We start from the raw sequence: 144,179 nt of genomic DNA on the forward strand, positions 1-144,179 counted from the left end.
CTCAGTGAAACCAGTTGAATGTTGTGTCTCAGGTGTCATGTGCAATTGTGACATTTTAATTTTCACCACAGTGCTTTGGGGGCTGGTCCTGTTGGCATCTGCTGAGACAAGACAAAGGGTACTGCTACGGAGTATGGCGTGTCCTGCACACCAAGGAACTGTCAACCTCAAGTGACAATAGTGCTGGGGTTAAAAAACCTTACTTCCCAGCCTATCTTTGAAAGAGGAAAGAGTCACTACCCCAACTCTATCCCTGCGGCTTACACTGTAACCTTTAGCAAGCTACAGTTTCCTCTGGCAGAGAAGAATCAGGTTGCAGGGGGCTTACCTAGACAGATGAGCAGGTGCAGACAGATCTTAGTGAGACACAGGTGAAAGTGCTCAGGACCGGATAGTAGTCACCTCTGCACTTCAAAATTCCCCTTCCTTTTCCTTCCCTCCTCCTCCCCTCCCCTCCCTTCCCTTCCTTCTCCCTCCCTTCATTTCTTCCCTCATGACTTCTTTCCCCCTCTCTCCATGCCTTCATCCCTTCCTTTTTCCTTTCTTGACTTCTTCCCTCTTCTTCCTCCTTTCCTTCCTTCTCTCCATACCTCTATCTTTCCTTCCATTCTCCATTTATCTTTTCTCCCTTCTTCCCCTTCCTCCCCTGCTCTTTCCTCTCTCTTCCCTTCTTTTTCCATCATGACCTCTTCCTCTCCTTCTTTATATAACAGTTGGTGATACATTCTTTGCATTTTGAGGATCTAAAACATAAACATAGTTTATTGGCAAAGATAAATGCAAAACAAATCTACATTAAATCTCAAATTTGGTTCCTGGAAAGATAAGCTTTATTTTTCAGAAAAAGCACTCCATAGATAGAGCTGGAAAATTCATTTCAGGTACCTCTTTGTCCCCAGGATGAAGTAGAATGCATGCCCAGAAGCCTAACAGTTTACAAGTTGGGATACCCACTGCGTCTTCTTTTGCTGATGATTTTATGACTTCCTGCTCACAACATGATGGATTTGTGAGCACCTTGAGCTTTGAATCTTACATACATTTTATTTTATTTTACTTTGCAGCTGAGTGAAACCCTTCAGGCAGAGCTGTGAAGATATGGTTCTTAAATAAAATATTTTTCTACTGTGCTAATAATTCACACCTTCTCTACAACTCTCTTCTATACCCTGGGTCAGTGGGAAACATCCATTTTTCTTAATTCTATCTTGCCTGTTTTTCTCTGGCTTCCAACAGCTTTTTATGAAGGCACAGCATGGCTTCCTTCAGGTGCTGGGATTTGGAGGAGAGCTAAGGGTTGTGGAGGGGGTAGAAATATGTTCTTATTCTTACCCTATCAGGCTATTAACAATATCCTTTTAATGACTTGAAAACTGTCAGCAACCTAATGTGAAATATTGGATTATTTCACACACAGGAGATGTAATTCAAACAACCAACCTAAGCAATAAACCACCTTCACTTCTGTTTTGAGCTTTGATGGAATGGATTTTATTGAAGGCCAGTATACTTTCTCCCACTAGAGCAGGCATTTGTGGGCTGTCTCACTAAATCTCTATGGATATTTGTATCTTGGGGTTAGGTGGGCAGATCACAATGTCAGCATAAAAATGTCAGAAATTTCAAGTGTGAGCATGGGATCTACTCATGGCCACACACATCATGGCTTTTTATATTATCTTTTTAATATGCCAGGACAGTCAGTCAACAGAAGTATCTATTTCCACATATCCTCTCCTTTTTATGTGTGCCTGAGTGTGTGTGTGTGTGTGTGTGTGTGTGTGTGTGTGTGTGTATGTGTGTGAAGGTGAGGCATGTACATGTGTGCACATGCAAGTAGAGACGTGGGAAATGATAGACGTCTTCCTTGATCATTTGTCCACTGTATTCTTTGAGGCAGAGTCTCTCAGTCTAACAAGAGCTCCTTGACACATGCCAGTCTCCCTCTAGCTTGCTCCAGGGATCCCATCTCTACTTCCCAAGCCTGATATTATTGTTGGGTTACCATATCCACCCCAAATTTACATGGGTTCCAGGTATCTGAACCCTAGTTCTCTTGCCTATGGTAGGAACTTTAACTACCAAGTCATCTTCCTAGCCCCAAATCAATTATATTATATTAGGTTTTTGTTAATGTGATACAGGCCAGTTATCACTTTTAATGAAAGCACAAAACTGTGTTTGGAGAAGTAAGTAACTAAACAGTATCAAATTAACATATTTTTAGAGATTTATTTTGGCAAATACATGTGGACAAGATTCTCTGAACATGTAGGCTACTTTTCCTACTGTATGTATTGCATTGCTTCCTCAAAATTCCAAGACTGTATTTCTTCTTCCCATATTCCCATGGATTTCCGTCATCTCAGACGGAAGTACATCTACCTAATCCTTATACTGCTTTTGTTGAACTGGTGAGTGCCATGGTTTGATTTCCGTTACTATAACAAAGAATCGGAGACCAGGTTATTTGTAAATAGAAATTTATTTATCTCGTGCTCCTAAGGTTAGAAAGCCTAAGACCACAGTGCCAGCCTCTAGGGAGGCCCGTATGTCTCATATATAGGACATCATATGACAAGAGATAGTAAAAGTGCCCGCTGCACTTGAGGTTCTGCTCCTTATGAAGTCACTACTCGTATCATAGGGGCCCCTTAATCATGAGCTCCTCTGAGTCTATCTCCCAAAGGCCCATCTGCAAATGACATTTACTCATGAATTTGAGTTTGGTTTTGTTCATGTTCACTTCCATTTTTATTAATGTTTTTGAGAAAGTATACAGCAAAACTAATTTGGCGGCCTCATGGTGCAGGTGGCAGAAGCCAGGCAGGCCGCCTGCCTCATGGTGTGACTCAGTGGGCACCACTATGATGAACACATATGTGACAAAGAGATAGGAAAGAAAGAAAAACCAAGCGGTACATGCACTACGGGGAGAGGTAGAACTGGAGGCCTGATGGAGGCGAGGACCAGGTTGATGTGAGAGGCCTGCGCTGCCACCTGAGGCCATGGTGATGTCTGGATCCCTGCTACTGCGAAGGGTTTGTATTTATGTCCATGGCCTGGGCTGCTTCCCAGGGCCTTGTCTGGGTACATGTGCTACTGCATCCCGGGCCTTGTTCGTGGTCTGTGCTGTTGTCAGAGACCATGTGGAAGCTGTTGATCTGTGCTCCCACTGACTGTGAAGAGCAGGGAGGCTACTTTTGCACTGATGTTGATGATGGCAGACGTACAATTGAGAAAGAGGGACATGGAAGACATTTGTGACAACCTCACTCCCTAACCCCCAAAACTGAGTAGCAGCCTAGACAGGAAGCCATCCAGGGGAACTTTGAAAATGTGTGATAAGGATGCTGAGGTTAGCTCTTCACAACTGATGGCTTCAGGTAGGGTGCAGGAGTGGGAAGGGGGAGGGGAAACGATGATAATTCAGTTCTATTTAAGGGGCAGGCCACTGAGAGTTTGACCATGCTTCAATGAGCATATAGAAAACAAAAATTGGACTTGTCTTTTAATTTTTCTATTTTTTTTTTTTTTGGTTTTTCGAGACAGGGTTTCTCTGTGTAGCTTTGTGCCTTTCCTGGAACTCACTTGGTAGCCCAGGCTGGCCTTGAACTCACAGAGATCCACCTGGCTCTGCCTCCCGAGTGCTGGGATTAAAGGCATGCGCCACCACTGCCCGGCCAATTTTTCTATTTTTTTAAAAAATTTTATTCTTGGTTTTTATTCATTTTTATTTTTTTGGAGGGGGAAGTCACAAAGGTTTGGAGGGGGCATGGAAGGACTGGGAAATGAGGATGCATGATGTGAAATTCCCAAAGAATCAATAAAGATGTTATGTTAGAAAAAGAGAAAAGAAAAAAAAACTAATTTAGCAACAGATTTTGAAGAAAAATCAAATATTAATTTAATGTAGACTTAAACATCATTTATTCTGTTTTTATTGACATTGTAATTACATTATTTCCGCCTCTCTCTCCAAATATTCTCAAATACCCCCTTGTTCTCTTTCAAATTCATAGCCCCAGTTTTTGTTAACTGTTAGGTGTGTGTGTGTTATATGTATATACAGATATGTGTATCTATATATACACAATATCTGTCTATCTATCATCTATCTATCTATCTATCTATCTATCTATCTATCTATCTATCTATCTATCCATCTATCTATGGAGACTGAGATTCTGGGGAGGGGCAGTCCTTGTCTTCAGTTTTGCACTCACTAAGGAGCCCCACAGACTTCTTTGGATAATGTCACACCCATGGTCACACAGTCCTGGTTAAACACACTGCGTCACAAAACAGAAGAAATGTACATGAGTGTGGGAAAGAGATTTGTAAAGAAGAGGAAAAGTAGACAGGGTGGGAGGGAGATAAGAGAGGGCCAGAGGTGAGATTAATCAGAATGAATTTTATAAATATATGAAATTTTTAATGGAAAAAAATTTTTTTTTGTTTTTTTTTTTCGAGACAGGGTTTCTCTGTATAGCTTTGCGCCTTTCCTGGAGCTCACTTGGTAGCCCAGGCTGGCCTCGAACTCACAGAGATCCGCCTGGCTCTGCCTCCCGAGTGCTGGGATTAAAGGCGTAAAGCCTGAAAAAAAATCCTAGCACAATTTATCCCTTGCATAATAATTAAGTCTATCATATATGTAAGCATACACTTTCTGTTCCTTCTCCAGTAGTTATTAGAATTATTATGTAGACTTCTTAAAACAAGCAATCTATTATAGTGCCAGGATAAGATATTGATGACCATCAAGCCTTAAATCACTTTTAATCTATGATGACTTAAAAATATTTGACTTGATAAAAATACAATATTAAAAATAAAAAAACTTAAGTTAGGAAAGAAGTTGTCAAAATCAGAGTAGATATAAATAAAATGGGCACTGGAAAAAATACACAAAACCAGTGACACAAATGTTGTTGTTTGTTTTGCTCTTTTGGGGGGCCTGTCACCCAGCTCCCAAATACATTACTCATGGAGGCTTATTCTTACTTACAAATGCCTTGCCTTAGCGTGGCTTGTTGCTAGCCGCTTTCCCTAACTTAAATTGTCCAATCGATCTTTTGCCTCTGGACTTTTATCTTTCTCTATTCCTGTATACCCTTCTTTGTCTCTGTAGCTTGCTGTGTGGCTGTGTGGCTGGCCCCTGGGGTCCTCTTTCTTCTCTCGCTACTTCTTCTTTTCCTCCCAGATTTCTCCTTCTATTTATTCTCTTTGCCTGCCAGCCCTGCCACTACTGACACCAAACAAACACAAAGAATCATATAATGAATTATAAGTGTGCATCAGCATGATAATCTAGAAATGAGCAGATTCATATATATATATATATATACCCACTATGAAGAGTAAAAGGTAAAGAAAAAGAAAACCTGAACAGTTAAAAAAACAAGCGACATTATTGAATGAGTAATAACAAGTCTCTCATCAAAGAAGAGCCTGGGAACAGACAGCTACTCTGCTAAAGTCTCCTGAATACTAACTCTAAGTGTACTTATTATTTTCTAAGGAAAAGAAGGGGAAGGAGTTGCTCTAATGCGTCCTGCAAAGTTAGTATCGTTTTTAAATGTTAAAACCAGATAAGAACACAAAGTCAGCACAAAGGGGACTTGGGACAGCTCTGTGGGTGAGGTGCTTGCTGCACAGGCATGAGAACCTGGGTTTGGATCCTTAGCACAAATGTAAATGCCCAGGCAAGATGGACAGTGTTTGGGAGGCAGACAAAGGCAGATTCCTGGGGCTTACCGGCCAGCCAGTATAGCTGAATCAGCGAGATCAGATTCAGCGAGAGGCTATCTCTGCCTCTCTGTCCCTCTGTCTCTCTGTCTCTGTCTCTGTCTCTGTGTGTGTGTGTGTCTCACACACAGAAACAAGAGACTGAGAGACAGAGACAGAGAGACAAAGACACAGAGAATTCTAGGCTAATAGCATTGATAAACACAGATGCAAAAATCCTTAGTAAAATACTAGCAACTAAGTACAACAATACACTGAAAAGGTTGACTAAAAATAGTCTTAATTAAGGATAGTGAAATTCATGAGAGAGATGCAAATATGGTTTAACATATGTAAATCAATAAATGTGGTACACCATATCATCAGGATGAAAGACAAAACTGTATCAGCCCTGTGATAGAGAAAGGCACCTCTTGGAATATATCACTCCATCATGACACCAGCACTGGGTAAGGGAGGCACAGAAGGCAGGTACCTCAACACATTAAGACCATTTATAAGAAGCTAACAAGTGGCATTGCATGCAATGGAGATAAGCTGAAAGTTTTCTCTCTCACATCTGGAATGTGACATGCATATCCTTTTCATCACTTTCACTCAATATTTGTAACCAAAGTCTTAGCCGCTGCAGTTGGAAAGGGAAGAAAATTAAAAGGTATCCAAGCTAGAAAGAGACATCAGATAATCCAGGTTGCAAATAGTATGATCATCTATATATAGGAAACCCCAAAGGCTCCACCAAGAATTATTAGGACTTAAAAAAAAAAAAAAAAAAAAACAAGGCAGGAAACATGCAGAATTCAGCAGCCTTGCCAAATCCCAGCAGCAGATTATCTGAAACAGAAATCAAGAAAGTAATTCCATTTATACAACAAAACTCACAACAATCTCAGGATCAATTTAACCACATAGGTCAGATGTCACTACAATGAAAATCAGAAAACATCCATGAAAGAAGTTAAAGTGGAGAGATGAAAGGCAACTGTGTTCATGGATTTGAAGAATCAATATTACTAAAATGTTCATCTTATTCAAAGTGATTTATAGATCATTGCAATTCCTATCAAAATGCTAATGACATTTTTGTTGGTTACAAAACTGAAAACATCCTGAAATTCACATGAGTCCACAAAGTACTTGGACTAGCCAAAGGAATCTTATACAAAAAGAGCAACATGGGGAGCATTGCCCTTGCTGACTGCAAAATATATTATGACACTTTCATAATCAAAACACAACACTAATGCCATAAATACAAGCCACCTAAAACAAAAGAACAAAACAGAAAGTCTAGACTCAAGTGTACACATGTCCAGTTGGTTGATATTTGATGAAGTTGCAGACCATCCATCAGAGAAATCTCAGGGTTTTCAGTCAATGTTGCTGGAAATGTGGGACAGCCACAAGCAGAGGTGAAAAAAACAAAACAAAATGAAATAAAACGACTCCTCTATATTTCGTCAGTTGCAAAAATGAGGCGAAAGAGAAAGGTTAAGTGTGCAATTTTAAACTATGAAACTACGACACAAAACACAGAAGAAATGCTCTCAGATGTTGACAAAGACAAGGAATTTTGGGGATAAGACCTCAAAAGCACAGAAAGGAAACAAGATGAAGCAGATTACATTAAACTGGAAATCTTTTGCACAGCAAAAATCAACAGAATGTAGAGACACCATACACAGATGTTATATATCTGACAAGGTGTTAATTTCTAGAATATAAAAAAACCCAGTAGCAAAAGATAAATAAGCTTACTAAAAATGGACATTATATAAACATTCCTCAAAAGAAGACATGCAAATGTATATCAGGTGTCTACAAAAACGCTCAATCACTGGCCTTTAAGGAAACATAACCACAATGAGCTAGTGTGTCACTCTAGTAAGGGTAACTGTTATGAGAAAAATATGGAAGTTACTAGAGTTTGAAATGTAGGACTCCCATTTGATCCAGCAACCCCACTACTGGGTAAATATTCACAGGGGGAAAATATTAGAATGTCAGAAAGATATTGCACTCCTGTGGTCCTTGCTCCACAATTCACAAAAACCAAGAACTACATCAACAGGTAGAGTATCTGGTGATTGGATGAGGCAAATGCAGCCTACCCATGCTGTGGAATACTATTTGAATATTAGAATTCTATTCTGTAATTCATGAAAACACACTTTAGCTTTTTGTGTTAAGCAAAATAAATTCAATACAGAAAGACAAAAACTGCATGATCTCATGCATTTTTGGAATCTAAATGCTGATCTTATAGAAGTTGAGGCTAGAATGGTGGTGACAAGGGTCAGGGATTTTAGGTTGCCAGAGGGAGGAAGAAAAGTTGGCCAACGGGCACTCAGTTGTACTTGGAAGCAAAAGTTCTGATGTTCTACTTCACAGGAGGATGGAGAGAGATAACAGATATTCTACATTTCAGAAGAGTAGAACAAAAGATTTTACCAAAAGGGAGGAGCCAGAAAACTTTTACCACATAAAGTGATAGAGAGGTAAGCATTTTTTTGTAAGTTCAATGTCTGCCTGAACAACAGAGTGAGTTAACACCCAATGAGGGCAACTTAGAGCTTATCTCAAAATTTTTAAAAATTTTTTTTTCAAATTTATTTATTTTTTTAAAATTATAATCATGATATTCATTAATTACACTCATGATATTAATTACATTTGTGGTGTTAATTGATTATATTCACAGTATTCATTCAATAATTATATTTATGATATCATTAATTACATTAATTGTATTGATTTATTACATTCATGATATTATGTTTTGATACTACTGTCTGTTTGTGGGTTTTTTTTTCCATAATACAAAACAGAGATTCACTACTTAGGAAATCATTGCTCTATATTCCTTTCTTCTCTATCTTGAGATAATGTGTAATCTTTCTGTCTGTATGAATTTGTATATTCTATATATTTCATGTAATACAATTCTATAGTGTTTGTCCTTTTTTTAAAATGTAAAAACATTTTATATACAACTGCAGGAGAAATAATACACAGATAAAGTGAACATAAAAACAGGTTATAATTTAAAAGTCCAGGGTTATTTTAAACAGTAAAGTATTTTCTCTGTAGAAAATAGTATAAATGATAACATTTCCCAATAAGCCCTTTTAAGCCAAATAATAGCTGAATTATACATATAAATATTGATTAGTTTCTGGGATACAGAAGAAACCTACCTTCATCTGTTCAGAGAGCTATGGTTTACTTGAGTTGTGTAAGTGAGTTTCCTGTTCATCTTCCCCTTCATTGTTTGATTTACGGCAGACATTTGTCTATAGGCTAATCCATATTTTAAAAAGATTTTAGCCTCCCCTCCTGAAAGTACAGCCAGCATTTTCTTTCATCAGCTTGATTCAGTACAAATTCTTATCCTAATAGTGAAATGTTTCACTAAAGCTTGCCCAGTAATTGGGTAAACCAAAACTTATTATAAGCCAAAGTCATCCTAGGGTCTCCCCTGCTAGGTAGCCCCCCTGGTTCTGTGCTTTGCAGCCTCCCAGGTTCTGTGCATTGTCCTTTGCTTTATATCTAGTATCCACTTATGAGTAAGTACATACCATGTTTGTCCTTCTGAGTCTGGGTTGAGAGGTAGGCATTTTTACCCTGAATTAAACATCACACACCACATATACATATCTAGCCATCATGCATCACACAATAATACATATGATTTTTGCTTTTCTATAGAAGTAAAACAAAATTTAATTTAGATAAAAGCGAATTGAAATGAAAATATTCCCCAAAATGTAAAACTAAGAGACATATACATAAAACACCCTGGGGACATCAGAAAGAGGGCTAGTCACCCTGCGAGAAAGGGGAAGCATTTCAGAGACAGAATTTCCTGTGGGAAAATGGAAGCAGCTTAGAGATAGAGAGGATTTGTGGTGCATGAGGAATGAGGGGTCAGATTTTGCTCAGGAGATAGGGAATGAGGATGAAAGATAAAACGAAGGCATTCTGGGGAAGAGGAACACTGGCCATATGTTCATGAAGGAAGAACAAAGCGATTTATGAAAGGAAAATTCACAACATGAACCTGGAGTGGATGGGGCAGGGAGGGCAGGGAGGGTGTAAAGCAGGGAGACAGCAGACAGGAATCTCTCCCTTGACTTATAGTAGCTATGGAAGTGAGGCATTCACGGGAGTTCAGAGAAGGGATAAAGAGGCACAAACCCTATGGTTTTTTTTGGGCAACTTCCAGTCCGGGTGTCATCGCAGCAGCTTTTTGTTAAAGAGAAAAATTCAAGTACTTCATAACTTCATCATTACACATTTGTAGCCCACTTGAGTTAAAGATTAACTCAAGGTTGGAAGGTCATTTGTGCAGTTCTCTGAGGACATAGGTTCCCCCTGACCCTCTGTCACCTTCAGGATGGGCTGGGTTATGCTGCAGTAAGTAGCATGCCTGATCATAGTGGTCCAGAAAAACAAGGAACGATCTCTTGCTTATGCTAAGAGGTAAAAAGAGAAGGTCCAGTTGGTGGGGGTAGCTGGGGAGCCCAGCAGTAACAGCTAAATGTTTCTGTTTGGAATTAGCAAAAGTCATCTTCCTTGACATTTTGCTGGCCAAATTTGTTAATTTACAGAATTCCAGAGGGCAGAAAAATACAATCTTTTCATGTTTGCTATACTGCTTTCAGAAAATTATGTTAAGTCTACATCCTTATTTTAGTACTCTGATCCATATCCCTCTAAAATATCTTCAAAGATTATTTCATTTCTTGAGTGATTAATCAGTGCCAGGCCCTGGACTGACCTTTTTAGATACATATTTTCTCTTTGAATTGCTATAAAAATTCTTGGATGGTTTTAGCATCTTCCTGGCTGGCCAATCCTGGCATTTCTGTTCGTCCTCCCAGAATATGAAAGACTGCCTATGAATGGCTGGGCATTACATGCTGACTTTTCAGAGCAGAAAGATACTCAGTGGGTAAAGAAAGATTCAGCTGGATTTCAAATTCCAAATGGGTTCCAAACTCCACTGCCATCTCCATGGCTGACAGGCAGATGACTCAACCCCTCGAATTTACTGAATGGTCTCTATGTGCCCAGCACTGTGCCCTTGACCTGTCCCCTGTTTTACAAAGATGAACAATAAGATGATACTACTTGCCCAAGAAAGGAAGTCTAGTGAGGGAGATGCTGCTTCATCTGAGGCCAGCAGAGACCTGAATGAACAGCCTAACTGATGCACTTCTAAAAGAGGTGAAAAGGAAGGATTTGGAAAGCTGAGAATGTGGGTGGCAATTACAAGGTGAAATGAATGAACAGCTACACAAGTAAGTAGCTGAGCATTGGGATCCACGAAAACAAAGAATTTGAAAGATTTTATAAAAAACGGAATTAATAAGATTGTAGAAATGAATATAGCAGAGGAGAAAGGCCTGAAATAAAAACCATCCAAGTTCTTAAGTTGCAAGAATTGTTGTGACATTTATAACTGAGAAACAAAGCAAATGAGCTGTCTTGTAGATTCAGGCGGAGAAATAATTTAGTGTTGGATTTATTGCATTTTCTCTGTAAATAGGATATTTATGGAAAAATAGCTATCAGTTTATTCACTCATTCATTTATTACATAAAGAACACAGAGCCATGCTAGGCACTAAGACATAAGTTTAAGCCCATCTGTATGCATTCAGAAATTCATGGATCTAACAGATGTTGACCTGGGCTTCATTTATTTCTTCATTAAGACATGCACTATGATGTTTTCAAAGTCTGTGGTAATAAATAAGGAAGAATACAAAAATTTATGAAAAGAGATGGAATCATCAAGGGAAACAATAAAAATGGTGAAGAACTAGACCTAATGAGTGTTGATATGGTAGCAGTGGAAGAGAAACTTGAGTGGCTGTTGAGGGAAAGAGAGAGCCTGAGAACCTGATGTATGGATGATGTTTCAGGAGGAAGGGAAGGCTCAGCAGAGCCAGTGGCCATAGAGACATGAAGGGTGGCTAGTAGTATTTACAGAAGGATTTTGGAAGTTTCAGAGTAACAGTAGATACAGAGAGAGTTTATCTAAGACTGAAGACAAAGAGAACAAAATGTGGTCCTTTAGATCTAGGAAGGCTACAAGGAGACTTTAAAAGAGAGTACTTGAGTTTGGGTGGCTTGAGATAGATCAGTGGGTAAAAGATTTGCCTCAGTAGTCTGACATCTGAATTCAATCCATGGAACCCTCTGAGGAAGTAGAGGACAGACCCTTGAAAGCTGTCCTCTGAGACTTGCACTTTCTTACCTATGCGTGTATATGCGTGTCTAGGTGGATGCACATGTCATAGTGCATATGTGGTTAGAGGAGAACCTGAGCGAACTGGTTCTTTCTTTCAACCATGTGGATTCCAGGGATTGAACTTGGGTCTTAAGACTTGGCAGCAAATGTGCTTTACCTCTGAGCCATCTGCAGGACCAAGGGAGTTGGTTTAGATGTACAGAGTGGAACTGGAATTTTGAGAATTAGTTGATAGAGAAGGTGGGAGAAAAGGAGCAAAGGCAAGAGTAATATTGTGTGTGATGATTCCTAGATGCCTTCTCAAAGTCATGAAGGACTTCCTAGCCATTCATCTCCCAGATCTGCCCTAGCAATAGTCAGAGCCCGTGAGGTGGAAATGACACTCAACTGGGGTCTGGCGTCTGAGATTAAGATTTCAGGGGAAACATGCTCACAGTGGCAGTTCTTAGGAAGTGTCCTTCTTCACCTCTTTCTTGAGACTGATGGTTGCTGGCTACTGCTTGAGCTTTTTGGCTGTGGCTGCACAGCTGTTGGCCCTCCTGGGTACTCAGGGCCCACTTCCTTGGTGACTGTTGCATCTCTGGTCTCTCCTCACAAAAGCTTGGATCACTGGATTTCATCACTATCTTAATCCAATAAGACATTTTCTTAACATGATTAGAACCCATTTCTAAATGACATCACATCCTAGGGTTCTCTGTGGACCTGATGTGTCAGGGGATACTATCTTCCAAAATAAAGCTAGTAAAAGTATCTTTGAAATGGTCACTGCAGAGACTGAGCTGTAGATATAGAGGATGTCTTGTGACCTCTAAGGAAAGAAGTGTGCCAGCATAAGAGAGCTTAGCATTGTGCTTAATCTTGTACACACAACTCAGCTCCCTTTTCTTTCTAATAGATTTTGAAAAATCTTCAGAGCGTTAAAATGTGACTGGTACCACAGTGAATAAATTATGGAATCTTTCAGAATCAAGCATGAGAGTGAAAAAGAGCAAGATTTGATCTTGGAAAAAATTCTCTCTCTCTCCCTTTCTCTCTCTCTCTCTCTCTCTCTCTCTCTCTCTCTCTCTCTCTCTCTCTCTCTCTCTCTCTCTCTTTGTGTGTGTGTGTGTGTGTGTGTGTGTGTGTGTGTGTGTGTGTGTGTACCCAAGTGTGCAGGCTGTGGGGAGCAACCAAGGTCAATGTTGCCTCTATTCCTCTGTTATTCTCTATCTCTTTTGTTTGAGGAAGGGTCTCTCACTGGAGCTTACCATTTCAGTTTGACTCATTGGCCTGCAAGCTCCTGGGATCCACCTATCTCTAAGCCCCAGCACTGGGTTACAGGTGTGTGTCACCATGTCTGGAGTTTTTGTGGATGTCAGCCTCCTACTTCAGGTCTTTCAGCTTGTGTCCGGAGCACTTCACCCACTGAACTAGAGCTGCAGCCCTAAACTTTGTTTTTTTTTTCTTAATTTTAAGTCACTTATTTTTAATGGGGGGGGGACCGAATCAGAGCACTAAAACCACAGGAGGGATGTCACAGAACCTGTCCTTTATGCTAATTAACTCTGACCATCTGACCCTTCTCCGTACTCGTGAGGGCATGTCTCTTCTGTGAATCCTTGGGACAGGGGATTATAAATCACACCACCAACACTGAGCACTCATTTGCAGCTGCAGCACTGGTGTGTGACACAGCCCATACAATGACAGGCAGTCATGCGTGGCGTGATGGCTGTTTCAAGATCAAGTTCTGAAGGTGCATGTAGCAAGAGTATAGACAGTCAGGCAGCGGCAGGTCGGTTTTCACCTCTGCTCAATTCCAATGTGGCTCTGTGGATACCTTAGTTACTCAGCTTCTTTAAACAATGCTCTCGTGCCTCATATGTTAACCTCCAGCAATAAATTCTCTGTCTTAACTTCTTGACAATTGGCTCCATTTGCTTATATTTAAGAATAAGAACTGATGTATGGAGTTTCTAGGGACATAATTTTTTAATTTCATTGTTCATTCAATTTGATGGCAATTGGACACTTCCAACATGCTAGGTACTTTGATAAGCCCCTGGGTAGGATGATGGATAGGGCTACCTTCTACTCCCAGTCCTTGGCTCGTTTGTAATTATGAGCAGAACACAGCTGACCAAGTGAGCAGTAAGAATGAGGTGAGTTTCATCACATGATAGGACTGAAAACACAGGCAGTTGTTTTCTCACATTCATGCTAAGCAAGACTTAAGGAAAACTCAGATGCTTGGGGTTGGAGATATAACAATCCATATCCTGAAGGAACAAAATGGCAGTGCTGAGGTGATGTGGGAAGCCTTTCAGCATAAGAAAGAACTGAACAGGACTGGAGTCCCTGTGAGACAAACACCTCATGTGGGTCCCAGATGAATGGACACTGGGGGCAGAGGCCAATTCCAGTCCCCTTTCTTATGGGGAAACGGCTCAGTGCTATGGTAAGTGAAACTGAGCATGCTTGTGGCCTCATGTCACTCTATCATCCAAGTTTGTCAAATGCTACCAGACAGGTGTGGGGCTCACTATGGAGCATCAACTGTGCCAGATGGAAATAACTGCAACTTCACTTAATCTGCTGGGGTATGTTGAGATAGATTCTTTTTCATTTCCCTTGTGTGTGTGTGTGTGTGTGTGTGTGTGTGTGTGTGTGTGTGTGTGTTGTCTAAGCATGTATATGCACGTTTTTTGCCTTTGTGTGCATGCATGGAAGCCTATGGGTATAAGCACCACATGCTTGTGGAGTCCATTGTTGTCTGGAATCTTTCACTACTGCTCTGCTCGTCTACCTCAGTCCCAGAGGCAGGGCCTCTGAATTAAACCCAGAACTCCCTGGTATGGCTAGTCTTGATAGTCATCTTCGTTGTGAGGATCCCTCTGTCTCTGCCTTCATGCGATGGAATTACAGGAAGGCTACCATACTCACCAGGCATTTTACGTGGATTTCTGGGGATCTAGATTGTATTTGCCAAGCTTGCGTCACAAGCATTTTAATCCCTGAGCTATCGCTGCAGCTCATGACTGTTCTAGTCTATTGCGGTAGAAGATTCTAACGGTCCATCTTAATACCTTTCCATAGCCGTAGGAGGGAATAAAACAATTACATTTTCCGGTTTCAGCTGCAATTAGGTGTAGTCATATAGCTACACTCACTTTAACAAAATGGGCTCTAAAGTGACAGGTATGGTGTCAAAGATGGTGCTGTAAAACCCTAGGCAGGCTTCCTTTCAGCAAACCAGAACCCAAGAAAATTCAAACCCAGCTTACCTGGACCCCGAAGGAAAAAAATATCAAGGAATGGCACAGCAAAATGAGAATGTCTGAGCATTGAAAAGAGCCAGCCACCAGTGTGGAATTTTCCTTTCAGACTATTATTTGTGGGAGATAGAAACTTCTATGTCAGCTAAGCCTTGGGTGAATGTCAGCTCTCTTTCTTATAACAGCCTGGCCTTAGTCTAAATTAATATCCTGCCTGCATTCTGTAGATGACAGATGTCACTACCATTCTATTGCAGATAAGGAATCTTGGCTCAAAGAGAAATGGAGTCACTTGCCTCAGATCACACATCTGATCAACACACTCTGCTAGAGTCCAGCATGGAACTTTCAGATATTCTGCTTCCATTGTCTTTCTGACGGGCAGGCTCACAAAGGGCTGTGGGACGCACAGACAGGCTCAGTGCCATGGCATTTTTCTGTACAGGGAAGTGTCCAAGGAGACCAGACACCAACTTTTCCCATAATACTGTCTTACTTGGAGACAACAGAGGATGGGCTGTTAGGCTATGGTAACTTTCTAAATGGAATGAACTGTCTGAAATTGCTTCTGTGCAAGTGTGCAAGGTAGTTTCTTATCAAGCGCAAATGCCATTTGTTGTACAGAGCAAACAGATTTGGGGTGGTGAGATTTACTTTAGAGTCAAAAGGAAGTGCCTGCATTGGTGGGGTAGAGGTGCTGACTGCTAGCCACATATGGGAGAGCAAGATGCTCACACCAGCTGGGCATTAAAGAAACTGATCACAGCTATTAATTTTATATTCCAGTTTCAGTTATGGATCAATTAGACTGATAACAGGGAGCCTCACAGCTGGGACTATTGTTTTAAAAATTCAAGGACTGGTGTTAGCACACGTTTTTAATGCACACATGCCTCATGTGTGATATGTAGAGAGAGCACGCAAAGGACAAAAGTCAGTTCTATGCATCTGGGGGCCCTTATTACCTCAGTTTCAAGTTATGCCTGCTCATGGAGAACAGGTGCTTGACATAAAAGCAAGGGGAAAGCCACCAGGAACTCAGCCCGTCTAAAACCATTGAAGGAAATTCTAAAATTACTCTTCTTAGACAAATTGCTCCCACAAGCTGAGATAATTTTTTATCTTGAGGGTGTAAAGGGGATACTAAATCTTCTTGCCGACACAAGCTCATTTGGAGATGGGCTGGGGATTCCATTAATCATGTATGTGGGTCTCAGGATGCTTTATGCTACATTAAAGGTTAAACCCGGGAGTGTCAGGGAGACACTGCCTTTGTCTATGGTAAGGACTCCGTGGCGATAGATGCTGGGAGAGATTTTCCACCTAGCAATGTCCAACAAAAAAGCTCATTGGCTTTCATAGAGACTAGCTCAGAAGCAAAAGCACCGTGCTCTGTAGTGGTATTGTGTTCCCCAAAATATTGTGTACCCTAATAAATTTATCTGGGGTCAGAGAACAGACAGCCACTAGATACAAAGGCTAGAAAATGGTGGCACTCACACCTTTAATCCTAGCATTCCAGAGATAGAAATCCCTCTGGATCTCTGTGAGTTCAAGGCCACATTGGAAACACCTTTAACCTAGAAAGCCAGCCTTTAATCCCAGAGAGTGGTGGTAGAAAGCAGAAAGATATATAAGGCGTGAGGACCAGAAACTAGAAGCATTTGGCTGGTTAAGCATTTGGCTGGTTAAGCATTCAGGCTTTTAAGCAGCACAGTTCAGCTGAGAGCCATTGGGATGAGGACACGGAAGCTTCCAGTCTGAGGAAACAGGACCAGCTGAGGAATTGGCAAGGTGAGATAGCTATGACTTGTTCTGTCTCTTTGATCTACCAGCATGGACCCCAATAACTCGCCTCGGGTTTGATTTTATTAATAAGAACTTTTAAGATTCCTGCTACAGTGCTCCTTTGTGTAAACCATCTTTGAAGATGTAGAGGTTAAAGGATTTAGTGAGCTTCAGTGGAATGAGCCTGGATGTGCTTATGTGTATACAGAGACTTGAAAAGAAAAAAGTGAGATGTATGCACACAATTTAGAGCACTTAACATAGATGTGTGTGTGTGTACGTGTGTGTGTGTGTGTGTGTGTGTGTGTGAATGTCTTTGAATCTCAGATATGCTTTGGTAAATATAGTTCTTCATTTGAGCCAGTGAGACAGCTTGGCAGACAGTGTTTGTTGAGCGAAACCTGACAACCTGAGTTCAATCCTTCAAACCCATGGAAGGTAGAAGGAGAGAGAGGACCAACTCCACAAAGTGGTCCTCTGACCTCCACATGTACAGTCTAGCATGTGTACCTACACACACACACACACACACACACACACACACACACACACACCCCACATGTATGTATCTTTATGAGGATTTCAGTGTCTGGTACTTACTAAGGATGACAGCAAATTTACTCCACGGAATGGAGTTTTCTTGGTTGCCTAGGAAGTTCTCTCTAACGGCAAACCTTTCTTGGTTCTTCACATGTAAGCCGTCAGAGTTTTCTGTTATATCAGGCACAGACATGAAGGAAGAAATCCAGCTTCACTCATTAGCAACTTCCTAACTACTTTGTTTAACTAGCAAATGTAGAGGTGACATTTGTCACAACAGATTTGACGTGTGTTCTTTGCCTTCAATTAGAGCATGTGTCATTGGTACTCGCCTTCAGCTGATCAGATGTGAGATGGTAATCAACTGCTCAGACCCAACTTTAGTCAAATCTAAAATAAATCATGGGATACAGACATCCTCTTAGATTACCTTTCAAACACTGACAATCAAGGCAGAAAAGATTAGAACTTTATCTACCAAATTAGTTGCATTCATCTCTTGAACGGAGGCTGCCAAAGTGTCAGAAATCAAACTGATCACAGCCAAGAAATATTGAAAGAAGCAAAGCCAGAGGGGAAATGAAAATGTATTTAGCTAAAAGAGGCAAGGACAAATAACTGCCAACAGGCATCTTGTTGTTACTAGGAGCCTTTGCCTCCATTCCAGCGCATCTTGGCAGCTTCAAACATTCTGACTTTAGGATGACTAAGTCTCCAGTTCATTTGTTATTGACAGAATGGAATTATAGAGCAGTGTGAGGAGCGTCATGCTCATCTCTTCCACTCAAAAAAGGCATCAAGGAATGTTACACATTTTAGTATTTTACTGAAAAGTACCTAGGAAAGAAGTGATAGCTATTGTTGGGGACATGGCTTTGTTAGTTAAGTGCTTGCCTAACATGCCTAGAGATCCAGGTTCAATCACCAGTACTGGATAAAATGGTGGCACGTTCTTGTAATCCTAGCATTTGGGAGGTGGAGGTAAGAGGATCAGAAGTTCAAGGTTATCCTTAGCTACATAGCAAGTTTGAGGTCAGCCTATGCTGCATGAGTACAAGAGTCATTGTATCAAAAAAAATTAGACAAACAAGAGGCAAGCAGGTGAGTGACCTGCCTGCCAGCTGGACCACTGCCATCCACTGGATTCTGCTCCCCCAAGACCCACTAGACTACTCAGCTCCACCCACCCATCATCCTTACTGTGGCCAGCCCTTCCCCACAAATCCAGCACACTCCATAGGCACAGGTACAGCCCACACCAGTTGGAAGAACAGGTGAATGACTAGCCTCCCAGCTGAGCTGCCCCAGTCTCCAGACCCTAAGTTCCAGGGCACACCCCTTTTTCCTCCCCCTCCTATCTCAGCAACAGTAAGACTGCTGTTCCTTGCCCCCGATTCTGGTGGAATTCTCTTGCTTTGGTGAAGTCCACCAGCCCTTCTCCACAGCTCTAACAGACTTCAAAGGCCCAGGAACAACCCAAACCAGTTAGAAGAACAGCACATTCTCCACTGGTCTTCATATTCTGACCTACAACTTCTGAAGAAGAATTTGGCTTTCAGGTGGCCAGGCTGGATTTGGGCACCCAAGGCCCCACAAACATCAGCAGAGATACCCTACTGGATGTGAAGACTTGCCAGTCACCAGAACCCTTGGCTACTTAGGCCAGAAGACAAGAGAGGAAACAGAAAACAAAGGAAAAAAACACCCATCCAATAAAGATAAACAGAAGAATCGACACTCAGATCTATAATTATCCCAAATCCAGCTGCCTAAATGCCATTGTAAGAACACATTCAATATCAAATAGGGCAAAATGGCACCACCAGAACCTAGTGATCCTAGACCTGAACACTCAACACAGCTGAAGCATAAGAAAATGACCTTAAAATAACTTAATAAAGATGATAGAGGCCCTTAAAAAGGAAATGAAACACTCCCTTAAAGAAATTGAGGAAAGGACAAACAAAAAATTGAAGAAATAAAAAAATCCCTTAAAGAATGCAAAGAAGGCCAAGAAAAAAATTAAACAGGTGAAGGAAATGGTTCAAGACCTGAAAACTGAAATAGAAGCAATAAAGAAAACATAAACCCAGGGAATTCTGGAAATGGAAAACTCGGGTAAGAGAACAGGTACTATAGACCCAAGCAACATCAACAGAGTATAAGAGATGGGGATATGATAGAGGAAATAGATTCATCCATCAAAGAAATGTTAACTCTAAAAGATTCCTAACACAAAACATCCAGGAAATCTTAAACACCATGAAAAGATCAAACATAAGAATGATAGAAATAGAAGAAGGAGAAGAATCCCAGCTCAAAGACACAGAAAATATATGCAACAAATTCAACAAAATTATAGAAGAAAACTTTGCCAACCCAAAGAAGGACATGCCTATAAAGGTGTGGAAGTCCAAATTACTCACTCAGGGTTAGAGAATCTGGGTTTGCTTTACACAGCAGGGGTGCACAATGGGATAATTTGGTCATGGGTGTGTCTACCAGGTGTTTGGGAGGGTCTATACTTGGCTGTACAGTGTGTTTTGATCATGAAAGGGGGAGGTCTTATAAATAAACCTTTGAGGCTGCTGTTGGGTATTGACCCAGGCCCTCCTGAAGCTGCCCTGTGTTTCTTCTCATCAGTTTCTTCTCTCATCTCTCTTTCCACCTAATATTTCTTACCCTTCTCTCCTCCTCCTAAGAACCCTAGAAAAGGTGGGAAAGTTAAGAGCTGGACTCCCACAGTCTCCCACATAAAAGTTCAAGAAATTTACAGAACATCAAAAAAAGTCCTCCCACCACATAATAATCAAAACATCAAAACACTAAATATACAGAATAAAGAAAAAAATGTTAAGAGCTGCAAAGGAAAAAGTTCAAGTAACTTATAAAGGCAGACCTATCAGAATTATACCAGATTTATTAATGGAAACTCTAAAACCCAGAAGGGTCTGGAAAAATGTTTTGTAGACACTAGAGACCATTGATGCATCCCAGGCTACTATACCCAGCAAAACTTTCAATCACCATAGAGGGAGAAAACAAGATATTTCATGACAAAAACAAATTTAAATGGTACCTATCCACAAATACAGCCCTACAGAAGATACTAGAAGGAAAACTTCAACCCAAGGAAGTCAGCTACACCCAGAAAAACACAGGAAATAGATAATCTCACACAAGCAAAACACAAAGAAGGGAAACACATACACACTACCACCACCACCATAAGAAGATAACAAGAATTAACAATCACTAATCATTATATCTCTTATTATCAATGGACTCAATTTGCCAACAAAAAGGCATAGGATAACAGAATGAATATAAAAACAGATCCTTTGGCTGCATACAAGAAACACACCTCAACTTCAACGATAGACATTGCCTCAGAGTAAAGGGTTGAAAAAAGATTTTTTGGGGGCTGAAGAAATGGCTCAGTGGTTAAGATCACTGGCTGTTCTTTCAGAGAACCCAGGTTCAATTCCCAACACCCACATGTCAGCTCACAACTGTCTGTAACTCCAGGATCCAAAACCCTCACACAGACATACATGCAGGCAAAACACCAATGCATGTAATCCCAGAACTTGGTAGAAGAGCTAGGTAGATCTCTATGTGTTCAGGGATACAGCCAGCATTGGAGACACATGCCTTTAAGACCTGGAGGGCTGTACATACAGGCAGTGATGAAGCAGTTATGTGTTTGGGTTTACAACCAATGAGAAGGCAGAACAGAAAGACTATGTAAAGACGTACATACAGGAAGTAGCTCTCTTTCAGAGAGCTAGGAGCACCGCAGGAGGAAGGGTAAGATTTTAGCTCTGAGCTCTGACCTCTTAGCTTTCTCTTTTACATTGGTTCTGTGTTTCTTATTTAATAAGATGGTTGATTATGTCTACAGTATGTGAAGTTTTAGATAGAGTGATAAGACAATAAAAGGAGATCAAGGGGATACAAATTGTAAAGGAAGAAGTCAAAGCATTATTATTCACAGATGAAATCATAGTATACATAAGTGACCTCAAAAATTCTACCAGGGAACTCCTGTAACTGATAAGCACATTCAGTGAAGTGGCTGGATACAAAATTAACCCCCCAAAAATCAATAGCCCTCCTATATTCAAATGATAAATGGGCTGAGGAAGAAACCATGGAAAGAATACCCTTCAACAGCCACAAATAATGTAAAATATTTTGGGATAACTTTAACCAAGCAAGTGAAAGACTTATATGATAAAAACTCCAAGTCTCTGAAGGAAGAAATTGGAAAAGATATCAGAAGGTGAAAAGATCTCCCATGCTTATGATAGGTAGGGTTAACATAGTAAAAATGGCCATCTTACTAAAAGAAACCTAGAGATTGAATGAAATCCCTATCAAAATTCCAACAAAATTTTTTGCAGACTTGAAAGAACAATATTCAACTTCATTTGGAAAAGCAAAAAACCCAGGATAGCTAAAACATTCCTATACAATAAAGGAACTCCAGGTGGTATCATCATCCCTGATTTCAAGCTCTACTATAGAGCTATACTAATAAAAACAGCATGGTATTGGCATAAAAACCGACAGATGTATCAATGGAATTGAGTCGAAGACCCTGATGTAAATCTATATACCCATGGACACCTGAATTTTGACAAGAAGCAAAAATTATACATTGGAAAAAATAAAAAAATCCTCAACAAATGGTACTGGCATAACTGGATTTCTGCATGTAGAAGAAAAAAAAATAGATCCATATCTATTGCCCTGCACAAAGTCCAAGTGGATCAAAGGCCCCAACATGATTCTAACTATGCTGAACCTGATAGAAGAGAAAAATGGGAAAAAACCTTGAACATACTGGCATAGGGGAAAACTTCATGAAGAGAATACCAGTAGCACAGACACTGAGATCAACAACTAATAAATGGGACCTCATGAAACTGAAAAGCTTCTGTAAAGTAAAAGACACTGTCAATAAGACAAAATGTCAGCCTACCAAATGGGAAAAGATCTTCATCAGCCCCACATCTGAAAGAGGACTAATCTAAAAAATATATAAAGAACTCAAGAAACTAGACATAAAAAATAATCCAATTAAAATATGGGGCACAGATCTAAAGAGAATTCTCAGCAGAAGAATCTCAAATGCCTGAGAAGCACTAAAAGAATTGTTCAACATCCTTAGCCATCAGGGAAGTGCAAATAAAAATGACTCTGAGATTCTATCTTAGATCTTTCAGAATGGCTAAGATAAAAAACACTAATAACAACTTATGCTGGAGAGGATGTGGAGCAAGGGGAATACTCCTTCATTTCTGGTGGGAGTGAAAGCTAGTATAGCCACTTTGGAAATCAATATGGCAGTTTCTCAGAAAATTGAGAAACAATTTACCTTAAGACCCAGCTATACCACTCTTGGGCATATACCCAAAGGAAGCTTAATCATTCCACAAGGACACTTGCTGAACTATCTTCATAGCAGTGCTATTTGTAATAGCCAGAAACTGGAAACAATCTAGATGTCCCTCAACCGAAGAACAGATCAAGAAAATGTGGTACATTTATGGAATAGAGTATTACACAGCTGTTAAAAACAATGACATCAGGGAATTTGAAGAGAAATGGATAGAACTAGAAAAAAATCATCCTGAGTAAGGTAACCGAGACCCTGAAAGACAAACATGGCACTTTCCTCTCTCATAAGTGGATAATAACTCTAAAGTAAATGATAACTGTCTTAGTTTGAGTTTCTATTGCTGTGAAGAGACACCATGACCATGGCAACTCTTATAAAGGATACACATAATTGTGGTGGCTTGCTTACAGTTTCAGAGGTTCAGTCCATCATGGTGGGGAGCATGGCAGCTTGCAGGCAGTTGTGGTGCTGGAGCTGAGAGTGCCTACAACTTGGCTCAGAGGCAACAGGAAGTTGACTCATTGTCATACTGAGTGAAACTTGAGAAAAAGACCTCAAAGTCCACTCCCATAATGACACATTTTCAACAGAAGGTATGGCCCAGATTAAGGTATGTGGTGATATTTTATTTGTATGTTAATAAATAAAGCATTCCTGGAGATCAGAGGAAATGGCCAGCTATTTTTAAGTAAACATAGAAGTCAGGCAATAGTAGCATACACCCTTAATCTGATCATGTGGCATGCAGGGTCTCTGTGTGTTCAAAGGCACACTAGGGAACAGCTAAGCATGGTAACATGTGACTTTAATCCCAGTACCAACCATAGAGAACTGGAAGTCTGCACAGACAGGCAGTTACAAGGAAGTAGCTGGGCTAAGAGCTAATGACAGGGCAGAACAGCAAGGCAATAAAGATGTGGGTAAGACAGGAAGTAGCCCCTTTTTAGTAGATGCAGAGTAGGAGAGGTAAGGTTGGTGGCTCTCACTATCTCCCTGATCTCTAAGACTTTCACCCCTATATTTGGCTCTGTGTTTCTTATTTAATAAGACAGTTTAGAAATTCATCTACAAATGTGTGCTCTTCAGCCTCAGGGTCTGGATTAAAGGCGTGTGTCATCCAGCCTCCTCCAACAAGACCATGCTTCCTCCAACACTTCATAATAGCACCACTCCCTATGAGCTTACAGGGGCCACATACATTCAAACTACCACAATAACCATACTACACTCCACAGCCCAGCTAGGCTAGGCAACATGGAGGCCCAAGCGGGGAGGAAGATGCATGGATTTCCCTGGGAAGGGGAAATAAAAATATCTCCTGTGTAGAATGAAGGCCAGCAGGGATTGGAACATGAGGATCTGGGTTGGGAGGATAGATGGAGGAGGAGAGTAATGAAAGTGACTTCTTGATCGAGGATATTTGGGGCTTAGGTAGAAACCTGGTACAAGGGAAACTCCCATGAATCTACAAGGATGATCCCAGCTAAGACTTCTAGCAATAGTGAATATGTAGCCTGAACTGGCCATCTCCTGTAATCAGATTGATAACTATCCTGATTATCATCAGAGAGCCTTTATCCAGTGACTGATGGAAACAGATGCAAAGATCCATAGCCAAGCACTGGGCTGAGCTTGGGGGAATCCTTTTGAAGAGATAGAGGAAGGATAGTATGAGCCAGGGGGTTCAAGGTCATTACAAAGGAACTCACAGAAACAGCTAACCTGGGTTCATAGGCACTCACAGACTCTGGACTGACATGAAGGGAGTCAGCATGGGACTCACCTAGGCCCTTTACATATGTGTGACAGTTGTGTAGCTTGATTTCCTTGGGATACTCCTAGTGGTGGGAGCAGGGCCTGTCCTTAGGGCTTTGGCTGGCTTTCTGGAACCTATTGCTTATACTGGGTTGCCTTGCCTAGCCTTAATACAAGGGGAATAGCTTAGTCCTACCTCAGCTTGATATGCCATATTTTGTTGACTCCCATGGGATGCTTGCCCCTTTCTGAACAGAAACAGAGGAGAGGATGGGGGAGTGGGGAGGAGGTTGGGGTAGGGAGTGGGAGGAGAAGAGGGAGCAGAAACTGTGGTGGGGATATAAAATAAATGAATAAATTTAATTAATAAAAATAGACAAAACAATAAAAAAATAAAAAACCCAAATGTAAATGGACAAAAAAGAAATAAAGGCTAAAGAAAATGGTGAGAGACCATTTATCTTTTAGATCCAAGAGCTGTGTTAGCCAAATCTAGTAAGTTCTCAGCTCTTTTTAATGCCTAATTTTATTTTCACATTTATTATTATTATTATTATTAATTATTATATTATCAGTGTGTGTAGATCAAATGACAACTTGGAGGAGTCAGTTTTCAGCTTACACCAAGTGGGCCTCAGGTTGTAAGGCTTGCTACCAGGCACTTTAATCTACTTGGGCCATCTCACCAGCCCTAATTCTTAATTTTAACTATGTGTGATGGAGCTAATTTTTATACATTTTGCTTCTTTAAGTAATTAGCTATATCATGATAAACATGTGTTAAATTTTCACTCATTTCTACTTATAAACTCCACTGACTTGTATCCACTTCATCACCCTTCTTCCCTGAACTAGAACCAGTTTCTTGGTTAGAGATAAAAAAGCATATGGACACATCACTCAAGTGTCAGAGGTAACAAGTAGAGGGGTTGGAATGTGAACCTGGTCTTTAGGGCTCTGAGCCTATCATTTTTCCACCCTACGACAATGGGTCAAGCAGTGTACACTGAGCATAGACTCCGCATTAGGTGTTTGGGGATCAAAAAAAATTCTTTCTCTTCCTTCTGAGGATTGCTTAGTCTCACTGGCAACCATGGAAAGTGCCAGAAATGATGCATTTCTTCCACAAAACATGAAGTCCACATAAAGAAAGACCATTAGGGGCATGTTGTTTGATTCTCCTGTTTTTAACAAGACAAGGTCTCACACTGTCTATAGCTTAGGTTGATTTTGAAATTGATATGTAGCCCTTGGATCTTATAATTCTCCTGTCTTGGCTTCCCTGGTGGTATGATTTGTTTTATTTTTTTGGATAATTTTCAAATTATTAAGAAATAGTTAAAAAGTGTGGAAACTTCCTTGAACAAATAGAAATCCCAGCATTTGTTATCTTGCTGGCAAAGTCAAGAAGCAGCTGTTTAAGAGACCCATAAAACAGGAATAATCAGGGAAAAGTAAACATTTAATTCTGACAAAAAATAACCATGAGAAAATCTCTAATTTATTTGTAATATCTACAGAATAGATTGCATTTTAGGGTGCAGCATATTTTTAAATATATTACTTATCACTGATGCCTTTAGACACTCAAACAATCAAAAGTTTGTATGTATGTGTGTGTGTGTGGGGGGGGCTTCTCATCGTCCTTTTTGATATTTTCAAATGTTAGTTTCCTGCAGGCTGAACGACATTTGTTTGTATGAATAGATGTAATGAATTAGAAACAATGAATTTCGAATAATGGCTCATATGGAGTGACGGTTCTGTCCCTTTCTTTTGTGAAATAATCACTGTGTACAGTAGCAGACTGATTCCCCTGTATTATTAAATTTCTTGTCAAAATCTTACTTAAACCTCAGAGACAAAGATGGATTCTCCCTCTGTGACTCTGAGCAGTGAAATTTACTTCTCTGACACACTGCCAGTTGATTTAGAGCTAATGTGTCTCCTTTTTATTGGCTTCGTGTAAAACATGGTTTTCCTTGGCTTCTTTCACTCTGCATTGTCTTAGAGAAATATGCAATCTCAGTTGATACTGCAAGAAATTAGTCTCTCTGAGAAATATCTAGAAAGACTTATAATAAGACAAAACAGGCATTTTTCATAGGCTTTTGTTGACTGGGAATTCACCAAGCAGAGGGTACAGAGGGGTGATAATCAATACCTAGAAAGCAACATTAATGAAAAGTAAAAATGATAATCCACTCAGCAAGTTGACAAATCTTTGTAGCTATGATTAATCTGCACTGAAGTCTGGCCTTCTGTACTGTTCAACTTAGATCTATGATATAATATTTGATTCTTATATTTATTCAGTAAATAAATTGCCTAGTTCTGAACATTCAGTAATTAAAGAGAAGAAAAGCATTAGTAATTGTGAGAACCAGACGAGGTTTAGTAAAAGTCAATCTTGGAAATGAACTTCATTTTCTGATATTTGCAAAGATTGGATTAGGAGCCAATGGTACCCAACCTGGGGAAAGACCTGTGCTAAGGGCTTTCATTTTTAGGCATGAGGATTGGTCATAGGACAGATTGGTAAACTGTCCTCTCCTTGGGCAGCCACAAACTATTACTATTTAAATGTTTACCTAGGTAACTGTACTACTGAGTGCTGAGGGTTTGAGATGGATGCTATGAATAACATAATATCAAGACAGTGTTTACTTCATTGTGCTTGGAATTTAGAGGAACAACACAAGAGATCATTTCAACACATGGAACAGCACATAGTCTACTACATCCTGTGAGGTTTCATCTCCAAGGAGAAAGACATCATAAAAGCCTACTGATGGTAGATGGAGAAAATGCTATCTTAAATGAGTGTTGTAGGTAATTAAAACTGGACCAGAGAATGCAGAGGAGTAGGAAAGGGTGGCTCCCAAGAAGGGTTTTCAGGAAGCAGACATACATGTGTAAATGTCTCGATTCTTTCAGAGACTTGAGTAAAGATGAAAGAGACCAGGGTCATGGATTGTAAACTACCTAAGTGGTTTGGATATTAACTCTACTTCCAGGAATTAGACTGGATTAGGTCAGTTGCAGACATCTTATAACCCTTGCCTAGGATTAGTCAGAATCCAATATTAAGCCATGCAGTTTAAGGCACTTCCCTGAATCCCTACATTTGGGGGGAGGGAGTGGGAAAATTGCTTTTGGACACTCTGGACACTCTGTGTACTTTATAAAGCAATAGTCATAGGAGGGAGCTAACACATAGCTGTGAGAAAACAGAAAGGAAGCCCTTGGGTCCTTGATAACAATGTGGATGAAACACTCACAGTCTCCTCTCTCTCTCCTCTCTCTCCTCTCTCCTCTCTCCTCTCTCTTTCCTCTCTCCTCTCTCTCTCCTCTCTCCTCTCTCTCTCCTCTCTCTTGGAAGGTAATCCCTACTGGGTGACTCAGATGGCACAATTCCATGTTGACTTTCCCAGTCAAGCTGTGCCAATCTGAGGCATGAGCACCAACACCCTTAGATCCTTCTTGCCTGTGTCTTACCTCAGCAAGGAGAGCTGGGAGGGGCTCAGGTTGTACCAGAGTTGGGGGACTACGTGCCTGGCATTCTTAGAGCCCTGGGTTTGATTCTCAGCGCTTCATAAACCAGATGCAGTGGTACATGCCTGTTATTCCGGGGTTTGAGAGAGGGAAGCCACAGGGTCAACGTTCAACATCATTCTCAGCACATAGTGATTTTGAGGCCACCCTGGGAGGCATGAGATCCTGTCTGGGGGAAGAAAAGGTGGAAGGAAGCTGAGGAAATAGCTCAGTAGGTAAGAGAGCTTCCTATGCAAGCCCGGGGGCCTGAGTTCAAATCCTAGCACTCACAAAAAAGGCTGGGCTTGGCTCTATGTGGCTGTAATGACAGCATTAGGGAACAGAGACCAGAAGATCCTGGGAGTTCACAGGCTGGCCAGCATAGCTGTGACAGACAGAGACAGAGGCAAAAGTGACAGAGGAAGCCAGCCAACATTCTCCTCTGGCTTCCGATGCATGTGCAAGGGCACCTGCACCACACACACACACACACACACACACACACACACACACACACACACACACACCTATACAAACACCTAAGGAGATAAATCTTTAAAGCAATGAAAGCTGCAACTTGAGTAAGAATTTAATTCACTTCTGGTACTGAGGAAAGCCTTCCAAGAGATGGTTGTTATGACAACAATCATGTCACCATCCACCAGGGAGACATTTTGAAGTTAAACTGGGACCATAAGAGATTACCCATGTGAGACACATTTTGGTGCTCTCACACCCACCGGCAGGCATGGGCCCAGTGCGAGCAGGCTGCCCTGCCTCTCTGTGGAAGCCCAGAGCACCAACCACATCCAGGCAACAAAGCTGCCACTCAGACTCAGTGTTATGATGACGCAACATCACCTTTCTGTCATCTTCTGGAGTCACTTTCCCCATTAGCTCCTGCCTGGAGTCATCAGTGAGAAGATGCTGTTACCAAACGCAGGGTGCTGGGGCCAGATTCAACACAAGAGACAGCAGGGAGCCCCTGAGTCCTGTTCTATGAAGCGCATAGCAATTCCTTGAGGCAGGTGGGTCTAGTACTAGCATGTCCACTTGACAGATGAAGAAACTGAGACGAAGAAGGGCAGGTGGCTGCCTGGGGATCCATCAGTATTATATGTAAACAGATGTTTTCCTGTTCTGACTGCCTGCTCCCTGTCCTGGCAGCTACTTCCAAATCACCACACAGAGACTTAGTATTATTTATAAATGCTCGGACAATAGCTCACGCTTGTTATTAGCTAACTCTTACACTCAAATTAACCCATATTTCTATTTATGCTTTGCCACGTGGCTCATGGCCTGCTACCTCATTTTCCATATGTCCTGCTCGTTCGGCAGCTGGCTGACACCTCTTCTGACTCCATTCTCCTTCTTCTCACCATTCTCAGTTTGGCTTTCCCACCTAACTTCGTGCCCAGCTACCAGCATGTCAGCTTTTTATTAATCAATGAGAGTAACACATATTCATAGTGTCTAGAAGGATTGTTCCACAGCAATTGCATATTGCTAGCAACACTGAAACTCAAGCCTGTAGAGTCCTAGATCTGGATGCCTTCTTCCTCTGGCCAAGGATTCTTTCCTGAAAGACACCAGAATGTGGGGTTTGGGACCATGGGTGGGTGGGTGATACAACTTGCCTCAAATAACAGTACTGAGGGTGACAAGTCAAGACAGACACCCCCCCCACCCCATGAGACCCACTGCATAACCAGTATTGGGGGGCAGCAAACAATGAAAATGCAGGTCCCCCTGTTCAGGCATCAAGAACATGAAGATAAAGACTATGGGGGCTGAGGGATGGCTACTCAAACATGAGGACCTGAGCTCAGGTCTCCAGCACCCACATAAAAGCCAAGCCAGAGGCTTACACCTGCAGCCCCAGTGCCGGAGGGGGTGGGGGGACAGGTGGATTCTGGAGGCTCACTGGCCAGGCAGTATAACCTAAATGGTGAACTCCAGGTCTAGTGAGAGACTTTGTCTCAATATAGAAGGCAGAGGGTAATTAAGAAAGACATCTGACACCAACCTCTAGCTTTGAGCACACACATCACACATGTACCACACTCACAAAAGATAGTGACAGACAAGTACTAAGTGAGCTTAGGCCTTTCTAAGCATGGCTTCCTGGGTGGCTGCAGAGGGTCACACCCCTCTAAGGATAGCCCTGGCTCTCATCCCCGACCCACCGAGGTCTAGCACATGATGCATTGCAGAGAAACTCATCTCTAGCTCTGACAAGAAGTGGCTTCTCTTGGCTAGGCTCCAAGCCTGCCCTGATGCCAGCCTCCAGCAACTGCCCCATGCACACACACATCTCTTGGGCAAGCTGACCTAGCACTCTGCACCGTTTTCCGCTTTGCAGATCTGTCCTCTCCTGGCTCACACTGTAGCTGTCTTCTTTGCTGAAAAGCCCAGTCTTTCCGGCCCAGCTTCAACTGCCCTGAGACACATCTCCATTGAGTCATGACACCAGGATGGAAACATCTTGAGGTTAAGGTGTTCTTTGGCTGGGGTGTTGTTTGTCTGAGACCCCTATTTCCTATCCCAGCAGAGAGCTTAGGATAGGAAAGAAGGGTCTCTTCCAAAGATGACCTACACTAGTAACTAGGTGTACTCTCTTCCCACTCCTCTCTCTCTCTCTCTCTCTCTCTCTCTCTCTCTCTCTCTCTCTCTCTCTCTCTCTTTTCTGGATCTGGGGACTACAGAGAAAACAGAGGCTGCCAGATTTTTATACATAAGAAAGATAATTTGGTGTTAATGAGACATCAAACGTACTCAAAAGCAGCCCTCTGGTCTTCTAAAAACCCAGGTGACTGCCCATGGGTATCTGTGACTGACAGATGTTGTTTCATTTTTCACAAATTTTAAAGTTATCATGGCACCAGCCTGGGAGCTCACTGGGGCCACCCACAGTGCACCCTAGTGCTGCTTAGAAGCCTGAGTCCTAACCCAGTCAGAACTGGGACAATTCTACAGGGGGTTGTAGGTAGTGATACAAATAAGGAGTACCACAGCACACTAGCACACACTCTTTTCACTGTCCACTCCATCGTGAGAACTGCTGTCAATCATCCTTCCTGTTCCCTGTCTCCTGTGTTATTATGGCATAAACCCCAGTCATATTTTAATCCTAAATATTTCATTAAGCATTTCTATAAGATATCAATCATTTTTCAATACAGTAATGGCAATATTTGATGGGAAATGGAAAGAAAAATATGGACAGGAGGAGAGGGATGGAAAGGGTTTAGGGATGGATATGATCAAAGTATTTTATATACATGTATAAAGATGCCACAATGAAACCAACCACTCTTTATATGTCATATGCACTAATAAAAACATAATGCCAGTAAGTGGCCTAAAAATAACACTTCCCAGCCAGTGCCCAGATGTTTTAATGTCCACGGGTAAAGAATGGTTGGCCGAGGACCATAGGCCATCACCTTCAAAATTAAGGAAGAAAAAGTAGGGAAAATAAAGATAATTCAGAAAGAAAGAAAAGGCTTCAAGAGGAGAATAATAGCATGTCCACAGAAACAAAAAATTACAAACAAGAAACCAAAAGGACATGCTGTGGTGGAGCTCAGTAGTGGAGCAGTTACGTGCAGAAGACATTAAGTTTAATCCCCAGTGTGAAGAAAGAGAGACAAACAGGAGAATAAAAAAAACAGTATAAGGAAACTGGGAGAAAGCAGAATGAGGATGTCTTGATTGGGGATGTCTGTGTTATACAAGGTCTGAGCCCTTCAAGGAGGGGACTGAGGACTATCACAAAAATTGGGGCTGGGTTAAGGAAAGCCAATCATTAACAGAGAAGCCCTGCCCTCCATTCAGGAGCACAAGAAGCAGGAAGCCCTTCCCACTCTGGGCTGAAGAGAAGAGAGTGATAATAGAGCTTAGGGGGGCCTGAGGATGAAGTGGCCTTAAGAGCTCACCTTCTGCAGCCATAAGAGGGCAGATGAGCAGCAACATTTCTGCCTTCCACTATTTCCCCAATGGCTGAACTATTGAGGGCCAGTGTCTTAGGGTATAGGGCAAGATGGAGAAGGGAAGAGAGCAAGAGAGTTCTAGAAGAGGAAATAAAACACTGGGCACAAGAATCTGTTATAGTTAAGATGTGGCAGGCTCCCCTCAAAGGCTTTTGTGTTGAAGGCTAGATCCCCAGGGCAATAATGTTCAGAAGTAAACTTCAGAAAGTGTGGGGATCATGTGAGTACTGGCCTTCTCACTGAGTTAATCCATTGATGGGTTTGTACTTTGATGGGCTATTGGGAAGTAATGGAAGTTTAAGCAACAGGCCCTATGTGTCAGTTGCCATTGACACTGCTGTGATGAAAATATCTAACAGAAACAAGGCACGAAGTATCTATTTTGACTCACAGTTGGAAGGTACAGTTTCTCATGGTGGGGTATGTGGCACCAGAAACATGAAGCAGCTGGTCTCATGGAATTGATGGTCAGGAAACAGAGGGAGATGAATGCTGGTATTCAACCTGCTTCCTCCTTTTGGGGCAGTATGCGATCCAGCCCATAGTGGCACTACCCTCATTTAGGGTGGACCTTCTCACAGTTAACTTAATCTCTCACACACATGACCAAAGGCATGTCTCTTCTGTGGTCTAGAACCTGTCAAGTTGACAATATTAGCCATCACAACCTATTTGAAAGCCATTGGAGGCATGTCTCGGGGGACCATACTTTCCCTTGAGTCCTTGCTTTGTCTGTCTGTCTGTCTGTCTGTCTCAGCTTTCTAGAGGTGAACAGTTTTGTCCCACCATGCCTCTCCTCCACTATGAAGTTTTAGCCTTACCTCAGGCCCACAGCACTGGGCCCAGCAACCACAGGCTTAAGATTTTTTGAAGCTCTGGGCCAAAGCTACCTTTTCTCCTATAGGTTGACTTGTTCTGGTGTTTTGTCACGGCAATGAAAAGCTACCTAACACAGAGTTCAAATAAAACAGGTCCAAAAAGGAAATGTTCATCATCAATGTGATGTGAATTTTTGACTCAATGTAAAACAAGAATAAAAGGCTAGCACAGTGGAGTAAAAGAAGAGTTTTTAACAGTTGGCTGTGGGTTTGACAGCGAAGCACGGTCAGGCACACTAACAACTTGACTAACCAGTAAACAGTCAGATAATAGGCAAGGCTATGGTCTCAGGAAATATATAAAGCTGTACATGAAGAAGACGCTACTGACAGCCATAGAGAATGCTGACCTGAGCAGAGCACATTGACATCAATCTATCCAGAATGTGGTCTTACGTATACTGACCTGAGGTGGATTCCTTAATGATAGAAGCAGGGAACTGATTACCAAAAGTTGTCCAGTTGTCCTCTGACTTCCACATGGGTGCTCTGGTACAAGACCCTGCACACTTGCCCATGAACACACACACACACACACACACACACACACACACACACACACACACACACACACACAGAGAGAGAGAGACACACACACACACAGAGAGAGAGAGAGAGAGAGAGACAGAGACAGAGACAGAGACAGAGACAGAGAGACAGGGAGACAGAGAGAGAGTTTTCATGTTAAGTGGTTAAGAAATTCATTTTTACTTCCCGACCAGTGCACTGGTTGTCACTTTAGAGCTGGAGAGATGGCTTTAATAGTTAGAAGTACTTCATGTTCTTGCAGAGGACTCACATTCAGTTTCCAGCACCCATATACTTCTCAGCCCTTGGGAGGCAGAGGAAGGGGTTATCTAAAGTTCAAGGTAAATCTGGTATATGGAGTAAATTCTTGGCTAGCCAGAGCTACATAAAGAAACCTCATCTCAAAAAACATATATGAAAAAAAACAGAGTTACTTATCTTATCTAAGAAATTCAGATACTCATATTAAATTAGCTCTCATGTCTGTGAAAGGTCCTCTAATTGATTCTAATGTGTAGCCGTAGGGTCTGTACCCTTAATGGGCTACAGGGTTAAGTTTAGTTTCCTTGGTGTTTTTACAGTATTAATCAGAGATATTTAGCTTTGTGGCCACCATGCCCTCCAAACTGAAAACACATATATCATATATCACATACATTGTTACAGTTAGTTATTTTACCTTTTAATTCCTTTGCTTTTCCAGGCACCATGTTTAATATTAACCACTGGATTCATTTTAGAAGGAAGCAAAAGTATATACAGTTGATTGATAACTTTGAAGTCATTCATAGTCCCGTACATATTTACTATTCTCTATAGATCTCTACAGAACAGAAAACCAAAATGTTCAATTTTCTGGTGAGGTAGAGTTCTGAATTGGTCATGCTAATGAGGTCAAAGTTATTAGCAAAACATTTTGTCTTAAAACTAAAGAGGAAAAAGCCCTACTTGGATTATTGGCATGAGGTCTAGTAACAAAGCAGCTATCTCGTGATCATGAGCTAAACAACATACAGCAGGAAGGTATGACAATTGAAGAGTGTGCATGCTCGTTGACATCACTGAAATGTCAAATTACTCTTGTACAACCAGCAATTATCATAGTAACATATGTTTCTAAGCAATATACTATAATTTTCAGTGACTTATAGCAAAATGCCTATGCAAATAAATTACTAAGTTTACATTTCTTCAATTTCCATATTATGAAAACTTACTTATATAAAAACAGTAGAAGACTATCATGAATAATTCTGGTAGAAAAACTAAACAGAAGAAATAGTAAACTTAGAAACACATGGGCAGTTTGCTTAAAAAATTTTAGATTTATTTTATGTGTATGAGTATATTGCACGTATGTATGTGTACCATGTATGTTTAGGACATGCAGAGGCCAGAAGAGGGTATCAGTTTTGCTAGAACTGGAGTCCCAGATGGTTGTGAACTACCATATGGGTGTTAGGACCTGAACTCAAGTCTCCTACTAGAGCAACAGGTAAGCTATATCACTAAGCTGTTTCTCCACCCCCATACACTGGCTAGTTTATTAAGAAGAGAGTAGAAGTAATAATATTTATGAGCTGAGTGGAGGAGCTCCTGAGACCAAAGTCTGGAGATGACCAGAAAAATATTGTTTCTTTAAAAATTCATTACAAACGCATTTCTGTTTTTGCGTGTGTCTCTATTTTAAAATTGTGTCATAGCTCTACCAGTCTTTTCTTTTTTCATTCATTTAGGAGATCAATGTGACATCTCAGGTTGTAAAATGGCTGCTGGTGGTATCTAAATTTTTCATTCAAGATTAATAAGCCTTTTAAATGAACATGATCTTGGATATTCATGGGTTTCATGAATTCATGATGGGTAGCATGAGCCTTCTTGCAAAGGAGGAACACTGTGCTAGTCATTCAGGAATACTCTTTTGATAAATTAAATTAAAATGGACTCAGTTGTCAGGACCTATTGAATAATGTGGAATTCTGTATATTTAAAATAGAACCTTTTATCATGCATATCTACTTCAAAACCAAATAGCTGTGCTCTATAACCAAATGGATTTTGGAGCACAAGTATTCTTTTCATGTAATGAAAATGGGTCTATAAAGCATTTATGACAAAGATCAGGATCTAAGGTTAATACAAAAGGGTTTGAAAGCAATCATCAGCTAAGTTAAAATTTAGCATAGGAGATGAAAGACAAAGACAGGGAAATAAAATGAAGAGAGGCATGGGGCAGAAATGGAATCCAAAGGAACATTAATACTTCACGTGATGGAAAGGAGTAAAGGAAGAAGATGCCTGTGAAGCCAGCAATGGTGGGGAATAACTGATGGAGGCACTTCAGTCCACACTAGAGAAAACTGATAATAAATAAACATCAGTGGGTAGATCTGTGGGTGTTCTGGACTTAAAAGATCCATAAATCAAGTGCTTATAATGTAAGTTTCAGGATGAAGGAAGCGCACCTGGGGCCTGCATCTAATTTCCTCCCAGGCCTCAGGAAAGTGTGTGTCATGTCTGTTGCAAAACAAAAACAAGTCCAGGAAAGCTATTTACCATACACCAGTGAAAATCAAGATCAACAGAAACTGCCTTTTAAGAATACTGTTAGAGGAATTTGAGCGAGAAGACTCTCATTATTTGCATTTCTTTACAAATTGCCAACGTGCCTCTGTTTGTGGATGCTTGTTACCTTCAGCAAATCCTAATGAGAAAACAGCATGCATATGCATGATCTGGGCAGTGCTACACGTGATGCTTTATGCATAAATTTTCCTGTCAGCCTCATGGAATGGATGAGCTTGGGGAAGGTTCTGTAGGAGATTTCAGCCAATTACAGTCACTGGTAACTACTGAAGAAGTCAAGGTCATTTGTCATAATAACTATGACCAGGAAGTGATGAAACAGTTTTGGATTCTGAAAAACTTGCTCACATTTCTCTAGTCTCAAAAAGAAACACTGTCTTGGGTTGGGTCTTTACCATTATCTATAAGAGGTCTGCCTGCTCCTTCTCCATATAATAAATGGACATTCATCATCATCATCATCTTTATTATTATTATTAGTGTGTGTGTGTGTGTGTGTGTGCGCGCGCGCGCGCGCGCATATGGCATATGTGCATGTGTGTGTGTGTGTGTGTGTGTGTGTGTGTGTGTGTGTGTGTGTGTGTGTGTGTATTTGGCATTCCTATGGAGGTCAAAGACAACATTAGGGAGCTGACTCTGTTCTTCTATTTTTATTTGACACATAGTCTTTCTTGTTCCTGTTCCACTGCATATTCCAGGCTAACTGGGCTATGCACTTCTAGATGATTCCCCTGTTACCACCCTCTTTTCACGGCAGGAATGCTGGGGTCAGAGATGCCAACTATGGCTTCTGGTTTTTTATATGGGTTCCAGGAATTGAACTCAGGTTGTTAGTCTTGCATGGCAATCACTTCTGTTCACTGAGCCATAAACAGGTCCAATAAACAAACATTTTATAATTTCTGTTTCAAATGTGTGAATGTGACAAGAATTCATGAGAAAAAGAGAGAAAAGAAAGCATTCCACATACAACAAACAGTGTTGGCAAATAAATCTGGCCCTAGTTTTATGGACTATAATGCCAAGTGTAATTAAATTTCATTTCACAAAGCTAAGTAGTGCTGGTGAAATCTGACTTCAATTAGTTTGTCAGTGTGAACAACCTGGATTTAAATACTGACTGGGTACTTAGGATTGGGAAAATCAAGTAACCAAAGAACTTTCTCTTTTATTCAGTTGAAAGATTTAAATGAGCTGATGAATGTACATCTCCTTTTTTATTGTTTTTGGGGTGTACTGGACCACCTGATTTTTGATAATGAAATTGAGGTTAGGAAATTGGTGAGGGAAAGACTGTGTGAACCTGTTAAATACTGTATTTGTAAGATTTAGCCATATCAGTGTGTGTTAGATTGGAATCCGGTATTGTAGGCTTAGTTCCTTGTACTTATTCATGAGAATGGAATGTGTGAGTTCCTGAAGTGAAAAGGTGCGTAGAATTTTAATAGCTTTTACTAGGTTAAGACCTTGGGTAGTGTATGAAGTCTTGAGTGAATGTATGTTGTTGACATAAACATGGTTATCTCAAGGACACCATTGGATCAGAACCATTGGAACTGGCAAAGCCTCCCTGCCTTGTCTATTTCACTGCCAAGACAAGTGAAGTCTTCCTTTTCATGCTGTAATAATAAATGCACTGTTTCCAGGTTGTCTAGTAGGTTCCTTCCATCAGATTAAAGGCAGCCCGTTTAACTCCAGCTTTCCCGTATGTGTTTGCTGTTTCTTCAGAGTCTGTCATTTCTTTATTTCCATGTTGCCCTGGTCAGGTTTCCAGGACCAAATGGTGTAGAACAGGACACAGCACAAGACAATTTGATTGTTTAGGCAATTCTAGCTTTAATTTTTTTTTACTATTAAACATGATAAAAATAGTTGAGATGAGGTAAGACTTTACATGATTCACAAATGTCTAGCTGCAGTAGGAAAATGACTGATATTTAAGTTGGAATGTCCAGGCATGGAACACAATTGGCTTAGGATGTCTGTTGGCTGAAATATTAACAAGCCTATGAGAAACTTTAAACAAAGTTTTGGAAAAATTAAGCTAGAGACTTATAGGATCTCCTCTAGCTGTTTTGCCTCAATATGAAAAGCCTATTGACTTTTGGAAGCCTCAGTTAATTCTTTCTCTCCAATTGTATACAATACAAGTATAGGAATATCCTTATTAGCTATAATGTAATTGTTTAGAGAATTCTCTCAGACTTCTAAAACTAATTCTTCAGTCCTAAGTTTCACCTGGCAGGTCCATTTATATAGCAGATCTTTATCTACTTAATTTGAGAAAGTTGTGTTAGGAAGAAATAATAGTTTGCACATGAATAATCTTTAGTATTGTTAGAATTCCTACCATCTGAATGACTTCCTATGCCCTAAAAGATATGATTTGTTGTGCTGGGGAAGGGAGGGAGGGCAATGATGGTCCAGAGTGGCACTGTATCCATGAGAAGAGTGTGTTGTCATTTATTCAGATGGTACACAATTCCCCTCTGATTTTTTTTTTATTAAGGAATTTTTTTACTTATTTTACATACCAACCATAGATCCCCCTCTCTTCCCTTCTGCCACCCCTCCAGCCTTCTCCTCCCTAACTCACCCCCTATTCCCTCCTCCAATAAGGTAAGGCCTCCTGGGGAGTCAGCAGAGCCTGGTCCATTCAGTAGAGGCAGGTCTAAGCCCCTCCCCCTGCATAAAGGCTATGCAAAGTGTCTCACCATAGGTAATGGGTTTCAAAAGTCCAGTTAATGCCCCAGGGATGGATCCTGATCCTACTGCCAGGGGGCCCCTTAAGCAGATCAAGCTTCACAACTGTCTTGATTATGCAGAGGGCCTAGTCCAGGCCCATGGAGGCTCCATGGCTGTTGATCTAAAGTTCATAAGAAAGGATGGGAGGTGAGTTCTGATATTTTCCTCAGGCCAGGGTGATTGGACAGATTGGCCCAGATAGGCTCTTGTTTTTCTACCAGTAACTGAGATGCCTGCTCCAACATTTTTGTTTGCAGAAAGGCCATGTTTCCATATTCACAGGATCTTCATCCTCAGAGAACAGAGAACCTCAGCATTTGAGAGACAGAGGAAGGCAGTTCTCTATGAATTCAATGCCAGCCTGCTCTACAGAGCAAGTTCCATGACAGCTAGGGCTACACAGAAACTCTGTCTCAAAAAATAAATAAATAAAAAGAAAACAGAGAACCCTGGGCTTTTTTTTTTTTTTTTTTTTTTTTTTTTTTTTTTTTTGAGGGTCCAATTGTTTGGACTCCATAAAGCAATGTGTATTTTCATTTCCAATTTGTTTATTCTCTTGAGTGTTTTGGATATAACAGTCACATAGAGAGATCTTCTGAATGAATGGTTTCTCTCTTGTTATTTACAATTAGGTCTTATTTATTCAGATTCCAGTCCATTACAAAAGAGACAATGATACTGCTTCTATGATTATTGTTAATTTTCAAGCAATACTCTGGAATAAATTATCTAAGTCTACCTTTAACATGGCCTGTTAGCTCTATTTTTGTTTGTAATTTTGTTTTTCTCTTTAGAAAATTTTTAATAATATATAAAAATTGCACATATTTCTGGGATATAGAATGATAATCCAATACACATTTACTATGTATAGTGGTTAAAACCAGGCAATTGGTACTTTTATCTTTGCAAGAATTTTCAAGTTCTCTTAATGAAAAGAGAAAATGGATGCCCGTCTAAGGTAAGTAGGGGAATCTGCTACAATAGTCATTGACAGGTTCAGAGTTCCTTGGAGGCCCACTCACATCAATATTCTTCCATGCCCACAACTCCTTGTCTTTCAGTATCATGGTTTCATGAGGAATGAAGCAGTCTCTGTCATTAAATCTCTTTTCATCATAACAATGACCAAACTTTCCTGGAAGTCACAAGTTAAACCTGACTGTTTTGTGTCCTCAGTGACCCATTGTTTTTCTTGAGGTTATTTGTATAGAATGCTTATAGTAGGTCATAAAGAAAAAAAACTATTAGTCAAGACATCAAATGTTACCTAATCTGTATGACTGACCTAAATGTTAATTCTAAATATGATAAATTCTAAATTATAGTCCTGATGCTCTTAATTACCTTTGATAAAAGTCTGAGCCTCAATAGTTTCTCCATAAATATTCAACATTTATCTCATGTAGTACTAAGCCTATTTTATGAGGGAGGGAAAACCCAGAAGGCACCAAAAGAAAAGTTCTTTGCAAGGAATTTAATAGGGAATGCTATTTTCACCTTATGATTGAGAAACTTTCTGGCAAAGGATATAGGCAACACACAACTAATAAAATGTACACTTTTAAACATGAATATGATTAGAAATATTTAATTTATGTGCTATTGTACCCAGGAGAGAAAAATTAGAGGAGAAACCTGATTTTAGTTTAGCAGAGTAAATACACCTAAAAAAAAAAAAAAAAAAAAAAAAACAACCCAAACCCAAAACCAAACAAACAAACAAACAAAAAAACAAAAAGAACCCCAAACCCGGTCGTGGTGACTCACATCTAAAATCCCAGCACTTGTCAGAGTGAGGCAGGACAGACACCATGAGACTGTGAGACAGATGCCAGCCTGGGCTGTGGTGTGAGATCTTGACTCAAAAAAACAAAAACGAAACCAAAAACTATTCATATTTAATCAGGAGTCTGGTAGGGTTAAGTTTCAACTGTTTCTGGAGAATGATCAGAATTTTTATTTATTTTATTTCCCTTTTGAATTTACTGCAAATAGAATTTTAAATATGGACAATGAAGTGTTTTCATATATAATACTGTTTTTTTTTTTTTTTTTTTTTTTTTTTTTTTTTTTGGTTTTTTGAGACAGGGTTTCTCTGTGTAGCTTTGCGCCTTTTCCTGGAACTCACTTGGTAGCCCAGGCTGGCCTCGAACTCACAGAGATCCGCCTGGCTCTGCCTCCCGAGTGCTGGGATTAAAGGCGTGCGCCACCACCGCCCGGCTATAATACTGTTTTAAATAGTTACTTTTAAGATATGTCTTTAATTTATGTTCTTTGCTATAAATGGCAGCTAGTTTTCCTTATTAATAAAAAATGATGACGAGTTTAATTTCACCAGACAACAGGCTCTTGCCTGAAAGCTAATTTTTTTATTTGCTGACTGTGCCTTGAATTGAACGAGAGTATTAGTCCTATCTTTTTATTTAAGAACAACTGTCAAGGGACAACTCATAAAGTAAATCTTATTGGTATTAATCTTAATAATTTTCATAGGCTTAATTCTGTGTGGCTATTTTCCATGTTACACAGTGGCATTCTAGCTCTGATTTTCATAATGAATTTTCAATGAATCCTCTTTCAATTTGATTATTCTACATATGGAATGTGATTTAATTATTCAGAGTGATAATGACACCACTGGAAGAGACACTAGTGAACAAAATGTCCAGCCCTTTGGTTTGAGATAAGGGAACCAGAAATGATGTTATTAATTCAGGGTTACAATGCTGTGCCATGAGTATTTCAAATTAAATTATAATTGAAATCAGAAGCCATATAGTAATGAATATAAATCTTCAAAGCTTGCATTGAGAATCATATCATAATATGATGGAGTTGGATCCTCCTGAGGATTTTGTATTCTAAAAAAAAATTGATAAACTGAAAAACTATATGTGGTTGAATTATCATTGCTTGTCCTTGATTTTTGACTGTTGTGGTCATTAGAGTATGTGGGACCATGGTTTGATGAGCTGTGTTTGTATATGCTTTTTGTACTATAGATGCAAACACATCTATTCCAATTATTATTAATGACCATGTTAGAAACTAATGCTGAAGTTGTCTAGATCAACCCAACTACGTTCTCTCAAATGCTGAAAGAGAATTTGATGTCTTCAGTTGAGCACTGATTGAAGATCATGGTACTGATCCCTGTTACGAAGTCACGACATATAAACAATGCTCAGTACTAACATCATTATGTACCAAATTACGCTGGGGACAGAATGTTTTCACTTACACTTTCACACATTAGGGGATATGTTCGTTGACTGGAATTTTCTAATTTATGTTTTTGTTGTTGTTGTTTGGATTTACCTTTATCCAATAGGAAAATGGAATATAATAAGTTCATAAAATTAAAGGACATTGTACAACTCCACTGTGGATCTACATACTCAGATTATTTTTTTATTGATGCCCACTTAAGCTCAATACAAATTTGTTAGAGGCTCATTATTTGTTTGTAGGAATGAAATTTCATGTAAAATCTTAGAGTCAGTCAAGAAAGACCCACCAGGAAGTAATGCATATATAGCAGCCTACATCTCTCTTCCTCTAATTTACATACCTATATCTTCTATCCTTTAAATAAGTGAGTGATATTTTACTTGGAGGAGAGTAATGGGGACATCAAAGTAGAACTCCCTTTAGTGAAAGTAAAGAAAAGATCTAAAGAAATTTACAGGCTACCCCTCAGATCTTTTAGTTGATCATATTTAATCATGTGTATTTTTTTTCACAGTAGAAAGACAATGCTATATAGCTACTTTATTGTTTTTAAATTTTATTTTATTTTGTAGTGTGTGTATGTGTGTGTGTGTGTGTGTGTGTGTGTGTGTGTGTGTGTGTGTGTGTGTGTGTGTGTTCACATGGCCATGAAGGCCAGAGAGGGGATTGGATCCCTTGGAGACAGAATCACAGGCAGCTGTGAATCCCTCAAAGTGGTTGATGGGAACCAAACTCAAGGTCTCTTCAAGGACTGTATATGCTTTTAACCACTGAGCCATTTTTCTACAGCTTACGTTAGTATATATTTTTTATTACTCTAACAAACTATCAGATGTGGGCTAACTTTATAAAGGTTGGGCTAACTTTATAAAGGTAAGAGGTCTATTTGCTGCACAGTTCTGAAAGTAAGGTTGAGAGTCACATATATTTTGCAGTGTTCCAGTTTAGTACAGGAAAAAAAAGAACAGCAATTCCTGTCTGTGAGCATGTCTGTCTTCTGTTTTGTTTCTAAAGCTACCAAGATACAGTGATGGAGGCTCTACCATGATGATGTTATATAAGCTCAGTGATTTTCCAAAGGCTCTATCTCTACACAGCATGATCACATTAAGTTCCACCATCCCAGTATCATTAACCTATGACTCTGGAGGTTCTGCACATGATTTCAGGGACATAGGACACTTAACTACAGCAAGATCCTTATCTTAGTCACCTTGTAGCAGGATGTTTTAAGTCAATCAACACCAGGACGCAAGTCTGATATGAAAATAGATATGTGACCTCACTTTTTACAGGGAGTTTGGATATTGTTGCTAGAGTTCTATAAAATCCCTTTATCGTAATTAACTCACATTGAGAAACAGCACATAGGTATAGTAAAGTAACTACTCAAACAAACACTTGCCCAGTCCCAAACTCTAGACATCTCAATGAACTTTTATACTTTTAGAATGTCCACTTTGAAGCCACGAAACTATACTGAGGGTGTTATACTTTCACTATGAACCACATTTTTATCCATTTATCCTCCACAAAAGGAGGGAAAGTGCAATAGTGCTGAAATTACAAAAACTATTAGGTTTATATTCTTTTTTTTTTTTTTTTTTTTTTTTTTTTTGGTTTTTCGAGACAGGGTTTCTCTGTGTAGCTTTGCGCCTTTCCTGGAACTCACTTGGTAGCCCAGGCTGGCCTCGAACTCACAGAGATTCGCCTGCCTCTGCCTCCCGAGTGCTGGGATTAAAGGCGTGCGCCACCACCGCCCGGTTTAGGTTTATATTCTTTCATGGTTCATGGGCCCTTTTGCCCACATTCTGTTCTTCCTCATCACAAAATATTGCCACTTTTTGGTCTCCTTTCTAAATGGTATACTCAGGTGTTCACATATAGAGATGTATACTTTATATTCTAGGCCCTCCATAGGAGGGAGAGTATGCAGACTATTTTTATTTCTGAGATTGGGTGACCTCAATACTGTTTTCTTTATGGTTGGATATGGACTCTTCTGGGTGGAATAACTGGAGTGTATGGTAATTCTATTTTATGTTTTCTTTTTAATTTTAACCTCCATACTGGTTTCTATAATGACTATATAAATTTGCAAATAAAGTTTCTCTCCATCCTCTGTAACATTTATTGTCAGATTTCTTGATGGCAGCCATTCTGCCTCGACTGAAATGGGATTTCAAAGTAGTTTAAATTTGCATTTCCCTAATGATTAGAGATATTGAACACTTTTTAAAATTTTTTTGAGAAATTCATATGTGAGTACTGCATTTACATAATTTCCAACTGTCTATCCCTTCCTATTCCTCCTTCATTCCTTTTAAAATTCAAAACCTTTTCTTCTTATATGTGTGTGTGTATGTGTGTATGTGTATGTATATGCACAAATGTATATGTAAAACCTACCAAGTCCATTTGGTATTTTTTATATGTAAATGTGTTTAGGGCTGACCTCTTGGGATTAGGTAACTGTGGTGGTTTGAAAGAAAATGGCCCTCAAAGGGAGTGTCACTCTTAGGAGGTGTGGCCTTGTTGGAGGAAGTGTGTCACTGTGATTGTGGGCTTTGAGTTCTCCAATGTCCAAGCTACTCCCAGTGTCACAGACCATTTCCTTTTGCCTTCTGATCAAGATGTAGCCAGTATCATTTCTGCCTGCATGCTGCTATGTCCTGCTGTGATGATAATGGACTAAACCTCTGAAACTGTAAGCCACCACCTCAGTTAAATGTTTTTCCTTTATAAGAGTTGTCATGGTTATGGGGGCTCTTCACAGCCATAGAAACCCTAACTAAGACAATAACCTATCAGAGGGGGCTTGTTAGAGAGAAAACTTATTCTCCCTGTCTAAGCAGCCATTAGTTACCATAGCACTTTCTCAAGGGATGGGGCCTTGTGAAATTTCTCCCGTCCATATTAGCACATCAATTGGTCACGATGCAGGTCTTGTCTAGGCATCATACTGTTTAGATTTTGTAGGCTCATTCCCTTGTAAAATTTAATTACTATTTGTGTTTCTTGTTTTGAAAACGGTCTAGTCATTTAATTGACTGTTGTGTTGAATGGTAGTTATAGTTCCTCAGTGTTTAATTTTTGGAGTTCTTTGTAAATTCTGGATATTAGTCTCTGGTCAGAAGTGCATCAGCGAAAAATTCTCTACTATTTTTGCTGGTGTCTTTGTGTTCTGCTGACAGTTTGCTTTACTGTGCAGAAAATTTTAATTTCACCTACTCCCATCTGGATACTTGGGCTAGTTTTTGTGCTACTGAAGATTTGTTCAGAGTTCTTACCTACCTACCCTAAAGTCCTGAAGAACATTCCCTATGTTTTTGTTTAGTTGTCTCAGCATTTCCAGTTTTAAAGTCTCTGATCCATTTCAACTGATTTGTGCACAAAGTGAAAGATGGGAATACTTTTATTCATCTGCAGATACATTTCCAGTACCATTTATTGAATAGGTTATTTTTACAGATACTTTCACCTCTTTTGTGAAAAATTAGGTGGCTGTAGTGGTATTTGCTCTGCCTATGACCTTGGGCTATAGGACCAGAAGGAACATCCTGCCATTGTATGTGAACTCTTATAAGGAGCTGGAGAAGGGTCACATGCCCTTTACTCCCTGCTCGTTCTGGGTGAGATCAGAGGATAACTTCAGCTGTCTACTCCGTTCTGTATTTATGAGTATATTTCCTCAATTTATATCTTAATAAATTCGGTTACCCATTTAATAGACTCCGTGGATTGATCTTAATAGGTAGCTGTTACTTTGTCAGTTTACTTCCGGTTCCTCGTTTTGTTCCGTCAGTCTGTCTTCCTGTTTTTATGCCATACTATAGCAATCCTCCTGTTCCTGCTTTCCAAAGGTTGAGATTACAGGTGTATGACATATCTCCCAGCTTCTTAAGTGTCAAGGTATTAAAGTTGCTTTTATAAGTGATTAAGGTTCAGTCAAAGTTGAGAAATAGCTGGTTTATTAAAAAGAACTACAGGCTTTAGAGAAAAAAATACTAATGAACACTTCGACAATGAAAACTTCAAGACAATGAGAAAAGGAAATCAAAGAAGATACTAGACGATGGAAAGACATTCCACACTCATGGATTGGGAGAATTAGTATTGTGAAAATGGCTATGTTACCAAAAATGAATCTACAGAGAGAGTTAATGCAATACCTACCAAAATTCTAATGTCATATTTCATAGATCTAGGAAAATAGAGTCTAAAATGTATGTATTTCTAGTTTTGTGTGGTGATCATACAAAGTTATAGAGTAGCAGGGACACCTTCTCATGTGGAGTGATGACCAAGTCACTTGGGAGGGAGAGTTGATACGAAAACATTTTTTTTTCAGAGAGATAAGTGACAGAACGGTTGTTTTCCTGGTTCCTAAGAGATAGAAAGAAGTCTGGCCGGGCGTTGGTGGCGCACACCTTTAATCCCAGCACTCGGGAGGCAGAGGCAGGCGGATCTTTGTGAGTTCGAGGCCAGCCTGGGCTACCAAGTGAGTTCCAGGAAAGGCGCAAAGCTACACAGAGAAACCCTGTCTCGAAAAACCAAAAAAAAAAAAAAAAAAAAAAAAAAGAAGTCTGAAACACTGTATCAAGGTGAGATGCTGAGGACATCTTTCTTGTTGGGAGTTACATTCATTTTTTTCTCTGTCTTCTTTTTACTCTATAATGTCTTGAGGTCAGCAGGGATTTCTGTTCCATATTTTATCTTCTTTATAATTCCTAAAGTGACTTCCCAAATATTTCTGGTTTTACCCTTTTCCTTCTTGTGCCTTTGATGACCCTCAGAACACCTCCAATTTTGTAATCCCAGCAGCAGACCAGTGGCACAGGCTGCTTTCTCACACAGCCCCCATTGTTTGAGGGCTAGACTTGTAGAATATATTTTGCTTGGAAGAAGACAGTTATAAAAACTAAGATTCAAATGTACTGCTTTTCTCTCATTGAAACATTCTATTTCTTACAGTTCTAGAATATTTTTCAGCAACAACATAAAGTCTAAGAAAATAATTTTACAGCAGAAAGGGGCAGTTCATCTCTCTAGAGAGTAAAACCGTCATTGATCTTCCTGACAAATTGCATCTTAGGGTCTGAAAACATAGACCTTGTTTTCCTTATTTTTTTATTATGAGGATGACCTTGTTTCTATAATAAATCAAAAGTAACTGGGTCCTTGTGGCTTTTATAAAGTTACAAGGGTCCTCAACATATACTAGTTCATTATCAAGTACTTCATCTGGGAAGGCATTATGGGAATATTCTTCAGTTTCTATGTATGAGTTTGTTCTTCAGCCTTCTAGTTAAGGGAAAGGAACATACAAAACAAATTTCTCCATTTTGAGGAAAAAAAATCTCCCAGCAAAATTTCATGGCTGTGAAAATAAATTTATATAATGTCAACGAAGGCTCAATCAAATGTCAATTTTTGTTGTATTTCAATGTTAGGAAGGACGTAAAAATATCACAATTTTATTTTCCTTTTCTGATTTATACAATCATGTTAAGGTTACATTCTAACTGCTAAACTATGTTTATCCATTTTAAGGGTAGAAATTAAAGATGTGAGATGACAGAGCTACATTTGGTTCTCTCCAAGAGAGAACTTGTGGGGCACTGTGCTTTCAGGATGCTTACAAAACAAACCTTCAGCATTAAATTAAGTAAACCTAGAACATAGAATAAAGGGAGCTTAATTTTGAATGAAACTCTCAGAAAAATCTAACACAGGTCTTGGCATCCAAGGATCATAGGCTATTTGGACATTCACAGTGGGAGAAATAACATTAAGTGCAAGAAGATAGCAGTAACATTTTAAAACACATTAGTATATTAGTAATAAAACACAAGACATGTTCCCAGTTGATGGAATATGCATCTCTAAATTGCAGCCACATTGTAGAAGACCCAGCTGAGATGATAGTAAGTTATTGTATAAGGAGTATTAGATTCCACAGTAAAAGCCTTATTAGTTTTTCTGTAGACAATGACAAAGGAGAGAGAGGTAGATGAATCTGAAATGAGGCAAAATTGAATTCTAGACCCTGTGACTCTTAGCCATTTATTAGATCTCTCTGGAACTATTTGACAGTGCAAATATGAGGTTAATTCTTACCACATTTGAACCTTAAAGAAATAAACTACTTACTATGTGCCAAGTTTAGCATTGCACAGTACTGAATCTGAGTGGGAAAATGTTCACTGCTACTACAGACAATGAGGAAGCAATAACATTTTGGAAAGCAGAATCCACTGATGTCTGCATTGGGAAAGAAGGGAGTTGAAGGTAGCATGGAGTGTGGATTTAGTGAGTGTTAACGTTACAGACAGGAAGATCATTTTATAGACAATTGCCAGAGACTGTGAAAGCTCAGATCAATGGGGAGGCCATTAGTTAATGGAGACAATGTCTGGGAGGATGACGATTTGATGAGGGCTCAGAGGCACTTGAAAGCTCTCAGCTCTTTACAGCTAGGACATGCAAAAACACATCAAGCAAGAAGACACAAAATTGTGGCCAATGACCCAAATAATATTTACTCTTTTAAAGACCAATACATAAGGTTGAGAGTGATACTATTCTAGAGGAGAAAAAATTGATTATCATACTGCATATGCCATTAAAATAGAGTGTAGTTTCTGCTATGGCTTGAATGTATATATTGTCTTTAAAACTTATGTTTAGATTTCTCCCAGTATACAAGTACTAAGAGGTAGGACATAGTTTGGAGAGATGGCTCAGTGGTTAAAAGCACTGGTTGCTCTTGCAGAGGATGTGGGTTCAATTCCAAGCACCTATATCATGGCACACAACCATCTATAACTCTAATTCCAGGGGGTCTGACATTCTTTTCTGGTTTCAATTCATGACACTGCACATATGTGGTGCACATATAAACATAAAAACATTAAGACATATAAAACAGCAATTTAAATTTAAAAAAGAGGTGAGGCACTCAGGAGCTCATTAGGCCAAAGGACTCCACCTCATGCACAGTGTTAATATATTATAAAGACGATGGCAGGAGCTAGTTTAGGCTTTAGCTTTTTAATTTCTCTGGCATGGTGACCCAGTGTCCCATTGGAGCCATCTTAGAAACAAAGAACTTCAGTCACCAGACAGAAAATCTATTGATGTCTCTATCTTGGATTTTCCAGTATCTAGAAATGTAAAAACACATGTTTATGTTATTTATAAATTACCTAGTTCCTGGAATGTTGTTAGAAAGCACACAAGGCCAAGGGAGTTATATTAGAATTACTAGTTTCTCTGCTCAAGATAAGACTAACAAAATTTCAGTGAAGATTCCCAAATCTCTTAGTTTTCTAAGTTTTATCACAAGAGAACACTAAACTAAATGCATAGTCAGGATAAAGCTAACAGGAATCTTTAGCTCATTAATCCATGTGACTCTTCATTTAATAAACTTGATAAAGCAACGTTTTGAGACCACCTTATTACTCACCAATGTGCTTTCCTTAAGGTACAATTTTAAAATTAGTGGCCTGTGAAAGTCCATAACCAAAAAATTTACATGATCATTTCATTGGATCACTAAAATGCAACATAAATTCATGAAACAAGACTCCAAGAAGCTAGGAATTAAAGGACCATATTGTAATATTATAAAAACTGCATATGACAGACCAATTGCCAATGTTTTGAGTGGGAAAAACTGAAGACATTTCCTCTAAAATCAGGAGTGAGGCCAATTATTCACGTAAACATTTGTATTAAATATATTAATTGTAATATACAGAGCAATAAAGTGAAATAAATAAAGGGTCACAAATAGGGAAGGAACAAGCCAAACTGTCACCATTTGCAGAGGATACCATTTTATATTTTAAGAATATTAAAACCAGTTCATGCACCTGGGAGCCCATTCCCTATGCTGGGATACCTGGCTCAGGCTTGATGTGGGTGGGGAGGGCCTTGGTCCTGCCTCAACTTGGTATGCCAGACTTTGTTAACTCCCCAAGGGAGGCTTTACCCTCTCTGAAGAGTGGATGGGGAATGGGGTGGGAGGGGAGGTGGGGAGGGGAATCAGAAGAAGGGGAGGTGGGGAACTGTGGTGGGTCTATAAAATGAAAAATAAAATGTTTTAAATATAAAAAGAGAGTACTAAAGCCCCGTCTAGAAGACCCAGATTATAAACACTTCCTCTACAGTTTCAGGATAAACAACATACCAAATCCAGTAGCTCTTCTATGTAACTAATACCAAACTAATGGAAAAGTAATGGAGAAATAACAACAACAACAACAACAACAACAACAACAACAAAAAAAAAAACCAAAAACCAAACCAAAAAAAAAAACCTCCATCCACAATAACCTCAAAAATTCCCCAGGGGTGAACTTAACTGAAGAGGATAGATGACTTGTCTAAGGAAATATGTACAGTGAGGAAAGAAATGAAAATGACACTAGGAAATGGAAGACATTCTATGTTCACTAATTTACAGAATTAATGTAAAAACAGTGGGGTAAACTATCCACTTGCAAGAGTAGAAAATCAATCACTCTTATCATGCATGACCCAAATCCAACTTAAGGTAGGTGAAGAATTGAAGTGTAAGATTTGAAAGTACTACAAGAAGACAATGGGAAAGCACCCTGTAGGCATAGGCACAAGCAATGGACCCCACTCTAGTATTTCAGAAACCACAGTAAGAAATACACCCAAAGGATTACATCAAGTTAAAAAGCTTCTGCATAGCTTATAAACCAAAATGGTACAGAGACAAAACAGTAGGAATGAATGATTCCTGGTAGAGGATTAATAGCTAGAATACATAAAGAACTGAAAATATAAGACACCCAAATACTAAGTGATCAAATCACCAAATAGATGATATGCAAACTAAACAGATACTTCTCCCAAGTGGTTCAAATGACCATATAACCCCAGAATCAAAGCTGTATGCCTATACCAATAGCAGCACTATCACTGATAGCTAAGTTATAGGATAATAAGAGGGGGACCTCAGAAGACAGATGAGTAAAGAAAATGTGGTATGTATATACAGTGGAATTCTACTCAACTACAAAGGAAAATTAAACCCTATCATTTGAAAGAAAATGGATGGAATAGGTGATCCTGTTAAATGAGACAATATAGACCGAGAAAGACAAGCATCACACGCTTTTGCTCCTATGTGTAATCTAAGGGAAAATGGGTCATTAAAGTGGAAGTAGAACTGTTGGGGAACAGGAAGGAGGTCAAGGAGATGGGAGATAGTGGGTATTGGTGGTCTAAATTATCAAAGTATGGTATATGTTTGATTTACAAGTAGAGAGAGCATATGGGGAATCACAAGAGTCTTTTGAATCCTCAAAGCCCACCCCTATTGACACAACTTCTCTAATAAGGCCACACATCCTAATCCTTCTGAAACAATTCTACCAATGGGGACTGAGTATTTAAACTTATGACCCTATGGAGACCATTCTCATTCAAACCATCACGGAAGTCTACTGTTGTCAAAGAATGTTTTTTATGCACATTCTCTAAGTTATTATTCACAGTGTTACACATGTGAGAATTATTATTCTTAGGTTATAGAGATGGACATCAGTGGTAAGAAAGGAAGTAACATGGTCAAGTTCACACCAATAAATATCTATACAAAAACTGAACCAGTTGTCTTAGCTAGGAAATACTCTTGCTGTGATGAAATACCATTACCAAAGCAACTTGGGGAGCAAAGAACTTACTTGGCTTACACTTTCATATCATTGAAGGAAGTCAGGCAAGGAACTCAAGCAAGCCAGAAACCTGGAGGCAGGCACTAATGCAGAGGCCATGGAGGGGTGCTGCTTACTGGCTTGCTCCTCATGGCTTGCTCAGCCTGGTTTCTCATAGCATCCAGAACCAGCAGTTCATGGGTGACACTGTCTGAAATGGGCTGGACCCTCCTTCACTTATCATTAATTAAGAAAATACCCTACAGCCCTGCCTATAGTCCGATCTTATAGAGGCATTTTCTCAAAGTGTGGTTATGGCTTTATCAAAAGGCATCTTCTGAGGCCAGGACAATATGGCACCATCCCTGAAGTGGCCTTTGCAATCTGGAAAAGGCACAATGTCCTTTTCTTCAAAGGCAGCTGAACAGGCAGTGGGCTGATGGCTTCTGATATGCAATGGAACAGCAGCTGAAACAGTTATTCTTGAAGAGTAATTAAGCTCACGCCTTTCAATAGTAGACTGGCATTTAATAGAGGGATATGAAGAAGAATGTGATGCTGACATGAAGCCACATATACACAGCCAAGAAGAATGGACAGCTGAATTAAAAAAAATCAACAATTTCCAGAATTTAAAATCCTGAATCATGACTGGACACTAATGGAATTCAGGTGTTTCTGGTACATGGACTGCTATCACCCAATGTGAGATCAAACTATTGGCCTTGTGTACATGCTGCTTCACAAATGAGTCTGTCAGATACGCTAAGCCTATAGGCTGAAGATGATGCCCCAACACTGTGGAGAAACCTCAGGTGACTGTCCAGGCAGCTGGCTGTTTCTGTCAACTCATAAATTTTTGGAAGTTGCTTGCATGTACTTCCTATTTTTATTTTTTATTAGGTAATATTATTTTCCTTCTTGGATCTCTGAGGGAGTTGAAGATTAGTTAGTTATAGTTGAAGATTAATTAGGATAGAAAGTGAATTAGATACATTTAGGACTTACCAAAATAGGATAGATAATGGAATTATTTTCTCTGAATTTGTCAAATACAAATGGACTAGACATTGTTTAGGTATTTATTACTTGCATATATTGTATATAGTTATTGGACTTTTGTATATAATTTTCTTATGTTAGTTTCTCAAACATAGTTCTTTTTATTTCACATGAATCTAGCTTGTGTGAAGTTGACATAAAACTAGCCAGCAGGGCAGCTGATTTCTACGTCCTATGTTTCTTAACTGTTCTAGATTTCACCTTCAAATAGGTCTGCAAAATTTATTTAACTTTCAAAAATGAAGCTGGCTGGACCTTAGATTATTAAAGGTAAGTATTTAGGGTGTGAGGGGATGGTTCATTCAATAAAACACTTGATGTGCACTCATGAGGACCTGAGTTCAAATCCCTAAACTAGACTAAAAAATTCTATGTGTGATGGTGTGTAGCTGCAATTCCAGCACCAAGGAAAGGAGATAGGAGGATCTCTGGGGCTCAAAGGCAAGCAATCTTATCCCAAAATGCTGTGTCATTGGACCCAGTGACTGATCCTGTCTCAATAAGCAAGGTGGACAGCTCCTAAGGAGCTACACCCAAAACTGATGCCCATATGTATATGCAAACACAGGCATATGCATCTGCTCCTTACAAAAAAATTATATATTCTTATTTTGAAGAATTTTACCTATACAGCTGTGGTGATATGCTGTCATAGAAACCAGATCTGGCTGACACCCTTAGCTTTCTTTAAGCCACATAGTTTTTGAATTAATTTAGAAATAGAAAAGGGAAATTAAGGAGTTCTACAACTTAAATTGTGAATAATTCTGTAGTTTATAAATATTTCCCTATCCCCTTTCCTTTCTAGGGGGAAATAACAATTGATAGGTTGTTAAAAAGTTTAACCATTAAAAACTACTTGAGAATTAAGAACTCAGAAACATGGCTGTCCAGATGGACCCACAGGTAAAGTGGCCAGTTGCCACACTTAATAGCTCAACCCCACAACCTTCATGGTAGAGAGAAGAGACCTACTCCTAAAAGTTGTGCCCTGACTTCCACATACACAAAATAAAATTTAATTATTTTTAAATTAAAAATAAATTAACTTTAAAAAGTTGTTAAACAAAATCTTCAAAGCTACAAAATAATTGTAAAAATTAACTTATATAACTTATATGCCCAGACTGTACCCCATCCCCTGGGCTACACACATTATTGGAGGCCAGAGTGGTTCTAGAGATCCTAGGGAAGATACTGCCCATTTCTGGCTAAACCCCTTTAAGCCTGCCCAACAACCCCAGACTGCACACCTACCTCTGGGCCCCATATCCTTGTCTGCTACTTTGGATGAAGTCTTTGGCTTTACCAGAGACCAGATTGGATCTAGGGACCCTTAGCCATAAAAGCCCTAAAAGAGCATACCCTACTGGACCTGAAGACATGCTAGTCATCAGAACCCTTGGCAATTTAGGCTAGAAGACCAGAAAGGAAAGAGAAATAAAATAAAGACAAATGCAGGAATCAACACCTAGACCTCTAATCATCCTGAATCCAGATTCCTAAACACCAGCATAGGACACAATAGTAGAAAAGGCAATATGGCATCACTAGAGCCCAACTATTCTACATCAGCAAGACACGAACTGTCCAACACAGCTGAAACACAAGAAAAAGACCTTAAAATTACTTTTTGAAGATGATAGAGATCCTTAAAGAGGATATGAACAATTCCTTTAAAGAAATTGAGGAAACAATAAACAAAAAAATTGGAAGTCATAAATAAAATACTAAAAGAAAGACCCCCCCCCAAAAAAAAACCCACCTCCAAAACCAAAACCAACAAACAAAACAGACAATGGAAACTGTTCAAGACATGAAAATGGAATTAGAAGCAATGAATAAAACACAGATAGAGGAAATTCTGGCAATGGAAAATCTTATAAACAGACAGGAACTACAGGTGCAAGCATTACCAACAGAATACAAGAAATGGAAAAGAGAATCTCAGACTTGAAGACATGATAGAAAAAATAGATTCATCCATCAAAGAAAATTCATTCATCAAAGAAAATGTTAAATATAAAAATTCCTAACACAAAACATCCAGGAAATCTGGGACACTATGAAAAGACCAAACATATGTATAAGAGAAATAGAAGAGGAGAAGAAACCCAGCTCAAAAACCCAGAGAATATATTTAACAAAATCATAGAAGAAAATTTTTCCAACCTAAATAATGACATGCCTATAAAGGCACAAGAAGCTTACAGAATATCAAACAGATTGGATTAGAAAAGAAAATTCTATCACCATATAATAATCAACACAAAACAATGAAAGAATATCAAATGCAGCAAGGGGAAAAGGCCAAGTAACATATAAAGGCAGACTCATCAGAATCACACCCAACTTCTCAATGAAGACCCTAAAATAAAGAAGGGCTTGGACTGATGTCTTATTGACTCTAAGACCATGGATGCAAGCCAAGACTACTATACCCAGAAAAACTGCCAATCACCATACATGAAGAAAGCAAGATACTTTGTGAGAAAGTCAAATTTAACCAACATCTATCCACAAACCCAGCCCTACAGAAGGTACTAGAAAGAAAACTCCAACCTCAGAAAGTTAACTAAACCCCTCCCCATATAATCATAGGCAATAGAAAAATCTCACACCAGCAAAATCCAAAGAAGGGAAACACACACACACACACACACACACACACACACACACATGCATCACCACCACCACCACCACCACCACCACCACCACCACCACCACCATCACCACTACCACCACCACCACCACCAACAACAACAACAAAATAACAGGAATTATCAATCATTGGTCATTAATATCCCTCAATATCAATAGGCAGAATTTGCCAATAAAAACATAAGATAATGGATTGGAATGAAAACAGGATCTATTATTCTGCTGCCTAGAAGATACACATCTCAACATCAAAGACACACATTACCTCAGAGTAAAGGGTTGAAAAAAGATTTTACAACCAAATAGACCTAAGAAGAAAGATGGATTAGCTCTTCTAATATCTTACAAAATAGACTTCAAACTAAAATTAATCAAAAGAAATAGAGAAGGGCTTTTTATATTCATCAAAGGAAAAATCCATCAAGATGATGCCTCAATTCTGAACATCTATGCACCAAATGTATGGGTACCCACATTTGTAAAAGAAACATAATTAAAGCTTAAATCATATATGGAATCCTACACAATAGTAATGGGAGACTTTAACACCTCATCCTCACCAATGGACAGGTCATCCAGACAGAAACTAAACAGAGAAATAACCGAACAAACAGATGTAATGACTCTAATGGACTTAACAGATATCTATAGAATATTTCACCCAAACACAAAAGAATATGTCTTCTTCTCAGCACCTCATGGAAACTTCTCCAAAATTGACCATATACTTGGCCACAAAGCAAGTCTCAACACACACACACACATACACAAAATGAAATAACCCCCTGTATCTTATCATACCACTATAGATTAAAGATGGATTTCAACAACAACAGAAGCAAAAGAAAACCTACAAACTCACAGAAACTGAACAACTCTCTACTGAGTTATTTCTGGGTCAAGAAAGAAAGAAAAAATTAAAGACTTCCTAGAATTCAACAAAAATGAACGCACAAAATGCTCAAACTTATGGGACACAATAAAAGTGGTGCTAAGAGGAAAGTTCAAAGCACTGTCTTCATGAAAAATTTGAAGAGATCTCATACTAGAGACTTAACAGCACACCTGAAAACTCTAGAACAAGAAGAAGCAGACACACTTAAGAGGAATAGATGACACAAAATAATCAAACTGGGGGCTGAATCAATAAAATAGAAACAAAGAGAACAATATAAAGAATCAATGAAACAAATAGTTGGTTCTTTGAGAAAAATCAACAAGACAGACAAACCCTTATCCAAACTAACTTGAAGGCAGAGAGAGAATATGCAAAGTAACAATATCAGAAAAAAAGGAGGACATAACAACAGACATTGAGGAAATACACAGAATCATTAGGCCATGTTTCAAAAATCTATACTTCACAAAACTGGAAAATCTAAAGGAAATGGATAATTTTTTGATAGATACCACTTATCAAAGTTAAATCAAGATCAGATAAACAATTTAAGTAGACCTATAACCCCTAAGGAAATAGAGCAGTCATCAAAAGTCTTCCAACCAAAAAAAGCCCAGGGTCAGATGCTTTCAGTACAGAATTCTACCATACTTTCAAAGAAGAGCTAATACCAATACTATTCAAATTATTCTACCAAATAGAAATAGAAGGAACATTGCCAAATTCTTTCTATGAGGTCACAGTCACCATGATACCCAAACCACACAAAGCCTCAACAAAGAGAATCACAGACCAATTTCACTTATGAATATTGATGTAAAAATACTCAATAAAATACTGGCAAACCAAAGCAAAACACATAAAAAACATGATCCACCATGACCAAATAGGCTTTATCCTAGAGATGCAAGGATGGTTCAATATACAAAAATTTATGTATGCAATCCACCATATAAACAAACCGAAAGAAAACAAAACACATAATCACCTCATTAGATGATGAAAACGGCTTTGACAAAATCCAGCACCCTTTCATGATAAAAGTCTTAGAGAGACCAGGGATATAAGGGAGATAGCTAAACATGATAAAAGCAATATTCAGTAGGCCAGCTGTCAACATCAAATTAAATGGTGAGAAACTCTAAGTAATTCCCCTAAAATTAGCAATAAGACAAAATTGTCTACTCTCTCCATACCTATTCTATTGGTGAAATTATTAAGGCCACTCCATGTAGTTAAAAGGGAGGTTTATTTTGTGGGGTAACTTACAAGTGAAGGGATAGGTTGCAGGGTCTGGGAAAGCTGTAGTGCAGTCCGGCAGTATTCTCTGGAGAACTCTGCTCAGTCTACCTTCAGTATCACAGGTCCAGGAACTAAGAGAGCGGCCCATCCGGATCTCGGGTCTTCAGGGTTCTCTCTTGGCCCCACTTGTAGGTGTGACATTTACTGAAGCCTCAATGGGGGTTGGAACTTCCAGAACAAAGCTGGAATGGCTACCCACTACATGCCCCCTTTTGTCTAAATAAGAAGGTTCTAACCCAATACAAGACTATATACAAAGGAATGGTTATCAAATATTGTCCAGGAGTAATGAAGGATAATGACCTAGATAAGATGGAACTACAACCCATGCGAACAATATCAAGCAAGAAACACATACTAAAATCCAGAGAAGTTGTAACTATAACTGCTAGTTTTCAATCCCATCAAAGATCTGAGGAATATAATGGTACCTGAGAAATGGAAGATGGATGCTTGAAGTTCTAGCTAGAAAAATAAGACAACTACAAGAAATCAAAAGGATAAAACTTGGAAAGGAAGAAGTCAAAGTATCATTATTTCAACATAAGTGACCCCCAAAACTCTACCAGGGAACTCCTATAGCTTGCAAACGCCTTTAGTCAAGTGATTGGATACAAGATTATTAAAATCAGTAGTCCTTCTAGGAATAAACAGGCTGAGAAAAAAAAAATCAGAGAATCAACACCCTTTACAATAGCCTCAAATAATACAAAATATCTTGGTGTAACTCTAACAAAGCAAGTGAAGAACCTGTGTAAGAAGAACTTCAAGTCTTTGAAGAGAGAAATTGGAAAAGATATCAGAAAATGGAAAGATCTCCCATGCTCATGGATCGGTAGAATAAACATAGTAAAAATGGCCATCTTACCAAAAGCAATCTACAGATTCAATGCAGTCCTTATCAAAATTCCAACACAATTCTTTCCAGACTTTGAAAGAACGATACTCAACTTCATATGGAAAAATACAAAATCCAGGATAAGACTCCAGCTTATCTAGCAATAGCAGATATGTAGCTTGAACTGGTCATCTCCTGTGACCAGATTGGTGCCTAACCCAACTGTCATCAGAGAGGTGTCATCCAGCAACTGATGGAAAGAGATGCAGAACCACAGCCTAACATTAGACAGAGTTCAGGGAACCCTGTAGAGGAGGAGAAAGGACTTTAGGAGCCAGAGGCCTCAAGGACACCACAAAACAAAACCAAACAAACAAAAGACCAAAAAAAAAAAAACCCAAAAAAACAAAAAACAAAAACAAAAAACAAAAAAACCCAAACCAAACAAACAAAAAACTCACAGAATCAACTAACCTGGGCTCATGGTGCTCAGAGAGAATGAACTGACAACCAGGGAGCCTGCATGGGACTGACCTAGGCACTCTGTATACATGTTACAGTTGTGTAGTTTGGTCCTCTTGTGGGACTCCTAACAGTGTGAGCAGGGGCTGTTGCTGACTCTTTTATAGGCTTTTGGGACCCTACTCCTCATCCTGGGTCACCTTGCCCAGCCTTAATATATAGCTCAAATGTTAAAAAGTCTTTTTAATAAAAATCCCGGAGCCAGATATTGGGGTAAATGCTGAAAAATCAGAGAGACAAAGGAACAAGCCACTGCTACATCTTACCTCTAGGACTCCTCAGCCTGAAAAGGCCTCAGTTCCTGTCTCCTCACACCTTATATACCTCTCTCCGCCCAGCCATCACTTCCTTCTTAGTGCTGGGATTAAAGGTGTGTGTGCTTCCCAAGAAAAGGCATGAGATTTCAAATGCTGGGATTAAAGGCATGTGACTCCCAAGTACTGGGATTATAGGTGTGTGCCACCTCTGCCTGGCTCTGTTTCTCTCCTAGACTGACTCAATCTCATGTAGTTCAGGGTGACTTTGAACTCATAGAAATCCAGACAGATCCCTGCCTCCCCAGTGCTAGGATTAAAGGCATATGCCACCATTGCCTAGCCTCTATGTTTAACCTAGTGGCTTGTTTTGTCCTCTGATCTTCAGGTAAATTTTATTAGAATTCACAATACATCACCACATTAATACATGGGGAGGTGCTTAGTCCTACTGCAACTCGATATGCCATGTATTGTTGATACTCACAGGAGACCTGTCCTTTCCTAAACAGAAATGAAGGAGGAGTGGATTGGGTGTGGGAACAGAGCAGGGAGGGGAAACTGTGACTAGTAAGTAAAGTAAATAAATAAATTTAATTAATTTAAAAAAATTAAGTTATACTTCAAAAGATAACTTTATAAAGACAATTTCGGTTATTTGGCTGGATTCTTGCCTCAAAATGATCATCTCTGCTATTGACTTGATGCTCAACTTCAAATGATGGTCATTGGAATGCAGATGTGAAGAAGATATTTTTCAAGCCCCAGTTGAATTGTATGAAAGATTCAGTTCTTCATCGATTAACTACTATATATTATCATATAAGCTGCTAATAAAATAATATTTACCTTATAGGATTTCATAATGTAGTATGGATTTGTAGCATATGTTCATGCTTATTAAATAAAGGAGAAAGTGGTGGTGGTGGTAGTGGTGATTATGGTGATGGTGACAGAATGTGATTGTACTGATCATGGTACTGGTCAAGGTATTGGTGTGGTATTGATAGTGTTGGTAGACGGCCCTGGGTTCAAAATTTTAATGCTTTTTATAAATCTCCTAGACATTTTGCTAAAATCCACTTTATAATTCAGAAGGCTTGACTGCACTGCAAGCTTTATCACTGGTAACAAATATGGATGCTAGTGATTTGAAGAATGCACTTGGATCATCAAGAATTCAAATATGGGAAAATAATTTTAAGTGCCACTAAGAAGGCCTCTCAGTTGTGATAAACAAATTGTTGAGACTTTATGGTATTCATACACTTTGGAAGGGATTACTACTTTTTTGTAATCTTGTGCTTTAATTATGGACTATTATATTTAGCTTTTTGTCTTTGGTCAAGTATTCCATGACCATCCCAGTGGTGGACAGAGACACAGATTTGAGAAATATTCAATTTACTTAAAATGATAAGGTACAGATGAATAAAACATGCACATTGCAATACAAGGATACATCAAGAGAAGAAATATTCAAAATAAAAAATGGTGCTTTTTCAGTATCAAAAGTGGAGACAGATGTTGTTGAGTTAGTTGTCCATGTAATTGCTGCATAGGATATTTTCTGTTGTTGCTATTGCTGTTAGCATGTCATTCTAATAACAATGATCCTGTCAAATGCCAAAACACACAAACTCCTCTTTTTTAAAAAAGATTAATAAATTAGTCTTTTTAATTTTTTTTTGTGCTGAGGATTGAACATAGAACCCCATAAATGGTAAATAAATGCTACATCACTGTACTAAACAGCAACCTTAATTATTAATTCAGACTAATTAAATATGAGATTTTACACAGTGAGTGAACTAATTAAATTCACATTTCGGTCTAATTTTAGTTTAATCTTGGACTTAGTTCTTCATCTTTGCTTTGGTCTCCTCAGCTTCTCTATGTGGCAGTGTCTCCAGACAACAGTGTTCTCAATGTCAGGACAGAGGCTTATTTTAGTGTGAAAGGAAAAACCTGAGAGAAGGAGCCTGGAAGTTTAGTCCAGGCCCAAGGACAGGCATGAGTGAAAACAGGATGAGCTGGTGGGCTTCCTCTTCACACTAACTGCTCAGCTGGAGTGAGGCATGAGAACCAGGGGCTCCTGTTTCCTGCTTCCCCAGCCACTGGGTAGTTATGGTAATTGCAAGAAGGAGGTGCACACACCTTTAATCCCAGCACTCGGGAGGGAGAGCCAGGCAGATCTCTGTGAGTTCAAGGCCAGCCTGGGCTACCAAGTGAGTTCCAGGAACAGCACAAAGCTACAGAGGGAAACTCTATCTCGAAAAACCAACCAACCAGCCAACCAACCAACCAACCAACCAACCAACCAAACAAACAAACAAACAAACAAACAAATAAACAAACAAAAAACAAGAAATAACTTGTCACATGCCTTGCAGCATATACCAGTGCCCAATGGGCTCATTCTTCAAAATCTACTATGGTATTTATGGAGAATTATTTGTTGTGATTTAGGTAGACTTAACACAACAGATCAGATATAGGTATTTATATTGGCTTTCTGAAATTGTGATTAAAAGTTTAAAAGCCACACACAACTCCTCTTAAACAGTGGTAGGATTTAGGTGTGCCAGAAGATGTGTTTATTTGAAATTCTATGGGAAAATTTACCAGAGAGTCCTGTTGAAATTGAAAAGAATTGAGAGATAGAAGGAATCACTGCTCTGAGGCAGTTTAGGCACCAAACTCATCATCTGTAGACTGGGAAAGGATTGTTAGTGATGGTCAAAGCACAAGCCAAATTCTATGGTATTATAAAGTCCTGAGTCAAAAGCCTACAAGTTGGTAAGCTGGTCTTAATACACTACGGAGAAGTGGTACAAGACATTGAGTATATACAAAGTAGTAGAAGTCATTAAAACATTTTATAAATCTTTATCCATCAAATGCTCAGATCATCAAGTAAAGTCACAATGAAGGGGGCACTAAAGATATATTTCAAATTTTGCAAGGAAAAGATATGATGAAAATATTTCTACCATGTACAGTTTTTTTTCTTGTTTCTTGTCTCAAGACTGTTCTTGGGCAAAGCCAGTTGGGTAGCAACAGTTCCAGTTGTTTATGTGTCTTTTACAAGAGCAGAAACTCTTTCACACACTTTTACAAAGGCCCAAAGGCAAACACTGCTTTATCATTTCACAGAAATTAATTAAAGGAAGTGAGGAATGGAAGCAATTAGAGCAAAGTGCTATGCATTGTAAAATACCTCCCAATCATTGCACCTAATTAAAAAGAAGAAATCATGACTTCTAAAGGTCTTTAATTATTGTAAAAGAAAAAAATTAATTAGTAGACATTCTCAGCTGGACATTTAAGACTATCTTTGTACTAAGTATCATTCAAGTAAAGAGCCCCGTGAAGCCAAAAATACGATGGATGGAATTTCTGAGAATAGAGACTGCTGAGAGCTCCAGATGAGCGTCTACTGCTCTTGTTGGATCTTCAAAGAAACTATGCTAGCTTCTGTAAATTATGGTGGGCTATGGGGACTTTTGGTAAATCAGCCAGACTTGTTTCCATCCTGCATAGAAAGAGATTTTTTTTTTAAGAATTAGGTTTGTGAATATATTAAGAATTAGGTTTGTGAATATATATATGTATATATATATATATATACATATATATTCTTTGACTTTAAAATATTATAATATTCTCTATTTATATAAGCAAGGCATGAACATAAAATTGATTACAAAAGGTATATTACATGTTTAAAATGACAAAGGGAATCACCTCCTTTTCTTAGTCATACATCTATGGCAGAACACACAGTACAGCTAGCTGACACTGGGTGTGTACAGAAAGACACGCTCCAGGACCATCCATGGTTGTTCAAGTTCCTAGATAAATTGCTATAGGATTTGCATCTCATGTCTACTCATCTTCCTGCATATCTTGCTGCATATGTTAAATCACCTCTAGAGTACTCATCATACTTATTATAATGCAAATGCTTTGTGGGTCATTTTCTGTTTTGCATTATTTTGAGGAAAAAATGGCTCAACATGTTTAGCACATACTCAGTAGGTTTTCATGCCCTCTCTCCCAATTTCAAACCTAAAGTTAGGTGCATCTGTGGTGATATAGCCTTGATTCAAACTGCCTAAAATGTGAGGCTTGGGAATATTATGCTTTTTTCTTTCTTAATGTGACACAATCAACTTTGGTGCCATTTAAAAACATTTCAGTTAAATATTCTTAATAGATGCATTTTTGGTATTTTTTTTTACACTGAAGTAGAGAAACAGTGTGTGATGAGTTTGTTGAGCAACCACAATGCATAGAACACAAACAGAAAGGAAGCTGCATTCTACCATGCTTCTACACGGTCACTCTTGTGGACTTGTCTGCCCACATATCATTATTATCTTATGAATTCTTATCTTGCTCTATTTTTCCTCTTCCTCAGCTCAGGTCCACCTGGGACACATAAACCTGACATGGATGTAAAGTTAGGAAATGGGAAAGCCACTTTTCTAGGATTTTATGATGGTTTGAATAAAAATAGCCTCCATAGGTTCATAGGGAGTGACACTATTAGGAGATGTGATGTGGCCTTGTTGGAGGAAGTGTGTCACTGGGGGTGGGCTTTGAGGTCTCAGAAGCTCAAGACAGGCCTCAGTGTCATTCTCTCTTCCTGCCACCTGCTGATCCAGATATAGAACTCTGGGATCCTTCTCCAACACCATGTCTGCCTGTGCACTGCAGTGCTGCACTGCTTCCCTCCGTGGTGATAATGGCCCAAACATCTGAAATTGTAAGCCAGCCCAAATTCAATATTTTTCTTATCAAGAGTTGCTATGGTCATGGTGTCTCTTCACAGCAATAGAAACCATAAGACAAAAAGTGTTCATCACATAAAATAGAAAGTCTGCCTTTTAAAGACAATTAGCAATTGTGTACCCATTCCAGGGGGCTCATAGAAATGGAATCATACAAATATGCTTTCCTTTGTGTGGCAGGTAGAACTTCCTCTTGTATACTCACATTAGGACACATGGGCTTGCAAAATGCTACCATGTCTTGCTCTGGGGGCTTATGAAGCTCTCAGACTAAAATTCAGAGCTCAAACAGAAAATGGGTTCTGTTTTGACAGCCTGTCCACATCTGTATCAGAGCATGGTGATCTACACATTGTGCTCAGCTGAGAGAAATCTGTCATATGCCTTTAACCATAGGTAATTCATCCTTCTATATGATACATATATGATATGAAATCTTATTGTATACAATAATATGGTCATAAGAACTTCGAAGGCAACATTTTATTTTCTTCCTTGAGGATTGTAGAAAGTCTGAAATCGGGAGAGTGATAAAAATAGCCTTGCTAAGTACAAACTTGCTTTCTGGGGCTACAGGTTTGCCCCCTCAGTCAGGAAAACAACATAATTAATGATGGAATGAAAAATTACAGGATTTATGAACTCTTAGGTCAAAAAGGCTGCTTCTTGAACATCATTTTGCTCTATTCATTTGTTTGATATGTTTATCATTTAGTTCATGACTAATGTAAATTATAAAAAGTATTTGTAGTTGAGTTTAAATGGTTTGGCTGTCTTTATGAAGGCAGCATATTGGCAATTTAGTCTAAATTTGTTGAGTCAAAAAAATCTATAGTTGACATTAATCCATTGTGGTGCTATTTTATTTGTGCTGAAATGTGACTTTATTTGTTTGCCTGGAGATCAAAAAGCAAGCCGTAAGCAGAAGTCTAGTGGTGGTAGCACATGCCCTTGATCCGATCACATGGCAGGCAGTCTCTGTGTGGTCAAGGACACAGCCAAGTGGGGTGAGACAAGTCTTTAATCCTAGTACCAACCATAGGGACCTGGAGATCTGTATAGACAGGCAGTGACGAGGAAGTCATGTGACTGGGCTTAGAGCCAATGAGAAGGCAGAACAGAAAGGCAATAAAAACACAAGTCAGACAGGAAGAAGCTCTCTCTGGGGAAGTTACTGCTGGTGGTAAGCTAAAGCGAGTCATGGCTCTTGCTCTGATCTCTTTGGCTATTAACCCTGTATTTGGCTCTGTGTTTCTTATTTAATAAGACTGTTTAGAAATTTGTCTACAATCCATATTTTCTTCAAATACTTTGTTTCATTGGAAGGAATACGGAAAATGCCAAGTTAAAATTTGGAAGGCTTCACTAACTCAATTGGAAAAAAATATCTTGGGAAAAAGATATTCATTGAACAATTTGAATTATGCAATTTTAGAGCCAGTATTCTATATGATGCATATTGTAGATGAACAGTCTTATTAAATAAGAAACACAGAGCCAAATGCAGAGTTAAAAGCCCAAAAGGTCAGAGCAGTAGCTAAGAGCTAAGACTAAAAACCCTTCCTTACCCTTCCTGCCACTGCTGTCCTTCCCCTCAGCAAGAGGCCTACTTCCTGTGTGTAAGTCTTTATAAAGACTTTCTGTTCTGCCTTCTCATTGGTTGTAAACCCAACCATATGACCGCCTCGTCACTGCTTGTCTGTACAGACCTCCAGGTCTTCTATGGTTGGTATTGAGATTAAAGGCATGTGTCTCCATGCTGGCTGTATCCTTGAACAAACAGAGATCTGCCTGTCATGTGATCGGGATGTGTGTGCCACCACTACCCAGCTTCTGCTATGGCTTGCTATTAGCTCTGACCCCCAGGCAACTTTATTTATTAACATACAAATAAGATCACATTTCAGTACAAATATCACCATAGCATATTTTAAGGAGAATGCAACACAGTGGTAGTGAAGCAGCAAGGGGAAGGAATGGCCTACCAGAGGGGATGGAATTAATGTGTCAGTGTTTTCCCCTCAGAGAGATTCAGATTGTTTCTAGATAGGGATGGTACTCATGGCTCCAATGAGACAAGTAAACAAAAGGAAACTGTTCTAGATAAATTCAGATTATTATTATTTTCTGTTTATTCAGTTCCTTAATTAGGAATTTGAGAATGGGATTATAGGAACATTGGGATTTTGAACATGGGAATTTGAAGGTTATTTGCAGAAAAGTAAGGTTTAAATCAGATGAAATTTAACACAGTTTCTTGCTTGCCCAGGCCTTTCAGTTTCCTCCTTATAATTGCCATTGCAACCTTAATTTACAGTATGTTTTACATATTCTCCAATGCCAAAGCAAACCAAGTCATATTTATTACACATACATTGTGGAAATGGGGACTGAGACACATTAGAGCAGAAGACATAAAATCTACCTCATCCTGCCACACACACACACCTTATGAGGGCCCTACATGTTTATAATACATAAGATTTTATTATTTTATTTTATTCATCCATCTTGTTTTTGAGACAGAGTCTTGTGTAGCTCAGGCTAGCCTTGAAGTTACTAGATAGCCAAGAGTGACCTTGAATGCTTGATCCTCTTGAGTGTTGCTGATATGACAGGTGTGCACCAACATATCCTTCCCATTCATGCTTTCAAATGGTTCAAAGACTAAATTTATTTGAAGCAAATATTGTATAGCAGCTCAAGTACATTAATGAGGAACAGTTAACCACATCCAATTAATTTGGCCATGATCAAATAGAAATTTATAGCTAGTAGCTGGGCTGGGGTTTGCTCCTACATCCTCAGTGTCAGCAATAAACGTGCTGTGCTGACAGATGCCTTTAACACTGTGCTGTCTAGTATCTCCTGTCCTTTAAAAGACTCTTTGGCTGAACCCATCACTTTCCCCCATCAATGATCAAAGAACACCAGAAACACACTGGCAATCGAAAAACTGTAATTACTACTTGGCATGACATGAGGGAGTATAAATATTCAACATGGGAACTTGGCAATAGCTCAGACAGAAATAAGGTATCAGAATGAACTGGCTACAGGAACATTTTATAGGACTGGCATTTCTTTTCATTCAATTTATAGTTATCTTACAACCAATAGGAACAGAAGAAATGAGTCAAATGTAAAGGACAAGGCATATACTAACCAATAGTTACTGAATAAAATAATACAGAAATAATATATAAGCTTCAGTTACACCTAGCAACTTCAACTTTAATTACAAATGGCAGAACACTTTTTAAAAATTTTAATGTATTTTATTAACACGTTTCTGACAATTCTACACTGTCTATACTTTTGTGGAGTGAATTGTCCAACAAAAAGCTATATTTCAATAAAGCTGTTTCCATTAAAATGTTTTATTTATTATCATTTGTGTGTGTGTGTGTGTGTGTGTGTGTGTGTGTGTATGCACACGCACGTGTGTGAAGTGAGGGTCAAGCACACATGCCATGGTACAACAGTGGAGATATAGAACAACTTAGAGTCAAGTCTCTCCTTCTACTTTTATGTGTGGGTTACAAGGATTGTACTCAGGTCATTAGGTCTGTATCATTGGTCAGCAAGCTTTTTTTTTCTCCTGCTGAGCCATCTGCCATCTTGTTGGCCTCTAGAAGTTTTTAAATTACAAAATATGCTTGGCTTATTAAAATATTTTATTTGGGTAATTTTTAGAACTTAAATTTTAATAGTCTTGGAAGTATATCCTATGTTTTTTATAATGACTAAAATACTTAAGCCTGACAAAGGTAAGAATCCACTGACTAAGCAGAGGTGTTGAACTGGCATTCATGAAGAAATTAGATGAAAGAATCCAGGAATTTAAATGGTGCACACAATAAAATATGCTAGACAAATATAATGAAAAAAGTCCCTTCCCTGTTATAAGTAGAGGTTATCAATGCAATCAGCACTAGAACAAAACTGTTTAAGAGCTTAACACTAGTCAACACACAACAGAGACGAAATGAACTTTAGCACTCACAGCTGGCATCGTAATCTCCTTGTCTTATGGGTTAGGGAAGAACATTGGGTATGCTCAGGAAATGATGGTTTTTTTATGCACTTGGGTTTTTTGAAGTATCAAAAGCATCATTTGTATTTACACTGTGTTAGGAAACTTCAAAAAGAGTATTCCCACTGGCACTTGCAATTAAACCATCAACCATTCTGGGTCAGTAAGGTAGCTGGAAATAGGAAGCAGGTACCCAGACTATGGTAAGAAGATGAGCCATAAATGCATATGGAACATTGTTAATGTAATGAGAAGACTGATATGAAATGAAATTTCATAGTTCATTGGCTACTTCCCAGAGACAATTTCAATTTAAATTAGAGCAAACCAACCTCCAAATATAGGTTTTTAATCCAAAAAGTTAGCATAAGTACTGAGCAGTACAAAAGTATTTTATATTTCATATTTGGAAATTTGGACTTAATCATCTGTCTGTGTAGTTTGGGGTATTAGTGAATAAATATGCTCATTTTCATATATCCTAGATTCCAGGCTGGGAACATGGTCATTCCCAAGTCAACAGACTCACAGCTTTAGGTCTTTGGTTTTCATGAAGTGAGTAACTAAGTGAAATACTAAGCAGAAAATTTGCTTTTTTTTCTACCTGTAAGTGTCATTTGAAATAGGTCTGTTTTTCAGTGAAGTACATGTGATGTGCAGGCAAGTGGATTTGACTTTTTGTTCATATAATATCCACATTTAGCTGTGCAATCTAGAGCAAGCTCATGAACTCTGTACAACTCAAATTTCAAATCCACTCAGCGTAATTCCATTATTCAAAAATAGAATAATTGTGAGAGATAGTTACAACCATCTCTAGAAGACAGCAAACATAGTCCAGGGTGTACAGTAAGTGCCCGATAATCACCAGCAACTCCACTAAACCATCAAATAGCTTCTCTCCATCTCGTAAAGTAATAGAGTGTGGTTTATACACAAACAAACTCTTTGAACTGTATAACTTCTAATTTTCAGCTCACAATAAATCCTTCACATACACTTTAATTTGATAGGGGTAAGCCTATACTAACTATAGGAAAGTGAAAATCAAGACCATGAGACACTACTCCATGTAAGAATGCTAAGGTATCTTAAATTAAAAAGTCAAGTGATATAGAGAAACAACCTACACATATTTCATGGGAATGGAAATGGTGCAACCACTTTGGAAAATAGTTCATCAGTACTGCAAAAGGTTCAGCACAACATTACCACATGACCTAACAATTCCAGTCATTGATTTATATGCCAGACAAGAGAGAACACACAGTCAGACAGGCTTACACAGAAATGTCCACAGCAGCATTATCTACATTAGCTGAAATGTGGACACAACTCAAATTTCCATTAAATAGGGGATTCATGGACACTGGGCACAGGTACAATAGAATGTTCTCCAGTAATGAAACAGAATAATGTAGAACACAAATGACAGGAAAAACACGGCAAGTATGGGGAGCTAGTCCACATATTGAATAATTCCATTTATATTAAATTTCCTGAATAAGCCAATGAATGGAGACAGAAAATAGATTAATGTTTGCCGAGGGCTATGGGGTTGAGGTGGGAATGATGAGAGGTGACTGCTAATAAGCAAGATGTTTCTTCCTGGAATGACAGAAATGTTCTGAAATGATAATTGCTACACAATTCTGTGAACAAGTAAAAGGAAAACACCATGCAATTATACATTTGAAATAACAGCAAAATTAGTGATATCATGAATTCTCATAATACATGAGTATATAGTGAATAATCTTAGTAATATCTTAGCATAAGCTGCTACTGACAGCAGCAATGAGAGGCTACTCAGTGTATACTACAGCATTTATTTCTATCAATGCAACTAGCTCTGTAGTGTTTACTGTATGAAGTATATTGAAATACCAAGCCTCTTTAGAAGTAATTAGCATCTCTCTAGGGGCTGACACATTTGATATACTATAAAACTTATTTTTAAATGTTTATTGTTTTATTTATTAATTAATAAATTATTAATTTCCAGACAGAAAGGTAAGATGAAGCATCTTTGAGCTTTCTAGTAATTGGAAAAGATTCTCAAAAGAGAGGTTTCTCACAGGTGTTGTGGGGGGCTTCATTCATTCATCTGCTGACATCACAGAATGCTATCTAGCATTTCAGGTGGCATGCATCTTGGCTTTAGGAGTGTTTATATATGGAAGCAATGTTTTTCAGCTTATCAGGGGATTTAATTTACTTCTGAAATAGCCAATCCCTTTTGCATGAAAAGAGCATGGTCAAGTGGACAGACACCGCTATCTCTTATTTTATACAAGGAAAGAAGATATATAAAACCATATCTCTGTATATAGAAAGGGTTAGACCTTAGTTCTTCAAGGACACAAAAATCTACAGATCTTAAGGCCCTTCTCTAACGTCCCCTAGGACCTACATCATCCTCTGGTGTGCTTTAAATAAACTCTGCCTAGTTCATCTATGAAGTTAAAACTTGGACATTCCAAAAGGCTGCACCTATGGCCTGTCTACTTCCTCTACAGAATTACCTTCTTCTTTGCCAGGATTGTTTTTACACTTCAGTATTAGTTCACTTCAATAAGACACAACTATCTAACATCCTCTTGGAGTTTAAGTAAATGCAATAACTCATCATGCTAATGAAAGGAAAAGGAGGCAATTTACACCAGTCTTGTGCAGTCAGCTTCCCTGATAGTTTTTACTATTGTTGTGAGACCTGCATGTGGGTGTGGATCTTGCTTCCCCAAGCCATAACTTCAGCTTTGTTAAAAATGTGCTTTAGTGAAAAAGTGCACCTTGATATCCATGAAAAGTGCTCATGAATTAAATTTTATATTATAGACCTAAGACTATCTTGGCTACATTTACAAAAAAATTTAATCATTTACTTCTAGTAGATTATTTATATGCACATATAGTCTGCCTGCATTCCTATCATTCTTGTCCTTTATTCTTGACAAAATGACTGATTAGATGGGTTTCCATTTCTATACCTTTCATTTATCTTCAACGTCTCTCATAAATGTTGAATTAAGCAGGTTTTATGGGACTTATCATAAATTGTAGTTTTCATTGAAACTGACTGTGACAGAGTGGGTTTCTATACTTTCAGCTTCAAATACAGTGACTCAAAATTTCTGGGCATTAAACAGGAATGTTCTCATACTATGAGAATCATGTATCAGTCCTACAAGGAAAACTATTTATGTGTGTTTTCCCATATGCCTCTCAAATTCATTAGAACTTAGAGAACTCAAGGGAATGACTAGAAAACAAATCACTACTTATAAATATGAACTAGAAAGGATAAATGTTTTTCCTGCTATAGAAATAAGGTTACACTGCTTTTCAAAAGACATTTTTTTCAAAAAGTATTTTTAAATGTACTTTTTCATTTTTTGAGATTTTAATATAAGTATATCATTTCCTATTTTCCCCCAAACTGACCTATGTACTTCCTTGCTCTCTTTCAAATTCATGACCTATTTTTATTAACTGTTAATAAATATTATTAATTAACATGTATGTGTGTGTGTTAAGTACAACCTGCTGATAAACATGGCTGACAAAAAATATTTTTGACAGTCAACATTTGTTAGACACTTGTCATAGATCAGCTAGTTCATATTTCAAGTTATTTCATACCTAGAATGATTATAATGCAAAGTGCTAATCACTGCCAGTACTTAGATAAAATTAGGTTGAGTAACCTTCCCAATATCAAGTAAACCACAAAATATAATTACAACTGAAAGAGCCATTAGAGTTTGTATATTGTATGAGTGTTTTTCTCAAGGGATTGTGTGCTAGAAATTTGGTCTCCAGTGTGGTTATGTTGGAAAGAGGTGGAATATTTAAGAGAGACTCTAGTGTCAGGCAATCAGGTCACTGAAGCAAAAATCTGTATTGGAAAAAAAAAAGATAGCCAAAACATGTTTTGAGAATAGAAAGCTTTCTCAAAAAATGATGATGGAGTAATTGGATATTCCTATGTAGAAGAGTCAACATAAATCTCTCTCACCCATTCTTTATGCCAGTAAAAAATTAATTCAAAATTGATCAAATACCTTTATATAACATTTAACTTTGAAGCTACCAGAGGAAAATGTAGTGAAAACACTCTAATATATAAATGTACACAACAGCTGTCTGAATAGGACTCAGGAAATAATAGGAAGAATTAACAAATTTTAAAAAGGGGTCATGGAACTAAATATAGAATTCTTAAAAGATGACATTCAAATGGCTGAGAAACTTGTAAGAAAATGTTCAACATCTTTAGCCATCAGGTAATGCAAATTAAAACTCTTACAGAAGACCCAGTGTCAGTTCCCAGCACCCACACCATAACATCTATTCCAGGGGATTTGATGCACTCTTTCAGACATGCGTGTGGTGTACGTATACATATAGAATACTCTTACATATAAAATAAATAAATCTATCAAGAAACTATGGTGGTATTGTGTTCCCTAAAATATTGTGTACCCTAATAAACTTATCTGGGGTCAGAGAACAGGACAGCCACTAGATATAGAGGCCAGAAAATGAGGGCACACACACCTTTAATCCTATCACTTGGGAGGCAGAGATCCATCCGGATCTCTGTTAGTTTAAAGCCATACTGGAAACAGCCAGCATGGTGACTCACGCCTTTAATCCCAGGAAGTGATGGCAGAAAGCAGAAAGATATATAAGGCGTGAGGACCAGGAACCAGGCTGGTTAAGCTTTCAGGCTTTCGAGAAGCAGTTCAGCTGAGATCCATTTGGATAAGGACACAGAGGCTTCCAATCTGAGGAAACAGGATCAGCGGAGGTAAGGTGGCTGGGCTTGTTCTGCTTCTCTGATCTTCCAGCATTCACCCCAATAACTGGCACTAGGTTTGTTTTTATTAGTAGGTACCTTTAAGATTCATGCTACAAAGAAATAACAACAAAGAGATATTTTGGTATTTCATCTTACCCCAAGCAAAATGGCTCAGATGGGAAAAAAATTAAGACTAGGCTGACATGGATATGCAGAACAGGGAACAGTTGTTCATGGCTGGTGGGAGTGCAAAGTACTACAACCACTAAGAAATTCGGTGTGTAAGTTCTTCAAAATGCCATAAATAATCCACCACAAGATCCAGATATAGGACTTTATATACTATGACAAAGATAATTTCTCATCCATGTTCATTCCTGCTGTGTTCACAATTGCCAGGAAATAGAAGCAGCCTAGACATCGTATTTTTTTTTGTTGTTTTTTTTTTTGAGACAGAATTTCTCTGTGTAGTTTTAGTGCCTGTTCTGGATCTCACTCTGTAGACCTGGCTGGCCTTGAACTCACAGAGATCCAGCTGGCTCTTCCTCCTGAATGCTTGGATTAAAGGCATGCATCACCATCACCCAGCTCAGGCTAGATATCTATCAGCTCATGATGGATAATAAAAATGTGATATATTATGTAATATATTTATGAAACAGAATATTATTCAGCTTTTAAGAAGAATAAAATTTGTATATAAATGGATGGAGCTGCAAACAATCATCCTGAGAGGAGTGAATGACCCATAAACACCAAAAAAAGCATGTTTTGTCTTATGTATGGATCTTAGATTTGAATCTTTGGATATATATGTTTTATTTGAAATACTGACAGGGGTGAGGAAACCAGTAAGTGGCCATGGGGGAGGAGGGGATTTTACAAGGTAAATTTTACACAGTGCAGTGATGGCAAAAGGAAAGGGAAATAATAGAGTAGGAAGGATTAAATGGAGTGGGGGATAGGAAGGAAGGTAGGAGAAGAACTGTGGAGAGGGATAACAACACTAAAGACCTTTGGAGAAAGTCACAAAGAAATCTGTTACTGTAGAAGTGTTCTAACATATACACATATACACATATAAAGAGTGTAGACAGAGTTAACCTACAACTGGGATAGTACCCCAACTGGATACCTCATGCTAACAGATAAAAATGCTAGCAGCATGAATGGGTTAACTCTTTTTGAGCTATCATTTCACAGACAACCAAACATTACAGACTATTTCTGTTGCTCTTGGTTACCCTCCAGAACTTGAAGGTAAGACCCTATTCCTGAAGACATCACATACTTGAGTCATGAAACATGGAGAAATTAAGCAGGTACTGATCTGGGAACGTCATTTCTACTGGCTAGATTTTACAGTGCTGAAAGGTGTTAGGTATACTACCAGAGAGAAAAGTAACCATCAGTCTTACCTAGCTGTAAACTCTGTAAGCTACACTAGTGACTGACCTGGCAGACATGTCCACTAGTGTAATAGTGGCAGAAACACTGTGGGGGTGACCAATCACTTTGTGATTGGATTTAAGTTCCACTCTATAAAACGAAATCTATACCTGGCAATATTATCTGGCCAAGAACCTATCACTAGAGGAAGCATAGGCACAATAGGGGAACCTGCTGTTATCACTCTGCTAAATGAACACATCATTAAAATGACTCTTAATGACTTATTGTTATACTCATAGATTAGCATATTTCTCCACCATCATTAGAGAAGCTTATTTTTGTAGTAGATGGCAGTTTTCACAGAGACCCACAACTGGTCAGCATGCAGAGGATAAGAGACTGCTGTGTGCTCAGCCCTAAATGGGGCATTGATATTATGCTCCTCCCCCGAAAGGCTCTGGGATTTTCATGGAAGATGGGAAGGGAACATTACAAGAGCCAAAAGTGGTGGATATGCTCCAGGAAATATTGTTTTCCAGACAAAACGGGATAATTACACATGTGAATACACTGAAATTGTGATAGCACACATAAGATCTGCCCAAGCTCAAGCCAGCAAAATTTCAGAATGAAGACAGGAAGGTTGACATGATCCCAGCCCTAGAGGAGGAGCTATTGGTATTTCACAGCTGCTGGGAGAGGAACAGTCTGTTTTCTTTAAGGTTGACTATGTTCCAGGGTAATCTTTGCTTCCAAGATTCTTTGGGCAACACAAGCTTGACTTGATAGATAAAAAGGGGAGAGGACATGAAGTTGAAAGACAGGGAGGTGGTGATAGATCTGGGAAGATTTGGGGACAGGGGAGTAAGTATACTAAAACATGATGTATGAACTTCACAAGGAATAAAAATATTTAAAAGAGAGTTGGTAAATGGATTAAATGCTATGAACTTGAGAGGGAATGGATGGGGATAGGGGAAGGGTTTGAGGGAAGAAAAGGAAGAGAGAAATGATGTAAGTATAAATATTTGTAATTGGTCAGAATGGCCAGCATCAAGAAAACACAGAACAACAACTGTGTAGTGAAAGCAATGCTTACACTGTTGCTAAGATTGTGAGTTGACTTCACCCATTATGGGATTCTGTACAGATATTCATACAACACCTAAAATCAGAGCTACCATATGGCTTAGCATTATGGGTGTATGCCTATCTGTGTATCCATAGTTACTGAAACACTGTTCATGGTCGCTAAGTCAGACTCAGTCCAGTTACCCACCAAAGGGTTGATGGATAAAGAAAATGTATACAGTGTGGAGTATTACTAAGACATAAAGAATAAAGTCATGTCACCTTCAGGCAGATGGATGGGAGTGGAGATCGCCATGTTTAATAACATAAGCCCCTTGGAAAGACAAATATTGTATTTTCTTTCATAGAAATAATTGAGATTTCGCTGGCCACCAGGCAGGTCTCCTTCTAGCCCCACAGGGAGGGATCCCCTTTTCCAAGCCCCCCAGCAGCCCCTGCAATCTCCGCGCCCTGCCCCCACGCCCATCTGCCTGAGACCCCAGCCACTTCCTGAGACTTAGAGACTGGCCTCCAGCTCCCATCCTGCCCCCGACTTCCCTTCTGGACCAGAGGTGAGTATCTGGGCCCAACCCAGACCCCATCCCTTCTGGACCAGAGGTGAGTATCTGGGCCCAACCCGGACCCCATCCCTGGGCACCAGCCACTCCAGGAAGACCTGCCCAACTTGTCCCCAGGTTCTGGCCACCGGGCAGGTCCCCTTCTAGCCCCACCAGGAGGGATCCCCTTCTCCAAGCCCCCCAGCAGCCCCTGTAATCTCTATGCCCTGCCCCCACCCCCATCTGCCCGAGACCCCAGACACCTCCTGAGACTTAGAGACCGGCCCCCAGCTCCCATTCTGCTCCCGACTTCCCTTCTGGACCAGAGACTTCCGGTCCAGATAAGAGCTTCCATCCTGCCCTGGAGTTCCCATTTGGACAAGAGAACTCCCATGTGGACAATAAAGAGAGACTTCCTGAATCTGTCAGCTCTTTCTGAACCAAGTACACTGATAAGACCAAGAAGGAACCACAAGGAGATGGGCAGATGTCAAGGCCGAAGTACATACAACAAAATGAAGAGCAATACAGCATCACCAGAACCTAGCCCGCCTCCAACATCTAGACCTGAACATCAAAAATTGGAAGAAGCAGAAGAAAGTAGCCTTATGAGTAACATCATGAAAAAGGTAGAGGCTTGTGTAGAGGAAAAGACAAGAAAATTGGAAGAACGCTGTAAACAACTAGAGAAAAGGGCAAACAAATTAGAAGAAAACAATAAAGTCCTGGAAGAAAACAATAAAGTCCTGGAAGAAAACAATAAAGTATTGGAAGAAAACAATAAAGTACTGGAAGAAAACAATAAAGTACTGAAAGAAAATCATGAAAAAGGAATGAAACATATAAAGGAAACAGTCCAAGACCTGAAAAGGGAAATTGAAAAAATAAAGAAGACACAAAAAGAGGGAATGCTGGAAATAGAAAACCTGAGTAAAAGATCGGGAACCCCAGATGCAAGTATAACCAACAGAATGCAAGAGATGGAAGAGAGGATCTCTGGCATTGAAGATACAGTAGAAGAAATAGTTTCATCAGTCGAAGGAAACACTAAAGCCAACAAAGTCATGAACCAAAATGTCCAAGAAATTTGGGACACCATGAAAAGACCAAACCTATGAATTATAGGGATAGAAGAAGGTGAAGAATACCAACTCAAAGGCACAGAAAATATATTCAACAAAATTATAGAAGAAAACTTTCTCAACTTAAAGAAGGAAATGCCTATGAAGATACAAGAAGCCTATAGAACACCAAACAGACTAGACCCCCCAAAAAAGTCCCTTCAACACATAATAATTAAACAATTAAATGTACAGAATAAAGAAAGAATATTAAGAGCAGCAAAGGAAAAAGGCCAAGTGACCTATAAAGGTAAACCCATCAGAATAACACCCGATTTCTCAATGGAGACTTTGAAAGCCAGAAGGACCTGGACAGATGTAATGCAGACACTAAGAAACCATGGATGTCAGCCTAGACTAATATACCCAGCAAAACTTTCAATCATCATAGATGGAAGGAACAAGACATTCGAAGACAAAGCCAGATTTAAACAATACCTATCCACAAACCCAGCCCTACAGAAGGCACTAGAAGGAAAACTCCAACTGAAGGAAGTCAGATACACACTTGAAAACACAGGCAATAGATAAAGCCACAACAGTAAACCCCAAAGAAGAGAAGTACATGCACACTACCACCAAAAATAACAGGGATGAACAATCACTGGTCATTAATATCCCTTAATATCAACGGACTTAATTCACCTATAAAAAGACATAGGCTTACAGAATGGATACGAAAGCAGGACCCATCTTTCTGCTGCATTGTGGGAGCCCGTTCTGGGGTTCCTCGTGGCTTTACCCAGCAGGTCCAAATAGAGGATGATCAGGACCACGGGCCTGAGTGCAGGTGTCTGAGATGGCCTGCACTTGGCTGTGCTGGGGGAGGAGGTCTTTTGCTCCACCCCTTGGCGTCTCTATAAAAACCCTGGACCAGAGACAGTCCGGGCCCGTTGGAATAGGTTCCAGGCCCTCTCGAGGCTATCCTTTATTTTCTATCTGTTTATCTCCGCAAGATTCTCCACTATAAATCCTTCTATCTAATATTTCCTGCTGCTCGCACTCAAGAAAACTCTGGGAAGCTGTGGGGGTGGTGGGTAAACGCCCCACAGAATGGCGCCGTGAACAGGGACTAAAGAAAAAAAGGGACTAAAAAAAAGGGACTAAAGAAAGGGGAAAAAAGGGACTAAAGAAAGGGAAAAAAAGGGACTAAAGAAAAAAAGGGACTAAAGAAAGGGGAAAAAAGGGACTAAAGAAAGGGAAAAAAGGGACTAAAGAAAAAAGGGACTAAAGAAAAAAAGGGACAAAAAAAGGGGGGACTAAAGACAGATGAACAGGGACTAAAGACAAAGTAATAGGGACTAAAGATAAAGGAAAATAATAGTTTTAATACAGAGTTTTTGGTGAAAGTGCTGAGTCAGCCCTGCCAGTGGAAAGGCATGCCGGTGTTATGGAATATATATATTTTTATATATATATATTTTTTGGTGAGGCAGGGGTTTTATCCTCGAGAGAAAAGGAAAGCGGACTGGAAGGATGTCCGATGCTGCAGCGAAATTCTCTTCTGTCAAAATTTTCTATCTTCTATCCCTTTCTCAATTTCTATCTGTGATAAGTATAAGGTATAGGGTAGTAATATAGTTTAGGAAAAACTTAGAAGTGTAAGATTGTGTAGGAAAAAATAAGTAAGGCAACTAGACAGAAAAACTCGTCAATTTTCTCACTTTGGGGGCTTTGAAAGCAAACTGGGGAAAAAAAAATCTTTCTTTGGGCTTTACGGGTAGTAAAAAAGCTCTTCTTTGAGCTTATGGGGAAGAAAAAATTTCCTATGGAAGCTTTTGACCTGGAGACAGCTGAAAAGCCAAATCCAAGCAGCAGGAGAAAGTAATTTCTCCCTGTGGCAAAAATGGGGATGTAAGAAGTCAAAGTTTAAAGTTGGGAAGTTTTGGGAAAAGTTGGTCTTTCTCCTGGGGAAAAAAAAATCTTTCTCTTAAACTCTAAAGCTTTTCTTGGAAAATTTTGGGGGAAAATCTCTCTAAAAAGCCTTGATCTTTCTCAAAAGCTCTCTTAAACTTAAAAACTAAATTTGTCCTGAGAGGACAAAAATTAGAATCACCTGAAGATATTAGTATGGGGACCACCGGTGATTAGCTCTAAGGGAAAACAACAAACCTCTTAAGACAGCAAAACCTCTCTAAGTTCTGTCTTTCAAGCTTTAAAAATCCTCCCTGCAATGCAGGAGGCAGGAACAAGTTCCTAAAAACCTCTTCTAAGCTCTGTCTCTTCAAGCTAGTAAAAGACAGTGGGTCAGAGTACCCTGAGGGAAACGCTTGGGGAGAGTAAGGGTGAAGAGCTACAGAGAGCCCAAAAGGGCAGCAAACTTTACCAGAGAAAAGCAAAAAGCCAAGCTTTTCAGTTACAGCTGAGCTGAGGCAGCAAGGTTTTGAGTGAGCATTTCAGAATGAAAAGGTGCTCCTAATCGCCCTAATGCAAAGATCCCCTGAAGCAATGCAAACTGTTAGCATTGTATCCTCGATTGTGACCAAAAACCCAGAGGTGACTGGCCAGCGTCTCTGAGTTGGAGTGCATTTCGGGGATACTAGGGTTCCTGCAGTGGTAAACTTCCTGGAGCACAGAGCTGAGGCAGGAAGGTGCAGGACCCAGGGGAAGATTGCTAATGAATAAACAAAGCTAAAGCTGGTGGGAACGGCACAGTTGTCCACTCTCCTACAAGTCCCGGGGTTGATAGGTCCACAAATGCAAAAAGGAATCTGTGAAAAGCTTTCCTATCAGAGTATGGACCTTTCTGGGAAAACAATAAAGCTGAACTGTGTCTGAAGCAGTTGTGCTGCCGAGTCAGAACGCTGTCTGGGGAAAGAGCCCAGTCAGGGCAGAACAGACCTATCCAGGAGTAAAGCTTTCTTTTCTGTCAGAGAAAGCACCTCTTTGAGAAAAGCTTTGTTTCAACTGACTCCCGATGAGATGAGGGAGTGTAGCCCTGAGGGGTGATTGCCTCTGGCATAAGCTCTGTCCTTGAGCACCCAGATAAGCAAACACAACCCACTGGGGGACTGGGCCAGGTGAAGGCCTGATGAGGCAAAGCACCTGTCCTAATGGGAGTTTAGAAATGGCAAAAACCTCCCTTGTTAGATTTTCAGTCTGTACGCAAACCACACAGACCCCAAAAACAAACGGACAAAAAGCCCCTACCTTCAGTAGCAGGGAAAGCCGCCGCTCTAGTGTCAGAAACTGTTTCTGGGGTAGAGGGGATAAACGGAGACCAAACTGGGAACTGTCTGGGAGAAAGACTCTGAAGAAACAGACCAGACATAATCCTCCCCAGAAAATATGACCTGAAAAAGCTGCTAGAATTTGAGGCAGATTCAGGGGGAGAAAAAAAAAGCCCCTTCCTCCAAAGGCAGCTAGCAGAGGTACAGAGCTGCAGACAGATAGCTGAAGCTCTGCATCTGGGAAAGGAAGGAACAAGCAAAATGAGAATAAGATCAGTGGGAGAAAATCTCTCTGAAAGAGCTATGGAAAAGCTGTTGTACATGATCTTGTTTTTCACTGACTGGCTAAAACAAACACAAGCCCCGAGGAAAGTTGCTATCAGAAATGCCAGCCTCAATGCGTGCTAACGAGGCAGGTGCGGTTCTGATCTGGGGCCAGTGTCAGATGAAGTTGAAATGCCTTGTTAAAGCCAGCTGAGGAGAACAGAAACCTCCCAATGTGCCAAAGCTGAAAATGTAAAATGCTTGTTCAAATCTCCCGTTGCAAAAGCAAAAAACTTTGTTCAAACTTCCCGGGCAAGAATTTGTAAGCAAGTCTGATAAAAGAGAACCAGTTTTGACTCTCAGACCCAAAAAGAACTATGGGAAATGATATAAGGGACTGATATGGGACTGATATTATTATGGACTGATATAAGGGAAATGCATTCTGGGAAAGGTAGTTTTTCTGCTAAAGATGGCGACATTGCCCTGAAACACTTTTGTCAGCTCAAAAATACGTTCATGGTAAACTTAAAATACAGCCTTTAAAAAGAATAAGGAGGAAAATCATCTAAGAGTTTAAGTGTCAGTTCCAATGAAAAATTGAAAGGATACGGAACTAGGCGCTCCGCAGTTTGGGGCTCCGTTGGTAAAATGCCTTATTTACCCTAATAGCTGTGCAAAGTTTTTATGGTAGTTGGATGACAAAAAGCTAGCTTTAAGAGCAAACAAGCCACTTTAAAATCCTTAACAAGGGAAAGCAGTTTATACACTGAACGTTGTCTTAGATATGAAGAAACTTATGTTGAAATTAAAGTTCTTTGTCTTTTGAACAAACTGCCTGCAATGAGTAATTCCTTTGCAAATCTAATAAGGAGACAAGGAAACAGGCATTCAAAAAAAGAAAAGACTGCTTTATAGATGGGAAACAAACTTCAGAAAATCTAGCTGTCTTACAAAAGAGTTGCTTTACCTGAAAGTTCCTTATAAGAAATCAATGCTAAATATCACCGCTGCTAATAACATTAGTAGTTAAAGCTAATAAAGTGAAGTTTTTCAGTAGAGCAAACCAAAAGTGCTGCTGTAATAGAAATGTTTGTCTGAATTGAGGCATTTAGGGGAGCTACTGTGAATTTAGGTGAAGGGACAGCCTCTAGTTAAAAACTGTCTACCGCTGACAGTGCATCTCTGCCGGTCCGGAACAGCTGAGAGAACTCGCAACTTTGGGGTGTGGCTTTGTTCTGAGAATGTTACAATCCCCTAGCAACAAGTATCACAACTCTATAATGACAACACTCACTAAATCCCAGTGCTTTATAACAAAGCTGACTATAAACTCTAAACTTTAGAAATGATGTACGTACTTCCTGTCTAGTTAAGAGAATCTTTCTGAGAGATGGTGATAATAATTAAGAGTAAGAAGTAGAAAGACGAATATAAGATATGTGAGTTTGTAAAAATTCTGTCTTGTTAGATCTGTTAAGGAATCTTTAGATGTTTGCTAAGTTAGATATATGCTAATGGTAGCCTATATAAGTTTGTAAAATAGATCTATAGAGTTCCTTTAAGAATATAAGCTTGTAAGAAGTATCTAAGGTAGTCTTAAGACATGTAGTAATAAGCTTGTAAGATGCTAGTTGTAAATGTAAGTTTAAATAAGAAATAAGATGGAATGAATATAAGTATATAAGAATTAATAAGAAATATATTTGCTAAAGTAGTTCTATAGTTTCCTTAAAGTATAAATAAGTAGATGTTAATATATGAGTTTCTAAAAATGTGTAATGTTGAGTGAGTTTATGCTTAAGCACATGTTATGTGGGTTTGTAAAGTGTAAATGTTAAGTGTGAGTCTATTAATGTATATGGTGAAAACACCTGAGACACAGGAGATAGTGTCCTAGTAGACTGCAAAGTAGGCAGTCTGAATGGTTTCAAAAGCTCCAGAAGCCGCTAAGAAGCTAAGAATGGCGGACGCCAGAACCAGCACAAGGCATCCGCGGCTGAGATCCATGGAATATCAACGCAGCACAGAAAAACCTGAGCTAACAGCAAAAACGGTGCAGTTTAAAATATTACTATACTAAAAAGGTCTGTCTGTGAGAACAAAAGTTGCAGAGACGCTTGTTTGAACAAAAATTAACTGCAAAAAGTTTTGGTTGAAAAACGTCTCTTCATATTTGGAAGTGAAAGCCTGATACCAGAATTTATTTCTTGTTTGAACTTTTTGAACTTAAAATGAGATAAAATTACAAAAACATTTTGGTTATGGATTTCTTCAAATTTGGAAGGCTAGTACCAATATTTATCATTTGAATTTTGGTACTTAAATGAAATGAACAATAGAGATTTCATTGCAATGGGACAATTTTGAGCTTACTTATAGTAATGACCTAGGAACAGTTTTCTGGAATTGGGTTAAAAATGGAACTGTTTAAATGAAGAAATGTATTTCTACTTAGAATCAAGATGCAATTTTGTGTATGCATATATGCTTTATTAACTGGAGATTTATGAATTGTTTTGTGGAACTGTTTATGTAAAAATGGGATTACTTATGGAATTGGTTTTGTGTTACAAATGGAACTGTTTAAACAGAAAAGTTTGGGTTTTCTAACTAGGCTTGAGATTTTGCTTAAAAATTATAAAGAAAAGGAGGAGCTATGAGATTGAATTATGTTCGCAGAAACCTATTGATATTAATGCACCCTGGCTTTGTGGAATTGAGGAAATATTTAAGTTTGATGTGAATACATCGAAGTTTTTCCTATGTTCTGTTAACAAGAAAATTCAAATGATTGAGTTAAAGTTGAAAGACGGAGAAAATTGTTAACTATATATAGCACCATATATGCTGATTCTAATGGTTCTGTTAAGAGTTTGCTTTGAGTTGTAAGATTGAGAGAATTGTGACTATGTATAGCAATATTTATGTTAACCTGTTAATGGTAATGATGAAGCTAAGGGATTCTTTAAGTTTGTAGTCGCCTTAAGAGTTTTGGTTTAGAAAGGGATTGAAGCAGCTAAGACTGCTGTGGTCACCTTGGACCTAATTCAAAAGAGAAATGCCATCTATATCATCCTCTACTCCCATACTGGGAGGTGTAACAGCTATGGAGATTGCTGTAAGCCATTAATAGTTATTTTTTTATATATTAAGAAGGGGGGACCTGTGGGAGCCCGTTCTGGGGTTCCTCGTGGCTTTACCCAGCAGGTCCAAATAGAGGATGATCAGGACCACGGGCCTGAGTGCAGGTGTCTGAGATGGCCTGCACTTGGCTGTGCTGGGGGAGGAGGTCTTTTGCTCCACCCCTTGGCGTCTCTATAAAAACCCTGGACCAGAGACAGTCCGGGCCCTTTGGAATAGGTTCCAGGCCCTCTCGAGGCTATCCTTTATTTTCTATCTGTTTATCTCCGCAAGATTCTCCACTATAAATCCTTCTATCTAATATTTCCTGCTGCTCGCACTCAAGAAAACTCTGGGAAGCTGTGGGGGTGGTGGGTAAACGCCCCACACTGCATACAAGAAACACATCTCAAATTCAAAGACAGACACTACCTAAGAATAAAAGGCTGGGAAAAGACTTTCCAATCAAATGGTCTCAAGAAACAAGCAGGTGTAGCCATCCTGATATCCAACAAAATAGACTTCAAACTAAAATCAATCAAAAGAGATCAAGAAGGGCATTTCATCCTCATCACAGGAATGATCCACCAAGATGAAGTTTCAATTCTGAACATTTATGCCCCAAACACAAGGGCACCACATATGTAAAAGAAACATTACTAAAGCTTAAACCACATATAAAACCCCACACATTAATAGTGGGAGATCCCAACATCCCATTTTCACCACTGGACAGATCTCCCAAATCGAGACTTAACAGAGAAATAAAGGACTTAACTGATGTCATACCCAATTGGACCTAATAGATATCTACAGAACATTCCATCCTAACAAGAAAGAACATACCTTCTTCTCAGCACCCCATGGAACTTTCTCTAAAATTGACCACATACTTGGCCACAAAGCAAATCTCAACAGATACAAAACAATTGGAATAACCTCCTGTGTTCTATCAGACCATCATGGTTTAAAGTTAGATTTCAACAACAACAAAAACTACAGAAAACCTACAATCTCATGGAAACTGAATAATGCTCAACTGAATCACCAATGGGTTAAGGAAGAAATAAAGAAAGAAATTAAAGACTTCCTAGAGATCAATGAAAATGAAGACACCACATACCCAAACTTATGGGACACTATGAAAGCAGTGTTAAGAGGGAAATTCATAACACTAAATGCCCACATAAAGAAGTTGGAGAAATCCCACACTAGTGACTTAACAGCACACCTGAAAGCTCTAGAACAAGAAGAAGCAAAGTCTTCCAGGAAGAATGGACGCCAGGAAATTATCAGAGTGAGAGGTGAAATTAATAAATTAGAAACTAAGAGAATAATACAAAAAATTAATGAAACAAAGAGTTGGTTCTTTGAGAAAATCAACAAGGTAGACAAGCCCTTATCCAAACTAACCAAAAGACAGAGAGAGAGAATCCAAATCAACAAAATCAGAAATGAAAAGGGGGACATAACAACAGACATTGAGGAAATCCAGAGAATTATAAGGTCATATTTCAAAAACCTCTACTCCACAAAACTGGAAAACCTAAAAGAAATGGACATTTTTCTGGATAGGTACCACATACCTAAGTTAAATCAAGACCAGATAAACTATTTAAATAGTCCAATAACCCCTAAGGAAATAGAAACAGTCATTAAAAGTCTCCCAACCAAAAAAAGCCCAGGACCAGATGGTTTCAGTGCAGAATTCTACCAGATCTTCAAAGAAGAGTTAATACCAATACTCTCTAAATTGTTCCACATAATAGAAACAAAAGGAACATTACCAAACTCCTTCTATGAGGCTACAATTACCCTGATTCCTAAACCAAACAAGGATGCAACAAAGAAAGAGAACTACAGACCGATCTCCCTCATGAACATTGATGCAAAAATACTCACTAAAATACTGGCAAACAGACTCCAAGAACACATCAGAACAATTATCCACCATAATCAAATAGGCTTCATCCCAGGGATGCAAGGGTGGTTCAACATATGAAAGTCCATCAGTGTAATACACCATATAAACAAACTCAAAGAAAAAAACCACATGATCATCTCACTAGATGCAGAAAAGGCATTTGACAAAATCCAACACCCCTTCATGATAAAAGTCTTGGAGCGATCAGGAATACAGGGAACATACCTAAACATAATAAAGGCAATTTACAGTAAGCCAACAGCCAACATCAAATTAAATGGAGAGAAACTCAAAGCAATTCCACTAAAATCAGGAACGAGGCAAGGCTGTCCACTCTCCGCATACTTATTCAATATAGTACTTGAAGTTCTAGCCAGAGCAATAAGACAACATAAGGAGATTAAGGGGATAAAAATTGGAAAGGAAGAAGTCAAGCTTTCCCTATTTGCAGAAGACATGATAGTATACTTGAGTGACCCCAAAGATTCCACCCAGGAATTGATAAAGCTTATAAACTCCTTCAGCAACATAGCAGGATACAAGATCAACTCAAAAAAATCAGTAGCCCTCCTATATACAATGGACAAAGAAGCTGAGAAGGCAATTAGAGATACATCACCCTTTACAATAGCCACAAATGACATAAAATACCTTGGGGTAACACTAAACAAGCAAGTGAAGGACCTATATGACAAGAACTTTAAGTCCCTGAAAAAAGAAATTGAAGATGTCAGAAAATGGAAAGATCTCCCATGCTCATGGATAGGCAGGGTTAACATAGTAAAAATGGCAATCTTACCAAAAGCAATCTACAGATTCAATGCAATGCCCATAAAAATACCAACACAATTCTTCACAGACCTAGAAAGAATAATACTCAACTTCATATGGAAAAACAAAAAACCCAGGACAGCCAAAAGAATCCTGTACAATAAAACAACCTCTGGAGGCATCACAATCCCTGACTTCAAGCTCTACTATAGAGCTACAGTAATAAAAACAGCTTGGCATTGGCATAAAAACCGACATGTGGACCAATGGAATCGAACTGAAGACCCTGACATTAACCCACACACCTATGAACATATAATTTTTGACAAAGAAGCCAAAAGTGTACAATGGAAAAGAGAAAGCATCTTCAACAAATGGTGCTGGCATAACTGGACATCAATGTGTAGAAGGCTGCAAATAGATCCATATCTGTCACTGTGCACAAAACTTAAGTCCAAGTGGATCAAGGACCTCAACATAAATCCAGCTACTCTGAACCTGCTAGAAGAGAAAGTAGGAAGTAGTCTTGAACGCATTAGCATAGGAGATCACTTCCTAAATATAACACCAGTAGCACAGACACTGAGAGAAACAATCAATCAATGGGACCTCTTGAAACCGAGAAGCTTTTGTAGAGCAAAGGATACAGTCAACAAAGCAAAGCGACAGCCTACAGAATGGGAAAAGATCTTCACCAACCCCACATGTGACAGAGGACTGATATCCAGAATATATAAGGAACTCAAGAAATTAGACATCAAAACGACCAACAGTTCAAATGAGAAAGGAGCTTTAGAACTAAACAGAGAATTCTCAACAGAGGAAACTCAAATGGCAGAAAGACATTTAAGGAATTGCTCAACATCCCTAATCATCAGGGAAATGCAAATCAAAACATCTCTGAGATACCACCTTACACCTGTCAGAATGGCTAAGATCAAAAACACTGAAGACACTTTATGCTGGAGAGGATGTGGAACTAGGGGAACTCTCCTCCACTGCTGGTGGGAATGCAAGCTTGTACAACCACTTTGGAAGTCAATATGGCGCTTTCTTAGAAAATTAGGAATCAATCTCCCCCAAGATCCAGCTATACCACTCCTGGGCATATACCCAAGAAATGCTCAATCATACCACAAGAGCACTTGCTCAGCTATGTTCATATCAGCATTGTTTGTAATAGCCAAAACCTGGAAACAACCTAGATGCCCTTCAACTGAAGAATGGATAAATAAATTGTGGCACATATACACAATGGAATACTACTCAGCAGAGAAAAACAATGACATCATGAGGTTTGCAGGCAAATGGATGGATCTAGAAAAAATCATCCTGAGTGAGGTAACCCAGACTCAGAAAGACAAATATAGTATGTACTCACTCATAGGAAGATGCTAGATGTGGAACAAGGATGACTGGACTGCTACTCACATCACCAGTGAGGCTACCTGGAAAACGGGACCCCAAGAAAGACACGGAGAAATGGCTGAGATCTACATGAACAGCCTGGACATGTGTGGGAGCAATGAAGGATGAGGGTCGAGGGAAAGAGAGCGGGAGATCCTAGCTGGATCAAGAAAAGAGAGGGAGAACAAGGAATAGGAGACCATGGTAAATGAAGACCACATGAGAAAAGGAAGAAACAAAGAGCTAAAGAGGCCCACAGAAATCCACAAAATACCCCCACAAAAGACTGCTGGCAATGGTCGAGAGACAGCCTGAACTGACCTACTCTGGTGATGGGATGGCCAAACACCCTAATAGTTGTGCCAGAAACCCCATCTAAGGACTGAGGAATCTGGATGCAGACATCCAAGGCTAGGCCCCTGGTGGAGCACTGGGAGTCTAATTAGTGAGAAAGAGGAGGGTTTATATGAGCGAGAATTGTTGAAACCAAGGTTGGATAAAGCACAGGGACAAATAACCAAATGAATGGAAACACATGAACTATGAACCAAAGGCTGAGGGGCCCCCAACTGGATCAGGCCCTCTGAATAGGTGAGACTGTTGATTGGCTTGATCTGTTTGGGAGGCATCTAGGCAGTGGGACCAGGTCCTGGGCTCATTGCATGAGTTAGCTGTTTGAAACCTGGGACTTATGCAGGGACGCTTGGCTCAGTCTGGGAGGAGAGGACTGGACCTGCCTGGACTGAGTCTATCAGGTGGATCCCAGTCCTTGAGGGAGACCTTGATCTGGAAGAGGTGGGAATGTGGGGTGTGCTGGGGGAAGGGGAGGGGGGCAGGAAGGGAGAGAACAAGGGAATATGTGGCTATTATGTAGAACTGAATAGTATTGTAAAATAAAAAAATAAATAAAAAAATAAAAGAAATAATTGAGATTTCTAAAAAGATATGGAAGTAGAAACGGACTAATTGGGGACAGGAAAGGGACCAAGTGAGGAGACAACAGAGATAAGAGAGTGTAATATCAAAACATTAAGGTGCCACATGCTTGCAATGTCATAATGAGGCACACAATTTTGTGCAATGAACATATACTGAAAAATGGGGGAAAGGTTGATTGTTATTAATCGGACAAGGGATTAATTTATAGAATACACAAAGAATTTTTTAAAATTGAACATAAGAAGAAGAAATCATTCAGTCACTAAACGGGTGAATAAACTAAATAGAAAGTTTCCAAAAGAAGTACAATAACTAATGAAATCATGAAAAAAAGTTCAACGTCTTTAGCCATTTGGGAAATAAAATGCATAAAAAGGGAAACTGATCAGTTAATATGATCATTAACATTATGTATACATATACACATAATACATATGTATAAAATATGCATATGCATACATGTACCCAACCACATTGGTGTAACATGATTGTGGAAAATCAAGAAACAGACTTAGCATCCATATTACCTCATTACTGCCACTAACATAACTTGCTTTATCAGCCTAAAACTTTCTGCATTTCTTAAGACTAACTCATTTGTGAATTGGTTTTATTGAAAGTAAGAAATGGAATCAAGAAATACCGAGGGAAATAATTAGGATGTCACTAAAGGCTAGAAGCTAGCCAACTCAGTATTTTGTTTTGACCGGGTAACTGAGCTTTGGGACTGGATATAACACACATGGTTTGTGGTTCTTCATCACTCTTGCTCACCAACCACTCTGCTCTGTATGTAAAGAACTGAGTGCTTTCCATGTATTTTGAGGATTTGTGACTTTGAGAGAAGTCCCACACTAAGATGTGAAAGATGTCATTGCACAGATATTGTCATCACCCTCACATATGAGTCTTGGACCGCATGAATTGGTACTACATTTGCCCTTATTTTGCAGGATGGGATTTAACCTGTTGATTACAGCACCACACCATCATTCAATGCTGAACACCAGTAAGACTGTTATCCAGGAGGCTGTTAACAATGAGGAGGGGTTGAAAGCAGGGCCCTTTCCAGGATTCAAGGATGCTGAGCAGGCTTTGGCCAAAACATTCTAGAAATACTTAGCTGAATTGCTGAAAATGTTCTGTTCCCTGCTTTGCTATTTTCTGTGACTGACAGCTGGGGTCCTCATTATGGGATTGTTAATACTTCACTGAGCCTGGCAAAGTGCTGCGCCCTGCAGGATGGAGGCCATTTGAAACTTTGCCATTATGCGTATATAATGTAGCTAGCTATTTCTCCATCTTCTTTTTCTTATCTAATCATTAGTGAACAATTGCCCAACAGAGGCACGGTCTTATCTAAGTGGGCATGCCAGGCCTCACCAGTGCCGTGCAAACTTAGATTACATTAGTGGGAAAAAAATATAGACCCCTCACAGGTGACAGGACGGGAGTAACACCCTGTGGGCATCCGTGGATAATGTGGTACTTCACATGTGTCTTCAAAGAGTAGAATTATCCAGTCTCCACGCCGGCAGACTTTCTAGAGTCCTGGAAGCATAACTTCGCTCTCCTCTTTCTTTCCATTATTACTGAAATAATACAACATTTTCATGAAAATAGTGAAAGTTTTTCCCTGGGAGCAGGTAGGAAGTCTAATTTATGTCAGCCTCATTTCTTATGTATGCTTCCTAAGTGACCCTAATTAAATGCTTGGAGAAGGGTGTGCAAGTGGTGGCTACATGCCAACAGGTGGAAGTCTGGGCAACATCTGCTCCATGTCTTAGAAGTCAGAGGCCTGCTCTGCAAGCAAGGACTTCAATCTCTACTCTTTTAGTTTTCTTTATTTTGTTTTTAATGATTACACAATACTTGCAGCTATTTACTGAGTGAAATCTGACATTTTGATACACGTATAATTATCAAGGTGGGATATTTAGCAAATGCATCACTTAGTGCCCATATTATGCTTTATGGCAAGAACACCCTAATCTACTCTTTTAGCTTTTTTTCAAAATATTCAATACCAGGGAATGGGGGCTTAAAGCAGTGGTTTTCAACCTTTCTAATGCTGTGACCTTGTGTCCTCTTGGTGTGGTGACCCCAGGCATCAAGTTATTTTCATTGCTACTTCCTAACTGTTATTTTGCTACGGTTACAAATCATAATGTAAATATTTGTATTTTCTGATGGTTTCAGGCGACCCCTGTGAAAGGGTCATTTGATCTACCAAATGGGTCATGACCCATAGGTTGAGAACCACTGGCTTACAGGGAGTGAGGGATAATAGGACTAGCAAGAGGAACCAGGCGCATAGGGGACACTGGGAGAGTAAGAATGGACTTGAGAGACTATTAGAGGAAGAAAAATTAAAAACAGGCTTTATGCGTTTCATAGTGGTGGGAGTACAACATCAAAGACAGGAGAGCTGTGAAGGCTGAGTGTAGAGTGACAATGTATACGCCTATAGGTAAATCCTAGTGTTGTCAATCAACATTTTCATGTAAGATAAAGCTAAAAGGTACTGAGACAGGTTTCTAGACATAGGATTGAGGTTGGATCCTAACATGCTTCTCCAAGGAGGGCACGTTTCAATAGTCTCACTGACAGAACAGGTCTGGTATCAGAGTACCTGATGACTCCTAGCTCCTGGACTGACAAGTCAATATCTGTGTGATACTATGAAAACCATACAATTTCTCCAAGACTCAGTTCTCCCAATTGTTTTTTAAAAAGGGTAACATTAATTATTACCTTATTAGGTTGTGAGTATGGTGTAGTTAAGTCTGTTAAAGTACCTGTTGAGCACTCTTCATGACACACTAATGTGATTAATACATTTCAGTTACAGTACATTGAGAAAATGGTGGTAAGATAAAGCAGAGATATGCATCTAGATGGGATGAAGCATTCTTGTCAAAATACATCAGAAGGATGTGATGTTGAGTGTCAAATTTTGTTCTGTAAATCATTTTTTCCTTTGAAGAAAAATAAGAAATACCAGCTACAAATCATATATGATAGAGCAATTTAAACTTCTGTACATAAAGCATCACTCTCCCACACTTGACCTTTCTTTATAAAGAAAAAAAAAGCTATAGTAGAAAAATAAAGAACTTGGCTGGCTTCTTCATAACCATGATACAGTGAATAATGAAAGTGGAAAAGAGTTAGGTTCAGCCTTACAAAGAGTTCATCGGTATCACCTCTTCGGAAGAGCAGGGTCCTGCTGCAAGGGTGATGGCAATAACTTTCTCTGCACTGATGCCTTTTGCATCTTACTGTCGGGCTTTTCTAAAAGTAATGAATTCTCAAAATACCTGGAAAATACTCAGCTCTCTGCTTAAAGATCAGAGTGGTAGGTGAGCATGAGAGGCGAAGAGAACCACAAGCCATGCGTGTTATGTCCAGGCCCAAAGCTCAGTTACCCAGTCAAAGCAAAATAATGAGCTAGCTTCTAGCCTTTAGGGACATTCTTAATTTTTTCCCTTTGTATGTCTTGATGCCATTTCTCCTTTTTGTATAAAACCAATTTATAAAATTCAATCTGCAAACGTCAAGGCTGTTTCTCATTAATAATTGGCAGGAGGTACTCTTGTGAAAATTGTCAATTTAATACAGTGAAATGCAATGGGCAAGGGAGGACATGGTTCCACTGGGGCCACAGGGCATGAAATGAGGGCTACTGAACAGATTCCTGCTTAGTTAAAAAGCAATCTATTTGAAGACTGAAATTGATCATTAAGAGAGTTTCTGTTTGACAGGACGTCAGTGTTTGGACTTATCCCCAATCCTCTCTCTATCAATGATTTAAATCACCCAAGATGGTGGTGTGGTGTGAATATAAGATTACTACCTAGATATTAAAGAAAAGGGGAGAAGGCCGTAGTATATTCCTGTTTATTTAACTGGCATGCCAAAGTCCAGTTTTGACACTATAACTGATTTTCACACACCTGAAATTTCATAAAGAAGAGAGGTTTATGTGGCTCCCAGTTCTGGGAAGTGGTAAGGCCATGTCCAAGAACATGGTACTGGCATCTGCTTGACAGTGGATAATGACCTCATTATTCATGCTATGAATCATAGCATGACCCAGGGTACTACAGGATGAAACAGAGCTAGCATGACTCTGCTCTCTGGATATAAAGCCACCAATATCATTATGTGGGTACCACCTTGTGGTCTCCTTTAATCCTAACTATCTCCCGGAGACCCCAGCCCCCCAAATACTGTTAACATATAATAGAGAAGATTGAATTTCCAACATATAATTTATAGTGTTCACACTTAAACCATAGCAACAGCCACACCGCATTTTTATAAGCTGCCACTGGCGTAACCATGATGGGCCTGTGCAGGCAATGCTGTTCTGCCTCTCTCCCACCATTCAGCCTTTGTCCTTTTACCTTAAGGTCTGCTGTGACGGGAAAGCTCTTATTAAAATCTACGTGCTTTAAAGGACTTCTGTGGACTTCAACAGAGCCCAACAGATGCCTGGCTAGTTTGGGCATATACCAATATCAAAGAACATCATGGGGAATATCAAAATAATACTGGGGAAGCAAAGCTCTGGAGAACTCTGAGGGGAAGTTTTACAATCCAGGATGACAGTCTTAATTAACCTGGCACTGCCAGGGCATGGAGAAGAGCTAACCAGGTTTGTCAAGGTGAGTGCATGAATGTCCACGTAAGGGGTCTCTGTGGATGCCATAACCCAACTCCAGAAGGTTGTTACTGTATAGAAGCTTAGGGCTTCTTTATTTAAAAAAAATAAAGAAATTCATATTCTCATGTGGGTAAAAAATATCTCTCAAATTTTGGTAGCGTTGCTGGGGTTTGAACCCAGGGCTTCCTGGGAGTTAGGTAAGCACTCTGACACTATACTAACTCTCAGCCCCCAAATACCATGCTCTTTATAGCAGCAAACTAACGTAAGTCTCTTACAGATCAATGACATGGTAGAACACACACTGAATACGGGCGACAGGTAGTCGGTGCTGGCAGGGCAACATTCAAATCCAGCCTGTGTGTGCATATTGTAGTTCCAGGGTGGTGGCTAGGATGGAGACATGCATCCAAGACATGTGGGTGAGTTACAGTAACTGACAATCATTGACCCCCAGAAGTCTCCTTCTAAGAAAGTAGTCCATGTATGAGGCTGAGTGGTGGATGTAAACGGGGCCTGAGTAGAGCTGTTCATAAAGGCAGCACTTTGAGGGGAGCCTTCCTCGTTTTCCATTCTCTTATGCAGCCTATTGCCCCCCTTTAAATCAAGGCAAGAGTTGTTTGCAAGTTATTGATCTTTATTAATGGGAAAACACTGCTCAATTTTATGTATTTTGATGATGCCTTTGATTTACATCTGGAAAGAGGGAGGGGTAACGTGAAAAGTGGCAACAGTTTCAGAGAGTTGATTATAAAGGCAGGGGTAGGGGAGGTCTATGTTTTAGGTGGCAGTTCCCAGCATCTTTCCTCACTCTCCTGTGTTGTGCTTCTGGCTCATTTTTATATATTATCTCTATCCTTACCAATGAGAAATTAATTTGTGTCAAGAACGTCCTTGAAAAGGGCCTGTTTCTGAAAATATAGTCTCCCTTATCACAATGATGTGAATGAAACTAGCCTGATCAATTATTTTTCTTAACAATTGAGAAACACCAGTTAGAGTGGGAACTTGAAGCACCTAGAAACAGACAGGTTTCATAGACTATGAACAACAAGAATGTCTGAGAGGACTTTTCAGATGCCCGGGGTGTGTTTTGACCTCTGGATATATTCCTAGGACATAAGAGGAACTCATGAAAGTAAAAATTCTACTTCAGAGTGTTAAGCAGGGCAACAGCAAGGACACACATGGTCTCTTTCATGTTTCTTATAACTTTAGAGTTTCTATCATTCAGTGCTATGATTAGGAAAATCACGGAGGTTAAAAGACTCCAAAGTGTCTCCAGAAACTTAACCATTGTTAAATAGTCACCAGGAAAACTGAGATATTCTCAGACAAAACAATTTTCAGCCTCTTACTTTCCAATGCAGTAGAAAATAAAAGTGCATTAAAGACACATTCAAATGCATACGTAATCAAATTATGCATATATATGACTGTATGCATACATTTATATATATGGAGATACAGACAAAAACAGAGACAGGCAATAGATAAGGGGTACAGACTAGCTCTTTAAAGCATTCTTACAAACCCTTAATAAGTTTGAACTGTTTATGCAATTAAAACATGGCTGCTGGTGATTCTCTGCAGGTAAGATGCCTGCAGAGGTCTATGCTACAAGAAGTACGTAAATATCAAAGTCTCCATTTGCCAATCCCAGGTAGGAGTACAAGTGTGTGATACTAGTTTGATGGTCTAATTCTACCCAGGAAAATGAAAGAAGTCACGTGCCAAGGAGATATATATATATATCAGAACATGAGTCCGGCAACTCATATGTTCCTTGGGATGATACCAGACCAGCAAGTGTCTTCTATCTCCTTTTCCAATGCATAGAAAACATGTAACATGGAAATTAAGTAAGTAATTTAATTTCTGTATCCACTTCCACAAAACATCAATTCTGTACTTTCCCCCTTTTCTTTGAAAGAGTGTTTTTGTGTCTTATCCTTTCTATTAATGTTATACTGTTTCAGAAGAATATCCACTTACTCCAAGTCTGAATAAATTAGGACAGTAGGAAATAGTTATGGTAGAAGTGATGATGTTAGATTATTAGGATAATAAAATAAAAGTCTAAGCATGTGATACAACCTCCCTCTCTTTTGAAAGGGGTACTCTTTCAAAGCATGGCCAGTGTGATGTGGTCAGTAGAAACAGGACCACTTAGCTTGGTTACTGTAGTTGTATAAAATACAGAAATTTAGACTTAGTTTTACCAAGTCTGGAGAAATTGGAAATCAGATCTGTGAAATAAAAAGGTGCTTATGTGTGGATGCCTGTGTGTGCATATATGTGGAGGTCAGAGAGAAACCTTAGGTGACATTCCTTGGGAGTCATTATTGTATTATTTTTTCAACCAGGGTCTCTTAATGGGATTTAGAACTAGTCAATTAAGCTATAGTGACTGGTCAGTAAGCCACAGAGATTCTCCTGTTTATTCCTCCTCAGTTCTGGGATTATAAGCATGCACAAGAATGCTTTTATCTTTTGTCCCTGGTGCTGAGAATACAATTTGGGTTCTCGTTTTCACAGGATAAGTACTTTACTGATTTGTCTCTCTAGCCTCAAGGTTTTGATACATATAGAAATATTTCATTTTTATTTGTGTGTATATCTGTGTGTCTGTGTATATATGGCACACATGTGCATGTGCCCACGGAGGCCAGAGGGTGGTGTTGTGGTATCCTGGAGCTGGAGAGTCATGTGGTTGTGAGCTGCCTAACATGGATGGTGGGAACTGAACTCAAGATCCCCTGAAAGAGCAACAAATGAGCTTAACTGCTGAACTTCCTCTTCTGACCCACCTCTGACACTTTCAAAATTCAAAATTAATTTACAAACTTCAAAATTATGGTGTGAAACAATATTAAAAAGACATGGAAATCTCATCTGGGTGTTGTTTCTAAAAGTGAACTGCCTTGTAGCGATCTCTCTCAAGTAGTCTATTTATGGATTGAACCCACAGCCATATATTAAATCCATTACCCTTACTGTGACAGAATTCAGAAAAAAAACTGTTAAGGGGGCAGTTAACATTAAGAGAAATCACAGGTGGGACTATCATGCAACTTATATCCTTATAAGAAATAGGAGATACTAGTAGTGTCTGTGTACATCTGTAATCCAAGTACTTGAGAGGCTGAAGTAGGAGGATGCTGAGTTTGAAGCTAACTTGGGCTACATAATGCCATCTAGAAAAGAAAAGGAGGAAGAAAAGGGAAAAAGTGAGAACGAGGAAGAGAATGATGGAGAAGAGAGAAAGTAAAAGGGAAAAGAATGAAGCAAAGAAGATGAGTATGGATGTGCTATAAAGCACAAATGGTTTGGGAAGTTTTAAGTGAAATTTGGTTTAAATGGCATCTGATTGTAAGGGGAATGGATTGGTCTTTGTCATACAGAAACCTCAACTCTGTCTGCTATGTATAAGGTCTTATAATTAATAAAGGCGTAATGCACTCAAGCTGTATGAATTCAATTATTTGACAATCCCATGTTGCCAAACCTGACTATGGTCTCTGATGGAATGTGTAGCACACCAGTTAAGAAGGCCACTGGACAAGAGAACTGTCCACTCAACTGGCCCAACTTGCCCATAAGCCCATAAGTCTTCTAGTCATATACAATTCTCCCTGTCAAACTTTTCTTTATCATTGCTCACTCATATTTTCCTAGTTAGCTGGGTCCTCAGCTCTAAGGATGAAAGCCAAGTTGAGACTGCTATAATTGCAACTGAGTTCATGGTGTACAGCAGATGCTTTGGATCTGAGGGGTACTTCAGAGATGTTCTGCGCATAGGCAAGTGCATGAGTACCACCACACCATCACACCATAGGGCAGTCTGAACACTGCAGAGTTGTGTTATCAGAGCCCTAACCATCTACATCCCTACTACATTCATCATTTGTTGTCATTTTATTTTCATTCTCCTATTGCTCATTCCTGTCTATACTTCACATCTAGTTCTTGACCCTATTTTTTCTTACAAAAACAATGCTATATTTACACACACACACACACACACACACACACACACACACACACACACACACACACGAGTCACTGCTTTCTGCTTGTTCTAAGGTCATGTCCATGATTCTTCACTGAATCCCCTTAACTCTTCTGTAGGGTAAGAGTCATAATTACATAAATATTCTAGGGGAGAAAAACAAGACCCATGAGAATATGTAATTTGGCTCAAAATAATATATGTATCAAAAGGAAAAAAACAAAACAAAAGATCTTAGCTCTTTCCAATCTCAAAGTTGCTGCCTATCACACCCCATTGGAGAAATATCAAATGTCTTTGAATCCTAAACTCACTGCATTTAAGCAAATAACAGATGAGTGATTAGATCATGCTCAATATTTTATTGCAGTCTAATGTGGAGAGAGAGAGAAAGAGAGACAGACAGACAGACAGACAGATAGACAGAGAGAGAGAGAGAGAAAGAGAGAGAGAGAGAGAGAGAGAGAGAGAGAGAGAGAGAGAGAGAGAGAGAGAGAGGAGAAGAGAGAACAGGGATCATTTTATAAAAGCTTTGAGATGTACTTTTTTCTGTTACAGCACCTCATGAGCTGGCTATGAGATGGAAGACCTACTTTCAGAAGTACTAAGTGATGTGCTCAAGATTATACAACTAGGAAGCATTTGAATATTTTCCCAGATCTGACGTTAATCTACTACACAGAATTCCTCTGTGATCTGCCTGTCTCCTCAGGCCAAAACAGGAAGACAGAAATGAACTGGGAGAGATTTTCCATTTTTCTCAATAATTATCTACTTTATCTTAGCAGTGGGAGGCTAGCTACATTTTGCTTCTAATTTTATGATAAAAACATAACTGTAGGTAACACTGGCCATTCATCACCTGTGTTGGAATGCTGTTAATGTCAGGTTTCTCTTGGTACTATAATTACAGAAGAAGGTGTATGTTTATAATCAAGATATGACTCAGTTGATCATCTCATACTTTACTTGGTTGGTCATCCAGAGTAAAGTCTGACTAAACATCTCTATCATGAACAGGTATCTATGTCTACCCAGGACTTGGTCCTTTAGGTTTAATCTGGTCAGTCCTAACCCACAAAAACTGAGAACCAGTCTTAGGGCTTCTACTGATTTGATAAAGACCATGAGCAACTTGAGGAGGCAAGAGTTAGTTAGTTAGATATTAATTAATTAATTAATTTATTTATTTACAAGTCTCAAGCTATACTTCATCACTGAGGGAAGTCAGTGCAGATCCTCAAGGCAGAAACCTGGAGGAAGGAGGTGGAAGAGAAGCCACAGAGGACCACTGTTGACTGGTATGTTTCTTATGGCTTGCTCAGGCTACTTTCTTATATAATCCAGGACAAACTGCCTATTACCCCAATGTGGTGGGCCCTCCCACATCAATCATTAATCAAGAAAATGTCCTCTTGACTTATCTATAGGCCAATTTATAGAGACATCTTCTAAATTAAGGTTTCTCTTCCCAGATAACTATAGCTTGTATTAAGTTGATAAAAACTCAGCCATAATAGTACCACATGGGAGAGATGGGTACATCTGCCCTGAAGCATCAGTGAGGTTATTGTAAAGAGGCCTTCAGTTTGTTAATAATGACCACCCAGCAAAACAAAGAAGAGGTAAACAATCTGAATGTGGTTCTTCATCACAGATCTTAAAAAATTAGAAATAACTTATTTGTGTTATCTAATTCTGGTAGAATTTTATCCATCAAATTAGAAATCAAATAATCATATCTATTGCTTTTCGAAAAGAAGGACATAGGAGGAAATGCTTTCTTTCTTTGGCCTAAGCAAACTTTTGAGAAATCGTTTCTCTTTTTATTGTCACTTCTCGAAAAAAAATCTATACAAATCTTGTAAGGGACAGCATTTCATATCCTGTTGGACAGCACTGGTAGTTTGAGGTAGAGGGTCAGGATTTAGATATAAAATGTTCCCAGATTTTAAGACAAGATGATTCAGTTACACTTTGAAACTGTTTACAAAAGTTGCTGTTGGACAACTATAAATAAATAGCATTCCTTTTTCTATGCTATTCCTACTGTGACTTTAGTTCGAATAAGTAACAGAGCTGTTCAAAAGGTAATATGATTGGCAGCTTCCACACATTTTCATTCACTTCCTTCTTTCTCAAGATTTTCCTCTGCTCTTTGAGGAGTTCTCCTCCATGCTCATGATATCTTTGAGTTAATATAAAGGCAACTCCCTCATTCTTTATGCCCTGCTTTCTCACAGAGTAATTACAGAGTAATTACAGAGTAATCTAGAATGCTGTGAAAGCAAGTGAGCAGAACATGACCTTCCTTCTCATGTAGATACTGGTTTGGGTTTTGAGGATCCTGTTTTGGATTCACGTATGGGATTGAGAGAGGAGTTCTTGGAATCAAATTGGGTGTTGTGTGCAGTTGGCAACCTTACTTGAATTCCCCAAAGCCGGGTGGGTAAACACCAACCACACATGAAATATAGATGGGTAGACTCATGATTAAACCAGGCTGGCTTACTTCTAACCTCTGCTCCATCATAATTAAACTATATGACCTTGGAAAATCCTTGATAATTGTAAGATTCAGTATCTTCATCTCCTCCTCCCAGATAACAGCTTCTCCCCCACCTTGGTTTTGAACCAACTCTAAACTCCACAAAGTCAGGAAATGTCAGTTTTTTCCACCTGATGTGTCTCAATGCCTCTCATATGGTATAGTGCTCAATAAATGCTTTCAAATGAGGGAGGATGAGATTCTTAGTATAGTTGCCAGTCTAGCAAGGTCCAATAAATTATAGTTACTTCATTATTATCATCATTATTATTATTTTCTCTGTTATTTCTCTATTATTTTCAAATTGGCCTCCTAGGGACTAAAAAGCCCACATAACTGACAGCCCATTTTTTTTCCGTTCCCTACAGCTTTATTCTCTTAAATATTTCCAAGTCTTTGTTAGTGAAATTTCAATGACAAATTTTAAATACGTGTTGAGTGCAATCATTATGTTCAATGTCAGCAGCTATGTTAAAAAAAATCATGAAAAGAATGTATTTGTATTTTCAAAAGGAAAAGTGGAGGCTGAAATTTTCACTGTGTAAATCTTAATGACCCAAATCATTTTTTGGGTCAGACTTTAACAGCACCAATGATGGGGAACTTTAAAAAAAAAATCCTTTCCATAAAATGTGTAGTCCATGTGTGGCACACCTTTGCAATATGGGTTCATTCAGCTTCTATTTTAATTGGGGAAGGCAAAACTGCATTAAAATTTAAAGGCAGTCCCTCCTCTGCCTTTTTTTTTTTGTTTCCCTCATAGAATACATCCTGACCAAAGCCCCTCCTCTGTCCTTGCCCTCCAGTCCCCCTCTCCACATCACTTCTCCCCAAGATCTACTGCTCCGGTTTCTCTTCAGTAAAGAGCAGACTTCCTAGGGATATCAAGTGAGTTTCCCCCTTCTTTAATCAGAAATCTTGAATCCTTTCTGATGCCTTGTGAAACTGCTGCTTTCAGCCCACTAAGGGGACATTTCTACTCTTGAGAAGGCTCCTTTGGTTAAGTGTTCTTGGCCAGAAGGGATCCAAGGTCAAGGTAAATGTTAGGCACAGCACAAAGGGGTAGGTCTAGAAACTGTAGATAATCTCATTACAGGAAGACTGTGAGTTTCGGGTCAGATAAAATCTGAGATGCCAAGGCACTATGAAAAAACAGGACAGAGATTAGAAAAAGGCTTTATCTGAAATATTAATCTATACTGAAGATTGCTGGGGAGGAACACAATATAGAGATTTGGGCTGTGTTAGTTCCTTTCTCCAGTGCTGTGATGAAATACCTGACCCAAAGCATCTTAAAAAAAAAAAAAAGGATTTGCTTTTGGATCACAGTTTGAGGGGATAACGTTCTTCATGACAGGAAAGGCATAGCATCAGAAAGATGAGGCTACTGGTCACATTGTGTTCAAAATCAGGGAGCAGAGAATGATGGATGATTGTACTTAGCTTATTTTCTGCTTCTCATGCATACAGGACTCTAACCCATGGAGAGAGGCTACCCACACATAGTTTGGGTTTCCTATCTCAATATAATCTAGAAAATTCTCTCATTGACATGCCGTAATATTTGTACTAAAGGTAAGTCTAGATTCTGTCCACTTGATAATAATATAAACCATCACAGGTGGAAGGTGAAAAGAAATATGTCTTAAAACAAGCCTCCTTGTCTAAACCCTCAGCACCAAAGCACAGAAAGCTAGGCCCGAACTCAATAAGCAATCAGAACTGTAGCTTGTACTCATCAGAACCAAGTACTCTTTTGACTTTTTATAAAAGTGACTAGATATCTAATGTTCACACCACATTAAGGTGACTTAACAATGGCATTTAAACTGCACCCCAAACTCTACTTACAATTATGGTTGCTTGCTAGGATTTAGTGATGGGTTTAGTTCTTACTTAGTACTGTTTAAATTCTTTACCAAATAAGTATAGTAATAAGCAAAATACAGTCAAATGCAATCAATTTTAAAAGTCTTCTTACCAGCTTAACGATATACCTGAAAGGTATGGTGATTTAAATAATAATGGGCCCTACAGGTTCATTTAGTAGAATGCCTTCACCAGGGAGTGGAACTGTTTGATAGGACTAGGAGGACTAGGAGGTGTGGCCTTGTTGGAGGAAGTGTGTTACTGGGAATGGGCGTTAGGTTTCAAAAGCCCAAGCCAGGATCAGTGTTGCTTCCCCTTCTCTCTCAGCCTATGGATCAGGATGTAGTTCTCAGCTACTGTTCCACCACCACCCGCCTGCTGCCGTGCCCCTTACCATAAGGATAGTGGACTAAGCCTCTGAAACTGCATGCAAATTAAGTGCTTTTATTTATGGGTCATGGTGTCACTTCACAGCAACAGAACAGTCACTAAGACAAAAGGTAAATATGCTACTTTAATATAATTAGGGGATTTTATGTAATACTTGCATATTTTAGTTCAAAGGTATATTGTCAAGAATAATTCAGAAACTATTTTGTGGTTTGTGGTGTGTGGGGTGTGTGTGTGTGTGTGTGTGTGAGAGAGAGAGAGAGAGAGAGAGAGAGAGAGAGAGGTGAAGAGACAGAGAGACAGAGACATAGAGAGACAGAGACAAAGATACAGAGAGAAAACGTAAATATGTGTAGTTGTGTATGCAACAAAGGTATCTAGGTTTCTGGATCGAACTCAGGTCATCAGCATTCTACCTTCTGAACCATCTCATTGGTCCTAATGCTATATATGTTCTTTTAAAACCAAATCCTAAGATTCTAACAGAACTTCTTTTTAAACAAACACTAACACAAAACAGAAAATGTACATATTTATGAGGTACCATGCTTAAAAATATATGTATATTATAATGTTTAAATCATGTGAAAAATAGTGTCTCTGCAAACACTTACCATTTCTATACTGTACAAGCATTCCAACTGCTTTGTTCTTTTGAAAATATAGAATATAGTCATCTATAGTCGTGCTGTTATACTATGGTGCACTAACACATCTTGCCCTTATCAAATCATAACTTAGTGACCACTGATTGGTCACATATGTGTGTGTGTGTGTGTGTGTGTGTGTGTGTGTGTGTGTGTGTGTGTGTGTTTCATTTTGGAGGTATTTCATTCTGCTTTAACCATGATATTAATTTATATTCCTCAGTTGGTATTTTAAAAAAGACAAGTGATAAATACTCACAGGCATGTGAGCAGGATTTCATCTTGCAGGTAGAATTAAGCTATACTCCCACAGATATCTTAATTTATACATGCTATAACCTACCTATGCACAGAGGGCTAAAAATTCAATGTTTCTTCCTAAATATAACAAAAATGTACAAACAAAAGTTATAAGGGAACAGACAATACTGCAAAGAGCTACTAAAAAGATTCGTCCACAGGTTCTGTGTTAGTCAAAAGGCAAGGGACCCATGCCATGAGCAATATGAGTTTCAAAAATGATGAACAACTGTTAGTGAGATTTGGACAAGCCAAACATCCCTTCAATTCTACTAAGGTTGCATTCCTGGCAAATTCAATTACATAGAGAAAGAATGCCATAAGATATACTATCTTTACAGTGAACACAGAGTTAGTTCTTAACTAAAACAATTTCAAGTGACCACAGGAAAATTCAGCAAGACATGTGAATACAATGCAGAATGCAGAGCAGGCAGGATACTCGGTCACACCACTGAGAATATTCACCACCCCAAATGCTATGTACTAGACACAGATTAATCTTCTTCCCATGCCAATTGCCTTAACCAGTTAAACCACCTCCTTCCCTGCTGTTTCTCCTATGTCACTACTTAGAACTAGGAAGTTTAGGAGCAGTGACAGGCATATGAGAACAGATCTAACCAAACTCTGCTTTCAGATTTTTCCAGATACCTGTTACTAATGACAGCTGCTAGGCTATTGGTGAGCCTTGTGTTACAGGGCAGTGTTACCATTAAGGTTTTCTCAGTGTCTGCTCCTGACACTAGTGAGATGTTCCCATGAACATATTTTTAGAGAAGGCTTCCTTCTCCCATGCTCTTGATCTTGCTGCAACCATGGATGATCATGGTCACTTCCAGGTCAGATGGTGAAAGAAGGTGGAAGCAGGAGGAAGGTCTACATGTTCTTCCTTGTCAGCCAAAGACATAACAGACATTATCACTGGGCCATAGACACAGGGGATTCTTATTGACATCATGTTTTTTCCTTGTTCAGGGCCTCTAATGATCTCAGCTTAGATTAATATGAATCACTGGGCCTTCACATATGTGTTAAGGGAGTCAAGGTTTGTGACTTTTCTCCCATTGACTTCAGAGTTTTATTTCACAGGCTGACAGAGGTGAAGGAGCTAAGTGAGCCCCATGTTTCCCATGCAACCCTTCCTCAGGCTTGCAGCAAGGAGACAACATACTCTAGGTCGGCTGTGATTTCACATCTCCTATGAGCACTTTGAGATGTCTATGCAAGCATTGTCTGAATTCTCTGGTGAATCCTGGGCCAATGGCCAGACTTTACTGACTTCTTGATATATGATTTGGCTTCACACTCTGCCACAACTGAGTAGGGCCTCAGATTCCATCTCCTCTTGAATATACCAGTGTATCTTTAAATTTTATATCTGTTACAGCTGTCTGTGGGTTCATAGGAGTTGTGAAGGGAGATATTATCTGGTGTTTTGCTTTTTCTAAATGTGGAAAGACTTTCTTCTCTACTTTCCACATCCTAAGTAGAAGCTCAAAATTGCTTTATTAAATCAGTAAACATGAAAAACTGTCAAAGAATTAGAATGAAAAATAGTCTTTTAGGCTATTATTGCCATCTTTTATAACTGCAATTATATTTTCTATCTTGGTATTTCAAGTTTTTTCATTATTGGTTAATTGGTTGTATTGTCAAATATGTCTATGAACTATTGCTTGGTTAACCAGCCTTAAAACATTACCTACTGTTTCCCTAACATGACAGGTAAGAGCTTAATAATAGAGTGTTATATCTTTTCTATGTTGCTAGTGTTATTCTGCTATGGTGTTTACAACTTTCAGCCCTGTATTCTTACCTTTGTTTAGCTACAAATTTTATTCGCTACAAATTAATTTTGATTTTCTGTTTTCCACAAGGTTATGATATCTGTTATTTCTTTTCACCTTCCTGCCCTCCTTCTCTTGTCTTAATTACTATCTGTACCCACCCTAATTCCTAATCAGTTTGTGGTTTGTAAAGTCTAATCGAGATTTTCTTGCATTGCAGACAACATGGACCTAATAATTATAAGTCAATAAACAGCTATTACAGCTTGGACCTGTAGCCACTCAGACCCAAGTAAACATACAGAGGCTTATATAAATTAAAACTGTTCAGCTTAATGGCTCTGGTGTCTTGCTAGCTAGATCTTACATCTGAAATTAACCCATCTCTATAAATCTATACCTTGCCACATGGCTTGTGGCTTACTGGTATCTTACATCTTGTTTCTCGTGGTAGCTGGCAGTGTCTGCTGACTCAGCCTTCCTGTCCCCAGAAATCTCTTCACTGCTTATCCCACCTATACTATACTTCCTGCCTGGCTACTGACCAATTAGCGTTTTCTTTATCAATCAATCATCAATCAGAGCAACACATTCACTTGGAAGTGCTGGGGATGCTGTGAATGTGTTGCTCTGATTGATTGATAAATAAAACACTGATTGGCTGGTAGCCAGGCAGGAAGTATAGTATAGGTGGGATAAGCAGAGAAGAGAATGCTGGGAACAGGAAGGCTGAGTGAGGAGTCACCAGGTAGAGACAGAGGAAGCATGATGTGAAAGAACTGGTAGCCACAAGCCATGTGGCAACTTATAGATTGATAGAAATGGGTTAATTTAAGATATAAGAACTGGATAGCAAGAAGCCTGAGCCATTAGGCCAAACAGTTTAAATAATATAAGCATCTGTGTGTTTATTTGGGTCTGAGTGGCTGTGGGCCTGGGTGGGACTGGAGATAACTCCAGCAACATTTGTTTTATGCTTATTTTCCTTTATAAAATTTTACTGCATCACCTCTCTGTACAACATTCTAATGTTATTCCATCATTTCTTGGGTGAGGTCAAGTTCATGGACACCTTCCTCTTGAAGTCTTTCATCTCCTGCTTTACTGCTTTGTTTCTTATCATGTTTTTAATTTCATCCTGAGTTTCCATGAAATGACTCTAAGTAGGATGATGATGATGATGATGATGATGATGATGATGACATTTCTACTTATGCTTCAGTGATTTCTTTTCTCCCATGTTAGAGGTGTCAAGTGACATCCTGTGCTCATGAGTTAAAACATTGACTGTCTCCTAGGGTTTTAGGCCAGACGTTCTGTAGTCAAAGGGTAGAAGGCCCGAGCTCCCTTCAGGGTGATACTAGAGAATCCCGCCTTTCCGTTTTCAGCTTCTGGTGACTTCAGGGAATCTTTGACTTCTTAGTCTGGATAATTCCAATTTAACTCTACCATGGGTCTATTTTTATATATCCAGTGTTTTCTAGGGATACTTGTCATTTGATCACTCAGATAACTGATGATAATTTCATCTTAAGATCCTTGTCTTGATTATAATCCTAGAGCTCTGTATTTAAACAAGATCTCATGTACAGCTTTGGGGGATTAAGACATGGGTATATCCTTTTAGAAACTACCTTTCAACCCACTGTATTAATGAAACTGAATTTCATATATCTAAAAATATACTTTCTCTAGCTCTAGCTCTCCATTTCTCTGCTTCCCTGGACAGTTCTTTAGGGTACCAAATTGCATATTTAAAATGAGTATCTATTTGAATATTGACTGCAGTGTGTATATCTTTCAGCAATGTTGGTAGGGTCTGGGGACATCATAAAAATGTTTCTTTTTAAAAGTACTTTTAGATGGGCATGGTGGCATATGCCTATCATCCCAGGGTTTAGGAAGCAGAGGAAGAATGATCTGAATGTTGAGATTATTCTTGGAAAAAGAGTGAGTTTGAGGGCAGCCTGAGAAACATATAACTGTCTTGAAAAAGAGATATGTTCTAATTATTGAAGCAGTTGTGGGTTTTGTATATTGTGATATTCTCATATTTCACAGTAGCCTACCACATTAGGCTCTTTTTCATTTATAACATTGAGTATTTGTTAACTTTTTATTTTTTCTGTAAAATTTCAAGGTGATTTATAAAGCATTTTAAATTTTGTATGGTTTATGAGGTTTTGTTTATTTATTTTGAGACAAGGTCTGACTGTGTATCCCAGGCTGACCTTGAGCTCAGGATCTCCTGCAATAGCCTCACAAGTCATTGAGATTGCAGGTGTTTATTTTTAACTTGTAAGAAATCATTCTTATTCACTGACCCTTCCTTGTCAGTCACATACTATTGTGGTTTTGTGTTTATAATAGGCTTATGGTTTTCCTTATAAGCAATAATGAAGATAACTCTCTCTTCTTTCTCCTTTCTCTCTCTCTCTCTCTCTCTCTCTCTCTCTCTCTCTCTCTCTCTCTCTCTCCCTCCCTCCCTCTCTCCCTCTCTCTCCCTCTCTGTTTCTTTTTGTGTGTGTATGTGTGTCTGCTTGTTTCTCGTTTCATTTTGTTTTCTTTTCAGGTAATATGCAAAACTTGTTGATTATCTATTGCTACTTAAGGTTGATCCAACAAAACTCCCACTGGGAAGCTTTATACTCATGAGCAGGTAACTGGCTGGCAGACTTCCATACAAGCTGATAGATATGAATGTTCTTTATTTACTGCAGGATTTTTAAATACCAGATGTTCAGGTATTTATTATAGGGCATCAACAAACTTACAGACTTACTCCTCATACTTTCTAGAGCGATCTTCTGTCTTACTTCAGAGCAATAGATCCTAAATGATTTTTTCTTACACAGAGCTAGAGCTGGAGATTGTTTAATTTAATCTATATGTTCTCATTTCTTCTGGAGTCTAATAACTACCATTTCTTAATTTCCACACTTTCTAATATTCTTAAGGTCAACTCACTTACCCCCTACCTGTATCCACTATACCTTTACAGGTTTCTCTATTTCTTCCAACTGCATCTCTCATTATTGTTTCCCAACCTTTTGTTTTGATCTTCTTGAAATACACCCAAAGCATTTTGTCTATTCCTAATCCTTTTTTATGACTTCACCCATTCAATGAATTTGGCCACTTTCATCATCTTCACCATGATTTTTAACAATGTCTTTCCAAGAAGTGTAGTGGGCTGAATGAAGTCAGTTTGTCATCCCGAATCAAATGATGCGCATGCTTCATACATTTGTCTGGCTCACTGTGTGAAATGAAGGCAAGCTGACACTTGTGTGCTATAAACTAGATGAAGATGCAAGTGCCAAGCCCAGAAGGAACAAGAGAAATGATAACTCCTAAACTCACTTGCAGAGTTTCTCCAAAGTCACACAAGAAAGATGCCATCGGATTGACTGCTGGGGGTCTCCAAGGAAACACAGAGAAGTAACAGGAAGTATACACATGGAAGCTATAATAGGAACAGGAATAGTCCTGTGTAAAAGTGACCAAGTAGCTCACAACTAGGTCTGAACATTCCATGAGGACTGATAAGTCCTGGTAGCAGAGGTACTACTAACTTGCATACATTTTATGTGTTGGATTGAATGACAACTTTAGAAGCTCTTCTTACCTCAATGAACTCTGTAGCTCACCCATTGCTATTAATGGTCCTTAGCCTTCTAAATGAACACAAATTAAACCCCAGGAAAATAAGGTGAATAGAAATGTTATCTGTGTAAGGACTGTAGAAGGTTCCCCTGTATGTGTATCATTCTTCTGTTATTAAGAAAACCATCATTAATGAACTACTTTGTACTGTACCATATTTCATTAGGGTGACCTTGAGAAGGTGACCTTGCACCCAGTGAACCATTGCTTTTCTGTGAAAATGAATGGAACAGCACCAATTTCATTCAACTAACAAGTGAGTTACATAAATTAATGAATCTGAAAGGTTTAATAAAATGTCTGAACTAAAAAAGTCACTCAACTTATTTTCTTATGAAGATTAGTCAAAACTCTTTACTTTAGGATATCAAGGAGATAGTCATGGAAACAAATAATATTGGCATGGAAATATAGTAAGCATTAGGATCAAGAATACATTGAGTTAAGTAGATATACGATAGTAGATCTATGCCAAAATACGCTAAATGTAAACAGACTAACTATTATAGTTAAAAGGCAAAGACTGCCGAAATAAATTAAACAGAAACTCAAATATCTAACTCATTTAAGAGAAAACATTAATGGTAAGTACAGGGAAAAGTGGAAATAAGAGGATACAAAAAAATCATGTGCTAGGCTAGCAATAAAATGATTTCCATAAATCTTTTCTTTTTCTCTTTCTTTCTTTTTTTTCAGTTTTTTTTCTTTTTCAGTTTTTGGATTTTCTTTCTTTCTTTCTTTCTTTCTTTCTTTCTTTCTTTCTTTCTTTCTTTCTTTCTTTCTTTCTCTCATTCTTTCCTTCCTTCCTTCCTTCTTTCTTTCTTTTTAAATGCCAAATGACATTTGTTGGAGGAAAGAGGAGGTCTTAAATACAGGCTTACAGCACAATGGGAGAACCCTGGAAGGCAGAATTTTGCTACTGGAGTTTTACAATCTTGCATCTAAGCTGTTAACGCCCAATATGCAGGATACACAGACAAGGAACTCCCCTTAAGCGTTCAGGAGGGTGGAACCCAGCAGGGAATTAGCATAGGGAGGATATCAAGGTCAAGGTCCACAAGCAAGGCAACAGTTACCCAAAATGGGGGCCAGGGCCCCACAAGTCCCCCCCTTTTACTAAAAAATAAGCTTCTGACTTAGGTTGCATGGGATGTCAGCAGGTTACCTTATCCATCATGGAGACATCTGCCCAGGCCACACAGGCGCTCTGTCTTAGGTTGTGAGCGCTCCTCAGGCATTGCCTGTCTCTGAATACTCATTATCATACAGGCTCAATCTTGCGTGAGCTGCAGAGTTAACTGCTGCCAAAGATCTCAATGTGGCGCTGGGCTTGCAATCTGTGTGTTCAACATAGAAAAGACCAACAGAAGGTCTAACCCATCCATGGCCAGTAGGATAAAGGTAACTGAGCCATTCCCTTCCTTAACAAGTTTTACTGCAAATTGGAGTCCTCGTAAGATGGTATCCCAAAAGCAAATGGAACTTGAGTTTATAAATTTATAACTTTCAAAGCCAATCAAAATGTATATAACTATTGAATTAAATTTATCATGCCCAATAGAATGAAAGATTAACTAACTGTGGTAGCTACTTTTGCTGCCAGGGTCTCCACTGTGCTAGCTGTAGTAACCAATTATGAAATGGTAACCTCAGAAACAGTAGCAGCAGTGGCTGCCACTGCTATCACAGCAACAATGGCAGCAGTGGTGTCATATTCTCTTCTGGATCATGTGGGCATCCATAAATCTTAAAACTTTATTTAAAATGCACTAGTGGCTTCTTTGGTTCATCCTTAAGCAGCAATAGACAGTCAAGAAACTTTACATATGTCTTGACATCCCATCTTAAATATGAGTTTCTGTTTCTCATAGAATGGTAAAAAGAAGATTAAGAGCAGGTACAAAGTTTGTAGCATCATAGAAACCTTTTCCAATTGACTTCTCCACTGTAAGTGCTGCAAAAGAGAAGGGAGGGTGGGGTATATACACATGCAGGGGTGATAAATGTATCTATTACTTCTGTTCCAATTCTGTGGGTCATAAGTAAATTTTATATCCTTAGATAATTGTTAACAAGGGTATAAAATACCAATACCACCATTAATCAGTGGCATGAGAAATGCCAAACTTTGGGTTTGGCATTATTCTTTAGAGAAAATAAACCAGTCCTCCATCTTCATTTCAAATAGGAGGGAGAACAGATAATGCTACAATGGCACATTTTATAAAAGAAACTGTATTGAAGAGAAATAAGTTACACATAACCATCATAGCATAGCTAATATCTGGGGGCCCTCCACTGATTAGTTACTAGACTTGAGAGTGCCTATTACTCAGAAATTTGCTTTACACCCTATCTGTCTATTATCAGATGCACAGAAGCCTTGGATACGTCCATTTGCCACTAGCCTTGGGAGCTTGCTTGGAAGGCCAATGGAAAATGGGGCATCAGGGTAGCCCACCAGGCTCAGATCCATGCTAGTGTATTGGCTATTGAGAATGATGCAGGAAATTAAGTCCTGCAGGCCATTGACCTCCCTTGGGATTTCAGCTTGCGCAACAAATCTGGTGGGTGAAAATCCAGTGTGGAAAGAGAACAAAAATTATGGATCAGGTTTTCAGTTTGGGAACAAAATACAAGCAAGATTCAACTATGAGGTTTTGATGTCCTCTTTCACTAATAAATGTAGTTCTGCTAACTTTTCCATTGTGATTGTTCAGTATCATTGTCAAAGGATAAGAAAAAAGAATTTAAGATGCAGTGGCTCATATCTGTAATCCCAGCCCTTGAGAAGCTGAAGTATCAGGATTGCTACAAGTTTGAGGCCAGCCTAGGGTACACAATAAATTTCAGGTTACCCTATCCATAGTATAGTACAGTATAGTATAGTATAGTATAGTATAGTATAGTATAGTATAGTGAGAGAGAGAGAGAGAGAGAGAGAGAGAGAGAGAGAGAGAGAGAGAGAGAGAGAGAGAGAGACATGAATTGGTAGAAGGTCTTATTTATAAAGACAAACCCAGAGCCAGGTATTAGGGTGAATGCTGAAAGATCAGAGAGACAGAACCAGCCACAGCTTCCTCATCTTGCTAGTTCCTCAGCTGATCTCATTTCCTCAGATTGGAAGCCTCTGAGTCCTCATCCAAATGGATCTCAGCTGAACTGCTGCTCAAAAGCCTAAGACCTTAACCAGGCTCTAGTTCCTGGTCCTCATGCCTTAATATACCTTTCTGCTTCCTGACATCACTTCCTGGGATTAAAGGCATGTGTCACAGTGCCTGGCTGTTTCCAGTGTGGCTTTGAACTCAGAGATCCATACAGATCTCTGCCTTCAGAATTCTAGGATTAAAGTTGTGTGTGCCACCATTTTCTGGCCTCTATATCTAGTGGCTGTTCTGTTCTCTGACTCCAGATAAGTTTATTAGGGTGCACAATATATTGGGGGGCACAATGACACCAGAGAGAGAGGAGAGAGAGAGAGAGAGAGAGAGAGAGAGAGAGAGAGAGAGAGAGAGAGAGAGAGAATTTTCTTCAACCAAACAGAACATGCTGAGTGTGTACAGACAGTCCTCTAATGTTGGAACACAGTAGTTAGCAAAAGAGAAAGAAAGAGCCGAAGGGAATGTAAAAAGTGACAGGACAAAAAGTGAGTCAGAGTGACCCGGGGAGGCTGTCTTAGGGTTTCTATCACTGTAATAAAATACATGACCAAAAACAACGTAGGGAGGACAAGGGTTTATTTCATCTTATACTTCCAGTTAACAGTGTATCATGGAGGAAAGTCAGGGAAGGAACTCAAGGCGAAAACCAGGAAGCAGGAACTGAAGCTGAAGCCATGAGGAGTGTTGCTTACTGACTTGTGCCTCAGGGCTTGATCAGACTGCTTTCTTTTAGCGACCAGAACTACCAGCCCAGGAGTGGTACCATCATCTACAATGGGCTGGGCCCTCCCACATCAATCATTAATCAAGAAAATATCCCCCACGCTTACCCATGGGCCAATCTGGTGGTTATATTTTCTCAGTTGAAGTTCTCTCTTCCCACATGATTCTAGCTCATGTCAAGCTGACATGAACCAGCACAGGAGAGATTCTTGATTCTAAATTATTTTGACTAGGAGCACCTTGTTAGTTTTTCTCTGGAGCTCTGCCTTAATCACACCTTTATTTCAGTTCTCCAAAAAATGTCCCAAAGCCTTGAAAGACCCCACAGGTTAACTCTGGTTGCCCAGGAAACTGCCTAAATTTGCATTGACTTTCACTGATTCCTGAGGTCAATCCCTGCCAGATGCAAGGGCCCGCAGGGATGCTGGCCTCAGAATTGCTGCTGACAGCATTAACCCTCATTCCATCTCAAGATCTGGTCTGCTTGCCTCTCAGCCACTCTAAATCCTGAACTCTCCTAGCGGTCAAGACTCTGGTTGTGCTTAGGGCACACTAATTTTAGTAATACAAGGGTCTTACTTGTGCAGAGGAATCATGTGCCAACCCTTTCCTTTTTGGGTTGGATTTAGTTTGTACTTTTCTTCCTTTTTCATTCTTAATGAAATCAGTTTGTTTTTATTTCATGCAGCATTAGTTGAGGACAGATGCCTGGAAGCTGTAAGGCCCATCCCCTCCCACCCCCGTGCATCACGTGCCTTTTGCATGCTGTTACAGTTGTATCCAGAGTGAACTTCTCAAAACATATGGCTTTTCTTAAATGACTTATCATCAAAAATGTATTTCCATAGTAATTATTTATATTTTTACAGGGAAATTAATCAGAAGGGTCTGTTCAAGTTCAAAGGAAGAACTATAGTCTCACCATGATTTGATGATACAGTAGTGCAGTTCTGAAATGCCATGTGATTCAAGAGACATTGTGATTATCTGTGAAAAGTACAATATGCTAATAATCCTCTGTTTTCCACAGTTGACCGCTCCCCACACACATCTCTTCTCCAAAGAATTCTCCCAAAGTTTCATCTTATTTATAAATTAGCTCAGGCCAGAATTTCAGTGTCTTGCCAACTAAATCAGATACATGTACAAGTGCAACTCCATGAGCATAGCCTCAAGTCCCTACTTGAGTATTCTAAAGCTTCTTCAGTATTATTACCCTCAGTCCAATGACTTGTTAACTCAAGAGTTTTTTTCCATCTCTGTACCCAACATATCGTGGTAGGGCAGCCTTATGTTGGCTAAGATTTCTAGATAAACTCGTCTAATCTCTCCAGATAACAGGTAGACTGCATATAAGGGTCCCCCATAATGCTAAGAGCCAGCCAATCACATGTTGTTTATTCCTAGACTGGAGTTCAGCCTTATTCATAGAGTGGGTTGTCATACTCCTGTTTATGCACTCTAGAATCTCAGTTCTTTTTTTTTTTTAGTATTATTTTATTTTCTGCAAAAAGTAGCCTGATGTCTGGAGAGAAAACACAGCAATTAAGAACACTGGTTGCTCTTCTAGAAGACCTGAGTCTGAGACCCAGTACCCAACTGGTAGCTCACAACCATCTGTACTTTGTACCTTTTAAATCAGGTTAATGTGTTTCATCACTGGACTGCAATCTGACAGTATAAAACCACGGTGATGATTCAGTGGTAATTACTTTTAATTCTATATTCCCCAGATATTACACATTTGTTTTTACACCCCCCCAATCACAGAGGACAATAGGTTAAAAGGAAATAATGAAAGGATGTTCTTACTAAGTATTCAGGAAGATGGCAGATGATCTTTAGAGCTCATTGATCAATGAAGCCTGTAGCGTGAATCTTAAAAGTTCTTATTAATAAAAACAAACCCAGGGCCAGGTGTTGGGTTAAAGCTGGAAGACCAGAGAAGCAGAATAAGCCACAGTCACCTCACCTTGCCAGTTCCTCAGCTGATCCTGTTCCCTCAAACTGGAAGCTTCTGAGTCCTTATCCAAATGGATCTCAGTTGAACTGCTTCTTGAAAGCCTGAAGCTTAACCAGCTCTAGTTCTGCTCTTCACCCCTTAAATATCTTTCTGCTTCCTGCCATCACTTCCTGGGATTAAAGGCATGTGTTACCATGCCTAGCTGTTTCCAGTGTGGCTTTGAACTCAGAGATCCAGAGGATCTCTGCCTCTGGAATGTTAGGATTAAAGGCTTGTGTGCCACCATTTTTCTGGCCTCTATATCTAGTGGCTGTTCTGTTCTCTGACCCCAGATAAGTTTATTAGGATGCACAACATTTTGGGGGACACAATATCACCACAGAAGCCAATACCCAGTAGGACTAGGAAAAACACATTCAAATTCTGTTAATTTCTCCAGATGTTGGTTTTCAAGGGGGAATAGAAAGAAGATACAATATCTTACTTATAGTCCATTGTATAAATTACAAGATTAAAAAAGTATTAAAAAATGATACTAAGTCAGGCAAAGGCAATGTGGCCCCAGTATTTGTCCATGTCACTTGTTAGCTTAGGACACTGAAGTAGGAGCAGTACTTTGTGGCCACAATGGGCTTCTAATAACTTAGGACTAGTCTGAATTACAAATGCTAGCCTTGTCTCAAAAATAAAAATATCCCAAATACTTAACACAATTAAAGTGCTGCAGCTAAAATATTTTCTAAGTTAAAAATAAAACAATTGGCCAGGTGGCAGTGGCACAAGCCTTTAATCCCAGCACTGGGGAGGCAGAGCCAGTCAGATCTCTGTGAGTTCGAGGCCAGCCTGGTCTACAGAGCAAGATCCTGGACAGGCACCAAAACTACACAGAGAAACCTTGTCTCGAAAAACAAGCAAGCAAGCAAGCAAGCAAGCAAATAAACAAACAAACAAAAATCAATGATAATCTTTTCTATCAGTGAAATCTCAAAGAGGGATGGATCCTCCTAAGTTTTTTTTCTCTTCAAAATGTTCAGTTGGTTATCTGAATGCATGGGTTCTGGAAGTGGCCCTTCCAAACACAGCTGTTAATGTTCACACTGAAAAACAATAGAGGTTTTGTGTGTTATTTGTGCTCCCTATCATTTACTTGGGCATCTTTGGCTCATTCCCTTTGGCTGTGGAGAACCCATTTTTAAGCAACTAGGTACTTCTCTCTTAGAGCCTACAGTTAAGGTGCTGAGGTATGGCTCACTACACCACATCAGTACAGACCATTATAGGTTACCTTGTACACTGATCAGTCCATGGAAGGTCATATGATGTAATCAGAACCAATCAAGGAAGACAGGAGAATTCTCGTGTTGCTTTCTTGAGTCCCCCTTTGAGAAGAAGAGAGGAGTCAAGAACATCCATGGGTTTCCACAAAGAAAATAAGGATGCAGTTAGACCTGGTGATGTAGGCCTGTAATCCCAATTATTCAGGAGACTGATACCAGCGGATCAGAAATTCAGGACAGGATTAGGCTATGGAGTGAGATCAAGGTTAGCCCAGTTAACTTAGCAAGAGTTTGTCTTAAAATAAGAAAAATAAAAGGGACTTGACACTGGTTATATAGCTTAGTATGAAAAAATGTCCTAGTTCAATCTCCAGTACTTCAATTGATCAATCAATCAATCAACCAATCAGTCATTATTCTGCAGAAGATGCAACTAGCTCAGCAGATAGATAGATGCTTTGCTTGCATACTGACTCTACTGAACAGAGTGAATTCTATCCCAGGACTACTGGGTTAGGGAGCCAGTGAAAGCCTTTTGGGCTCAAACTAATCTACTTTTACTTGCACTAGAAAGATCTTTAAATAATGCAAAACAGCATCAAACCTAAGATTGGAGGAGGAAGGTAAAACACCGAAATGATCCCACACCAGCAGGTACTTGGTAGTCAAAAGTTCAAGAAAAATTAGCCCACTGTAAAAATGCTAAGAAAACGCCTCTCTTGATAGGTTAGGGAGTGAAACTGGAGGCAACTAGAGGCAAAAGTCTTTCATAGCTATATCTTCCAAGACCACTTTTCTGAGCAAATTCAGTTCTTTATTGATCTCATTTCCTGCCCAGTCCAGCCTTCTTTTAGGTCTTGCAATGAATCGAGCATATATTAACAAGAGGTGCATGCTTGAAATCTCAGTACTGAGAGATTAAGTTCAAAGCCATCCTGATTTGTCCAGCAGATTCTAGGCCATCCTGAACTACAGTGAAACTCTCTGTTAAACAATGCAATAAAAATAAAAGTAGAGAGAAACTGTAGTCTTCACTGAAGAGTTTCACAGGCTTTATATCCTAGGGACAGAAACCAAGTGATCATTTTTCAATGTCACAACTTCAAAGGATCCAAGGGGTCACCAAGTCTTTCTTCTTAGATTTTGCTTTAGGGAATCTTTAGGCTCAGAAATATTAAGAGATTTCCTTCAAACTAGAAAGGTTTGTGACAGACTTTTGACAGACTCATCAATAGGTAGCTTAGGTAAAGAGTTTCATGGATACAAGAGTAACTGATTCCACATGGCAAAGATGTGGCAGTGTCCTGTGCTGTTGTTCCCTTTTGGGGGAGGTGGCCAAGTGGGCCCAGAGTCAAACCACACAGACTCTAGGAGATTGTCAAAACAACAAGCTCAATTTATTCAGGAAGAGGCAAGCCTTATATACCCTCCACCCCACCCTGGGGGGAGATCTGATGCATATGCACCTGCTGGTGTGACATGGCTGCTTCTCATTGGTCCAGGTCATCTCTAGATCATGTCTCAGCTGCTGTTGCTAAGGCCCTTAGGCAGACCCAGGTTGGCTCTCAGAAAGTATGTATTTGACTTGTTTGGGCCTGCTGGCCCTCTAGCCTGTTAGGGATGAGTCATCCCACAGGCAACTTTGTCCCTTCCCTCTGCCCAGCAAGCTTCCTGGGCTCAATGGACAAGAGAAATTGAAAATGTCACAATAACCTTTACATTAATTTGAGCGAAAATGGTATTCTAAATGTTGATCTCTAAGTGACACATCAGAAGAACAACAGCCTGGTTAAACATGTATTTCCTTTGTGTGTAGAAGGAGAATAGCAGCAATGCATTTCTCCTATTGGGAAGACAAGGTGCAATAAGGACCAGCACATGACTGCCACCATCACCAATGTTAGTACTATTGCAGGTGTTACTGTTACTCTTTGGCTGAGTTGAGAAGGATGCCTTAAAATAAGTATCAGTGTATAGATCGATGTCATTCACTTAAGTAATTGAAATATGCTTTGCTCCCAATTAGTTACTCCATTAAACTTTATCAGAAGAATGAGCTTTTAGAAGCATACAGATGTTCCAACTGTTGCATTGTGTCTTTCAGTTAGAGAGGAAGCCTGATTTCAGCATCCATGAGATCTGGTTTTCTATGCTAATCTAACTCCCTCTGCTTGGAGTTGCACTGAAATAAGGTAGGGATTTGCAAGGCACTTCTGTGTCTTTACAATTCAGTCATTTTTGTTTTGTTGACTTGGCTCTTTACAAAAAAGTGATTTTTATACCCCTCCAGTCACTAAATACAGATATTAAACGAAAATAGAATTGTTTCCTAATAAGATCAAAAGGAATTTGTGCTTCTAAGAAGCCTTGGAGTCCCAGAAGCATCAATTCAAAACACTTATGATAAAAACACTCAGATTTTTGAATAACAAGAGGATTGCTCAATTTAATTCAAAGAGATAAAATATTTTCTGTTGACAGTTTAAGTGTTATATGCTTGACTGTTGGACATTATAAACTATCAAAATGGCCCCTCTTGACTCAGGTAGGAAGAATGAGGAAGCAAACACATCCTTTTTGGTATTAGAACAAAGATAATACATTTACTTGTATCAGCAAGAGAGCACCATAACACAAAATGTACACGTCACGATGAGTTGAGCCACCTCTCACTTCTTGGCAGCAGGAGTCGGAATTCTTCATCTAACGAAAGCATCTTTAAAAACATGGGTTGCCCTCTACTTTCCTTCATATTCTCAGTGGAGGAGGAGAAAACTGTTTGCCCCAAAGGAAATGGGCCAGAGATTCATTGAAATGCCAAACCCACTTACAGGCTTCCAATAATGAGATTTCAGTGGCTTGCATAAGTGGGTAAGCCCTTTGCTTCCTGAACTTTAAACTCCTCTATGCTTGATTAGGAAGACAATATAGAAAAGTCAAAATGTTTATGCAGACAATTAGCCAAGATAATCAATGTGATTATTAAGGAATGTACCCTCTTATTCTCTTATTTCTTTCCAGATCTATAAAATCATGACAGTCATGTGGCATTTATTTACTTATTTATTTTTAGTGGAGGATTAAAAACATGTTTCCTTTTGTTTGCTTACTTAATATTAAATCATATTTTATAATAGGATCATGACTAGTTTTCTGCAACATGGTTTTCAAAGGCTTCCCAGCCATCTTTTTGCTAACTATGATATCTTCATCTTTCAATATTAACAAAGTCTCTATGACTTTACCAACTCCAGACATGACAGTTGTCTTTTTGTATCTACTGATTTATTCTAGGACCTTCCCCCTTCTACCTTCACTGCTATCAAAGTGTACAAATGCTCATGTTCTTATTATATGACATTTTCACACAACCTATACACATCCTCCTATATATGTGAATAATATCTAAACTACTTTTAATACCTAATACAATGTAAATGCTATAGAAATGGTTGTTATACTATATTGTTTAGTGAACAATTGCTTGAAAATGCTTATATGTGTTCATCATGGATAAAATGCTTCTTTTCTTTTCTAAATACATTTATTTATGGTCTAATGAAAGCATAGTTATAAAATCCACATAAAGGGTCGCTCTTTTTATTATGAGTCATTGTTCCTAGAGTAAATGAATATAAACAAAGAGAATGAGAAATGCTATACCAACTTTAATGAAATCTCTATCCCTTTTCTTAATGTTAAGGCAAAACTGACTGTGCATGGATAGCTGAGACATCAGCTTGGGATTTGGAAATTCAAGCCCAGCACACAGAGCTGTGTCCGTCTGCAAGAATCAGTACATTTTGGCATCCTGGCTAGACAGTGAACCCCAGCATGCTACTCATGCCCAGCACAGCTCTTGTTGGCACTACTGTATGTTTTAAGGCACCACATCATGATTCTGGCTGCAGAAATCCAAGGTTGGTGCTCATTTGGGGAAGCCAATTTCTCCTACCCACTTAAAAATTTATTAGCAGAAGAATATCATCAAAGACATGAGGGCTGCAGTATCAACTGGCTTGAGGAGCCTGTGAGAAGGAGATGTTTCTTTAATGTTTTTTCACAGTTCCTCTCTTCTATGAATTTGCATGGGAAGTTAGGTTTTCTTTAAAAAGTTTTCTTAAGGAAAAATTATTTCCCTTTCTTATGTGGTCTTTTACATAGACTCTTCATTTTCAGATCCTTGCTGTAGCACTAGATTTCTTTTGAGGCAAAGGCAAGGGGCAGTAATCTCTTTTCCCACTTCTCGATTTGCTGAATTTTGAGGTTGGGTCAAAGGAGCTTTATGGAAATTAAGAAACTGTCCTTTTTCTCTGAGCTAAATTTATCTTGTTTAACCTCTGCAGATGCTAATGAGAACCACAGCTGAACTGTCCCAAAGGAATGTCACACCAGTGCCAACCTGTATCCCCTCTGCATTTAAAATGACACTCAGGTGGCAGCCCCAACTGTTAAGAATGTAGTTAGGATGATTTCCTGCAGCCCTTCCTCAGACCCCTGGGCACTTGAAATAAGAGGTCCAGATCGAAACTTCAAGGAAAAGAGATCAAACTACCTAAGCCTTAACCTTTATCTGTGTTAGTAGAAGACTCATCATATAAATTACAAAATGGGTCTTATATCAGAGGGCATCGTGGCTTTGAGCACACTGTTTGCTTCATTAAGTGGCTCTATTATCAAATGAATGTTTTGAAGTACTGCATAAAGCAAGACAGAACCAAAATGCAAATAAACAGAACATCTTAAAATTAACATGTGATGGCTAAAGTTCATTCTCCACTTGATGGGATCTTGAATCAACTAGGAGACCAACATTGTGGCATGTTTCTGAGGGAATTTTCTAGAATGGGTTAACAGGTGGGAAGACCCATCCAAAACATGAGCAACACCATTCTGTGGACAAACTTAACAAAAAAGAGAAAGTAGGTTAAACACAAACATTCCCTGCTCTCTGATTACTGACAACCAATGCTGCTTTGAGCTCCCGCTACTGTGAATTTCCTATAGTGAGAAGATGTCTTCTTGAACTGTCAAATAAAACCTTGCTGCCTTAAGATGCTTTTGTCAAGTATTTTGTCATAGCAGTGAGACAAATAGTTTCTACACACCATTTTGCAAAACATGTAGAGAAGGTAAGAAAGGAAGTGCTGTGATGGTGAAGAGCTAGGATGAACAGGTATGTCAAGGGGTTCAATAAAAGTCTTCTAAGAAATGAATGTATTTTCAAAGTGCCATAGTTCAGAATGACAATGTCTTTCCTGAGCTCGTTTATTAAAGCACTGGTCCTCAGTTTGGGGATTTGGGGAGCTGGTCCTAATGAGAAGTCTTTAGGTCACTGGGGGTGTGCCCTCAAAGGGGACTTGGGGAGTCTACTTTCTGTCATTTGCTCTCTGGCCATGATGACAGTGGTTTTCTTCCATCAAATGCTCCTTGCCATTGTGTTCTTGATCATCATAGGCCTCAGAGCAAAGGACCAATTGATCATGTGTCAAAATCTCCCAAAATGTGATCCAGATCCACTTTTTCTTTTTATAAATGGATTATTTCAAGTATTAGAGTGATGGGGACGGAACTTTGAGTAACACAGGGAGAGATTTTAAGAAGGAAAGGAGGACAGGTTCAATATCTTTATATTCTAAGCACCTGCACAAACTTAGAATCTACATGCTTTTTACTTGAGAGATTAATATAACTGTATTGCGTGAAAGTTTTTCAAGTAATTCATGATGACCAGTTGCCATCCTAAGGGCTTATAAAGCAGTTGTTCAATTAACCTATTTCCCTCCTGAAGAAGATTTTAATCTTTTAGTGAATTCTTTGTTTTTCTAGACAAGGTTTCTCTGTGTTACAGCTCTGGCTGTCCTTGGACTTGCTTTGTAAATCAGACTGGCCTTGAACTCACAGAGATCTACCTGTCTCTGCTTCCCAAGTGCTGGTATCAAAGGCATGCATCCCACCACCTGCCTTCTTTTAGTGAATTCTTAAGCTCTGTTCCTCTGGTTACCTGATATTGGCAATGTCATCTACTGCTAGGTAACATTACCAATAATAACATGACTTTACTGGACAGTTCATTCAGATCAGGAGACACATACCAAATAAGAAGCCATTACTTCGACTTGTCACAATGAGATAAAGATTCTTGTAACTAGAACAACCCTTGCTTGGACCTTGGAACTCTAAGTATGTCATCTTTAGAAGGTTTGGGCAAGGTGTGCTCTTACATCTGTGTGGTGTATGTTTGGTCTTCTTGCACCTGAACTATCTCCATGAGAGATTTTTCATAATCACAATTGTTACATGGATTTCTGCAAAGATTTCTACATCCAAAAAATTCATGCTGCCTTCCAGGGAGCTGTGCACTCCAAATTTTTACCTATTCAGTATTTTGAAGCCACAGAAGGCTAATGTTGAGTTAATGAGCCCACATGCTTGCATGAACCTATGAAAGCCCCTACCTGGCTCTGTGTAGCAATATTTAGCAGAAATAAAAGCTTTAGAACGCTGAGAGGGTTTGGTACAAAACCAAAACGCATTGTAAGAGCCTTAGATCAGAAAGAAATCAGCAAAACTAATTTCTCCCATTTCACTGACCAATGTTGAAGCAATGAATGAACCTATTTCTTTATGTAGCTCCTGTCTCAAGCTCATAGCTCAACAAACATGAAAAAGTATGGGGGGAGCAAATGCCAGATGGTCAAGTTTCATTTTCCTAAGTCAAGCTCCAAAAATGCAGTAATAGCTCACCCACTTCAGTTCTCAGTGTCATTTCAAGGGCAGATGGTGAAGGAAGGAATAAAAAGAGAAGAAGAAAAAAGAGAAAGCAATCTTACTATGAATGTAAATATTTCTCAGGGTGCTTAATTTTAGCTTTATGAAGATTACTCTGTATAGGGAGATGTGGTCCACAATAGGCTGATAACAAGCTCTGTTTTATAATCCTCAGCTCTTGGTGATTTGTTTGCCTGTCATCATCAGTAATTACTCAGGAACCTATCACAGATTAATACTGGTCTGCAGCCTAGTGCTTGGGAAGCCTTGACTGGATGTTTGCAAAGGTGCTTTTCAGGTCTCAGATGTTATTATTCAAATCCTGCCCTCTCTAGAAAAAATCCATTTCTACCATGTAGCTTTCTGCAGCATCACCGGCAATCTCCTATCTCTGAATTATTTACATGAATCCAATCAATGCTGCACCGACTTGCCATTTCTAAGACCTTATCTTATAGAATCTCCCCTGTGATCAACTTCTCAGTTCAATTACATAATATTCTCTTGAAGAGAAAGGAAGGCCCCCTTCTACCTTTTATGCTATCCTAGCACTTATTCAGTAAAGTTTCAGGCTAGAAGATGTCCAAGTTCTTTTGATTAAAAAAAATCCAGATAGCAAGCACAAATTCCCTCCTGTGATAACTTGCCCTTACTGATATAGTTGAGAAGTAGCCACTGACAACAGGCAAGTAGACTGATGTGATTGTGTTCCAATAATAGTAGGCAAAAGAAAGAAACAGTCTGTTTGGCTTTTTGAGTGGCCGCCTACATTAAAGGACAGGCTCTCTCCTTCTACTTGCAAATGGATTAATGATTCTAGTAAAGCTACGGGTAGCACTGTCACTAATTAGGACACCATTCATTATGAGTTGCTCACTTCTAAATTGAAAATTATTTTCTAGAGAGAAGAGTTACAGATACAAGGAGAGAACAAAGAGTGAGGTTTGTACGATTGGCAAAATGAATCCTGGGTTGGGACTTTGTCTTTCACTTTTCTATTACTGTAAAGGGATACCATTAGCAAGGCAACTTATGAATGGAAGCATTTAACTGGGGCCTTGCTTATAGTTTTAGAGGGTGAGTCCATGGCTGTCATAGTGGAGATATGCAGGCATGGCACTGGAGCAGTAGCTGAGAGCTTATATCTGATCCACAGCAAGAGGCAGAAAGAGTGAGATTGGGACTGGCATGGGCTTTTAAAATCTCAGTCTACCCCCAGTGACAACTTCCTCAACACAAGGTCATACTTTCTCATCTTTCCTAAACAATTCCACCACCTGGGAACCAAATATTCAATTGTGAGCCTGTGGGGGACATTCTTATTCAAGCCACCAGACTTGAAAGGCAATTTCCCTTCATACTAATTTTTAGCTTAGTATGAATGTTCCTTTTTATTCACACTGAAAGGTAGAGAGGTGACTGTGGTTCTTTATGGTACTGATGGTGGAAGAATGGAGAAGGAAAGGAAAAGGAAATAACAAAGAGAACAATAAAAGAACAGAAGCAGATCTTGTTCTACATCACAATAGGAACTCTAGTTCACGAAGATTTATGTGTCTTTTTATTGAAAATAACTACAAAGTGCCTAAAGGTTCCCAGCTAACGAAAATGACACATGCTTGAAGAGATGGAAATACCACATACTCATAGATGATCATTGCACATTTGTTCATGGATTAAGTAACTCATAAATATGTAAAAAATCACATTAATAAAAAATTTATAAATGAAAAGATAATAATGTGTGTGGCAATTTTCTATGAATTAAAACATTGCATCCTGGAGGAAGGAGCTATAAGACTCAGAAAGTAAACAGTTCACAAGTCTTAGGAGTTCCCTGAAACTTTCAAGATTCATTAGGCCCCTCCCCCTCCAAGATTGTAAAGCAATAAAGTAAAGAAATGACTCTGACTGGTTGAGCTGCCGCTGCCTGTAAGCTGCACAGAGAGCTCCAGGGAGGTAGCTTTCATAAGTTGCTACCCAGGATGGAGAAGGCTATTTGACCAATGGATGGTGGTGGCTACTTCTAAGTCATCCATGCTTCTATAAGCATCCCCTCACCTGTACTACTTTAAGTAGTTGGGCTTGGTGGTATTGGTGAAATTATTAAGGCCACTCCACATCGGTAAAAGGGACGTTTATCAGTGGCGTAACTTACAAATGAAGGGATAGGTAGGTTGCAAGATCTGGGGAAGATGTAGTGCAGTCCGGAGGTGTTCTCTGGAGAACTCTGCTCGGTCTACTTCCAGCGTCCAGGGTCCAGGGACCAAGAGAGCCGGCGCATCCACATCTTAGATCTTCAGGGTCCTCTCTTGGCACCGCCTTGTAGGTGTGACAGTTTCCGAAGCCTCAATGGGGGTTGGAACTTCCAGATCAAAGCTGGAATGGCTCCCCACTACATGGTGGCATTCTTTCTTTGTCCAGATTTCAGTGCCCTACCTGGGATGAGCAGATTTTTGTTCTTGTTTCCCCAGGAAAAGGTCTCACAGAACAAATTAATAACAACAAAAAGGAAAGTGAATATACTAAAGATAGCAAAGAGCAAACAAGGAGCCTGTTTTTTTTTTTTTTAATATTGGGAGATCATTTTAAACTGTATTATTTTTCTCACTTTTTTGTAATGTCCATTAAATAAAGGACTATCACATTGCAGTTGAATAGTCTTGAAATTTCTTTCTCTGTATGTAGACTGTTTTCTTACCAGAATAGAGATTTCTACTCATACTAGGACTGAGATTTAGGTTTGTCCTTCACAGAGTTTGTTTTGTTTTGTAAAGAACTCTAGACATTTTTTCCTGGGAACACTATGTAAATTCTGCAGACTGATTGATGGATAGATTGATTTGAAGGCTGTCCTACTGTTTTAAAAACATTTTAAATTGCCAGCAGTGGTTCTGACCCACTGTGCGGAAATTAGAGGCAGCTACCAGCTTCTATTCTTAAATGACAGTCATATGGAAGCCATTGTCTTAAGGTTCCTGTCCCCAGGGGTATTGGATGAGAACACATAGCTGGACATCTGGTTCCAGTCACCTCTGTTTACCTGGATAGGAATTGTAGGGGAGCACACCTCTGCAGGTTCTGCCCCTCAGTTCATGCTCTAAAGAATGACATGAAATCAACATGTCATGAAGTTCATTTGACATAATGCATTCTGCAGCAAGGCATTTATTAATAGAATAGCACAGGGTACTGTTTTGTTCCTATTGTTTGACACAATGCCAGTACAAGTTGCTGCTCCCTAGCCATTATGTCCTCATGTTAAAAGTGGTGTGCCTATAAATGCAGAACACTAGCTCCTTTTATGGCAATTGCTCAGACTGTCTCAGCAATCCCCAGCAAAGAGTCTCTGATTAGAATAATTTCTCTTTTCTGAGTAATGACTGAATGACAAATGTCAGGATAAAACAATAATCAACACTACATATTCTGTAAAAAGCTGGAAGAAGTGGAAAAAGAAAGTAGATTTCATGGGCATTTGCTTCATGGGACTGCATAGCACCCCTTTTGGAGAAGTGGAAACTTCTCATTCTACACATCCAATTGTCAGCAGCTTACATGGACAGCCACACAAGAGCCAATGCCTTCCTTCTGCCAGATGCCAATTCATACCAGGGACTTTCTCTTTTGGCATTCAAATCTGGGAGACCCACTGTCCTGATCGGTCAACTTGACACAAGCTAGTTTTACCCGGGAAGAAGAAACCACAGGCAATTAGAGGCATGTTCTTGATTGACAGGGGAAGACCCAGCCCACTTTGGATGGTGCCACCCCTACATAAGGAAGCAGCCTCAGCAAATCATGGGGAGCAAGCCAGTAAGTAGCATTCCTTCCTGGTTTCTGCTTCAGCTCCTACCTCCATGTTCCTGCTTTGACTTCCTACCCTGATTTCTCTCAGGGATGGACTGTTAACTTGGTGTATAAGATGAAATAAACCCTTCCTTCCAAAAGTTGGTTTTGGTCATTGCTTTATCATGCAATAGAGACTTAGCTAAGACACATGTCCACTTGGGGGTGCCCTGCCTTGTATTTCTTTCTGGTTTGTATCCTTCCTTGCATTGGGTATGCTGCTCTTCATTTTCTCAATACATTCCATTTCTGCTTGCTTGAATCAGCCAGGGTCAGTTTCTTTGCTTGGATCTTAACTGAGCTAAGAAGCTAGCAGGAATTTAAAGGGGGAAAAAAACAGCTAGACTTCACAGCTATTTTATTTATCATTCCATAAACACCTATGGTATTATATTGCAGTAATCTTTTTAAATGAAAAAAAGCTAAAGCTGATAAAAATGTTATAGGGTGCTAAAATGTTTTAGACTCAAAAACTTTAAAAATCAGAAACTGTAGTGTGAATACTAATTGGCCTTAATAATAAAAACCTGGAGCCAGATGTTGGGGGTAAATTCTGAAAGATCAGAGAGACAACGGGAGCAAGCCACAGCCACCTTTACCTTGCCAACTCCTCAGCCTGTAAAAGGGGGAGCTGATGAAAGCAAAAGCAGAGATCCACAGCTTCTGCTTTCATCAGTTAACTGGATGAAGGCTCTATGATGACAGAGTATTCACCAATCTGATTACTGGGTTAGGCCAGTTAAGACACACTCTCCCTATTGCTATTAGTTTAATCTGGGGTCATCTTTGTGGATTCCTGGGAATTTCCCTAGCACCAGGTTTCTCCCTAACCCTATATATAATGTCTCCCTCTATCAAGTTCATTGCTCTCCCACTATGTCCATCCCCCAGCTCGACCATCCCATTCCCTCATGTTCTCATCTCTCATCCTCTCCCCTCTCTTGCCCCTGTCCCTGTTCCCAGTCTACTCACAGAGATCTCATTTATTTCCCCTTCCCAAGGTGATCTATGCATTCCTCTTAGGGTCCTCTTTGTTTGCTAGCTTCTCTGGAGCTATGGGTTGTAGTCTGGTTATCCTTTGCTCTACATCTAGTATCTACTTATGAGTGAGTACATATCATGTTTGTCTTTCTGAGTCTGGGTTACCATCCATTTGCCTGTAAATCTCATGATGTCATTGTTTTTTACAGATGAGTAATACTCCATTGAGTATATGTACCACATTTTCTTTATTTGTTCTTTGGTTGAGGGTCATCTTGGTTGTTTCCAGGTTCTGGCTATTATGAATAATGCTCCTATAAACATAGTTGAGCAAGTGTCCTTATGGTAGGATTGAGTATGCCTTGGGTATATGCCCAATAATGGTATCATTGAGGTAGATTGATTTCCAATTTTCTGAGAAGTGCAATACTGAATTCCAAAGCAGCTGCACATGTTTGCATTCCTACCAGCCATGAAGAAGTGTTCGCCTTGCTCCACATCATCTTTAACATAAGCTGTCATCAGTGTTTTTTATCTTACATGCTGCTTATTTTCATATTTTTGAACTAGCACAGGAAAATGTCTAATTGCTTTAGAACAGATTATAACTGTTACAAAACCCACAAAATCTGAGGATTAATATGATACCATGGTTTTCTTTTATAAGAGGGTTATACAGGAAGTTGATTGCTTTTCAGGGCATCTTTCTTAAAAGACTTCCATCACCTCTGGAATCAAGCCAATTGTGGGTAGTTTATGAACCACTGTCATACCAAATGACTTTGCCTCACCATAATCTTTTCCATCTAGGCATCTGCCTAAAGATAACAGACCTCTTCTAAGCTGCTATGTCAATAATTTGGGGGATGTGTCTTCACTGTGTTTTTTTTGTTCTGTAAGCTTCAATGTAGACACACCAATTTTCCCCAAATATTGCTGTTTCTATAGTTTCTGCATTGAAGATGGTCATGTGATGCTATGAAAGCTTTTCTGTCTCCGTCCTGGTGAATTCTTATCTGTTTAAACATGAGAAAACATCACTTCTATTCTGTGTTTATAATTTAAATGTATTGGGCTTAGAAATGTGCTTCTCTGCTCCCTGTGCACTGCACACTACAAAGAATAATTACATGCTTTCACCATTCAACAGCAATAATACTCTAATCAATGCCTTATGCTTCTATGCAGCCAGACTATCACTCCCTTTAATCTGCAGTACACTGACTTCTCAGAGGAGCATAAAAGAATGAAAGTCTGTTTGCTTTCTGAACTATAATGGTGTATTTACCTTTAACCCTGGGATTTGATCATAACAAGGCTGGATTGCTTGTGTTCATGGGTAAGAGGCCTAATTGAAAGTGTATTTGGCCACCCTGAAATCACAAAGATTAAGCAATTTAAAATCAAAAGAAGCCACAGTGGTATTTTGTAGGGGCAATTATCCTCGTAACAGTTTTGATTTTCTGAACCTGAAACCCAATTACAACAATCTTCATCTAGTACATGCTCAAAGAGAGCCCAGGAAGAAAGGAAGCATCCTGGTGTACTAGAACCAATGCTTAGCTGAACATTATGAGGATTGAATTCTAGTTTTGCCACTGACCAGTGTGTCATCTTGAGTAAGTTAAAAAACAATTTCAGGAGTGAAGACTATATGTGAAACCAGCACAGTATTGTTACATATTCTAAAAGATTGTTATCGGACCTGGGATCTGTGTCTAATAAAACATACAGTTTTATCACATGCAACTTTGGGAAGGAAGAAAGCATGGGGAAATGCAAGACTGTCTTGTGGAAAGCTAGGTTACAGCTGCAAGAGGAACTATACATTCCTTCTCCACCTCTTCCTATTCACTATGCAGCAGGCATTCCTTCTCTGGGCCTTGAGCATCAGAAGGACAATCAAGTCCTAGTAACTAGCTTCCAAAGTGGTATAAAGTAATCAACATGAGCTTCATGCTCTTGCCAAAATGTCAGTGTAGGGTTGATTATCCAAGCACAAGACATTGCTCAGCCAAAGTGAGTGGTTTAGGGTTGGACAAAGGACAAAGATGGCCTGTGTAAGTAATGCTTATAACTCTGTATAAGGAAGAAGGGAAGAAAATAACTTCTGCATCAGGAGATGGTGAGTAGCTGTGAGGTGGGAACTACTGTGGCTGTTTTGTTATCAGGAGGATAACAAAACTGCCCAAAGGAGGAAGGTTAGAGCACTGTAGGGAAGTCGATCTAAGCCCGCATTCAAGTATACCTAAAACCTGGACTCTTTCAGTGAAGGGAGCTCCAAACTTTCTTCTGTTGTTTAAAGTAGTTTGAAATGAGTCTTTTGATATTGGGGCTGAAAGCATTATGGGCTGTATACAGTGGTGAGGACCTGTGAAGCAATGTCAATAAGTGAATGAAAAACAAAAACAGAACAACTTGAGAAAACTGTTCCCTTCTTACCCTTTTTCTTTCCAAGATTGACAGCTAGATTTCCCAGGAGGAAGAGCACAGAGTTAGAGAAAGCAGCAGATGTGGTAATTTTAACTAAAGTAATTCTTCAGTATCAGTGGCTTGATAACATGTTTATGAGAAGCCAGGTCCCTGTGGGAGAGAAGAGGAGGACCAGTGAGTCATAGGAGTCAAGCAGGATTCCAGATTAGCACAATCTTTGCATTTCACACAAGTGGCTTCTAAGATCACAAAGCATCTCAATATCCTGATGTCACATGGCAGATGAAGGAAAGAGGGTCAAACTTCTCTCTCCTTTGATAGACTGTAAACACATGACCAATCTTAAATACCAGAGACTTGGAAATGAGGTTGAACTCAGGCTCAGAAGGATAAACAGATAGGTGAACACTGGTCAGGCTTCCTCCTTATTCTTATCAGGACTATGTTTTAGAGTTTGCAGTGTTTGGTCAGAAGCAGGTTAGACTGAGAAAGCTGCCAGACCAGCAAAACTAACATGTCAGAAAACCACAAAGAAAGCAGAAATATGCCCAGCTGAGAGGCCAGTCCCAGGGAATGAGCCACACTCTGCACCGATATGAGGCTTTTCACACATCTGTCCAGATGGTCTCATTTTTCAATGAGAGAACTCTAGATTATCTGTACAATATTTTGAATTCTAAATGTTGGGAAAGAAGTTTTTCCTAATAAGATCATACCATATAGCCCAGGCTGGTCATGAACTTTTACCTTTCTGCCTCTGCCTTCTAAGTGCTAGAATTATAGGTATATGCCATGGCACCTGGCTACTTCAGTTATTAGACGCCAAGAAAACCAAATGACTTCTTACTACTAACTAGTTCCATTTGCTAGTACGTATCTAATAATCGATTTTTTTTAAATCTTAGTGTAGGGTCTGAAGAGATGGCTCAGTGGTTAAGAGCATCTGTTGCTCCTGTAAAGGACCTGGGTTCAGTTCCTAGCACCCACATGGTGGCTCACAAACATTTTGAAACTCCATTTCCAGGGGATCCAACTATTTCTTCTGAACTATGCAAGCATGAACATGGTACATAGATATATGTGCAAGCAGAATATATACACGTATATTATAATAAAAAAGAAAAAGTATTAGTCTGTTTGTAATTTTTGAGTATATGTACCTAATACAAATGCATGGATACTTTTTGAAGTTATATTTACATACCATTAATCCATATAATAATATTACTCAATGTTAATTTCTAGTCCTTTGGGTAAAAAATAAAAATTGGGATATTCAACCCTTTTTTCCACTGTTATAACTTATGCATCCAATTTTGGAGATGGCTGTTTCTTGCCCTGTTGAAATATAATTTTTAAGGAAAACTATTCTTTAAAACTTTTATCTTATATTTTAAATGCGGTTAATTTAGTCTAAAGTGGTGAAGCATCCCATGTTCTCGACAGTAGTTTTTCTTTTGTTGCTCTCAAAAGAAACTGTCATTTGATAATCTGTATTGTAGGAGTTCCCAAGTCCCATCTTTTCTTTGGATTGAGTACTGACTTCAACCTTTATTGTTGAGATAACAAATATTTTATGAAAGTTTGTATTTGTTTATTTTTATCCTTTTTCATTCCAAAGGCTACATACATATTTTACTATGTGAGGGAATCACTTCTGACTGTGATAATACAGAATTCCTGTTTTGATATATTTTCCAAACTGAAGAATTATGGAAATATGTGTGCCAAAATAGATTTTCTGCATAATATACTTCAAAGATATACTTAAAAGATAAATATATTACTGACTTGAAACATAATATTCAGGTCTCAATGGTATTTTTAATAGCTGTGATAGTTAGTGTTAATTGTCAACTTTACAGAATCTAGAATCACCCAGACAGACTCTGGGCACATCTACGGGGATTAGGTCAATTAGGTCAATTAATGTGGATAGACCCATCTTTACTGTGAGTACAACCATTTCCTGGATGGGGACCGTGTATTGTAAAAGGTGGAGAGTGGGCTGAGCACTGCCATTCTTGCTCTCTGCTGCTTGACCTTGGGTGCAGAGTGACCAGAACCTTTAGGCTCCTGCTGTGACTTCCCTGCCATGATCACACGTGAACCAAAACAAACCCTTTCTTCTGTAAGTTAGTTTGTTAAGGTATTTTATTATATTAACCAGAAACAAACTAAGATAACAGCTTTCTTTCTCTATAGAACCTACTTGTTCTGATAGGATCATGCTGTTTAGGCCAGACTGGCCTAGAACTTGCAATCTTTCTTTAGAAGCCACCAAAAAACAAAACAAAAACAACAACAAAAAAACAAACAAACAAAAAACCCACTGAGATCACAAGGTACATCACTGTCCTTGACTCAGACCTAGACATTTTAATTATTTATTTTTTTATGAAACGGGATCTTACTATGTAGCCCTGGCTGGCCTCAAACTTGTGATGATCTACTTGTCTCTGTCTTCTGAGTGTTGGAATTACAGGCATCTGCCATCATATCTAGTTTAAAACTTAAACATTTCATGTAACACATTTTCATACTTCTTTAGCATGAACTTTTCCATTTTCTGAATTAAGTCTAGATTTCTTTAAGAGAACCAATATTCAGTAACATGCAGAAGCTGCAATTAAACATTACATATTGCTTTTTTTTTACAGACCTGGTTATAAAAAAGAAAATCTCAAAAAAATTCAATTGATCTTTGATTTAGAAAACTGCGGAAAAAATACATGGTTTAGTTTAGTTTAAAAAAGTCTGACTTAAGTTACTGAGATCAGTGTTAATGTCAAGTAACCCAGACATACTATTAATTCTTTCCAGAACTTAACCAGAAGGAGTCCCATGAGCCATAAGGTAAAGCCCATTTCATCATCTTTTTTTTAATGTTTTTTTGAGACAGGGTTTCTCTGTGTAGCTTTGTGCCTGTCCTGGAACTCATTCTGTAGTCCAGGCTGGTCTCGAACTCATAGAGATCTGCCTGCCTCTGCCTCCTGGGTGCTGGGATTAAAGGCATGGGCCACCACTGCCCAGCTCATTTCATCTTCTTAATTAACATCTTTTTAGAGCGATAAACTGTGCACAGTTGAGTGATTTGTTACATAGTCAGAGTTGAATAAGAACATTTTCATCATCCCACAAAATGGCCCCTAGTATAATTACCAATTTATCTCTCTTCAGTTTTCCTAAACTTTTTCAAACTTAGGTATCCACTGTGCCACTTTCTATTGCTATTGGTTTGTCTAGTCTGGTTATTTTGTATAAACTCACCTTACAATATGTAGTCTTTAGTGATTAGCTTCTTATTTTGGGTTCAAATGGGTTTAAACTTTGGGGTTTTATGATAACACTGTTCTGAACATCAACATATACATTATTGTGTGAACATGTGCTTTGAGTTTTTCTAGGTATAAACCCAGGAGTAGGATTGCTAACATCTCTATGTATAATCACCGAGGAATCACCACACTGATTTCTAAAGCATCTACACTATTTAAAATACCCACTAATGATTTCTAAGTGTCATAGTTTCTCTACAATTGTCTTTTTATTTATTCTTTTATTAAGAAAAATTTTATTCATTTTATATACCAACCACAGATCCCCCTCTCTTTCCTACTCCTGTCCCTCCAGCCTTCTGCCCAAATCCACCCCTCATTCCCTCCTCCAACAAGGTAAGGCCTTCTATAGGGAGTCAGCAGAGCCTGGTACATTCAGTAGAGGCAGGTCCAAGCCCTCCCCCTGCATCACGGCTGTGCAGAGACAACCAAACCAAACTAGTGGAAGCTCATTAACTTTAGATCAGTAGCTGTGGAGCCTCCATAGGACTGGGCTAGGCCCTATGCATAAGTGAGACAGTTGTGTAGCTTGATCTGCTTAAGGGGCCCCCTGGCAGGAGGATCAGGATCCATCCCTGGTGCACGAGTTGACTTTTTGGAGCCCATTACCTATGGTGAGACATTGCATAATTGTCTCATTTTGATTATCACTTTAGTGATACACCTTTGTGGTTTTGGTCTGAGCTTTCACTAAAGTCCAGTAAACTGATTCTTTAATGCATTTATGCCTGATCAATAAAAATAGGAGCTAAATAGTTTGATATTATTTGAAAACAGACCTTTTAATTTAGATTTGTGTTGATAGTGTGAACCAGAAAAAAAATGAAATAAACAGAAAAAGAGGAATTGATTCTTCAAGTATCAATTTCTTATTAGAAAGACTAGTATTTTCCAAGTAGGCTAGGTTTTTAGTAAAATTTCCTACTATAGTAAGTAAGTATTTTCTTATTTAAAAGGAATGGGTGGTGATTGCTATGTTAGCTATTTTTGCTGAGAAGGAAAGGACCCTTTTGAAACACATGTCTATAAGCAAAAACTAGAAGCAAGGAGACCCAAGAAGAAGTTATTGCAGGGACCTCAACAAAAGGATGTGGTTTTGATCAGACAGCAGAAGGGGAAGGATTCTGATGAAACAAAGAATGAATAACTATAAATTATACACTGAAAACACCAAAAGAGTGAGGGAGCTTGAAAGGTATAAAGAAGATAAAGAACTTTATTTGGAAGAATACAAGATATGTTAAAGGAAAACATTTGCCAAGTTACTCCCAATCAGCAGTACTCACAATAATGTTCCCTCGAAGTAGGGTGGGAATTGTGTGAAGATTTATTGAAAATTCTGTTCTCAAGTCTTACTTAGACCTACTGCATCAAAAACTCCATGAGGGGTGGACAGGGCAGAGGTCCATGTACATGTCAGGCAGATTATACATATACCCACCCGTGTTTGAGAAGTGCCTTTTAGAAGCCAGAGTTATAGTGCTATTACATAGGGCTAGGAAGAAATAAAATTGGCAGGAAATGTAGGCGATGGATTTTAGTGAATTTCATAGTTCACAGAGAGGCCATCAGAATTTGAAGAGTAGGGCAGTAATTGGTTAAAGTGGCAATTAAGTATAATTAAGAATGATTGCTTAAAGTGGAAATTCAGGATTAAGTTGACAGCAGCGAGAAGAGAAATTGCCTACATGAGTTAGGAGGCTAGTATGAATGAAAAGGCTCTTTCAATAATCCAGTTGAAAATGCATTTGGTGCATCTGAGAGCCATCATTGAAGGAATTCGCTTCAGGTTCTTCAGGTTCAGGGAATCATTTGATTCACAGAAAGACTGAGATAGAGAGAAGTTAAAGATGCCTTCAGTTTTCCTTCTATAGATTTCATGAAGGGTAGATACTCTATTAGCTGACTCAGAGAAGAAAAAGTGGAGTGATTATGGAGCAAAAGAAACAAACTATTGCTGGAGAATGTCAGCCTGGACTCTACTAGAGTTTAGCTACGTTACTAATGTACTGCTGCTTCCTTAAACATGAAACTGTTGACATCACAAAAAGGTAAAATCACAGGCATGATCAAGCCCATCCACAACCTGTATCTTATAGAATGGGATTTATTGAGTTTAAACTTGTGAATCAGTCAATACTTAGAACTATCAGTTCAGTGACTTGATTGATCATTTTAATATATCTTGGGGCATTCCAGTGGATGCAACTGGTTGTCTGGCATAAACAGTTCTAGGGTTGTTGGAATCTGGCTATGGACTAAGGAGCCACCTAATCTGTGGCTGAAGAAAGTGATGGGATTGTTAAGTAATAGGTAGAAGTGAGAAAAACGTGTTGCCAAGAAGTAAAGACAGCTACCACTTAGAGAAAAAAGGAAGAGAGCCCAGTGAAAGATGAAGAGGAGGAGTGGGCCCAGAGACAGGAGAAAACAGACAATGCTATAATCAAAGTTGAACAGGATTTTTCCCAAAGGGGGTTGGTAACCAAAGTGTAAGTCACTTAATTAGAATGGGGAATGAAGATGGATTTCTGTGTTTTGATAACTAGGTATTTCTATTGATATTTGGTGACAGTGTTTGAGAAGAACACTATACTGCTGAGGATTAAAGAGGGTAAAGGTTATGATAGGAGGAAGGGCATTAATAAATGCTAGTACTGAAAGACTGTCAGTGGCCCTGTGGAAGCTCTGATGGTAGAAGATAAATGAACCTTGAGTGTGCTTTCTGGCAGCAGGGAGCCATTCAGAACATAAGGAAATATTGTTTGAAGGCATCCATGGATGCCAATCTTCTGTGAGAATATATCTGACAAGGAGAGACAACTTCAATTTGGAAAAAAGTTGAAATTTTCACCTAGAATATGACATGTGGAAATAGAATGTCACAGTCAATGCATTTAAAAGTAGCCAGAAGAATTTCACCCCACAGCCTACATGCTTAAACCCAACAGTAACTGAAGAAAAATTTTGAATAATTTTTTTTTTTTTTTTTTTTTTTTGGTTTTTCGAGACAGGGTTTCTCTGTGTAGCTTTGCGCCTTTCCTGGAACTCACTTGGTAGACCAGGCTGGCCTCGAACTCACAGAGATCCGCCTGGCTCTGCCTCCCGAGTGCTGGGATTAAAGGCGTGCGCCACCACCGCCCGGCGAATTTTGAATAATTTTATAAGCATTTTAGGAACATAAAATTGTCCCCACCAGATGAGCACTGCAAAGACAACCATATTTGATCATGAGTTCTCTACCTACATCCCCAATTTGTCCTAACACTGCCTTCAGTTTTTCTTTATGATATATTTATACTTGTTAGTCTTTGCAGTAAGCAAAATCATGCAATATTAAAATGACACACAGGTAATTAATTATTTCCCCACTTTAATCTCTTGATGCCCAATTCTGTGAAAGGACAAACTGATTAAAAATTTATGAAATGAGAGAGTTAATCTTACCAAAAACTTTAGATATTGTCACACTCAGCTTTGAGTAAATCTTTACTGAGGAATCGCCCCCAACAGATTGGCCTGTGGTTCCATCTGTACAGGAGTTTTCTTGTTTGCCAATTTATGTAGGAGGGACCATCCCTCTGTGAACAGAACCATCCCTAGGAAGATTTGGCTAGGCTGTATAAGACAGATATCTGAATGTGTACATAGAAGTAAGCCAGCCAGCAACTCTCCTCCATGGTCTTTGCTTCAGCTGCTGCCTCCAGGTTTCTGCCTTGAGCTTTTGCCTTGATTCAAGCTTCCCTTGATTCTAGACTATCACCTATAATCCAAATGAACACTTTCTTCCTCAGGCTGGTTTCAGTTAGTGTATTATCATCACAATAGAAAGCAAAGTACAGGTATAACATAGTATGATCATCTAATTATACTTATGATTTTTTGTTATTTTTGTTTGGAGACAGGGTTTCTTTGTGTAGCTTTGGTGCCTGTCCTGGATCTCTCTCTGTAGACCAGGCTGGCCTTGAACTCACAGAAATCTGCCTGGCTCTGCCTCCCAAGTGCTGGGATTAAAGGCATGTGCCACCACTGCCTGACACTTAGGATTTTAATTAAAAAAAAAAAAAAACAAACTTGTGTAAGGGGTAAGTTTTTGACTAATTTCAGCTAAAGTGAAATTAAAACAGTAAGCACTTTTTAGGTTCTTAAAAATGGAATGGCATTTAGTTATAAGCATTCCTTGGGAAGAAGTAGAAATAAACCAACTTTGTATTAAGTACCCCAATTTTCATCACAGGGATAAATGAGAGACTGAACTCATGAGGAAAATAATTATCAAAGACTTTTAAATTATGTGTTCAGGGCACTATATCACACACTCCACAGAAACCAGTTCAAATGAGTTTGTATGAATCATCCAGTTAAGATGCACATAGGGGAAATCTCACAAGGCCCCATCCCTAGATGAAGGGCTACAGGCAATCAAAGGTATCAAAGGTAGCTGAGAGTGAGACCAGTTTAATACAGGGAGGGATGTCCTCACTGGATTATTCAATCCTCAGTGGTCAGGTCTAACCCCAAATGATCAGTCTTAGGCATAAGTTGGTATGAACAGTACTAAATGGATTTAGTACAGTGTGTGTGTGTGTGTGTGTGTGTGTGTGTGTGTGTGTGTGTGTGTGTGTGTACATATGGAGACCAAATGTCAGCTACAGGTCAGAAAAGAGCTGCAAGTCAGAGGTCAGCTAGTTACAGGTGTCTTTTTTCTATTGAACTTCACCTTATTTTGTGAGACAGTGTCTCTCATTTAACCATTTTGGCTAGACTAATTGGCTAGTGAGCCCTTAGGATCTTCCCATTTCTTCTACAACCCAGGGCCAGGGTTACAGGTGTACACCATAACCCTAGCTTTTACATGGGTCTGTGGAAACTGAACTCAGGTCCTCATGTTCGCCAAGAGCACCACACAATGAGCCATCCCCTAGCTTTGCCATCATGAATCTTGTTAAATTGAAAGAATTCAGACGTCATGTATGCCTGTAAGGGTGATTCCAGCAAGGCTTAATAAAGACCTATTCTGAAAGTGCACGATGCAATAACCTGGATGTCCCAGCATAATAAAGGAGCTAAGGAGGTCTGTGCATACAGGCATCCTCTGGCTGTTTCTGGGCTACCATGAGGTGAGCTGCTGGGCTCCATCACACCTTCCTCATCATGATGGAAGGAAACCTTTCAAATCATGAGCCAGCGTAAATCCTTCCTCCCTAAAACTGTTTTCCTTGGGTCTTTTTTCACAATGCCAAGGAAATAACACATCCATACTGTATTCCCATAAGGCTGTGCTGTTCCCATCTCCAGGTTTATCTGTTTCACATCCCTAGCAACATTTGAAATTTTATGGTTGTGTCTGCTTGATTGTTTTTAGCGTGTATCTATAGACAGATAAAAAATAAGATGTAACACATATACATATGTATATAGCACAAATCTTAAAAGGTCTTATTAATAAAAACAAATCCAGAGCCAGGTATTGAGGTGAATGCTGGAAGATCAGAGAAGCAAAACAAACCACAGCCACCTCACCATGCTAATTACTCAGCTGATCCTGTTTCCTCAGACTGAATACCTCTCAGCTGAACTGTGGTGCTCAAAAGCCTAAAAGCTAAACCAGCTCTATTTCTTGGTCCTCACGCCTTATATGCCTTTCTGCTTCCTGCCATCACTTCCTGGGATTAAAGGTATGTGTTACAATGCCTGGCTATTTTCAGTGTGGCCTTGAACTCACAGTGATCTGGGTGGATCGTTGCCTTCAGAATGCTAGGATTAAAGGTGTGAGTGCCACCATTTTCTGGTCTCTATATCTAGTGACTGTTCTGTTCTCTGACCCCAGATAAGTTTATTAGGGTGCACAATATTTTGGGGAACACAATATTATATGTACTATTATTTAGCTTTAAAAAGGAAGTCCTGGGCTGATGAGATGATTCAACGGGTAAAGGTACTTGTTGCCACATTGGACATCTTGAGGTCAGTTCCTGGAGCAGCTTCCGCAGGTTGCCTTCTGACCTCCACATGAATGCCACACATTCATACATGCACACGTGCACAGGCATGCACACACACACACACACACACACACACACACACACACACGAAAGCTAGTCCCATTAGATGCTACTCATAGGTAGAGATTGAAGATATTATGCTAAGTTAAATAAACTAGACCAAAAGGAACAAATATTACAGAGTTCCATTTACATGAGGTCTGTGGAGTTGTCAGTTAGAATGGCTTTTGCCAGAGAGTGAGAAGAGAAGAGAGGATGGGAATTGTAACACATAGCGCACATGCTCTGGTGTACAACAATGCAAACACCCTTAGTGCTACTGAAATGAAAACTTACAAATGTAAGACTGTAAATTTTATATTGTATTTTATTGCAATTTTATTTTAATGGAAAAACTGAATCTGTTATTTTTTTATTAGATTCCTCACATTTGTGTCTTAACCACTGTTAAGTTTATTGTTTGTAGGAAGTTAAAGAGTATTTACCTTACTCTGTTCACACACCCCTTCACAAGTTGGTACTAGCGCTCAGTTCCCAGGCTTTTCCACAGAACCTCCGCACAAAGACCTCTCTTTCCATCAGGAGTCATTGGGCTCTCTCAAATTCCTAGGCCTACTACAAATTTCACATATACAATGTAATTTCTCTTTCATCTTTTCCCATTACAAATTGATATGATTGTTATGGTGGGCTTTAATGATTTAACATTTATCTGTGCTTTAGATATTTTGGCTCTTAAGTTATGAGTTTGTTTGGCCTCTTTAAAAAGCATGTCTACATCTTACTGTCTCTTTCAATAGAAGCATAATTTCTTAATTCAAAAGCTAAATGTGTTCCATTCTGAAAAGAAATAATTCTACACAGTACAGCTGACAACTGCTTTTTGTTCATCCTTCCTGCTTTCCCCCTATGCGTAGAGCTTTCTAAAACTCTAATTTTCCATCCCTCTCCTTGAGTTAACATGCTCTTTTTCTTATCGCACCATTACATGTCTCTATAAATAATATTACATTGAAAATACTGTCTTCTAAATCATACCACTCATCCTCAAAATTTCCTTAGGACATGTTCCTACATGAGAAATTATTATGCAAAACAATAGTTATGCTCTCAGACTTTCCTTTTAAAGCACTATCATGAAAGTAGCTATCTCACAATATCTAGGCTCAGACTGTAGCCTAATTACTAGTTTCAATATTTTATAAGTTGCCCATTCAGTCTATGTTGCTCACTGATTTAATATGCATTTATTTGGTTACCAGGGAAAAGGAATACATTTTTAAATGCATATGTATTTGGCCATTTTATTTCATCTCTGTGTGATCTAGTAATGTTCCTTATTTCCTTTCAAAATGTGTTTCTTATTAAGACAGAAGAGCTCTTCACACGATAATCAGCCTTGCACGGTGTATATTTCAAATGTTTTCCTAGCTTGCTACTTGTCTTTTGATTTCATTTAGGTGTTCTGAAGGGACTAGAATGACTTTAATATTTTCTTTATCCCAAATTAATTAAATATATTCATGTTTTCTTATAAAAAATTCCTTCAAAAGACCATGATTCAGGGTACTGTCAGTGTTCAGAAAAGACTTTTCAGCTTAAGGCCAAAGTTTACCTTTTGGCCAAGAATTCAGCAGGTCTAAACTCAATAAAGAGAATGACTTTCTATTTATCTTCGAGGGGACACTCAACCTTCCTTATCAAAGGCACCTTAGGAATAATATGCGGCTGTCACAATGGTAAACGTGATGACTTGTCTTGGTTGTCAACTGACATACCTGGGAAGAAGGAACCCCAATCATAGAGTTGCTTGGATCAGATTGGCCTTTGGGTATGTGTCTGGGTGAATTATCTTGATTATTAATCGATGAAGCACAGCCCAGTCCATTGGAGGAAGTACTATCACTAAGCATGTGGGTCCAGGCTATGTAAGAGAGATAACTGAAGGCAAGCCTAGAAGAAAGCCAGTAAGCAAACTTCCCCAGTGGTCCCTGATTCAGTCCTGTCTCCTTGTTCCCGCCATGGCTTTCCTTAATAACAGGCAGTAACCTATAAGCCAAATAAACCCACCCCTTCCTAAGTTGCTATTGGTCACTGTTTTATCACTGCAACAGAAAAGCAAAGCAAGCATTAAGTAACGCACCTTTACCTCTCATGGCAGTGGCTAGCTTGCAGTTCATGGTCAACAGCTCTGAGGTTTCCAATGACACTGCTTTGGCTGCTGATGGTGATCCCCACCCAGTTCTTAGCCCCATAAACCGTTTGTCTCTCTCAGCCTGGACCCAACATTCCCAACCCTCTATTTCTTTTTAAAGCCAAGACTATCTCTTGTAGGGTTCCACAGTCTGTTTTCTAGTGCAGGTTGACGAGTATAGTAGATGTAGTTTCCTCCTAAGGGAAAGTGGATTTGTTGTATTTACTATACATTTCTAAAGAAATATTTAAAAAAAAGCACATACCATGCCAGGAAAGTGTGGGGATGTTTCAAAATTTACCAAATGTTCTGAATTTCTCTCCCTCATAGTTGCTTGTGAGAAACTGTATCTTCCCCCTGCTCTTAGTCAATATGAAGCAGGACTGAGCTCTCACACTTCCTTAAAACTTACATTTATTGACTATCAAGACTCTCCTCTCTCCTCCTCTTCCTCCTCCTGCCCCTCTTGCCTTAGAATATAAGATTGATCCTGCAGTTGAGGTAAAACAATACTTCTTGATAGACACTTTAGAGAACCATGAACCCAGCACTGCTACTACTGGAACCCTCAGACCTAGAAAGGCCAAATGCTTCAGGCATGATCATTCCAGTGGAGGTTACTGTATGTCTCTTGAAGCAAATCCTTCTTTGCAAAATGGTAAGTGGATCTGAAGACCAGACACAGGTCTAATTTGAGTGAGAAACTCTTACCTCTGTGTAGGTGCCCTTTGATTGCAATTTTTTTCTTCCCAATGATTGGTTTAATCTGCATAGAAAACCCAGTAGATTCATTTCAAAAATTGCAAAATACAAGACTGAAAGACAGAGTGGCTTGGGCAATAAATTATTCTTCAATGCTGGAGTTAAATCCAGAATTTATGACTCTCATGGAATCCCTTTGGCCCATGACAACACTGGAAAAATTCCATCTTGCCTTCTTTTGGTACTTTTCTATGGCAATATACTGAATTAAATGTATCTAGTTGGCAGATACATGTTCAAACCAAGCATTTGATGTTAGTGACATAGTGACTTTGAGCAAGTGACTATATTTTCTCCAATTTCAGATTAGTCACCTCTACAGTAGGGTGGCAGTCATCACTGAACTTGTCCATGAGGATGTGTGTTTAAATGATATAAGGTGCATGATGAGTTCAAATGTCATTAGCTATTATTATGATTAGATCCAGAAGCATGCCATTAACTATTGTGTGAAATATTTAGTAGTCTCCAGTTTGTAAAACAGTGTGCATACATTGCTGTGGGATGGTCTTTCTGTATGCTGTGTGTATGTGTTGCTCCCATTGGTCAATAAAGAAGCTGCTATGGCCTATGGCAAGCCAGAATAGAGCCAGGTAGGGAATCAAAGCAGAGAGACAAGGAGAAGGCAGAGTCAGGGGAGCCACTGAGTATTGCTGGAGAAGCAAGATGTATGAAACATAGGTATTACCATGAATCCATGTGGCAAAACATTAGTTAATAAAAATGGTTGGATTAAGTTGCAAGAGCTAGTTAATGATGAGCCTGAACCATAGGTCAAACAGCTTAATAATTAATATAAGCCTCTATGTGTTTACTTGGGACCAAGTGGCTGCAGGACACAGGAAAACTCCCAGCTACAGTGTACTATGTGGCCCAGTATGTCATGATGACAGGAAGATTTCTGTAGCAGTAAATCTTTGTATCTCATGTCATTCCCTTGTGCCTGGGATTGAGAAAATAATGCTAGACCCAACCCTCACCCCAGAAAGACTGGCAATACAGAGGGTTTTTTTTTTTTTACTTTCTATTTTTTATCCAAAGACTCAAACAAAGTTAAAAGAAAATCCCCAGCTATAGGTATAGTACTCTATAAATAGATCTCATAATCATTTTAATCTTCATTAGTTTTCTGGGAATTATAGCACATCTGCATGTCTCTATGAAGTTAGCGCATAAGAGTCAGAAGACAGCTACACTAGACAGGAGTCCCTATATTCTTTCCCTGATGTTGTTATTCCCTTAAAGTTCAGTTTAGGACCATCAACCAATTTGCTCGAACACTGCAGGTTCTAGGAAACCTCTGTCATTACACTTTCAGTATCATGAATGAATTATCATAGAGATCACAGTGACTTATAAAAAATAAAGGGATTAGGTCAAATCAGTCTCACCTGAGTGATTTTAACATACCAGGTACATGTTCCATGTACCTGTACCTCAGTGCCTTGTAGTCTCTGGTGACTGGAAATTAGGTGACATGCCAAGCTGCTCCAACAGCTTGCAAATCAGTGTGTCTTCTGTGTTTTAACTTAGTGCCTCATATTGAGACATGATTTGCAAATTTTTCTACTAAATATTCTATTTGGACTTCTCAAACATCTTCTGGGACTCTCTCTAAAGCCTATCTGTGTGCTCATGTGACCACTTTGAATATAGTTAAATATTGAGTAGTCGCAAAAGATGAGCCCAAGAAAAAGACTTGCAGATTGATTAAAAGGGTTCAACTGACTTCTTGCAGAGGTTTCTGTCTCTCTAACATCTCTACTGCACAGTCAACAAGCCACAATCAAGCAGACTCACAAAGAAGAGGTAACCAACAAGAAAGCTAATGGCCATTCTTACCAATGCTTGACTATAAACTCAGTTCCCAGGAAACTCCTAAGTTCCAGAATATCTATCACACTTAGTCAGAAAGTTAAATCCAAGTATAGTTTTGCTTATATAAAACTGAAGAAATGATCTGGGGAGAGATAT

The sequence above is a fragment of the Peromyscus maniculatus genome, chromosome 3, assembly GCF_049852395.1.
Source record: "Peromyscus maniculatus bairdii isolate BWxNUB_F1_BW_parent chromosome 3, HU_Pman_BW_mat_3.1, whole genome shotgun sequence".
In the NCBI taxonomy this organism is placed as follows: Eukaryota; Metazoa; Chordata; class Mammalia; order Rodentia; family Cricetidae; genus Peromyscus; species Peromyscus maniculatus.